Source organism: Copidosoma floridanum, unplaced genomic scaffold (assembly GCF_036245765.1).
Source record: "Copidosoma floridanum isolate Cflo_tuat_1 unplaced genomic scaffold, Cflo_Japanese_pri ptg000013l, whole genome shotgun sequence".
Classification (NCBI taxonomy): domain Eukaryota; kingdom Metazoa; phylum Arthropoda; class Insecta; order Hymenoptera; family Encyrtidae; genus Copidosoma; species Copidosoma floridanum.
Genome location: NW_028321890.1, coordinates 36,206,460 through 36,329,882, shown reverse-complemented (window position 1 = coordinate 36,329,882; position 123,423 = coordinate 36,206,460). Strand labels below are relative to the sequence as shown.

Genomic DNA, 123,423 nt, shown 5'->3' with positions numbered 1-123,423 from the left:
AATAACTGTAAAATATAAAATGTTTTTCGTTTTTCTTCACTAAACCAATACTCGTATAGTTTGTATTATTTAATATTTATAAAAATCAATTGACTTTGTTCCGAAAAGTTATGTTATCACGTGTGCGTTTCGCCACACGAGTGATCGTTAACCATCGGCGGTTCTCACAAAAATCGCGCGCGATAAGAGCCGCTATTGTAATTTTGAAGCGTTATTTTCATAATATTCGCGTACAACCCGATGTCGCGAGTAAAAATTATTTGCACAACAGCACTTACGTCAACTCGGCGCTAATAAACCGAGGATTACGCAACTCGTGCTTTTTATTTATTTTTTTTTCCTACTACCTCCATGTGTACATGTCACTCGTATACCTACGGTTTGGTATTTTTTATTAAAAATGACGTACGTGTGTCGGCTCCGATTTTCTCTCTTCCCTCTGACATGCCAATCGACAAAATGCAAGCGTGTGAGTGTGCAATTGTTTTCGTGACCTCGGCACTGCAGCGTCTCTTAATCGGTCAGGAGTATATATGCGGATACGATGGTATATGCGAGCACTGACATTTTCTAGCAAATGAATAAAATTCGTTTGCGTCGAATTACCTGTTGCGGGTGCCAAGTGTGCTTGAAAAAGCTCTTGAAGTACCTCATGCTTCGACCCCGCTCTTATCGCCTTCGAAGCCACCCAATACTGATTTCGTCGCCGATTACTATTTTTTTTCTATATCGTGGGACGCAAACACACAGTTGCCGATACCGGCCATTCAACCACACATGTCACTTATCGAAGTAAGACCACAAAACTACGTTCGAACTCGAGCACAAAACCACTTTTTTTAACTGTAAAGATAAATTAAAAAAAAAAAAAAAAAAAAAAAAAGAGTCGAGGCGTTGATGATAAAACGACGAGGTGCACCGCTCGCGCGCTCTCCCGGCAATGCGCGCCCCGCGTCCGTGTATATTATAAGTAGGTGTACCGCCTATCCGTATAGCACGTTTTGCTCGCCTCGCTCCGTCGGGTCCCCCCCGCGTTCTCTTTCTCTCTCATAATTTAGTGAGCCTCACATATATTTGTACATGTACGTTCCTCCTCTCGGTCGGCGCCTATACACCTGATGCTGTCGCTTGGCCGATTTCTATTGTGTGTTTTGCTGCATCTCCCTTCCATCACGAGCAGCAAGCTTGCGTTGCGAAAAATCTCACTGTCTGCAAAAAATTGGCCGTACAGTAGCTACGATGGCGAAACGCCCTCCGGGAAGGAGAGATTTGAGTTTTTACTTGCAACTTATACATTGTTTCCCATCCGGTGCCAAATAAGAGGACCACACCGTACGAGATGGACGCACATTTTATTGCGATGCGAGTGCGAGCGTGGTTTAGTTATGTAATCCGAGTTTTTAATAGATGCGTCGTGGTGGCCCTTTTTTCGGGCGAGTTTTGTCGTCATATCGGATTGTTCGATTTGACGCTTCGGAAGTTGAATCATCAAACGGCGATCGTTTCCAATTGAGTTGAAAAATTATTAAAGTTTTGCTGAGTCACAAGAATTTTTTGACGATAAGTCGCGCGGATACTTGCGCCTTTTTTGCGGCACCGCGTGACGAGCGCCAAATGCATTACAGAACCTGTAGATGTCAGTTTTAATGAGAGAATATTTATTATCAAAATGTAGTCGTAATTTTTTTACAAAATTTATTGCGACTCATGAGGACATATACTTAGAGTTTGAAATCAACTACACACACACTATTTGAAGTATGCGTAATTTTTAATAAATTAATGAAACTGTAATGGAGTTCGATGAACGCATTGACAAAAGAAATTTTCGTTTTTTTTTTGTCAAATCATATCTTACTCGAAGCATTTAGTATAGAAACGTGTGTCAATACAATATGATAGTTTAACGAAAAGAGCATGGATATGTACGTTTCGTTAAAAAATAAAAATTGGCAGGTAAAATTTCAAGTCGAAACTTTGAATTGAAAAGTACCATGTGGTCGTCGCCGTCGTGGGTATAAATATAATCACGAATGTGACGTCACTTTTTTAATAACGAAGTCTTCGAGCGTCGGGGCGTCGATTTCTTTCTCGTTTCGGAATTCGGCCTTGTCGATGTTGGACTGCGGACTACCGGTATGTTTCAGCCAATTCTTCCTGGAACGAAGGGATAAAACATTTTTTTTTTTTTATCATTTCATCAAAAAAATGAAGAACCTATAGGGTGGCTTACATTTCCTCGACTTTGTCCTTGTCTCCTTCCATGTAACCGAGAACGGTGCCCTGCTTCGTATTCATGCACCATCCCGTCAACCCGAGCTCCTTTGCCTTCTCCTGGGTGTGCTGGAATTCAGAAATCGCAGTCGAAATTTATCACCATCTGATGAAAAACCACCACTATCCGCGTACGGATAAACAAGTTTTGTCGTTCGATGAAGTGAAAGTTACAGAATACTCTGTGCAGAACGTATATGAGGTTTGGACGAGTGGGGCACATCTAAAAACCGCGCGTTTGCACGCGTATACGAGAAAACTAAGATGGAATAACATTATACTACAGAACGAGCTTCACAAAATTAAAAAGTAAAATACTGAGGGAGGCGAAAGTATACCATAGGCACCAACCAACGAAAGTGTTTTTTTTTAAACTCTCTATGTTTATCTAAACCTCCTAAACCTCCAAGTGATGCTTTCCGCGAACATAAAAAGATTATTTAAAAAAACCTTCAAGTCCAATACATATGAATTGTACGTTTATCTCTCTTATATATGTGCAACCTTGGCAAATGGTAAAAAAATCACATTATTTATATCATAATGTAAAATAAAATAAATTAACTTCTGTAATCATGAATATCACCAAAAAATACAAACATAGCAATATAGTATATTAACGACACAGATACAGAAAAATGAACATTTCAACTTTTAATTTAAAAACGTATTTAATTTTAAATTTCACCACTTCTTGTAAGTGTAAAAAGAAAGGTTCTTCAATCGGTATCTGCGATGAAAATGTACAATTTTTTCGACAACGGGTAACATAAATTGGTATAAATACAGTTACCAACGTAAAAACGTATCAGTGTTCAATTAACTCAATGGTGCCAAGCAGATGCAAATTCATCTTTATGTTGGCAACTGTGCGTTTTGACGGTAAACATTGTTTGCGTATACAATTGTATGGAAAACGCCGTATATTAGATTCGTTCACCTTACAATCCAGGGACGGTCGGGGACGGTGTGAGCGAGTCGGAGACGAAAGTGAACAAGTGCTCTTCTCCGATCGTCCGCGATCGTCCCTGACCGTACGCGATGCGCAGTTGTACACGTTAGGTTAGATTAATGCTGTATGTAAACAATAGTTTGTAAATAAAGAAGTGCAAATACAAACAAGTTTGTTTACTTTTTGCATTAATCTAACCTAACGTGTACAACTGCGCATCGCGTACGGTCAGGGACGATCGCGGACGATCGGAGAAGAGCACTTGTTCACTTTCGTCTCCGACTCGCTCACACCGTCCCCGACCGTCCCTGGATTGTAAGGTGAACGAATCTATTGTTTCCACTAACATAACCAAAATGTCTAATACCCGACCATCATTTAAATGCCACTGTGTAATCGATTTTGGAGTTTGTTTCCCTTTTGAAAAATTAAAAAAAAATAATAATAACAATCACGACTCACCTTTCTGAAGAAAACACCTGAAATAAAGAAAGCAAAGGCAAACAATCAACTTTGTAGGCACAATTAAATCAAAACAAAACTCACTGAAGAAAAAAAAAAAAAAAAAAAAAAACACTTACGCTGAACTCGACCGTAAACTTCGAAATCGAGGGCACGGGTAACGTTGGTAGCCGGCATTTTTTCGGGCTCCGAGATTTGACGTACCAGAATCAGAAAGGCAATGATCAGAGTCGAGTGCACCTCAAACTTCTTCAAATAGTCAATAACAATCATGTGGACAACTTTGTTACACGTTCAATTGTTTTAGGTCGCCAACACACAACTGAAGCGCAGAGATCATGCATCAAGCATGTCCTTCCATCACTTTACACTGCGCGACTGCACCATGGACTTTATTTTAAAGCTCTCTTTTGTTTGGCTGTAAGCTGAAATATTATTTGCTATCCAAAACTCCGAAATAAAAGTTACCAAACTAAGTAGGTTATTTCGATTAAAAACTGCTAGAGTAACTGTCTTCTCTACTGTTGCTAAAAAATATACTCCATTTTAATCTTTTCAAATTAGCCAATAGATGTCACTGTAGTTTTGTTTTAATAGTTTTGTTTTTAAGCGCAAAATAAAGATGTTTTTTGTTATATTGATGATTCTTACAGCCGTAAGTTCAAGTACAGGTGTAATCGAAGTAACTAAATTATTTGTGCATATTCGGCATTTTTTAATTAAAAGAAAATTTGTTTTTTTCTGTACTTCTATCTTTTAAAAATGTTTACCTAAAAAATCGTTTCGATGCTTTTTCAGTGATATTAAATTGGTTGTTTACATTCAATACTAAATACATTTACTCAATTTGAAAAATGGATCTTTTGGTCAAAGTAAACATTTCGATGCTAAGTATACTGCGAGTTCTAATAGTAACTCCTTAAATTTTGGAGTCGCCTCTCAGCGACACCAGTTGAGAATTGTTTGCTCTAAAAATCTCAAGTAACTATAATAATATGTCATGTCAAAATTAAGAAATTACGTATAGGTGAAAAATCATTAAAGTATATAAAAACAATATTTCTTCGATCTCCGATGACTCCGATATGACGTGTACAGTGTGTAGCGTGGGAGGGGCGCCACGCGCCAGAGGTCGGCCGACTAAGGAGAGAGAGAGAGAGTGCTACGATACTTATATAGGTATGCCAGAACGAAGGCAAACGTCAGTGTCGGTCAACACGCAGTGCGCACTAGTTCGTCGCGAAGTAGCGTATGAAATTGATAACAACACCATCATAAGCTACACACTGCATGCACAATGTCCTTCATCGTATTACTATGTATACCTGTTGTTACCTTTGTCGATTGACAGCTGAGAAATGGATTTATGAACGTGTTGTCGTGACTTTGTTTTTAGTGTCCTTTTCATAGCCTCCGGATTGGAGGGGATCTACAGAATAATACCTGCCAGGTATACACACATCACCCACCTGCAGGTATAGAAAGAAAGTGTAAAATACTGTACCTCCAAGAGTTGTCAAGAGTGTAGATGTAAATAGTCGTGTTATATTCAGGTATACAATACAAAGGAGACGAGAGAGACGCAGTTGGAGAGTGATTGTGTTGTGGGTGCGAGGGGGAGGAGCAAGAGAGTGCACACACGCGAGATAAGAGAGTGTTTTCAGCTTCGATGCACCCATAGTCCACGTAGGTGTCATTGTTAATCAGATAATAAACAAACATACCTATACCACCACAAGCAGCGCAAAACCGAGCGACTGCCAGCAGGGCGTTCGTGGCCGTAGTATGTTCGAGGAGGAAAAGGGCGCCGCCGGCGACAAACGGAGTTGTAGCAGCACCGAGCCCGACGACTCCTCACCGAAGGCTCGACGCCAACACCTCCAGCAGACACGTCCTCGTCAATTGACTCTTTAAACAAACATTACAGCAGCAGAAGGCAGAACTGCGCCCGGCCTCTGTCTGCCTGTCTGACTGCCTCTCTCGCGTTTACTGTCACCCACAGCTCAAGGACCCTCTTCATTGGGCTTATCTGTATCCCGGAGAGGCATAATTGTTGTTCGTGCATCCTACAAAACCCATACCTCTCCAAGGAGACACTCAACCTCTTGAGTGTTACTTTTTTTTTTTTTCCTCTCGCTCCACAAAGTATAGGTTAGAATCGTGCGATAGAGAGACCGTGTACCGCGCTGTACAAATCAAATCAAGTTATTCGCGACTTGAATGTTATCGAGTCCGCTGAGGGGTTGAGTTGTCGTGCCGGTGGCTGACCTTGACGTATATACTGCTTCGTGTCGCTGGTCGATTCATGCCAGACGGTCCGCGAAGAAGAAGAATAAGCATCATTCACGCGTGACTGCTGGATTTACGTTATTGCGTGTGTGTACAGATTGCAGACGACGGGGGAACTCCAAAATTTAATACGTAAACATATATAGGACATAAACAGTTTGTACATAATATACACAAGGCAGTCAGGATGACGGCGATGTTGGTCTTCGTCGCGGAGCTCTCCTCCAACATATTCTACGTCCTCGCGGTTCTCGTCGTCTTCTGTCTCATCTTCCTCTTCATTATGAAGTGAGTACAACACAAGTATACACACACTGATTATGCACCTTGTACCTGTATAATAACATAATATATACAATAGCAAAATAGTAATTAAATGTGTGCTACATTGGCGAGTGAGCGGTGATTCATTCATTGTCGGAGCACGTTCTCGTAGAGCCAAGCCAAGACACCAAGTGGTATATATTATACATTTGATGTTACGATAATCATATGTATATAATGTTCAAGCAAAATTTAATAAGTAGACTTATACATGCACTGACAGCATATTATTATATGCACGACGCGACGACACGATCATGCTGTATTTCGTAATTTCGCGCGATACCAGAAGTAAATAATACTCGTCTACTACCCCATATATATATATACTGTTTAAATATTGTAGTCGGACTTGGGCGGAATTTTTAAAATTTAGTTAAAATTACAATAAAGTACTTAAGCGTATTTAAAATTTTCTCAAATACCACCCAGATTATTATATTTATGCCAAGTGGTGTTGATAAAGAATTTATTTTTTACAAGAACATACTACGTCATTGAATTACGCTGCGTGTGTATAAAATGGTCCGGTGTTTTTATTAAAATAATCGTCGTTGGTAAGGAGCTCAAGGTCAACCAACTACCGAGTGAAAGAGAATCGATAATGTATTGCCATCGTTTGATTCGCTGAGAAATAACAGATTTGTCAAAAATTTTATCGTTCCGCACGCGTTTAAGTGTAAAAACAACTGGTAAACACACGGCTCATCTGTTTACACAAGTTCTCGGGAGGTTCATTTGTTTCACCTTTTTTCAGATTTTTAATTCTCACAAGTGTTTTATCGGTACCACTGTGTATATGTATATATGTGTGTATTTCGATGTCAACAAACGCTTTTAAACATGTATATACCATTGCACTTTGGCGCGTGTCACGTGATTGTCTCTCAGCTCGGCGATAAACGAGTCGATAAATAGCCGGAGAGTGGGAGCAAGGCAGTATAAGAATGGAGCGATGTGAGAAGGAAAAAGGTTTAAAGGAGTATTGTTTGACAAATGACCGGTATGCAATCGAAGCAACACGAGTTCTGTTGGACCGAAGTAACGTCACGTCTGCGTATATAATTATAATAAAAAAATCCTCTTCGTTCGGTATTTAAGTAACTCATCATTCCCCCGACACGGGTGCAACGATCGCCAAAGAATCCAAAAAAAATTCAAGTGCATTTCGGTGTCTCGCTGCCACCTTTGGAGGATGATTCATCCCCAATACACACACCCAAGACTTTTTCTCTCGCAGTCTATCCTTTTTTTCTTTTTTTTTTTCCTTTCTTTCTTCGCGATCCTCCTCACCAGCAGTGCTAAAAGTCCGCTAAGGTATCGATAATTCGGGGCCGTTATATCACGCATGTATGTACGCGCGGAGAGTGCAGTGGAACCGTAAAAAAGGTGCCAACAAAAAAATATGCCACCTAGCGTGTTTCCCGGCTCGATTAGCGCCTGCATAAATAATTTTCTCTCGAAACGGGCTTCCGCGCCCCTAATTCCGGCGCTGATCGGTATACGTATCGGTAGCGTGACGCCACCCAAAACGGAGCACCGTGGATCGATCGTCCATTCGTACAACAACGCTTGTAGCGCATTAAAAAAAAGAGCCTGTGTTATCCCGGCCGATCGATCGGCTGTAGGGGGATACAAAATTTTACTGGCGATGGTATCGGCTCTCGCGACCGGTTGTGCTAGTCACGCTTCTTTTGCTTTTCCGCTCGAAAATGCAGTGGCGCGTTTGAAAAAAAAAAAAAATATTGGGAAAAAGAGGTGCCTCCTTGTCCGCTATACCGCAAACACGTGTCGGCAATGAACGCATGAATATTAATACCTTCAACGCGTCTCTATTCGTGCGAGAAGCGAAGGAAGAGATGACCCGAGTTTGTATGATTTTTTTTTTTTCCCCTTTGAAAAATATCCACGAAAATGGGCGCACTCAATTTCGCTGTACACCTATTCAACGTGCCTATACGCTATGTGTGTCATGGTTTTTTCTTTGTGTGCATTTGAGTTGACATTTTGCACACCCGGTCTACTTTACCTTGTTGGCACAGGCAAGCGGTATACGACGTTTCTTTTGATGCCCGAGTGCGGTTTTAGTGATTTTTAAATCGGTATCATATTTTATTGTATCTTTTACGTAAATTTTGTATAGTACGCGTAAGAAAAAGTTGAAACAATTCAATAGAGTAGAAAACAACTTTTTCATTTATCGTGAATAGTGTGCATTCTGTGCACGGCTATAAAAACTTGCTACTAGAATAATAATATTGAACTCGAAGCTCTTTATGTCAATATTAAAATAATCTTTAAAAAACTTTTAAGCCGCACCAATGAAATCGTGAATAAGTTTCGAGTTGCGCCGTAAAAATTTCATGGACATCGGTATGTAGTCAGATCTTTGCAAAAGTTTCTGGATTGTGCAGGGCAATGACCTTTTTCTGTGTGCAAGTGGCGAGAAGAGAAGTCGGAAGTGGATCACTTGAGAATTATTTTCGGTGCACCGGCACTTGTGTAAAAATTAAATGTTCCTTGCACATGTTGGAAAAAAACAATAATAATTTCATCACGCTGACGCAGGCGATCCCACTCTCTTATCCATTTTTTTTCACTTGATTGACCCTCTTGATGCTTTTTTTTTATTTTTCATCAAACTGAGAATACAACTGTTTTTTTATCCATATGTACGGATATGAATCATCATTTATTCTTCAATGATAATACAGTACAGAGTTACAATTAATACAAGTATAACCATAGAATTTTCAAATAAAGTATCTTCTTTTCATCCTCAGATTTTCTATTTAAAATCTTACACTTTTTGGAAAAAAAAAAAAAAAAAAAAAAAAACTCATCTTTAAAACTCGCCTTAGAAGTGATTTTTGGAAAAAGAAAAAAACAATGTATATGTCCATCAATCACTACAAGTGATGTATACCGCATAATATATGTACCGTTAAAAAAAAAAAAAAAAAAAAAAAAAAAAAACCTTTTGCAAAGCTCGATCGTTACGAGCGGCTCCCCGAATCGCACCATCATCCACCGCATCATCCCTCCCATCGACCATCGCGCATTGGAGCCTCGTCATCTCGTTAATGCTCCGCGTCAATCATCATTATTATATTCATATATTACACAAGTGGACGGGAGCACGTATTACATACATGCATGCGTCCCTATTGGCGTATGGCATATGGAAAAAAAAAAAAAAAAAAAAAAAAAAAAAAAAAAAATGTGCAGTACAAATCGAGTGAATGTAGTAGCATCCTCCGCGTGACTTCCTCGTGACATGTATCGGTACAATGTACTTGTAGTGGGCTATTGCATCCTCTTACGAAAGAGAGGCGCCGCCGCCTCGTCTTGAAGACAACAAAGTCACCGACTACCACGACGAAGAAAAAGAAGCCTTGCATGCGGGCGATGCACACACGTGATATATACTATACTTTTACATATATATAGGATCGCGTGCGAAAGAGAGGCATCGACCGATTAGGGATGTACTTATACAAGAACATATGATAGCAAAAGACATAGATGATACCTACGCATACGTATACAATATATGCCCAAATGTACATGGTACCCGAGGAGTTACGTAACGAATTACGAGGCTTTCACAATCGCCGAGGGGCGCGAGCCTCTTCATTTTCCCAGCAAATATAAGTACGCCTGCACCGTAATATATGGAATCTTCGAGCCACGACGAAGATGGTGGTGGTGCCGGTTATTTGATATAACTTGCTTGATCGCCTATATGTGCCCCCTTGAGAGAGAGAGAGTGCTTGTTTCTTATATATGTATATATACATCTTTTGGGAGCCATATATGACCAATGCGAACGTCGTTCTAGAAGGTTCGGATTCATACCGATTTTCCGTGACTGGAATACTTCGAATCGTTCGCCTGGAGCACGTGTATCACGGTACTTATATATTATACCTTTGAAGATGCGCGGCGCGTTTCTCGGGACTGTGTACAATGGACCCTTTGCTCGTGGTGATAATAAAACTGTTTCCTCTGTATCAATAAATATTTCACCACTGCTCATCCCGCGTCATCCATTCATATTTGGCTTATTCCGTCCCGTTATTTACGGCTTTGTTGTTAATTCTTTTTTTTTTTTTTTTTTTCTTACCGTATACAAGGTGCTGCGATATATTTGTTGAACCGAATCGGTGAAAAAGTTTTGAAATCACGTGAAATCGATATAAAATTCACCGATTCGTTTCAACAATCGGCCATTCATTGAAAATCCATAGTCCACGGGAAAAAAAAGGCACGGCGCGTGCATTGTACCAGTAAAAAAGCTCGAGCTCGAAGATGCGCTCTCGTCCGTTGATGCAATACGACGGATACAAATACCAACACACGCGCTACAACACATACATTAGTTGTATTACCCAACAGCATCGGCTCTATATATGTCCATACTGTATTTTATCTCCCGCGCTTATACGTTATGTACATCTTTCTCGAACACGTATATGTAAACTTGTATGTTTTAAACGATTTTTTTTTTTTTAATTTAACAATTGTTGGATGACGCAGATTTTTTTTTTTTTTTTTTCAAGAGATAACAATAGTACAGTGACGAGGAGAGTTTGAGAAAGAGAGAGGGTTATCGTCGGTTATCCAATATCGCGCGCGATTACGTAATTCGAAGGGGCTTCGTCCTGACCCGGAGACAAAGAGGCCGTAGATCTATAGCCTCTCCAATATTGAGTAGACGAATCGTTGTCGGTTAATTGGCTCCAATCGCTCATACATGGTATACCTATATTGGATTGGATTTTCCATCCTTTACCTTTTTTTTTTTTTTTTTTTTTTTTAATTTTTATGAGACTGGTTTAGGAGTCACTCACCTCTCTCAACCGATCGGGGCACAATTTTTTAAAATCTTACAGCTATTTTATCCTTATAATATCGTAGTCGCGAAACAATAGCTGATTAAAATGAACAATTTAATTTTCAAAGACTTTATTATTTTTTCGATTAATTCGATCGTACAGTCATGTATAAGCATTTCCTGTATACGTATCGACTTGCAATGTAAACTACATGATATGCACGAATAGCTAATAATATATTCATGAAAATGTACAAATTGTCATGTCCTTTGCGTGACGCGGCGACATCGGCAAAAAATGTCCTATACACATATACGTAGATTTAATCGAGGGAAATTGAAACGTTTTGCAGGAACATGATGGTGCTGCGAGTCCACGGGGACGACTTGATGTTCGGCAGCACGGGGGGCGTGATGGCCCACGCGCCGCGCATACCGCAGATGAAAATGATGAAGGTCCACATACCCTTCACCTTCAAACTACACGAGAGCTTCAAAAGTACCTATGCTGGTGAGTCATTCGTCTTGAAGTGAATTTTTTTTTGTTTTCCATACGTGTGTAAGTACGACGTTCGAGTCAGCTTGGGATCTCGTTGATTTCGATTATTTCGAATCAGCAGTTGAACCGCATTGTGTCAACATGGCAATTTTTTGGTTCTCGCGCAAAAACTTTTCTAGATTTAGGACATTTATTCATTGAATAAGTCAATTTTTTTTGTTAGTATTATAGAAATTTTCAACATTTTGATGATCAAACAGCGACGTTGAAAATATTATAAAAAATCGTATCAAAAGAAATTTGCTTCAACAGTTACATTCATGATCTTCGAAACTTTATGCATCATCACAATTATCAGAGCACCTTTTGTGCTATTTTAAAAAATTTTCTCATATAACTAGAAATATAATAAAAAGGACTATTTCATGTTAGTACTTGATGTCTATTAAAAACTTTCTCTCCAACGGTGCAGGCACGAATCGCGTGAGCACGTCTATACGCGCGTGCTTGCAGGTCCATCGTATATATAATATCGTATACTTAATATTATATTGTCAGTGCATTTTAACGGTATAACGTATATCATACACGTGGCCGTGTAACTAGGTCGGGTCGGCCAACAATCACAATAAAAAAACCTGCATTACTAATGGCATTTATTTGGGATAATCGCTTAATTTTGTTCATAAAGTACACGAAAAAAAAAAAAAAAATGTATCAGCTAGACAATCTTACTTACCCTCGATTTATACTCTTTAGTTGCACTGATCAAATTTTCTTTTTATCAAGTTTATAATTAAGAAGGCATATATCGATATGGTTTATGGGAATAAAACCCAAGGAAAATCGCAACCATTTTCGTGTTTACTTTAAAACGTCATATTGTGATGTATCAATAACTTACTACTCACCACTTTTATATATACATACCTCCAAATACAAAGTCGAAAAGTGGCCTTTAAATTAACAGTCCGAGCTTTTATAATTTGCAACGCTATTCGGCAACGCCATTAACATACCCGAAGCAGCGTATTTTGCAAAACGACTGCACAAAGAGTTGAAAAGAGAGTTCTTAAACTCGGGAAAAAAAGCATAATTTACTGATTCAGGAATAAGAGAGGGGACATGGGATGGCATAACGTTTGGTGGTAGCGTTTTTGAGGCACACTCTCAGTAACAGTACACCGCGCCTAATATAAATACATGCATGTACAAGTACACTGCATGTGCTTCATGTACGTAAATAAGTATACTATGCGCATACACGATGCCCCGAAGTTCATCGGCTCGATGATCACATGCGAGATCCCGGAGTTTGCGCAAGCCATTAACAACCGCAGTACTCGCGCTATTACACCGCTGAGCCGCACTGTGTATGTGTAAACGCGTGCACGTATAAGGTAAAGGGCCCATCTATGAGACAGTTTTTTACCACTTTTTTTGCTATTAAATTAATGTACACTCTCTATGAGCGGAAATATATCAAGTTTTGGTATCAATGAAAGCATTAGATCATTACGAATAATATTATAATTTTTAAATTCAAATAAAACGTTAAAAAATAATTTTATAAACAAATATAAACAGGATGGAAATGCACCTATTAATGAGACACATTGAATCTGTAGGGCCCTGTGTATGAGACACACGTCCGTTACTATGAGACACCCATGTTATTTAAATGCGTCTTGAGTGTCTCTTAATAGGGACAACACATGTTTGAGGTTATGTTTTCACATTGTACCTATGTATGAGACAGGGTCTTACAATAAAATTCTTTATTATTTAATAACGTTTGAAGTTCTTTAAAATATTTGTTTATTCAAAAGATTATATTATAATGATATTAAAAAAAATTTCTTTTCATGTTTAAGTATTACGTATATAAATTAAACTGGGTGTCTCATGCATAGGTACCGATTTTAAAATTGTCTCATAGATGGGCCCTTTACCTTACGTTACCTTTCGAGTTAACGCGCGATATGTAGATTTCGACACTTTTCACGAGTCTTTGGTAAAAAAAGCCTGACCGTCTCCCTCTTTCTCCACAGATATCTGCCTCTTTTCGGCTTGAATTGCACTTCTTCTTCTCCTCACAATATCTTTTTTTTTTTTTTTTTTTTTTTTTCCTTTACGAAAAATCTATACATTATTCGCAACTCCATTGGATTTCACCGTTACGTCGATTCATAAATTTACACGGATCATGACTTAAGTTTTTTACTTGATTACCACAAGTGACAACTTACACGAGATCCAGACTGAAGTCATTGGACAAAGCAATAAGTACCAGAAGGTTTTTTTGCACTTAAAAAAATTTTTTTATATAACTAGTAAAAAATATTACTATCGTAATATGTAAAAAATATACCACTAAATAAAACAAAAAATAATTTTTTTTAAAACTACAACTTTTGCCTTTATCACTTGGTTTCGAACGTCGATTTCTTACCCAACTTTTTTTACCTTACGGAGGATAGGTATTTGTATGACATCCTATACAATGAACCGCATACACGCGTATCCTTGCAAGTAATTAAAACTTTAGCATTGATTTATTTCCCGCGTCAAAGTGACAATTTCTCTCTTTTTATAAATTTTGTTTTTAACTATTTTGATTAATATTTTTGTCCGATCTGAAGTATTCAATTGATGGTTTAAAAACCATTGTACAACAACTCAACATTATCATCGTAAATTAATCGATCGATCAACCATTGAAAATAGCCTCGACCAATGAAAGAAGAAGCGCGTTTGACCCGCCGGCCTACGCGTGGTCAAGGTGAGCCGAGTTTCGCAACGTTTCTCCGTTAACACTACGGGCATACTAATCGCGTTATCTCCCACGCGGCAAGCATATAATATACACGGCGTGCGAACCTCGACAAATCACCAGTCGAACTGTATTAGAGGTTAACAAGTGCATACTTTAATTGTATTTGTACGATTTTTTTTTTTTTTTTTTTCCCACCCCCCACAGACTAACGTGAGTGCACTACCTCGGTACTCAAGCACACCAAGTTCATGTAGCTTTAAGACATAGAATTACACGAAAAATAAGAGTGGGGCGCGTAGGAGAGTTAAATAATAGCCTCCCTTCATCGGTCGATCATTTCAAGCCAACGATCAATCCCAACACCTCTCACTCGTCACCTCCGATGGATCTTTCAATATTGGGAAAGTTACGGAGCGCGCCGGCCTGACCTTGTCCAGCCGTTGGCTGATACGGTGAAATAATCTTCTCGTTCTCGTTTCTTTTTTTTTTCTTTTTTTTTTTTTTTTTTTTTTCCTTCTCGAGGTCCAGTGCCGTCAAATTTCGAAACCTCGTGCACGCAAAAATGGACACGCGACGCGGCGACGGGTTCTAATCGGCACCGCACACATTTTCAAACTAGTTTGGTCGCGGGGAGGGTCCAAACGTATATAGCTTTTCGCCAATCAGCGAACGGGATAATTTTACACGCGCGCCAGCGTGGGTCTTGCGCAAAATATATATATATATATGTATAGGTTTTTTCGACGGACATTTCGACGTGACCTAACGTAGATCACACGAAACTGGACGACCATGGTTTCGTTTCGTCGCACAGGTAGCACTCGTGTCTCGTTTCTCTTGCTCACCTCTCTTTTATTTTATTTTTTTCATTTTTTTTTCTTTTCATGGTTCAGCAGGCAAATCCACGCAAGCGTGCTTGTTTGTCGAATTGCACACGATATTTTTTTTTTTTTTTTTTTTTTTCCTTGCATATATAAACACACGAGAGACGGTGAAAAAGGGTATCGTGTAAATTGCCAGTGGTGGATTGATTTACGCCGAGTTATGCGTTTAATCGCGAACACATTGACACAGGCGTGTTGTACGCGGTGTAGATATACGGATATACCCATTTTGTAATTCCGATTTCTTTCGGAGCGATGGAGCTTGGCCATTGAAATTTATGAGAATTTTCATTGACGATAAACAGCAGGTATATACGAGCTCGACACTGCACGAGCTGTTTTCTCGTCATTTGTTTATTGAGTAGGTAATTACAAGCGACAATAAATTGACTCGTTTTCATATTAAAAGCCAATTCGCAATTAAGTATGCCATTCGTAAGCTTCAATTTACACATTAAAAGTCGATTGTGTTCTTTAGTATGGCTGGAAAATTCAGAATTATCCCAAAGAAATTATTTTTCATTACGGTTTCTATGAGCATTTAAAAATTGTTTATGAAACATATTATGCTTAGTGATATCAATTAAACCAAGTTTCAAAAAATTTTGGCAATTTAGTCTAGTGGAATTCTACAAGTTTTTTTCCCGTAGAAATCGATTTTTCGATACGAAAAATGGTTTATAAAAAGAACACGGTTTGGGCCTTGCTCAGCATGTACCCTTTCTTTACTGCGACTAAATGAAAAAAAGGCAAATTCCGTACTTATACGCCTTCTCTCGCACTCAAGGTATTCCCGTTACGTTTCCGAAGCAAACAATATATTCCATTGCGGCACACTGCGTGGCTCTTGTAAGACGCCATAGTTCCCTCACTATTTTTTCACATCGTGAAAGAAAAAAAAAAAAAAAAATGGCGCAACGCAAAAACAAGAGGTAAAAGAGCACATTTCTGCGGCGAGGAGAGCAATGGATGGTGGGGCAGAGGGGTGCAGATGGGAAAGCGAAAAAAAACTGAATCGCAACGAAATCTTTGTCGACAAAAGCCAGGGGCAATTTCTTTTTCTGCTCCACTTTGAAAATGGTGTTGAGCGACGATACAAAGTAAGAAAACACCAGGAGCATACCATGTTATCTTCCATCGACAATCGAATAAAATGGAACTGGAAAAATAACGAGTGGAAATGAGGGTTCGCAGGTTTGAAGCTGTAAAGAAAAGTGGAAAAAGCAGACTTGGAGGAAAAATACGTATTCGATCCATATTCGCTCTTCCCTTATCCGAAATGTTGATATTATTTGTTCTGATGAAAACGTAAAGCCTACACAGCATATATGCATGATTATATATAACAGACTAAAACATAGAGAGAACGAAGATGAAAATTGTCTGCCAAAAAAAAAAAAATATATATTTTCTCCAATTATAAGGAACTACAAACTGAATTTTTCCGATGTAAGTGCTAACACAGTGGGACAGTCATATGACATTGATGCCCCAAATGCACTCAATTCACACAAACAATTTTATAGCAGTTGGACAAGTGGAGGCGGGCGCGTTGACTGTCCATGCGGGGTTCACTTGACATTCGCACGTAGCTCCGATGCCGACGTGACTTCATTAAACAATGATTCACGGTCTCGGGTACATATTATGTACATACATACAACAATAGTATGTATGACTTTAGTCGGTATATACGTATTTGCGTATACATATAGAGCTACATCTCAAAGCATCAGATACTTAATAAACGCTCATTCGCCCGCATCGGTAAAAATCTATAAGTATACGAGAGCTATGAGCCTTCATACACACACGAGGGCTGCTTTTTTTTATTAAATTTATGAAAACAATTGATTCTGCTTTTAAAACTCCGATTGTAGAATTTCGTTCCACTTAATCACGTGTGTGGAAAAAATTTTAGGAAGATATTTTTCAAAACATGATTACCAAACTATTTATTAAGAAACAGAGTGTTGATAAACACTCGAGGGTCAAAGTACTCATCATCGTAAAGGTGTAATGGTTTTTGAATGACTCTGGTATTTGTATACTCATTAATCAAATGCATACGAGATAAACACTTACCTGCCACCGCTGGAACGATGTTGATTCTCACTAAAAAAAATTGGTTCCATTCATCACTGCACTGATAATTCGTTTGGGGTTTAATAACCTTTGCCGATAATTTCTTGTGCGCGTCGTAGTTATGTAATCATATAGAATCCAAATAGCTCTGCTTTTTTTTAAATTCTTGTACCACAACTTGGGATTTTTCTCTGTTTTTCTAGCATTCCTCTGCAAGAAAGTTTAATCGATGACCTCTTTGATATCATTTTTTGTGATACGTATACTCAAACATTATTTGTGTATACTTTTTCAAAATATTGTAGCCAGTCACGGATAATTAGTATGGCGGATTATAGTTTCGCAAGAACTAATTTGACTACAATCGTGGCTGGTCGTACAATTGGATTGTCGTTAAAATGTAACTTCGTTTAGCAATGCAAACGAGAGTATCGTCGATTGCGCAAAAAATTAATACCCCAATGCGCAAGAACAATTAGCAATTTTAATCGACGCATGATTATTTATTTCTCTAATTGCTACATCGACTTTCCGTTTTCAAAATTAATTTCGTTTGTTTGAAAAAAAAAACAGGGAAAAAATTTGTTATGCAAAAATCGTAATTGTACGCATCTTGAAAAATCAAATCGCATCTGTGAAATTAACTTTTAATAGATTCTAAAGTTTTCGCTAAAACCTTTTTTAAATTCTCGTATGGATTTTATACATTTGTATACAGTTACAATTGAAATATTCATCAATAGAATTTGATTGTCATAAATCAGTCCAATATTGGTTATAAGATGAATCGGTAAATAGGAAGGACCAAATGTATATTCAGTAGCTCGTAAATAAAAACTTTTCCACCATCACGTGTATTTTGATGAGTTTTCATGAATTATTAATATCTTCACGAATCAAGGATATTTTTTTTTATCCGACACAACTTTTTAAGCAAAAGTATATAGGTACACTAGTATAGCTCTGCACGTGTCTCTTCTTCTCCGTGGCGAAACTCGGGACTGAGCGAATTAAAGGAAGAGAAACGTAAAATACGTACACGATTGAAGGTAATTGTCACGTTCGTTGAACGTGTGACGATATACATATGTAAATTTAGATCAAAGATTGGTGAGTGGAAGCACGATTAAATTTTTTAAGCCAAAACCTCAGTTGATATTCCTTGTTTGCAACATTATCATGATCATCATCATTGCATACATACTAGGTAGCAGAAAAAAAAAGTTTCCTCTAAGGTAACAAAAAAGTTAAAAATTCAATGGTAATAGGTGTAGACAATATTGATGATTTCACGGTTGGCAGCAATAAATCGTGTATAAACCTAGTACTGTGGAGGAAAAAAAATTTTTTTAAATGCAAAAGAACAAGTAGTGACCTACTGGAGCTGTAGGAGGAAAAAAATAACGGTCGAACGAGTCCCGATCTCGCACGGTTGCATTAATAGCAAACAACCGCGTCTACAGCCAGGCACGTGAGCAAACAACCAGTTTGGATGAATTCATGCCGTTAATTAAGATTCCCCAGCCGCGTATACTCTTGGCTGTCAGTGCGAGTTTGGAGCTTTGTAAAATACCCAACTACTCTTATCTTCATTGTATTGTACTGGTAAAATCTGCTCGAATCTGCATTAGCTGATCGTGTCTCTTATTCTATATTCCTTTACTGCGACGATGCGAACGACGTCCGGCTTCCCCTATCGGTATCAAACGCGTATAGTTGTGCGGACACGTGACCATAGGTTATTGGGTTCGACTCTCGCGATTTCTGCAAACTGTAATCATCCAATACCAGTATGTTACTTTTCCAACTCTTCGTATTTAAATCTGGCCGTGCAACCTAATTTATTCAGTTGGTTACATAAGATTTTCCAAAGTGTTCTATTTTCTTGGACGGCATAGAGTTACGTTTTCATTCACACATCGCTTATTAACGAGGTGTGCGTACTCGAACACAATGCAAACTCTAATTTGTGGGTATTTCTAATTAACTGTCGGCCAGAACGGTTTGCTCAAGGAATTATCGCATTAATTTCAGAAAATGGCGTGAAGTAACGAAAAAACGAAAAAAAAAATCAAGAGAGTAATGCTTTGTTGGCATAAGTCACCTCCTTGACACATAACAGGATTGAAACGTCAAGTGGTGCATTGATAATTACATCACAATAGATGCAGCAGCGTTTCATGCTAAATTTTTTCGGAAATCAAGTGTGCATTTAGAATTTTACTTCATCAAGCGATAAAAAAGGCCAAGACAAAAGAATTTTTTATTTTCAGTAGATAAAGAATTGGCAAAGACAAAAAAGTATCCGGATTGGCTAAAATTATATCCACCATCTAAAATTACTCAAAACGGAAAAAAAAACCAGTATTAAACAGGAACAGTTTGAACTTTTCATTATAATCCTTGAAAAGAAAAATAAAAAAAAAGGAAACTGCACTAAAACAATTTTAATAAAGAGATTTTGACCTTAAATTAGAACAGAGTTTTAGAATGTTCAGGGAAAATGAGATAATATGAAGGTAGATTAGGTGTGCATAAAAAGTAAGGATACTGTCATGGGATGCATAGAAAAAATTATTGAGGAAGTAAAGGGGGTTGTAAGATTAAAAAAAAAAGATTTCATCAAAGTATAAGATTTGTTGTTGTTTATTTACGTAAGAGCTCGCTTGAAATCAACATCCAGCACGATATACTCACGACTTTAGTACCATGCAAAAGGACAGGTGTTTAGGCAATGGACTTGAGGTGTTTTTCCAAACGTAAATTCATCGTTCTTCGGGTAACGGAAGTTTGTTTTTGATTTAATCGAGCGTTGAATCGTGGCTTCCTGGGTGAAAAACCTCTCCGCAGTTTATAATAAACGACCACTGTTTTGGTTTTTTTTCTGTTTGACGATGTTTTGTAAATTAGTGCGGTTTAAACAAACTGTTTTTATAAAATAAAGTGGTGTACGAAGAATCTTGTGATGGGTATTGTCTCGTATTTTATATTTTTCAATATGTTTGTAAAACCTTTTTTTCTTTCTATTAACTAAGAATTTCAACGCTTTCTAGTCAGTAATTTTGAGAAATTGCACAACAATTGAATGAAATATTGGCAAACTTGACTGCGTATGCTAATTACAAGAAATTCCAAAAATATAGTCCGACTGATGTGGTAATACTTGTCGCTGTTAATAATCATACACCCTTGGTATTCCTGTTTCCCAGTTTTTGATACTAAATAACATACTTTTTTGCAAGTTTCGCACTTTTATGACACCCTTGTTAGGAAAATAGCGTTTGACATCGATGTGCATCCAACCTCCTCGTGCTTATATCTAAAACCACTACATAATATTGCACCACGATATTTTCGGTTCTTCTCTATTATTGTTAGAACTGTGTTTATTAACGTTAAAAACCAATTTAATAAAAATTGTATAATTTCCATGACAAATATTATTCCAACTCTGTAAAATCAAATTCTGACGTGTCCTTGTACCCACATAGGTACTCGAAAACAATTGAAAGAAACTATTTGTAAAGTGGTACTTTTGATCTAGTGTTTTTGGTAAGTTGAGTGATGTCGAAAGAAATTTTGCATAATCGCAAGTGTATATAAATGTGACTTGTGGTTGTGGTTGAATAAAGCAATACTTGATTTACGAAATCCAATTCTTAGATCGTTTAGGAAATATACTCGGACTATTTTAAGCTGTTTTTCCACTTGAGCAAGATATTACTTCAAAGAGTTTCATTTACACTATTTTCATTAATATTACCAAAGTATATAATATGTAATTAAATATGCCGTTAGACAAAGTAAAAGTATGGTTACTAAATTGTTAATAAATAGTATAAATTTTACCCAAACTGCATGTTGCCATGTTGGAAACTTTCTATAATGTTCGTGGTTATGAAAAAAATCTCAAACAATCTTGAACCAGCTAAAAAAATGTTTCACGTTTACGAGACTTAAAAATAACGATGTTTTGATATTGTTGTCTAAATACATCCTAAGGTATTCTTAATAGCCTGTCGAGCGTCAAACTTAAAATTATACTTGTTGCCTCTCGGTGTATCGTGTTTACGACGTATAAGTATATGCATGCACAATACCTTGGCGGCCCTCGCCAGAAACGGCTGGTGTATCCTTGGCCTCCATATCGCTCCAGCTTTACAATGCAAAGCCTTTTGGTTGCTGCATCGTTCTGAATTTTATTGTACAACTTTTTTTTTTCTTCACGAAATTTAATACACGCATATGATTATCTCATGTTCATACGTAAGATTTATTTTGATGTTGCGAGAGGAACCAACAAAAAAAAGGAGCCTTATTTATGCATCAGCTGTATTTGGACACAACCGTGTGTTGAGTATTTAGCGGACGAGTGAAAAAAATATGTTGACAAAAACAATATGTACTAATGAGATGTCAATGTTGTACGATGGTCTCAATTACGAATGAAATTTTGCTTGGAAAAAGGCAACGTCCATACATTCGACTTAAATTTTACGGGGGCAATAAATAAAAAGATTATAAAATTTTTTTTCCAACTGAACGAATTTCGACCTTCCGATGAGTGAAGGTCAGGGCCGTCCGTGTAAGTGAGGACGGCTCGGGTCAGTCACTTGTTCTAGCCTACAGGTGGTGGTATTATTTTGTTTCTCTTGACACTGCGCCACGGTAAAAATGTTAATTGACGATGAGACAACTGTCCTCGTCTGCCGTAGAACGATTGTTTTAATTCTCACCACATCGGGACAACAACGACGGCCATTGATTATTCATCATCCGAAATTGCGTGGATCGACAAAAAAAAATATAAATTCTCTTTTTCTGCAGTTCTAGATTGACACTAGGCACCTACGTTGTTCACAAGAAATTAAAAGTAAGTGCGCTGACGTGCATACGATGCTTGTACAAGAGAGTCGAAAGGATTCGAGAGACAAACGTGCGATGAAACGTTATACTCTATGGTGGCTTACTCGTGCTTCTGATTCGCAATCCTCGTGCGTCTCGGCAACCCCAAGGTCTGGCACATTAGTCGCCGAATCTGCATTAAGTACTTTAGCGAGTGACTTCGAGATGGGAATGGCTAGTCCCGACAACATTGTCGATTTCTAATTTCCTTCGAGTGAACAGAGTATAGCTATATCTACAAAGTCACTTTTGAAAAGAAACCATCTAATAAAATGTGCTCTACTCAATTATAATATTAATTCACGTGCGTATTTTGCGAGTGACAATCGATTACTGTGGCCTCTGACTGGTAACAAGTGGCTTGGTCCAAACCGAGTATCAACATTATTTTACACAACTTTCGCTGAAACTTAAAATCTCTTTGGAAGATTCGACAACAATGGCCAAAGGATTGCATGTAAATAAGAAAGCGAGAAACGCCGTTTTCGAAAACTATTAAGTAAAACATATAAAATCATCGAGAGAGAGAGAAAAAAAAAAAAAAAAAAATCATCCATTGGTAAACAATGTGAATCAGCACTATTTTTATAATATACGTATTACTTTCCTTTATTTAATAAAACAATGGCCATCCATTTGTGTAAAAATCATGTAAAACAAAAAGTAAAAGTTGAAACGTTAAAAAAAAAAAAAAAAAAACTCCAATGTAGATAACAAAGAAATGGCCACTACCATTATCCACCATATTATACTTAATACATATTAATGCGCAACACATCCACGTATACGCTTGTACGGGTATATATATATGTAATCGTATTTCTCACTTTACCCAGAAACTCGAGCTACGTGACTGCGAATCGAGCAGTGCAGTTTGCTCTCAAGGTCGGGTCTCTCTCTCTCTCCCGCGTCTGCCTGTTCCGATCGACGAGAATCCAATTAATATTCCCTTCCTTTGGCCACTTCGCTGCGGACTTTGATACATCTCGCGCTCTCGGTGCACGTGAGACACTCCATCTCGGCCTAGATTGCGCTGACCCTTGGAGGAGAACGCGCACGCCTCGGCAGTTTCTACCTGACTGGGGTCACGTAGACGCGGCGATCGTTAATCCGCCTTTTCTGGATCGACTGGCATTATAGTCGCTCGCGCGCGAATTACTCGCATACCTCGACGCGTGAAAAGCACGTATCCGCGAGCACACTTGGCTTTTTCATGAGGGCTCGTATACGTATTATTTTGTGGATTGGCTGTTTTAACGGTTCGAACCTCATTTTCCTCATCTTAAAGTATACAAGTGAACAATCACTTGGGGGGATAAGAGAAGACTTGTTTAAACCTTTCGCGTTGGCAAAAAAAAAAAAAAAAAAAAAACTATTTCAAATGAGATTCGTAGCTTTTTTTATTGAGCTTGCAAATTGCTGAGTTTTTTCTGAGGAGAAAGATGAAAAAATTCACGATGGTCATGTAATGAAATATTACACCTGCGTGATAAAAAATTCACTCCACCATCCACGCGTCATACACTTGAAAATAATAGTTGGTTAAAGTGTTTTTGCTTCTTTTTTTTTTTTTTCTCAATGAACTGAGGTAAAATTTTTCGAGGCCCTAAAAAAAAATATGTGAATTTTCATGAGGCTTGTGCAACTGGTTAAAAATGGTTCAAGGAAAGCATTGTCCTCGAATTCATTGAAATTCCATGCGTGTGTCAAAAGTAAATGAAAATCATTCATCTCGTATACATTGAAAAAAAAGTGACACGAATAGAGCCTTGACAAGGCCTTCGTCGAGAGGACTTGCGATCAAAATTCACAAACCTCCGGTGAATATACTGTTGCCCCGATGGTACATGCCAATTCGATGGATATAGTTTCATCGCAAACATGATTGATTACGTGGAAGCCGACCGATGAATTTTTATATAGAGTAAAAGCAGCAAAAACCATTTCGACTCGGGTTACCATATCATTTTTGTATGGGTACTGCGTTGAAAGCAAAACTTTAAGTACTTGACAGCTATATAATATACGTATATGGTCGGTCGCCTCATCCGCGCGTCGACAAGTTTTTCAAAACCCGAGCGAAATGCAACCCGAGAATCTGTACTACATGCACACATGCAGTGCGCGCAATTTCAGATATTATGATGGTGGGTATGTATGTATATATATATGCACGAAGAAAGGAGAGCGACCGCGAGGCCCAATTCTCATGGCGCGTTAAATGCCACAGCGGTTCTCCGTCCCTTTCTCCCGCGACTCGCTTGCGCAATTGGATTTGATAATAATCACCGGTGCGGTGTATATTGCACGGTCGCCGTCTCGTCGCGCCAGCTGTTTACATGTTATCTATGTACACCACTTTGAAACTTTTTTTTTTTTTTTTTTTTTTTTTTTATGTTGTCTCTGGTGTTGATGCCGCTGTTTGCCAAATATACCGTACGCGCGTGGGAGTCTCGAGAGAGAGTTTTAGACTTTTTTTGGTTTCTTCATTAAACGTTGGGCCATTGTCGTACGACGCAAAGGAGTGTCTTGTATTTTCACCCGAGAGAAAAAAAAGTCCCATCATGCGTGGATACAATTATTTTTGGACGATGCCTTGTATACATTTTTATTCTAATGTTTCACTGCTTATATATTATGTATGTGTGTCATGTCCGATTGAGCCTCAAAGGTGAAAATTTTAAAACGAATAAATTAAAATCATCCGTTTTTTTTTCTCTGGTGAAAATCGTAACTGTATTTGTGCTTAAAATCTAAAAATTTAGGTCTGTTTTTTCCAGCTTAATGAAAAGTTAACGGGTTGGCGTGGGTTTTGAATTCCCGGCGTGTACACTTCGATGCAAATTAATGCTAAATTTTCTGACGTGTTTGAAAAAAGGTTTTCAAGAGTTTGTATTGCTTCCACGTGGTAAACGTTTTTACCATCTCGTGGGTTTGGGAGGACCACTACACCCATGAGTATATTATGATTCTAGCAATCTATTCGTAAGTTGTAGCATAGTAGGGGATCATAATATTTTAGACCAACGTGACAGCGCGATGATAAATTTTCCATAGTAAAAAAAAAAAAAAAAAACAAATACGTTCTCAAGCTGTGTGTGTATCGATGTTTTAAAGTCGAAGCGATTCATTCGGTATGTAAAATTATTCGCGACCGCAGTCGAAAATCTTTAAAAACGAGCGATCAAAAATTATCCCCGTAGTTTTAATACGCCTATTCGATTTTTTTTCTATACCTATATATCCAATGATCATTTGGGGAAAAAAAGGTGCGTAAAATATTTTCGCGGAGTGTATATTATATAAGTAACGTCCCGAAGGCACCTTCGACTGCTCAAGTCTACATACATATTATACACGAAAGAAAAGATCACACATTAGTCACCGTATATAATATAGGCTTGCGATGATGTGGGTATGTAATATGTCAGCAGGGATATATTCCAAATGTTGCCTTTGTCGAGCTAAGGCGTCGCGTCGAGGTCGATGTACCTGTGCCAATCAAGGATTCATTGACCTCGTCATCGTAACACTCCGAGCTCGCCTTCGCATCACCGCCACTTCGTCTTCTTTGGATCACTTATTATGTATATACCTACAAGTTTCCCATTAACGATTGGAAGACCCGAGTATACGAATCTCATTTTTCACCATATCTTCGGAGAAACGAGCATTTTCTTCTTTTTTCCACAATGACATTCGGGTCCGATTTTCCCAGAGGGAAAATATGTAAAAATCGTATAAAAATTTTACATTTAATTTCTTTTCCCTCCAGCCTGCTCGTTTGCCCACGCGTGCAAATAACGCTAACGGTAATCTCTCGAGCGTTCACCGCGCGAGTAAGTATTATACCAGTCGCGTACGGCGCGTTTTGCGTAAATTTTTCCGCATCGCGGCTTATATGTATATACGCACATATGATACGTCACATACCCGCGGCATTATAGCTCTCCTGCACTGCTCTTGCGGTAACTAGGTCGGAGAAATAGGAAAAAAAAAAATAAAAAAGGAGAGCGCATTGTAGTTTTTTTTTTTTTTTTTTTATCACCACTCGTTTGTTTGTTAAATATAATGGAGCTCTGTAAGTATATTATTTTGTTGTTTGCAGAGGTAGAGTGCGAGGTCTCGAGCCAAGTGGAGTACTCGTTGCAGGCGATATGGGGCGTGAGCATCCGCGAGCTCCACCTCGCGCTGTGGAAGCCCTGGAGCGCGCTGAGGGACGCATCGCTCAACGGGACCCTCCTACAAGGCCACGCGCAATACTTCACTGCGGCACAAGCGTATCCTTTTACTTTGTGTTACCCTCAACAATGGGGAACACGGTGGTTTAGACGGGGTGTGTACAGAGTGTTTTTCCTTTAATACAATATTCGAGTGGTTTTTTTTTTTTTTTTTTTTTTTTTTTTTTCTTCCGTCTTCCTTTGTTACGATTTTTCGAGGAGCTATCAATATAACGACGCGTGTTGACGGCGGATAGGAAAAAGGGGTCGATCGACCCACGTAAATGTATGTAGGCAGAGTGGAAATTTCGGGGCAGTCGTTATTACGTGCAAAAATACATTGGGAGGCGACCAACCACAATCACCTAAGGTGTACACAGGTGGGTGGGGAATTGTTGTTCTGGCACTTTTATTTTCCTTGACCGGCGCCGCGTGAGTGGGCCCGTGCAGTAGACAACCGCACACCGAGGAGACACTGAGACTTTCGTTGCCGGCTCCCGAACTCGAGCTCGGCACCCCGCCCCGGCTCTGCTACCCGCTCGTCATTTTCTTGACGCGCAGGGACACCAGGGAATTGCATCCAGACGAAACGGTGAGTTTTATTAAGTACACCCGTTACATCTTTGGTCTCGTCCATCCGAGGGAAAACACTTTTTTTTCTTTTTTTACGCTTTTACAACCTTCAGATTGCTGTTGGGGTCGAAACAGACTTCCCGTCGAGTGTACACTAATAATATTTAAATGCGCCCAAGTTTAACAACAATTTTTTTAAACTTAGATATAACAGGACACTTTACGCGGATTAAATTTTATCAATCGCTATCGCGTAATAGCTCCGTTTAATCTATATCCATACTGTTTGATTTAAGGGTTTATGGAATTTATGAAGTATGTATTAATAGTAGTTTTCGTCGGATAAGTGTCGCTTATGTAACGAATGCTATTTTTCCTACCAAGGGCACACCAGCCCTCAAAAACGCCCGAGGTAGGAAAAATTATTTTAATAAACTATAAAAATATTAACACCACGCTTATGGATCTAAAGTGTACGGAAGCTTGTCGTTTTTAATATGCACATTTACAGCATGGCCGTGTATGGGTACAATTGATGAAGGGTAAGGTGTAGTACTTTTGGTACACCGTATTTAACGATTTCAAAAATGATAAAAAAAAAAAAACTCACACCTCGCATTACCAAGCACAATCGGATCGCATGAATATTAAGCGAGACGGGCATTCGGGTGTATGAAGTATATACATATAATAATTATGCTCGGTCAGATCGAGAAACGCGGGCGCGTGCGCCCTTGACGATCAGATCGTTCGATCGAGATAGAGAGAAGTGAAAAAAAAAAAAAAAAAAAAAAAAAATAGAAGGAACGGTTATAGAATTTTTATTCGTATACACGCATGGGTACTCGACGCGAGGGATTTTAACGTTGTTTTTCGAGGCTCGACGGTGGGTTGAGCAACAGATTATACATATTATTTTTACACCCATAAACATACACATGTACCTACGTGCGATGGCCTCTGGGTTGATTTTTTTTGCTTATTTTTCTCTCGTATATATGCTTGCAGGTCGCGCTGGTGAATGTCGTACACATAAAGGACAGCGTCTGCACGCTACCGACCTCGATTCTCGCCCAGTACCTCAAACAGGCCAACGGCCAGCTGTCCTGTCTCAAGGTGAGCCTCACTCATCTCCCGTTATCAACGACGACCCAAGTCTATAATTATTATAAATGTATATATTATACTCATCTCGCACAAATCACATGCACATTATTATCATACAAAGTCATACATTTGATCTTCCAACTAACTCTCTTTATAGAAGTAAGTACACATAGTCGAAACTTATTTCTATACGGTTTGTCGTTTCTTTCGAATGTACAATTCACCGGGAGGTTGTTTGTTTCAATTAAAAATCAACGCGTTTGACGGCATCATTGACACGGAAATCGGTGGAAAACTCTCGATCTGTATATATTCTCTTAGATCGAGAAACACCACGCAGTGCTTTAAAGTAACGATTGCGAAAATGCTCGACGCTCCGCTGCGCACCGATATCGCGCCCGAGTGAACTTGCGTTGCAAAATTTCCTCCCGTTTGGAAATTAATTTCTTTCTTTCTTTTTTTTTTTCATAATATTTTCAAATCCGTTTGCTTCGCTTATAATCGATTGCCAAAGCATTTGTGGGGTAAAAAAAAGGGTTTTGTTGAAAAAATAAAAAGGGGGCGAGGGGGCAAATTTGTATCCAACCATCGTTTGATCGAGCGACAATTTTTTTTCCCGTAGCATATAGGTATAGAGGCCGAGTGCGCGAACTTTCGGCCTACTGACAGTACTGACTGTTGCAGTGGATATATATATGGTACTTACAGCGGTAACGTAACAATCGCCCGTTAGTTCCTTTCTCTGGCGCGTGCATTGCATAGTACACATATACAACATAATATTATATATACGAGAGGCGACGACGATGACGCTTACACGTATAATATACTTAATCGTTCGAAATGATGCTGGCCGGGAGGTGTTACGTCGAAAGGTGCCTTTTTTTCTTTCTTCTCTATATAATTATACCTATGTTATCTTGTTCTTTAAGACCGTACTTCTGACGGTATACAGGCTTTTGCCATTAATAATCGAAACGCCACTTTTAACAACTGTACTACTGTATATAGCTGTTTATCCTCAGGTGTCGCGATGTCGTTTCTAAGATATGGATGTGTTTTTTTTTTCGAATCTACTGTGAAATTATCATCATCAAGTTTAAAATGTGATACTTTGCATAAAAATATGATTTTTGTACGTGAGCTCTAATACCGTATCTAATTTGAAATTTGAAACTATTGACATTTCCGTCGACTTAATTCACTTGACTTGAAATTACGTCTCCGTAGTCTGTGATTTACCTTCTTTGATGAATCATTGTCCTACCAATTGATTATTTAAACTTTGCTCTGATGCACTTTATATAAAAGTATCCATCAGCAGTTATACGTAATTGTATGAATATAAGTAAACTCGGGTTAACGGCGCGCGTTGTTGGCGGTGGGTATGTTGTAAATCACTTGGATCCAAAAATCCAATAGGAATGGATTGTTGGCCCGACGAGTCCGGTGTACGTGAGATTTTTCAAACTCCGAGGGCTGTAAATGTAGAATAAAAAAAAAAAATAAAATAACCCGATGTATATGCACACGCGTGTCTGTTGCAGCAACTGTACCTGGCGACGGGCAATTCGACAAACTACGACGACACGGGCGTGTCGGCGGGCCTGGGTCCGGCCCTTGCTCTGGCAGAGCCGTGCCCGAGCAACGGCACCAACTCCCGGGACGCCCTGGTGGCTTCGGGTGCCGGCGACGCCGACGCCGGCTCCCTCTGGAACAGCGCCGGTGAACAACTGTGCGTCGTCTGCCAGTACTTTCCGTTGTCGCGGGCCCTCCTGCCGTGCCGGCACACCTGCATCTGCGCCTCGTGCTTCGGCAAACTGGAGCGCTGCCCCATGTGCCGGAGCCCCATCAAGAGCTACTTTTGCATCAGGAGCGAGGAGTACATGCCCCCCGAGAAGGAGCTCAACCCGTGCAAGCAGCGCCCCCGCGCCCAACACGGCCCGTCCCACTGGCTCCACGACTGGAACGACCGGCTCACCGACTTTCTCGGCTTTACCCGGTAGACCCCCCCTCTTCACAACCACCCCCTCTCTCTCTCTCTCTGGCTTGAACTCGAATTACTTTAACGAGAGATTAAAAATTATAATGTACCACACCTCTCGAGATTTTCTCCGTTAATACCTGCGCTTTATCAACGAGTCCGTAAAAATACAACATCTTGTGTGTCATTCGATGCTCATTGAAATATTGTCTTTTAATCCGAGCCGTTGGAATAGGTGTACTTACTTATCTGTCAAACCCGCTTGGTATTATTATTATTACTACTACTATTGTCATCTCGAGTTGAAATTGGCAAGAAAGATTTGTGCTCGAGGAGTATTGTTTTTTTTTTATAAGATAGAAAAGCTTTCGTCGAGTCAATGAAACTCGAGATAGAAGTCGTGGAACTTTTGCCGTAAATCAGCAAGTTGTTATTCAAGCAGTTGGAAAAAATATTCATGTCGGTCATTGGAGCTCTGACGTTGCGAAATAATGCGATTGTGCGATAACACAATTTTATGATTTCATACATTCGTCGTCCGTCTGTGAATCCACGATTGTCGCGCGTTTGATTTCCTTTCGAATAAATTGTGACTTTAATCAATTTTTTTTATTTTTTTTATTTCGGTATCGTCGTTGTCATTGCGCTCGCCAGTAACTCTTTTGTCAGGATATTCAAGGTTTTTTTTTTTCATTTTTTTTCTGTTCAATGTGTAAACGATGACCGTCCGATAGAAATAACTTTTTTTATCATTGAATGAAAATGTTTTCATACTCACATTAAGATTTACCATCGCAAAATAGTGTGTATGCGAATGAATGTTGGCAAGCAACGAGCACACTTTTTTGTCATGATTTTTAAATTTGTGATTTTATTCCTTGATAGCGATTTTTGACTATAAAAAAGGAAAATTGTACTATGCAGAAAAACGACTTGGAATAATTATACAAGTCTGTTGTTTGTCTTGCAGAAATAAATGTTAAACCAGATGTGCACACTGCGAGTTATTAGAGCACGTGCGTTAATTTGTCTTCTAGGTGTCAAATTCATGTTTCCCAATCGGTGTATTGCTCCTTTGAAGACGGCGATTTTATTTTTAGTCGTACGATAGTATTCTTGAACTGTTCTTCTTTTTGATAACTAAATTTTTAATTAAAACATTGCATCCTCTGTTTTTTAACTCGTCAACTGATTTTATTTTTTATTCCGCGTACTTCGGATCGTCATCATTTTTAAGAGATTATGTTGCATTTAAGAATTAAGAGGGACGTATTTATTAACTAACAGGTTAAAAGAGGCCACTATTTAATGTTTGTGTCTTAATATATTGTTAAAATGAAGAAAATATAAATTATAAAACAAAAAATTAAATTAATTGGAAGTTTACTAAAGATTGAGGGCTAGGACCAAGAGAGAGAGAGAGAGAGAGAAAGAAAAACTATAAAATCATCTCGTGCATTTTTTTCCAACTATAAATTGAAATGATGCAAATGCAGCTTTCGTTGCGTGTACTTTCTTATAAGGTATTTTTATTATTCCAAGACATATCTTGAAAATATACTATGCTTATAAAGTTACTCTTTGACTTTTACTAGTTTCTTGTTCTTTGATCTCGTTGATTATGAGAACGTAGAGATTTAAGTCTTTGGAACGGAAAAACAAAAAAAAACAAAAAAATGAAAAACGATTATTAATTAACTTAGAATGAAATTTAAGAAAAGAGAGGAAATTAAGGATAAGTTGTAAATATACAGTCTGTGATAATCCTGAAAATATCTGTAAAGTTGTGGATTGTGTGCTCGGATGGAGGATACAGTCTGATCGAATGATAACGTTAATCATAATGTATTTAACGCGCGGGTGGTAACTTAACGAATGAAGGAAAAAAAGGGATGCAAATTTTTGCACTGAGAAATCAGATGGAATAGAATGTCAACTAATTAACTAGCCTTATTTGTAATCTCCAGTAATGTTTGTAAAGTTTTATTACTTGAGTAGCAATGTGAATGCCACGGTAATTTGGCATAATGTATATAATTATACACCCAACGTAGCAGTTAAGGCCTATGAAGTCAATGTATTTTGAATTCAATTACCAATTTATTAATTTGTATAGTATGCATTGTAATCCAATGATGCGAAAACAATACCCGTATGCAAGGACTTGTAAATAATTTATTTAATAAAGAGTGTCGTTCCTAATCATTGTATTTTCAGTTTATTTTTATAGCTTAATAGTTATAGTAAGAACATTAAACATTTTACATGGTTTCAACAGTTTTTATAATTTATGTATACCTAATTCTAAATTTCAGAGACTAATAACTTACAAGATTCAAAACAAGAACTTAGTGCTACTTGTAAAAAAATATATTTGTAGTGAAGTGGTAGTTTCTTTCGTATTGTTGAATTATTTCATGTTTTATCACAATGAGCCATTGGCATTCTTATTAGATACGTAGATGTTCAAATAAATTACACTTAAGATTAGTTAAGTAAGCTATTCAGTCTTTGTTTGTCAATAATTAAACGTGTTTTTAGATCTGATGAAAGTTAGGTAAAAGCCTTTCAAGAGTTTCCAACTCAGTTTTTAGAGCAGATCTTATGTCATCCAATTTTTCGTTGCCACTAAATTCTATTATATTTGAAGCTCTAGATACTTGAACTTCTTTTGAGTCTTTTTGAGCCCTCAAAAATTTAGAAGGACAACTTGTTGGTAATATCAAAGAAGATACATTGTTGTTTTTGAAAGACTTGATTTTCTTTCTTATTCTGTGCTTCAAAAGATAGATAAATTTTGATAACTCAGTTATAGTTTCATCAGTTTCAACTGTCTCTTTTTTTGTCAGCTCATCTATCACAGTATCCTAAAAATGTTGAGTGATATTAATAATCAAATTATCATTTGAATATGTAAAAGTTTCTGCTCATACCATCCATGTATAAAAAACATGATTTTTCTTGATCCACTTCATATAAGCATCCAACATTGATGCTGTTTTTTCCATTTCCTTAAGCTGCTTGGATTCTTTTGCATCATTGGTTTTATTTGTGACCAACTTTTTTACCAAAGCCATTTCAGACACACTCAAATGTGGCAGGCCACTTGTGGTGAGACTAGCTGCATGAACTCTAGTTGTCAGTCTTGCTTTTTCCATGCTCAATTCCGATATAGCTTTCAAATTAGAGCTCAACTTGTGAGCTTTGTGCAACAAGTTATTTACCACTTTCTCTACCGTAGACAGGTCTGCATCGTCGGATTCTTCTTTCTACGAGTACCAAAAGATAAAACATTAGTTTCAAGGAAGAGGCAACTGAAAAAACACACGGTATGGCCAGAAACTTACCTCTTCAACCTCTACTTTAGAAAATTCTCTTCCCAGAGGGGAATTCATCATCCTTAGTCTTACGACATTTTTAAGGACATCATACCTTACAATCAGCCAGGCTAGAGCCAGTAATAGAGTTCTACTTCCAGAATCGTTTGTAGTTTCCGAAAGACCATAAAATTGCAAAACCGGGTACTGCAAGTAAGACATTCTGAATTTCGTCCTTGTCACCACGCCTGGAATAAAATTATTAAATACTATGTAAATGTAGTGTACATTTTTTTAAGTTGTGCGAAAAAAATTAAGTTAACTAGTTAAAAAAGAAAACACAAAAAAAAAATACACACCAAAACGATCGAAATCGATAAACTCGTTCTTTAATTCTTTCAAAACAAAGTACGATAGTTTGTCTAATGTCGTCCAAAAGGCATCGATCTAACATTGAAAAAAAAAAATACAAAAAAGGCACAACAAATAACATAAATCATAAAAATGTAAAAAAAGTTGATAAAAGTCATGTTATAACCTCAATCCTCAAAACGAATGATTCGCATACTCACAACGTCGTCGTCGGTCTTGTCGTATTTGGCAATTCTGAAATGTTCGGGTGTTAATGGACTATCGACGGCATCGTGCAAACACTTGCATAGAATCGTAATTATTTCCTTTACGTCGATCATTTTGACTTTTTGATCATTTTGATGTTTGGAACTAAACTGCACGGCTGATGGTGGGTGACGGCAAGTTGTCACGTGTGTGCCGTGCGCCGTGCCGATGTCACGCATATTATATCCGTAGCCGATCGAGCGATCGGAGCTCAATAAAAATCTCATTTAAATATGTATATGATGGTCCCCAAAAAAACGAAATTTACGTTAAAAAAGTATTTTTGCCAATAATTGTCTTTGTATTAGTTATGCTTTTGATAAAAATTAAGATTCTTTGCAAACCACGTATTAGTCTTCTTCGAGGAAAAAAAAAAATACCAAAATTTGGAATAAAATTCTTTTAACGAGTTTTAACAACGTATGTATTATTTATCATTTAATTAGTATTCATCGGTTACATACGGTAAAACGATTTTTATATATGAAGTATGTATGAAGTATGTATGTATGAAGGGCGAGAGAAAAAATGTAGAATCAGTTCCCTTTGATGATCGATCGATCTGATGTACCTATTGGTTGACTCCCTAAAAATCTGTATGCAACAAGTAACGCAAAATTATATTAAAATTGTAAAATTTATTTTAAAACAGCATCATACAAGTATACGAGTGAATAAATAAATAACGTAATATTAGGCACATATATATTACAATAATTGACACAATTGACAATAGACTTGTCTGCGGTAAACTTAAAGCACTTGAGTGTCGCAATCCAACAAAAGGCACTTTATTAATCATCAAACGCCCAACACACTTTCAATGTCATGTACGATCTATCATTGTTGTCGTTTGCAATAATCACACGTGCGATCAAACGAGAGCATGTTGCCATAAAATTGTCACTGGCAAACGGTATAATCAGGCACTGTGATTAACGGGAGCACCGTTGGGGGTCTGCAACGCGGTGTCATCCAGCACGGACTCGACGACCCCGAAGGACGATATGAAGACGTTGAGTATGGTGACGAGGAAAATGGCAATGACGGTCCAGTTGTTGGCCCGGTTGGCCTTGCACATCTGGTCCTCGTGCAAGACGTTGTACCGGCTGTTCCAGATGAGCCCGATGCCCACGATCACCTGGAGGAAGAGGCTCAGGCTGATCATCACCAGCGAGGGGTAGTAGTACGGGTGCCGGCCGCTGTTCTGCAACACGTACCGGAACTGGTTCGCGTTCGCGGATATGAGGGCCAGGTCCATCATGCCCTGGGCTATGGTCTTCTTTTGCTGGTAGACGTTCACGTTTGTCGGCGATTCCACGCCACCCGGGAAAAAACCGCCCATCTGGTGGTGGCTATCGAGTCTCGGTGACGAGGGGCGCTGTTTTTTCGGTACAGAGCACATTCAACGTTAATTTATCTTTCTTCCTTGTTACTACTGATCAACTATTTTTTCATTCGTTACTACAAACTTTAATGGAATTTATTGATTTTAAATCCAAAACCAATACGTCAAAATACATTTTTTTTCAAAGTTAAAAATAGGGTGTAACATATATCTTTTACCAAAGTGATGACATACATGAGGTAGTGAAAAGGGACTTTTACATGAATAAAGTTTTATCGTGTAAATGGCAAGTCTGTCGAAATAATGTTGGGGGTGTGATCCGACTTTTCAATGCAGTAAAAAATGGTTGCAGCTTGGATTTAACAATAATAAATTATGATGGTTGTGCATCGATAAAAAAATTACCGAAAAATTCAGGGACGCTCCTCAATGTGGTTCAAGCGATTTTCTTAAAAACACAAAGCACTTGGGTTTGTTCACTCAGAAAATATTCCAACCTTAAAGTCTATCCAACATACGTCACATGATTACAATACGTAGACGAAATTTCATTTTTTTCTACACAATTTAAAATCGCATAAAATCTTTATTTATTATTATTATTATTAAAAAAAAAAAAAAAAAAAAAACACTGGAAAAAAAAAGATTCATCAAACGATTCTGCTAAGCGTCATAAAATGTGCTATTGCAGTAAGTAGGTTTATTTACTTTTGTTACCTATGGACAAACAAAAGGTAGATAGATTACAATACACCTCTTGGCTCGAACAAAGAATGCATTGCGGAACATCCCTGAACTTCTTAGTCACGTATACGTATATGTATAAAATAAATCGTCAAATCTAAATTTTAGCACATATATAATAAATAAATGGAAGCGAGTTCAATGATACATTTGCTTTTCAATACGATAAATTACAATTCAAGTTGAACCCCGTGGGAGGAAGTTTCGTTCCACGCGGTAACTTTTGCCATATCAGGCGACAACTGCCTGTCAATAGCGAAGGTGATAAATATCCATTTGTATTTTAATTCACACACGGGGAAGCAATAAATCTTCATTTACGTACATTATGAATTAACATTGAAACAAAGTCGCAATGAAAAATAAAAAAAAAAAGTTCAAAGTATCGAAAAGTAAGTACCACCGAGGCTGTCTCGTGGTCGAGTTCGTGGAGCAGTTCATCGTCAATGCCGCGGTAGTGATCGCGACCGTGGGCCTCGGACTCCTCGGGCTCGTACTCCACAGAGCGACGGTACCCCCTGTCCAAGTGTTTGTTGACGTTGTCCGTCTCCAGGAGATGCGGCTCCCCGATCGATGTCCCATCGGCCGGCTTCGCTTCGACCCTATGACTAACCCCGTCCTCGTCATTGCCACGCGCGCTCCTCAGATCTTCCATGTACAGGATCACCTTGCTCTCCTCTTTTTCCTTGTCCACTTTTGGACTAGACATTGTGTGCTTTTCTTATTAGAGTTGATTTAAATGTCTTCGTCTTCGTCTCGGGTACTTTTACTTCATTCAAATTTTGCTCGTTCAAACCAACCCATCACTCGTGCACAAGGAAAAATAAAATAAAATAAAAGACTTCCTTTATGCGTGTGTTGGCAATTAAGTGTCCGTTGTTAATTGTTTGTGATTCAGCCGTCCGAGCGAGCGGCGGAACAGTTTTATTGTGCTCAATCGTACGACGAGGACCAAGGAGCCCTTGAACATTTTCTTTCGCCAAATTTCACCGACACCTTTGGCAACTGTATATCCCATACGCTATAACGTGCTTGTAAAACGAATAAAAAAAAAATTTTTTTAAAAATTCACGCACATACGGATGAATCAGTCCTTTGTCGCTACGATAATGGCACCGATAACAATGTACCTGTGCGAGTTCATCGACGCCACTTGCACCCACCTCCCCCCGGCAATTGAATAATTAATATCTACGCACCCCAACAAAGTACGTACGACACCGAGAGAACGGCACTGCTCCACCTTGGCATCGATTCGCGAACTTCCATGCCATTGTACTTACTTGTTCTCTATGGAAATAAAGGCAAAAACACCGCGTGGATATAATATACGCGCTCCCATGGGTATAGTATACCCGCGGTACGACGAGGCTGACGGACAACTGATTCAGCCGCAACGGTAGCGCGGCTGGTTTATACGCGCAAAGTTGGCAAGTATATTGTTCCGTGCGAGACACTTTTACAGTTTCCCCTCTTTTCGCGCTCCGCAAGTGCGTGATGGGCCTTCATTCGGCTCGTGTACAAGTGCGCGCGAGACTCGCGCCGGACGATGTACCCTTGATCCACACACTTGGAGAGATTCACCTCGTGGTATACCTGAGGCTGAAAAACGTTCAAAATCTCAACATTTTTTTTTTCTTTTATCGGCCCATATTTCTTTGTTATACACTGGCTGGGTAATTTACGTATCTACAGTGAGTTTTCGCTGGAATATATATATCGCCGACCTTGCCGCCTGTGCGTTTGATAGCGAAAGTTGATAACTGCACGCACGCGCGATTTTTTTTTTTTTTTTTGATTTCCCACATTTCCTCAGCACGGTATATGGGTATTATATACACTGGTTGTTCTTCTTCAATCGTCGTGCATCAGAATGCATATAATTACAATTTTTTTTTTTCTTTTTTATTTTATCAAGTTATTTCTAACTTTTTTTTTTGTATTAGTTTGGGAAACTCCGTTTGACCCACAACGCAAAAAAAAAAAAAAACAAAAACAAAACCCATAAAATTTCTTAAAACCTTGCAAAAATCCTCTACATCCCAAAACGTAGGAAGATTGCGAAAAGTTTCGAAATTTCGCGAGCCACGCAACAACCCGTCGAGGGATGCGCAAACCAACCGGGTGATGGAAAAAATATGTATATACTCGACTCGACTGCATTACATTATAATATATTTCAACGGAAGCTCCAGTGAGGATTTTCCATTGCAGCGCTCACTCAAGACTATGCAAGAATAAGAATACTATTTTAATTGCACTAGTGATTCGGCTCTCACGCCTCGCTCACTTTTGCGCGTCAGTCAGTTGTTACGGGGCATACATTAATAATATAAGTACCAGCATCCGGTGTCCAGTAAAAGTTGCGTACATGCAAAAAAAAGGGTGAGAGTCAAGGTAACGCAAGAAAAAATCTATCGAGAGATGCTGATGATGATTCATCCATGCCGCGTATACAACAATGCTTGATTGCCATCTGCATATTATGTACACCAGCGCGCGTAATTAATGGCTTTTTTTCCTATACCCGCGATAAGACCGCCCGGTACATTTGTACGGTGTGTAGTAATCTATTTGTATGATTGTTTTTTTTTCTTATAATTTCGTTAATTTGAGAATTCGTGTGTTTAATCATGCGCAGCCCCAAAAACAGAAAATGCAACGACTGATAATAAAAAGTAAGCCAGTGAGCACAAATAGTATGCAGAGATGGGGGAGGAAAAAAAAAAAAAAATAGAAAAAACCGTGTCAGCAGTATCATCGTTATATACACGTATCCGTCAGCTGTTCCGTGCAGCAAACGGAAATGCTTGTACACACGCGAGTAAGTATATCCGCAAATTGATACGGGCCAATCTTTCAGGAACGACAAGACAGCCGACATCAACTCAACGCCGTTGTATATTATATACCGGGGCACAAAGGGGCGCATCGCAACGTACATATATACATTTGCACCGGCGAGTTGCAGCATCGTAGTCGTTCCAATTTCGTTAATCGCGCCAAAACACGCAATAACCAAACGGCCTTTTCTTTTTCATTTCTCTCGTTTATAGCTTCTTTTCGAGCTTCCGCGTGGGACAAATAATGTGCACTGCAGGCGTAACCAGCTGAGTATCGAACTATCCCGGCGGTCGTCAAGCAAACAACGCCGAGCCAAAGCCCCGGAGAGCTTTTTCCAGCTGGTCGAGTCGGGCGCGGGAGATCGAACGCGGTGCAAGCTCTTTGCGTGATCGGCTCCTTGTTTGTCATCAAATTTTTTTGTCAATATCAGCAACTACAAGATGCTGTCCATCCTTTTGGTATCCAGACCAATGCCCACATTAATTTCAATTTACAATTTGGGACCGGTAAAAATCCACGGTACAGCTTGCGCAGCGATGCGAAAGAACGCTTTCCGAGGTGTAAGGTAAGTACAAGCAAAACGATTGACTCTCCACCGCGAACTTTAAACAATAAAAAAAAAACCCCACGCGCAACCTCATTAGCACGCCGCGCTCGTACAATCTACAATACAAATGTATATAACGTATATATACGCATTAGCTTCCGCTCGACCGCACTAGCGGTCCGCAGCCACGAGTCGGCCCGTTATCAGTGAGCGGCGATCTCGAGCGCACAATAGATATTTATATAGCCGGTCGAGAGGAAGCCGTCATCTCCACGGGTCTCTGGTGATGCAGAGGAAGTGCTGCGCGCACTGCCCGGGGGACGTGACCCGCACAGGTGAGCCAGCGAGGGAGCACGCCTGCGAAGTGCCTGGTTACGTCACGGGCAGTCTCACCACCCAGCAGGAGGGCTCGTGCTTCGAGAGATTCGCCACGGCCAGGAAGTGCCACTCGGACAACCTGCAGCACCAGCCGATATTCACCGAGGGTCTGGAACAGATGCAGAACGACGCCTGCCGGTGCGAGGAGGATGTCAAGAGGTTGGTTGACGTGGAATGCCGTGTGCGAATAAGATGTTGGATCAGTTGCGATGCATTACAGACGGGGTGGTCATAGGGATCGGACGGGCCGCCAGTCGAGGGAGCTGAGTCGCGTGCACCGGTACGCGCCGGCTCTGGGCTGCAAGGAGCCCACGACTTACATGGACCTGGCGATCTGCTGGGAGACGCCGACCGATCCGTTGTACGAGCCCCGCAAAGCTGTCCACGTGGATGGTTCGGATGGCGGACCCGCGCCCGCTGTGTTCACCCTCGTGCAACACGAGCCCTCCCAGGTGGATCTCAGGGATGGCTGTATACCCGGCCGGAGCGGCAAGGACCGGCAACGATGCGGTGACGAGTGCGCCCACGTCCGGAAGGTCTTTTTTCAACCATGTTGTTATTTTACTTCCGTGCACCGATGCCCCGAGGTGTGCTAGGACGTGCGTATTGTTACTTTCGCAGGCGGACATGGAGGGTGACGAGCTGTGCCGCCACTTGGATTCCGTGAGCCTGTCGCCGGCCGGTGGGAAGAAGGTCGTGGCCCGGCCGCCTGTGGGCGCTGCGGCGCGCAAAAAGCGGGCCGAGTTTCTGCGTCACTGCGCGACGAACGTCGGCCACGAGCTGCCCAAAAAGACGTGCAAGGTGCGCTCGGCCTCCTGTCTGCAGAAGCGAGGCTGCACCGTCGTACGGGCGAAGAACAACGGCTTGGTGCCGACTCTCGACGCCGGTGGGAGGGCGCTGCAGATACCCAGGCCCCGGACGCCGTACGCTAGGCGGGCCTTTTGCATCGACACGCTGGCACCGCCCTTCAAGGTGGTCAACGGCTGCAGGGACGCTGACTTTCCGGAGCACTGGAGGCTCACGTCCGTCTACCAGCAGTCGTACAGGAACCCGAGGAAGATGCGCGAGGGACGCACCTTGATCCATTACGATAGGTCCTTCGTTTGACTCTCTTTTCGACCCTTTTGTTTTTTTTTGTTTTTTTTTTTCTTCGTTACGCGTCAAAGAGCTTATATATATATACGTATATGTTGTACGACGCAGGTGACGGTGCTGAGCATCGTTGGCGGTTTTTAAATTTTAATCCATTTGTTGTACTTTGTGCAACACTAGACACACTATTCACAATTATAATAATAAATAATAGAGATAATAATAATAATAATAATGCCATCGTTAAATTAGTACAAATGCTATATTGTAACTATGTATGAGTACCTAATTGAGCCTCGTTGAACGAAATAATCAATTTACCATTCGTGTACTTTTTTGTTACACAAATGTATAATGAATAAAGATGTAAGTAAATACACAAGCCAATGTGTCATCGCACATGACATGACAAATATACCTTATTTACTCCCTTCTGGTGGTTCTGATATTACTGATGTTGATGTAATTTGGGTTCGGATCCTCTAGACGGCAAATCTCGTCTAGTATGAGAGTCTTCTCCAGCCGCTCCAGAGCCACCTTTTGCAAACGGCTGAGCAGGTTTGGATAGGGTGCGATCACCTGCTGGAACGACTCGCGTGGCACGACGAGGATCTCGCAGGTCTCGATCGCAACGACGCTCGCCATTCGGTGCTCGTTCTCCATCACCAGGGCTATCTCGCCAAAGTACGAGCCGTCCTCCAGGTGGCACACCTTTGTTTTGCGCGTTAGTCAAGAAAAAGAATTCGAACTAAGCAAGTTACATCATGATCAGCCTCACTTCTTTTCCCAAACTCGTGTAAACCGCCACCGTGCCCGAACCGATGAAGAACAAGTGCTCGCCCTGGCTACCTGACTTGACGATCACATCGCTCGCCAAGTAGATTTCGGGCTTCACGTAGTTCACCAGCTGTATGACTGCCGATTCGGGCAGAAACTTGAACAGATCGACCGTCTCGAGAAGTTTCTTGTAGTTGTGGAAAACCAGTTGCTGCATTGAGATTCAAAACGGAAATTTAAGCGTGTGCTGTAAAGGAAAAAAAAAAAAACGCGTCATCTTACTTCTCGAAGGGGCTCGGACACTTGGTTGAGTATGTGCCTGTCGCGGTTAAAGTTCTTCTTGTACCAGTAGTTGCAGTAGACCATCAGTCTTTTTTGCGTGATGCGAGACAGTTCCTTATATTGCATGTACTCCTGCAGTTGTTGCACGAGCTTCAGGCGCTCTTTTTCGGAGGATTGGAAGGTCGACATGAGTTGCAAAAATTGAGCTGTGAATGATGGCAGATTGTATGCATATGCTTGTTTTGGGAAAAATACAAAATGACAAATAAGATATATGGCCTACAGAGCAAGTAAATGAATCCGATTTTGCCGAACACGGCCAGAACGAAATTCATTATCATGTCTTCCGTGGTCGTGACGGGCAGATAGTGGGACGAACTGACGAGCGATATCGTGGCGCGGTTGAGGCTTAGGATGTACTTTTTCAGCTTAGTGTCGCGCTTTCTCATGGCCTCGCTCATTATCCAGGACTTCCTGTTTTTTGTTTTAATTCTCATGTAAACGACTGGCCGAAAGAGCTTGGACGACAAACATGTGGTATACTGACGATAGCGTATCGTCGACCTCGTCGAACTCCATAACGAGCATGGGCACGTAGTAGACGAGGCAGGCTGACCAGTGCAGACTGACGATGATGATTATGGCGAGTTTCAGGACTTTGACCGTGTGAAAGGACAAGTGGTAGGCCTGAAACGTTGCTGAACATGTATATATCTTTCAAGGTAGAAAACAAAACACTTTCATACCTTGTGAAACTGGTTTATGTAGTCGATGAGATTCCTCATTCGGAATATTTTCACAAAGTTCATAGTCGAGCAGTACCAGTCGGCGTGCGTCTTCCCGTGCGCCAAGCTATCAAACACTTCGACCGGCACGGCGGACAGCAGGTCGAAGATGAAACGGCTCTTTATGTACTTTCTGCGCGAAACATATTTTAACATATATATTCACAACGAAGTAGATATTTATATTATGTGCGGTATATCGATGAAAAAGCCTCACGTGGACGCGATTTTCCGGTCCAAAAAGACGGTTTTGGTGCACTGTTCGTAGTAGCCCGTGAAAAAGTTCAGGGTTATGTCCATGATCAGAACGGCGTCGATGAAAAATATGTAGATCAAACTGTGCTGCTGGTCGTCGAAGAAGAAGGCGTTCAAAAAGGGCGTTATCACGAGGGCGACCAGCGTGAAGAAGGTCATCAGAATATCCCAAAAGTTCCTGGGGAACAAAAGTCACTTGTACTTTTTTTTATCGGTGTACCTGTAATGTACAATAGGGGCAGCGCACCTGAACGGACTGAACGGATGGACCATGTAGGGAAACTCCCGGAGGTGCTGGCTAATCTCGCGCCTGACGGCCGTGGTGCTCTTGAGGCAGGTCTGGGCGTAGTAGTGCGTGGTCGAGAGTATCCGTTGTCGTACGAGCCATCGCCTGACGTGACCGTAACAGCCGCTGTCACCCGCGTAAGCCTTGACCACGTCTTCCTCGGGCTCGACTTCGCAATCGTGTTTTACAACCGGCTCCTGTTGATCGGTTGACGGGCAATTGGCGCTGCGATCGTAAATGACACTCGAAACAACTCACCTTTTTATTTTGTGGCTCCAACTCGGGCACTAGGGCCATTAAATCCATCCTGATTAGTTTGGATTTTTCAATCAATCAAGGTCTTTCGTCGGGTACCCGCGACAGAGGGCGTTCAAATTTTCGCGCCACTATTTTGCAGACAGCGTCCCTTTTCTCCCTCTTTTTGCGATATCCTGCAGATTTGCAGATGAGAATAAGCCAGCGAATCGGAGAGCACATCAATACACCATTACATTTTGCATATATACATGTGGGTTGTGTGTATATATTTTGATAATTTCGGAAAATCGGTTGCAGAGCTTGATGGGGCTTACGGTATTATATTTATGGGCAGGGATTAAGTAGTGAAAAAAAGTGCTCAACTCTCTCTCTCCAAACACACGAGCAATGGAGCGCCGAGTTTATCATCTGCCGCCAGCGTGGGCGGCTCTATAAAACAGGACGCCACGAAGAACAGTTCTTACGTGGAGAGGAGAGATTCGAGATATGATGCTGCGACGGTGAACGACTGATTTATTTTTTTATTTTTTAACATACGCTCTTCGTTATTCAACGCGTCTGCAAGTTTCGGTTGGTTTCATTATCCTCGCGTCTGTTGGTCCTGTCACTCAGCATGAATTTGCCGGAGATAAAAATGTAAGTGTGCTAGGTTAAGTACAGATATACATATATACATTATAATTTTTTTTTTTACTTGTAAACAATTAGAGCTGATAACGGACGAAAACAAATGCTTATTGCTCGATTTTTACGCGCGACATGTCAATAGTGTCAATGAATTTTTTGTTTACTTTGTTGTTGCGCTTGATTTGTTGTTTATTGATTAATTAATTTTGTTTTTTAGGAAAACAACATTGCTGTTTATTTTCGCTACTTTCGTCGCCTTCACTTTGGCCGAGGATTATTACAAGTTGTTGGGCATCGATAGAACAGCTGATCAGCGAGATATCAGAAAGGCCTTTAAAAAATTGGCAGTGACAGAGCATCCGGACAAAAACACAGTAAGTTCTATGGAAGAATCACTTTAAAAAAAATTTTATATCCATGCGAGTTCATTGTGTTTGAAGAAACTGTTTGTTTTAGGATGACCCAAAAGCGCACGAAAAATTCGTTAAATTGACAACTGCTTACGAGGTATTAAAAGATCCAGACACGAGGAAAAAGTATGATCTGTACGGAGAAGAGGGCTTGGATGATTCCAAGAGACACGGCAATTACCACTCGTACACATATTATCAGAATAATTTTGGAATTTACGATGATGATCCTCAAATAGTGACTCTAAACAGACACGACTTTTGTACGTTTATCATCAGAAGCCAAATGATTATTTTTGTTTGTCGTTTACTCTTGTACTTAACTGGCTATGTATTTTTTTGCAGTTGAAAGTGTGCACGAATCAGAAAAAATGTGGTTTGTCAACTTTTACTCTCCACAATGTGGACAGTGTCATCATTTGGCTCCGGTTTGGAGAAAAGTTGCCAAAGATCTTGAAGGTGTTATCAGGGTTGGTGCTGTTAATTGTGAGGATGACTGGAATTTGTGCCATCAAGTTGGAATTCAATCGTATCCAAGTCTACTACATTATGCTCCGGTATTTATGTTTGTTTTAAAAAGTATTTAGCTCCTAAAATCTTGTTTACATATATATTCCTTTTTTAGAACTCCAAAAATGGTGTGAAATACAGAGGTGAACGGTCCTACGAAGCTATTATGCGGTTCGTGCTGGATAGAATAGATGTAGATATTCGTAAACTAAGCAAGTCTGCGTGGAAAAGAATAATGAAAGGTGAAGATTCAGCTGAGAGGCCCACCTTAGTATTTGTATGTAGTAAAAATCATTACTGTTTCTCACCAGATGAAAGATTGAGAGTGGCTGCTATTTTTGTATGTCCTTTATTTAATTAAAAATTAATCCATTCAATCCATTATACTGAAATTTTAGAACAAACGATCTAATACACCCAATAATTGTTTCAGCATCAAATGGTGGATGTCAAAACCTTCGACTGCAAGGACGATGATTGTAAAAATTCACTGCCTGACTACTCGTCTAGTGCTGTGTATTTCCCCATACGTAATAAATCTAAGTTTAAGCCTGTATACTTTGAAGATATTTTAGAAGTAGAAGATTTAGTTAAAAAAGTATTAGAGCAATTGCCGGAACCCAAGGATATCAGTGAAGATGAGCTGAATGTAAGTACAATTTATCTTTAATAACCGTAAGTTTCATTCTTCTATACTTACCTACCACTGATATATTTTTGTAGAATATTTTGGACGATTTAAGAGAGGATTCTAATGAAGGGTGGTTATTGTGCTTTTACATTGGACACGCGACAGATTTCGACGTCATGTTAAAACAACTGCCTGGAATACTAAAGGATGTTAATTTAGGTAAAAAAATTAATTGAAAAAATGTGTGGGATCAAATTCTAAATGACCGTTTTGTAATTTTGCAGCTAAAATAAACTGTGGAAGATACTCTCTTTTGTGCAAGAGTCTAAATGTGAATCATTATCCAGCTTACGGTATTTTGAAACCTGGTGGTGCATTTGAATTGAGTCATGGGAAAAATAGTATGAATGATTTAGCAAATTTCGCAAAGAATAGTTTGAAAGCGAAAAATGTATGGGCTCTTTCAGCCGATAAAATACATGATATACTTGGTGGTGAAAGTGGAGAAGCCTGGTTTTTAGATTGGTATGCCCCTTGGTGTCCGCCATGCATGCGTTTCCTTCCAGAAGTTCGTAAAGCTTCTCTACAGTTCGACTCGTCAGTATTACATTTTGGAACAATCGACTGCACAACACATTCCGAGATTTGCCGACAACATAACATTAAATCGTACCCCACAGCCATGCTGGTTAATGGCAGCCGTACACATCGCTTCTCTTCCCAAAAAACTGCAACCGGTATAGTGGAATTCATTAACGAAGCCATTAGTCCTACAGGTATTGATTTTGACTTTGAATTTAGAACAATGTAAAAAAAAGTTCTGGTATCATTGATTAAAATGTTTTCAGTCTTTCATTTGAATTCCGACAACTTCAAAAAACTGTCAAAGAAGAAGTCCAAGCATTTGTGGGTCGTGGATTATTTTGCTCCTTGGTGTGGTCCATGCCAACAGCTTGCTCCGGAATGGGTTTCTGTGGCAAAGGTGCTGAAGCCTCTTTCATTTGTGAAAGTCGCTAGCATCGATTGTGAAGAAGAAAGATCGTTGTGTCAAGCTCAAAATATTCGTAGTTATCCAACAATTAGGCTATACCCACTGGGTAACGAAGGTTTGAGTTCCGTAGCGTAAGTATTATTATTATTATTATTATCATTATTTATTGTAAAAAATTAATATTTAATTAACCATTTTAAATTTAAATTTGTAGAATATATAACAACGGTCAAAGAGACGACACATCACTTCTAAGGTGGATAGTTCAATTTCTTCCTGTAAAGGTTCAAAATTTAAACGAGAACAACATAAAAAAATCTGTATTAAAGACTGAGGAAGCCGTGGTGGTAGATTATTTTGCCCCATGGTGCAGTCACTGCATTGTTATGGAGCCGCACTTTGCTATCGCCGCACAGGTGAGTTTATTTTTTAAAGGGCCGTGATTGAAAACTGTACGAAAAGCTTCCCACTACAATTTTGTACTTATGAAATGTTTCAGCTGCTAGAAGGTAAAGTGCGTTTTGCAAAAGTGAACTGTGACCATTACCGAAAACTGTGCGAAGAATCAGGCGTACGAGCTTATCCTACGCTAAAACTGTACTCCACGAGACAACATCGCAAGAGCTTGAAAGATGGAATAAAATTGGAAAGCTCGACTGCCGAAACTATAAGGGACGAAATATTGAAAATGCTTCAACAAAAAATTAGTTACAATGACGTGGATCATGATGAGTTGTAACGAACAAGTGAACTAGGTGCCTTATAATCTTAAGAGAATAGGGATTTTAATTATAGTTGAATTTGTTGCAAATGACTTTTACTTAACTTGTTCTCTCATCGGTAGATTTGTTTTATTAAGTAAAATTTATTTTATGTACATAACTATACATATGAATAACGTTATGCATTTCTCATTACGCAACATTTAACATAATAATTGACTTGTCATTCACTATTCTCTTATAAATTTTAGCCAATTATTTCAATGGAACTAGAGACAATGACTCAAAACCGGCCAAAGTTTGCGTAAATCTGCTAATGATACTTTAAACTAATTATTGTGATATGTGCGCAATTTTCGAATGTATTTACAACATTCGCTCTTCCGTAATATACAATTTTTGTATAATATTTAATATATAACTTTTCAGATAGACGAAGTTTAGTTTAGCTTGAAAAACTTTTAGATGAACTTATTGCACAACAATATTCATGATTTTTTTTTTTTTTTTTTTTTTCTTGACAATTTTTTACGAACAAAGGACCACAAATGATTTATTTTATACTAAAACAGTTTTTTTTGTTTATACATAACTTTTATCTAGGTATATACTCTAACGCTTCGATGGAACAAAATTAATCGATCAAAATTAGTTATACGATGTGTAAAAGAAAAAAAAAAAAAAAAACAATAAAATTACTAAAATTCTAATAATAAAAAAAATTGTCTCTGTTGTACCTTTTGCATCTATTGCGACTCACACCGAGTGATATCACCGGTGTTATTTTTCGGGGAAACTGCAGACATCTCGCGAATCGAGCTAAATCCAGCGTAGGGAAATTCAGAGCGTACACTCTCCTATTTTATACTTTGCGCTCATTATCTTCCAAGTATAGCCGCGAGAGAGAAGAGCTCTCGTTTTCCCGCAAATTGGCTACCTACACCTACATTGCGGAATAGAAAGAAAAACGATTGCTGCGTCATTTCTACATCTGCAACGTGAACAAAACAAAATCATCCGTCAACTTTTTTCCCGAAAAACGCACCGAGTTAAAAGAGAAACTTTGCCCACACCCAAAGAGCGTGCTTGTGTATAAATGCGTGAACAATGATAGCTTTCCTCCCGCTCATGCGCGGGCGGAGGTATACCGATCTACCGATTTTTTTTCTCCACCAAACGAGTTATGTAAAGCAACCGATTGTACCGTCATTTGATGTTTCAGGAACTTGGGGAAGACAAACAACAATAAATCAGGCGCCCAAGAAGAAGTTTCAAAGAGCCCCTCCCACGTCATAAAAGGACCCCATCCGAGTCTCTCCACACATTACATAAAGTGAGTACGACCAGGTGAGCGTTCCTTTCTTTAATCCCTCTCTCTCTCTCTCTTTAGCTCCGTGTCTCTCACCTGGCGACTGCCTCCTCCTGCGTCCCAAGAGAGAGCGCCATTTTGGCATATCGGCGTCCCATCCGCGATGAGCCGCGTCCTCTGAAAACCTGCTCGCGAAGACGTACACCGAGCGCGCTCCCACAGGAGAACATCAGTGTACCCGCGAAAGAGGAGGAGGTTTGTACATATATATACACGTCCGAGCGTTGCGCGTGTATATTTATAAAAGAGTGGCGGCCGGGGAGAGGAGGAAAATCGGGCAGCGCATAATATACTCGCGGGGAAAGCCCCGTTACGGCTCAGTCGACGACGACTTGGCGGCGAAAGATGAGCATCGGTCCCATCGGCGCCGCCCGCAAACATTGAGATCCCGTCGGTCGTGTTGGCCGCGCGCGCGTGCGTGTGTGTGTTGATCCTCGTACTTTGTTTTGTGTGCGTCTGCGGCGTGAAGCTCGGCTTTTTCGAGCTCGTGCTCCTCATCCTGTTGCTCTGCGAGGTACTGCCCGTTTGAGGGCGCAGAGAAATCGGCTGACATATTATATATACGTGTGTGTGTATATACACCGATGGACGTGAGTTAGGATTACCACACGAGAGCCAAAAGGGTCTCCGCGCAGGAGGACAGGTGAGTACTCGATACCTCTCTTGTGGCTCTGTTTCGAAGGTTTTTTTTTTTTTTTTTTCCTTGAAAGCGCGTACCGATACCGATCGCCCAAGAAAAAATTCTCACATGTTACGCGCTAGGATACACGTAAGCGTGCAAATTGTGCAATTGTTACGGGAAAAAGGCTATCTCATTTGCCACCGCGTACGAAAGATCGCGGAGAAAGTACGTGTGTTATCGGAAGGAAACCATCGACACACATCCTTTTTTCGCTTCGGCCGGTTACGAGACTTGCAACGTTCCGTTCGATAAATATTCATCCGATACCGGTTACTTTGAACGTACACGATTTGCATTTCCATTGCCTTTTTTTTTCCTCGTGCAATTGCTCGAATACCTGTACGCTGTCAAAGTTACAGTGTATAACCGAAAAAACCAATGACGATCCCCAAAGGTGTGGGATCGGTTTTGTCTGACAAGTAACATGTGCTCGCGGTATGCACTATATATAACAGAAACAGCGAACAATGGGTACATGTATAAGTACACGTTGGAATGCAAATGCTGCCATGTACTCTCGATGTGAGTTCTTATCGGCTTTCGTTGTGATACGTCCACAGAGAGGGAGGACAAGAAAGACGCAGAGAGAAGGAGCAGCAGCAAGTACCTGTATATCTTGCTTGTAAAAAAAAAAAAAAAAAAAAAAAAAAAAAGAAGAAGATGGGCTCGAAGGTAGAGTACGTCGAGTCGTCGCACATGTACGCGACGAACTACATAAGGAATTCGAGGGCCATCGGGGTGCTGTGGGGCATATTCACCATATGTTACGCGATAATAGGCGTCGTGGCCTTCATCACGCCCGAGTGGCTCGGCGATCTCCAGCACGAGAATCCTGGCAGGTTCGGCCTGTGGATGAGGTGCAGCTTCGGCGGAACTGGTAATTACGTCACTATTGTACTCGTGCGCACAACATCAGATTTTATTATTTATATATACATTTTTTTTTTTTTTTTTTTTATATTATAGTGTACTGACCTACTATGGGTATGTACACTTTTCTTTCCTTTTGTTCATTGAATCATTTTTTACATTGTCTTTTTGCATATCGTTACATCATATCATTATAAACATTTATCTTATTTTTTCGCTGTCATTACATGTCTTTTTCATATTCGCTTGTATGTTTGTATCTATATATCTCCCCGGTCACGCAGTATTTTTTATTTTTATCTTAAAATTAAGCCTTATCCCTAAGTCGGTTTCATGGATTTAATACCTGGCAAGAACCATCAGAAAAAATCTGAGTGCCCCGACCGGGAATCGAACCCACGACCCCTCGAGAGCTGTGTTGTTTCGGTTTTATATACATACATTGGAGGTATGGTTACTCGGATTAGGGTCAAGATCGGTACAGAGCCAAGAGGGTGGTGAACGTTAATTCGTGGTCTGTTGTCTTGCGAGATTTTATTATTCAAATTTATGGCTTATTTCGACGGTAATCGCGCTTTTCGATATTTGATTTTTATGACGCGGTGCTTGGGAAAGTTTTCCTTTTCAACCGCACGACTGAAAGACAAATTATCCGTTTCGAGTTTCGTGAGCCTGCACAACGTATATTTTTACAACCACCTCGTTGCTATTTTTTTTTTTTTCTTTTCTTTTTATGCTTATTTACATAGTGATTTGTCTTGCGAATAAAAAATAAATAAGATTTACGGACTGTGGTATCGGAAAAAAATGACTTTCCCCAGATCGTAAAATCATAAGGAACTCCTCGATGATCACGTCGAATGTTGGTTTTCTTTTGCATCTCTCTTTTATTGTGCCAGAGAAAACCACCGACAGTCCATTTGGCAAAATGTACTCTCTCTACCGATTATTTTTCAAATGTTTCGCTACTAAATTTAATTTTTACTTTAACGCGTATTTTTGTACTACCGGAAACAATTATTTGTTTTTCAACTAATACCGCACCTCGTGATTTTTATTTTGCTGTTACAGTTATTTTTCGCTTCTCATGCAAAATTGGTCAACACCAACAGACGTCTATTTTTTGTCTACTCGTTATGACTCACGGTTTTTCTATAGTTGTTTTTTTTTTTTAACATGGTTTTGATGAACAAATTATTTCAAAACCGACAAGAAAGTTATTTTTTGTGCCCCAGAAAAAAAAAAAAAAAAAAGCAAGAGAAAAGTATTTACCTCAAATCGGTAAAAAGCCCCGTGAGGTATATGGTACGATTTTTCACTCCAAACCCATTAAAAAACGCATCACGAGAGAAGATGAAAAAAAAGCAACCCAACAATCTCACCGTTCCGCGTACAATGTGCACTTTCAGCCGAACTGGTCGAGGAGTGCGTGGGCCGGCTCGACGACCTGTCGTCGATTTCCAACGTGCCATTCCGAACTAGCACGATCCTCGTGGCGATAGCCGTGGTCATAGCTCTCGCCTCGATCTGCGCCATGATGCTCTTCTTCTTCTGCCAGACGACCACTGTTTTCTACATTTGCGGCTGGATGCAGGTTATTTCCGGTAAGCTACATTTTTCTTTCCTTTTTTTCTCTCAATCCCAGTTGTCGTACACCGATCATTTGTCCTTTGCGTGTATATATTATATTATAATATACTCACCTCCTGGGAAAAGCTCCCCTATACTACACACTTACATGGAATAGGAGACTGCAGAGTGGGGGGTAAACTTTTTTTTGCCATGTTCCTCGAAATTGTTAGATCGCACGATTTCCCCCGTATAGTATACACATTACACTCGGAAAAAAGTGTTTGTCCAACGTACAAGCGAGAAATAACGCCGCGAACGTAAAATCGAATTGAACGGCCCTGCAACAACGATCATTGTTCAATTTTACACTTCAGTTCGCACACTGTTTCGTAACCAATGTGTATAGTTTACACGGTTCGCCAAACAACTGCGTTTATAGAGAGACGATGGGGTATACACATAGTTTGCCGATCGGAGAAATTGTTCGATCTGACGCGCGCCAGAGCCGGTGTGCTTTTCTTAGCACCGTGGAAAACTATATACATGTAGCGCGGGGAGTCGTGTTTTCACTATATAGGAGCGAAAACATTGGAGCTGTATGGACTGCAGACGTGCGTGGACGAAGGGGAGGCAAAAGATCAACAAACGCGCGAGAAAGCCGAAAAGTATATAACAACCATATTGAGGCACCGACCGGTGTTTTCGCTTCGATCGCGTAAACAAAAATCGGTATGTATATACGCGAAAAAAAAGTAAAACCTTGAGAAAATCGATCCGCGGAAATGGTGATGCAGTTTTTGTCGTTAGAAAGTCCACTAGCACCCCCCCCCCTCCCGAGTATATAGGCGATGGGCCGATTCCGCGAGTGAATAAATCACCGACGAAACGCCGAAAGTGAGTAGGTACATATATATATATATCGGAAGCGTCCGAGTCACGGTGAGTTTGCGAAAGTGGCGGAAAGTGGCGGTTTTCGTCCTCTAACTGCAGGTTGGTTGTTTCGAAAGGCGGGTAACGACCATCACCGGTAGCTGTATAGGTGTACTAACAAAGTGGGTTGCAATTGGGCCGAGTAGTACTATATTATCATTTAGTTGTTGCGTACTAGCAAAATCAAGTGTTTTTACGACGAAAATGACGCCGTGGACGACAAATTCGTGTTCGGCCAAGTGAGCGCCAAGCGGAGAAAACATGACAATTGATTATGGCAATTATAGTTACGTAATCCAAGTACACGTCCTGTACACGTAATGGAAAGGAGGAGAAATGTTGGGGCAGGGGTTGGATCTACCATTGTTTCGAGCAGAGGAGAACGTCACGAACCTTTTTATTTTCGTGACTGACTCGTGAACATTTTTTATAGAATAGCCACTGCAACTAATTTTATGGTTCAAGTGGATAATGAACTAGACCATCGGATCTTAAATTTTATTTAAAATGGTTTGGTTAACATTTAAAGACTCTGCACCTGAGACGACGATGATATAGTTTAAAAACAGGATACGCAGCAAAAGAAACCATCGCCTTGACAATAATCGCTCGTACATCTATAATCTTCGCTACATTTGCCTTTTAATTTTTGTTTCCCGACTCGATTTTTTTTTTATTTCTCAAAAGGTATCATCGAAGGGAAGCTCGAGGGAATGTTAACAAACCATTCGAGACCGACAATTTGCGGGACGTGAAAAATATCTAGACATTGAATTTTTTTTTTTTTTTTTCCATCCTCGCATACCTACTCGACGTTTGTCAACGTAGACGGGGATAGAAGAAGGGGACGCGCAAAAAATTGAGCTAGAAATATACGCGCGGGCAATTAGCAGGTTTCTCAGAGCTGGGCACGAAAAAGGAAGCGGGCACTCAGCGGGAAGTGATTATTGCATATACGCGCCAGCGCTGCTGTGTCTTGTAAGTGCACATATATGTGTTTCATGTTTTGTGAAACTTCCTATAGGTATGTATAGGTATACTTACTTGCCGCGCCATTGGAACTTTACGGTAAAAAAAATAGATGACGGGCTCGCTGAGGCGGCAGGGTACAGCGGACCAATTAACGCGCGATTTCCCATTGGGGGCGCGGAAAAAATTTGTATCTTTACTTGTACGCATTTGTATCTCTAATTTTTTTTTTTTTTTTTTCCATACCTTGAAATTAGTAAAAATCACTTTTTTCTTACGATATTCACGCTTTCGATCGATAAACATTTTTTCATGATTGCTCGGCTTGTACAGTCAGAGTACTTTTTTACGGACATATTCACGTATATCAGTACCATAAATTACAATAAATACCGCAATCCTTGGTACGTTTCATTATTTCACTTTCGATCGTTCACGCGTGTAATCATACACGAGCCAGTCGTCCGATTTCATGCAAGTAATAAAACATCGGTAACGTAAGAAGCAAAGAGAAAAAAAAAGAAAAATATTAATTTGCGGTACATACGTGTCCGTGCGACGTAAACACGTGGATACTATACGATTCGCGCTCTTGGAAAGCTAAAACCCGCGAATTTTTCTTCCCAGCTCGTATGGAAAATAATACTGTATATATACCGCGCGGATAAGCTATGTTTTTCCTATAAGTATTGCTTTATTGCTAGCGTAATATACGCGCAACTTTCTACCAATTTTTCCGATATGAATTACCATGTTTGCGTACGCGAAACTTATTTTTAATTGATGACCGGCAAACTGAGTGTTTTCCGAAACGACGAAAAACAAAAAAACAAAAAAGAAAAAAAAACGCGGAAAAAATCAAGTATAACGTGCGTTCGGAGACGACAACGAGGACGCTGGCACAAAATGAACCGTTACGGAGATGAGGTCGCTACGACGCTCCTGTATAATGTATATATAGTCATACGTGCAACGCGTGTTATTAATACCGCTCTCGAATTTCACGTCTGCGTATAAGGTACATCTCGTTGGTGACACTCATCCAATGCGCGACTCTCGCTGTGATATACCCCATGGCTTTTCATTGGGAAATTATTGGTCGGACATGGAAAAAAATTTTGCAAAAATCGACTGGTCGTTCAATCACATTTTTCGCCCATCTCGATATTTAATTGTTTGACTTCACGCGGTCTTTGTAACAATCACGCGACCAAATTGATATTTCAGCGGTATGCACCTATATCCGTGTACATGTATACAAGGATTGGCCGGTCACGTCGTGTCTATGTACATAATTAATCGAAGCGACGTGACTGCGATTTCGAGTCTTGCAACGAGAGGCTCGTCAAATTAATATAGATACCGGGACTTTTTTTTCCTTCTTCCGCCCTTTTGTTAACGAAAAACGTGACCACACAACGAGCGAAACTTGATCGGTAAGAAAAAGAAAAAAAAAAAAAAAAAAAAAGTATAAAATCAACGAACCGTTTGTTGACGTGCCGAAAAGTAAAAACACGTCTCGCGCAGACGCGATTCTCACACGGTGGGAATAAATCGGTATGAGTACAATTATCAGCTCGATAGATCGTTGCGTTGTGCAATCAATAAGTAGGTACACATGGGTATATATAAGGTTGTACATAGCAATAAAGCCAAAGGGAGGACTCATTGCGATCGGCCGGTCTCTCTAATTATCGCGCGAAAAGATCGGCCGCGGCTACATGTACCGATGTGTATTGTAGGTACATAAGAAGTTATTCAACGCTCGACTAACGAAAGATAGAAAGATACATGTACGGAGGGGTAGAGTTGCACCCGCTCTCGCTTTTATATACGCAAACACGTTCACTTAGGGGGGGACTAAGGCGCTCCCCCGTGACCCAAACCCATGTAAGTATTGGCTTATATTACATACGTGCTCGCGCACACATATTATCACGTGCGCGGAATCCGGGCTGGAACGGCTAATTTTAAAGCCTCTGGTAGCGCTGATTCACTCGCCGACTCTCTTTATCTCCTTTCCGTATATATACATATACGTGTATGGGTACGTTTGCTTCTCTCCCTCCCCCTTTATCTTCGTGCATGTGAAATGTATAATTTGTACACGCTTACTTTTGGTACATAGGTACCTACAATTCGCTGATGGTGAGTGAAAGTCTTCTCTCTCTGTTGTCTTTGTTTCGAAAAATGATATACCCACCAATAGACATAAAAGCTCACGATGCATAATCATCTCGAAAGGGGAGAGCTTTTCCCTAAACGATCGTGTAATATCTCCCAACTAAAATCGGTTGTTGTTAAACTCGATTCTTTTTTGTTTTTCTTCTCATTTTCAACGCAGTGCCCGCGATTCGCGTTCTCACGCTTATACTTAACGCGCGCCAAAACAAACGAGTGAAAATAAAACGGGCACGGAGAGAGAGAGAGAGAAAACAGGTGGCCCACCCCCCGTTGGATTCCTCGAGAGTTAACAAAAGTTACTGAAACGTAGTACTTATTGTATACGGTGTAGGTGAGCGAATGCTCATATAATATTACACTTACTTCATTCATATACCTAAAAGGAGCAAAAGTTGGTATAGGTACAATCTTTGGCGTTTGGCCCGACTATCGCGCGCAGTGCACCTTTTTTCTCCCTCGCTCTCGCACACGAGGCGAACGCGCTTTTACAGTTAAGTACATGGAAAAGTATAAAAGTAACCAAGTGTAGCGTTGGACTGCCACGCGTGTGTTGTATATATGTGGGTAAGGTATACCCATCAGCGTTGGATAGGTATACCTTTCACTGGCCGCGACCTCGCCTACTTACATACCTACCTTCCCTCCCCCTCCGCTTGTACAGCCGAATACGTATTACACGCGCAGCTGCACCCTTTTCATACATATTGGGTTTAAGTGTGCCTAACCACCGGTAAAATACCTCCTCACCATGGGAAAGGTCAAATGGGCCTTTTTGGTAATTTTTCACGGGTGGCTTTCGATACTTACGATTTTTTTTTTCTTTCACAGCTGTTTGCATGGCCATCGGAGTCTGCGTCTATCCCCTTGGATGGGATTCTCCGCACATTCGCGCCGTTTGTGGAGCCTCGGCTTCGAGGTATGTTCTATATAGTTGCACTTAAATTTTAATGCCAGATTCTGGATCCAAGCCGAGGTTATTTGTATGCAAGTGCCAAAAACTGATTATCCAGTTGGTTCGACTGTCGATTGATTGACTCGTTAATGCGGTGGTATATCAAACGTTGAAATTTTACTTCCACTTTTTTGTGAAAAAATTTTATTCGTTGAGTTTTAAAAGCAAGATTTGAGGCTCAAAAGAGTCCTTCGCCTTGAAGCTACGGACCCTAAAAACAGAATTTTTTTTTTATTCTTTACTCATCAAAATGACTTGAATTCTCTAAAATAAAAAAATACTCATTTCGCGAAAATATCAATCTTCAAGAGTTCATGTGCATGTAATTATTCTAGATGGTAATTTTTTGTATTCATTCGAGTGTATCGAGTAAAACGATCGACCTTGTCCCACAGGTACAACCCAGGGGCGTGCGCCGTGCGATGGGCCATACCCTTGGCGGCCATCGCGGCCCTCGACGCCGCAACCCTGGCCGCGCTCGCCTTCATCTTGGCCTCGAGGCACGTGAAACTACAGCCGGAGCCCTTCAACAACGGATCCCTGTACAAAGGTGACGCCAACAAACCACGACACATACCGACAAAACCTCTCGCGTGGCCATTTGTTTTTTTTGCTCAATATGAAATTTCCGCAGGTGAGGTGAACCCGGGCTACGTGAACGAGGCGCAGAGCATCGCTGGCTCGCGCAAGTCCCTGTCGCTGAGGCCGGTCCTCCTTGTGGCCCCGCCGGACCAGGACCGCTACAGCGAGCTCTCCCGGGCAAAGTCGCACTCGCACCACAGTCTGTTTGCCGCCTCGCAGTCGCACCCCCTACACGCCATGTCCAACAACACGCTCAACCACTCGCAACACAACTTCCAGCTCTGATCGGCGGGACCTTTTTTTTTTTTTTTTTTCCATTTTTCTTCTTCTTCTTTGTATAAGTTTACTCAACTGCACTGCCAGAACGGGAGACTCGGCGCCCGCGAGCTTTTATCTGTGCGTTGCGTCTTTCTTTGTTGTGATCAGCGTTGAAATGCCCCCAGTGTTTCGAGTATTATGTATTCTATAGAGTATAAATTTCGCGATGCAATGTGCGCCTAATATTTAAACTGTTGCGTGTCTTTTCGTAAATTGCTTGGATACATTTGATTTTTTTTTTTTTTTTTTTGCAAACTAACATTTTTTTGAGCTTTAACTTTATTTTTTCTCTACGTTTTATTATTCACGAGTCCGCGGGAGTAAATAGTTCGAATTTACTCTTGCAGAAAAAAAAAAAAAATCCGTTGTCTCTAAGCGTAGATTTTTGTATACTTGAGTACATATTTGTATATTCAACACTATTATGTTTTGACTTTGAATAAATAGAAAGTAAGTGATTTACGTTTGATGATTGGTGTGTTACAAATCGACTGAATGGTGTGAAACAATATTGTTACTTGTTGAGAGTGATTGGACGGAGCTCTTGGGAGCGCCAATTTTTTTATACAAGTGTTTTTTTTTTTTTTTTTTTTTTTTTTTAATTTTTAATGCATAATAGGATGAAAAAAGTGTTTTCTATGTATTTTGTACGATTTTAAAATATTGCCCTTTATCTGTAGCGTTACTGTATTTATACATAAAATTTATACCGTAAAATAAAGTAAAAGTGTCGTTTTGATCAATTATTCCTACTTTTCATAAAATATGTCATACATTTGGGATATAAGATATGAAAGAATTTTTTTTGCTTGCCAGTAGCTGAGAATTTACAAGTAAACGGTATATATACGATGTATTTAATAATGATATGTTTTTAAATATTTGAAACATTTTTTTATAAATTTGAAATATCTGCTTTGATAAAGGATCAGAAATTCCACAATCTTTTTTAAACGATAGAAAGTTTCGGCTGTAACAAAATTATACTTTGATTTTTTAAATGATGAAATAAACAAACGAAAAATTTATAAGTTTTTGACGAACATGTATACATTTTCTTGCTTATCTCAATTTTACGACACGGAAGTCATGAGCCGCAATAATTTTACACAAATTAATTTTTCATGGATAAACAAAATTACCAGTAGGTAATTAAATTATGAGAATTTTAATAGACCGTGTACTTAGGTATACAACTGTTTCTGGGCCAAAATTATACACCAACTATCATAGTATATTTATAACGTAAATAAAATTGTCACTTGTTTTGACCAACATATATTTTCATAGCCCACGCTACGGATAAGAAATAATTATGGCGCTGGTTAATATGTCATTGCTTCAGTGTAGTGATACTCCGGATCATATGCAACCGTACACACAGCCACGTACCAAAGGCTGTAAAATAAATGCGAACCTCGATGCTTACGTCACTTTGGAGTAAGTATACATATAAGTAAAAACAACAATTTAATTTTTGACTAGTATATTTTTAATATTATAATACAGGACAAATGTACTTTGAAGACTTTTTTTTTCTCGTATTTCGATCATACCTTATCATGGGGGGAAATCGCTACACAGTCAAAATCCAATTTTGTTTTTGTTTTTTTTTTTTTTTTTTTCGACAAAAATAAACTTCGGTGATTCTCGTACGCCATATTTATGTCGAAGGAAATAACTATATCATACAGAGAGGAGGAAAAATACTATTTACTTTTTTTGTTTTTTTTTCTTTTTTTCCTGACTTTTCTTTTCTTCATCAACAATGGCCTCGCGCGTCGCAATCAAATGGCACGCCAATTCATTTTATGGCTTGATTAACAACAAGTAATTTTTCTCGAAACATATATTATCACATGAATTCCCTCACATTTATACAACTCGCCTTAACTTTACAACATTAAATTCTACGACACCGGGAGTCATCATCATATCTCTCTCTCTTACAAAACTATATACGCGATGAAACATGTACAAGTTGAACTCGGAATTGTGGAGAAAAATTCGTTTATTCTCAAACGGTGTATGCGAAAAGAAAACCCATATCCAGTACACAGTTGCTCCGACATTCCTAAACAACCCAATCAAAAACACCTCGAAGTGCTTTTAAACACATTTTCCTCGTTTGCTTACATATATGTGTACGTATATACGGCGCATTTGTCACCATCACGACATAGTACCGATGTCGCGTGAGACGAGTTTCGTCGAGTCGCGGGAACAAAATGTTCGAGACCACGTAAAAGAACGCGCACACGCATAAAACACCCTCGCCGATGGCGTGCACGCGGACAGCAGCACCCGCCACTGCTGTGTATATATACGACCATTTAAGCGCATCGGATCCACCAGCCAATAAACGGATCGGCGTTTAGACTCTCGCGCGAGAGCTTCATTAGGCAGCGCCGACGAATGGCTTTAGTGCACCCCATATATGCTATTTTTTTTTTTTTTTTTTCTTCTCATTTCCGCCGTAGATACATAATACACGCGACAAGCCGACGGGTGCTTTTATCGCTTTACTGGGCTACTTGTGCGCGAAATTTCGCTCCTTTACGGCCCCTACTTCGCAGCGCGAATGCAATAACCTCCGTCCATGACGACTCGGTGATTTATGGCAAGCCTATATACTGCGTTTTGAAGCCACCGTGTACACACGTGTGTACGGAATAAATTAGCCGCGTGTAATTACCAATTACCGCGATCGCGACCAAGAAATTTGGATTTTTTTTGTCAATCATCAACCCTTTGGGCAACACACGAGTACGTGGCGTTTTCTTGCACATCGGATATAATCGGTTTGATGCATAAATGTTCCCAAGAGTCAACAGAGTATATACCTATATCCGTGCTACTCTTTCATGGTGACATCTACCCGTATATATACATCTCGAGAGTATTTATACAATATACAGTATACATCGGAGTGGGGGGGGGTATACACCGGTATACTTGGTTACATTTCTACAAACAAAAGTCAAGATGCAGAACGGAGGAAGCGTTTCTATATAGATCCCGGAGTGTATTTACAAAAAACGAGCTCGCTCGTGCGTGTACAATGTAAAAAAAAAAACATAAAAAAAATTGCAGAGACGCAGTCGATCGCCTGCAGTTAAATGATCGGTTATCTCAAGAGAAAGAAAGAAAAAACTGTGGAGAAGTGGAAAGGACGTTCAGACGTCCTTGCCGACGACGATGCCGCAGGGCTGTACGACGCCCGTGTCCAGAAGCAGCCTCGGCCTCTTGGCCGCGATCCTCCCCTCGTCCTTCTTAAGGAGCTCCTCGATGGAGTAGGGGTTGCGTTTCCTGGGGCTCGGCTGCGGTTGCTGGGCGTCGCTGGAGCGCGCCCTGCCACCCACGTGGCGGATGAAAGCGCTGCGATTGCCGCCCATCTCGACCATCGGCGGACTGGTGCTCTTGGCCTTGGCGACGCAACGCGGGAGGTCGTCCAGGTCGCTCTTGTCGAGGGAGTCGTCGCTGCCCACCAGCGAGCTCGAGCTCGACTTTACCTCTATCGCCGTCTGCGACTGGGACTCCTGGGCGTCGAGGCTGCTTTTTTTGTTTTTCACACACATTATTTAGTTTTTTTCACTTCATTTTTCTTGTTTTTTTTTTTTGAAGGACAATACGATACTCACTGGACTCCGTTCCGCAGGTGGAGGCTCGTCGCTTGGTACAGCGACGAGTAAAAACTCGAGTTCCAAGTGGGCGTCGGGGCGCCCGAGACGTGCAGCGGACCCAGAGCGCCAGGGTAAAAGAACTGGTAGTCCGTCCTCAACAGAGACTCTGAAATTGGGGTTTTAAATGTAACAAAACTCGAGCCATCACGTGCCATAGGCAAAAAGACTTTGTATCGCGTGCCTTTATCCATTTACTGAGCATCTCGACACCTCCCGTGGGCATACACCTCTCAAAGTCTCTATTCTCCGTGAAATTCATCAAAGGTGCATTCGCAAAAAGAACCGCGGGCGCCGCCACTCTACCTATTCCGGAAAAAACAACCGCTAACGCGCCAACTTTGACGCCCATATTAACCGAAAAACCGAGATTCGTCCATAGTCTACTTTGTTATAATATGTATATACATACAATACTTGTACATCGGACACAACGCGCGTGCATATATATATACACATCATAATCACAATTCGCGTGCTCGGCAAAACAGGAACCTCTAATGACTTAATTTCCCTGGTGATGATCGTCTTTGAAAAAACGTTTTGCACGATATGGCCCCCAGAAAGCCGACAGGTGCGCTCTCGGGGCCATTAGCAAAAATGGTCTAAAAACGCGCGCGTGTGTATATATGCCTAGGCGTCCCCTTTCTTCCTCTCCTTTCGCGCTTACGCTTCCGGATCGGAACGAGAAGACAGCTGTCGCATACGCGTGTGTATAGAGATGAGGAGTCAAGATAGCGCCAACGTCCCTCCGGAGATGATCTCGAGAGAGAGGTGCGAACGAGAAGGATTTCGGCGACCAAAGGGAACGCGACAAGATCAATCGATAAATGACGATCGGTGGATAAAAAAAAAAAAACTCACCTCCTCCGGGGATGGCAGGGGCGCCGGGCGGCGACACTTGCTGGTGGGAGTAGGGAGACGCGGGGGCGGACTCGAGTCCACCGGGGCCGGGGTGCACCTCGGCCGGGAGGCCACCGCCCCTCAGTATTCTATTGACGGAGGACACCGAGGGCAGGCTTTGGGGATCGCAGGCGCCCTGCCTGGCCAACTGCTCCCTTATCTCCCAGGCGAACATGGTCGGCTGCTCCTGCTTCATACGCAGTATCTTTTTCACGACGCTCGGCGTCGCCACTTGCTGCAAATAGTTGGTTTTTGTCGTCATCTGTGCTCCGGGCAGGATAAATATATATATATATTTGTATGTATGTATGCATGTATGTACATCCCATTGCTGTTGATTGATCTTTTTTTTTTTTTTCCACAACAATCATACGTATAAAATGGATGACGTTCGAGCGAGAAATCGGTATAAGCCCCTATATACGCATATATACGTATGCATTAATGTCGATAGGGACGGTGGGCGTGTACATCCGGCAAGTGTATAATCATAATAATACACCGACGTGTGTGGGAGCGCCTTGAGTCCCCTTATCACTCGTTACCACCGCCACGCGATCCAGGGTGATGTGTACGTGTAATTACTCGAGAGAGTGTCGTCTGTCCCCTCGTCACCTATTTCTCGACGATCGTCGGCCCCCCTTATCTAACCGAGGGCAGATGTCACCTGTCCCACCCTCCCCCCCCTTCCCGACTCTCTTCCCCCCGCGCTACCATCGTACGTCGTGTACAGTCGACCGGACGTGTACGTATATAATATGGTGTGCAATAAGCCTTAGCAGTGTCGTCCGATAATCACGTAGTTGTACACGTGGGTTCCAACGACTACGACGACGGAAGTGTCGGAGATCCGTATCTGAGATGCCAGCGTTATTGGGCCCCTTTTGGTAATACGCTGTCCACTTGAGCTGCAGGTATGCGCCCCCTCCCACGGTATATATACACTTGCCCCAAATGCGGTTGACAGAGACAATAACGTTTACAACCCGGGGTGTACGGGAATTGTCCTCTGCACCGTGTACCTATTACTGACACTCGCGTGTATCTATCTACCTCTCGATTCTTGTACTGTGCGAGATCGAGAGAGCTACCGATTCTATACGCAAGGAGAATGTGTAATGTCGGTTTCAACGATGAGCGTATATTGAGAGTCCATATACAATCGAGCAAAAAGTATTCACGATAACGATACACCTATTAATACGATTTTACGTAATAATATAACTTTCGCGATCTTTTTTTCTCTCATCGAGCAAATACTATTGGCAGAGTAGAAAAGTAAACGCGCGCGATGTGATTCCAAAATCGATGAAAACCAACAATACCATAGGAATGAAACTTATACTAACGGTGAGCGAAAAAAACTAAAAAAAATCGGTCAAGGCACTCGTATCGGCCAATTAAAGCAAATTACCATTACCTATAGAAATAAGAAGCCGATATTATAACAACGCTGAATAATATACACGCGCGAATTATAATATGTGGTATAGCCAAAATCTCATTTCTCTCTACACCGTTCCGGTATACCCTATATGCATACATAATATAGGGTATAATATATTATACATATATAATATACACGTCCAGCTCGCGTGGCTCGCGCGTTTGCACTTTCCTCCCTTTTTTGAATACATTATACCCTTACCGCAAAACCCATGCCAGGTATATATATATATACACACTCACGAGGCAAAGCCCGAGCGGGATCTCGATCTTCGATCTTGAAAATCCGTGCAAGCGCGCACGCGTAACCGAGCCGAGAATTAAATACACGTATAATACACACACACACACCGCGGAGCGTTAGCACGAGGCACGAAGCTCTGGTTTTGCGGCATACATTATTTTTTCATACATCCCTTCCTCGGGAGCTCATTTGCAATTCAAATTTACCAAAATGAGCGGTCACACTTGCCATGCTTTTCCACGTGTATATATATATCTATACGTATTTATAGGTGCACTCGCGCTTTTGCACATACATATATGTGGCGAGAGGTATAGCGCAATTATACACACACACACGAGGGTCGAAGTATAAACCAGCCGAGCGGCGCTATCGGTATGTAAGATCGGTAAGCAGAAGCCGAATACGAGGGACGCTACCCTTTGGGGCACCTACACTTCTTTCCCTCCTTCCTTTTCGGTAATTTCTCTTTTGTGTGCGCGCAAGTTGTACACCTATCACGTGTTCCCTCTCGATGGACGAGGCCCCGGGTAATTTGCCGTGGACTACTGTCATTTTCTACGACGAAACGAAAGGAAAAAAAAAAAAAAAACGATGTCTCGCACGAAACCATCACGCTTTGATACCTGTTATGGGAGGAGGAGGAGATGACCGGCGACGATTAGCCGTGATGGGGCCAAACGATTTTCCCGCGCTAACGTTTGCAAAAGGGCGGCAGGGGGGGAGAGTGGACACTCGAAGGGCGGCGCGACGGGGCCACCCGGGCGTGACAGCAGATTCCGCGCGCCGATACGCTCCTGTACAATCTTCACGCGGGACACGTTTGGGTGGGGAAAGGAAAAAAAAAAAAAACCGTTATCATTTTCCGAATCTTTTTTTTTTTTCAGTTCGATTCCGAGGATCACCGAAGCTGTTGTTATCATCGCTCCGAAGGAGAGACAGAAAAAAAAAAAAAAATCGTAGAGGTTATTGTTACGAAGAGCAAATCGAAAAGAAATCGATGTTGGACGACAACGTAATATCGAAACGCAAACAGATAGAGAGGACGACGCGCCGCGAAAGATCTTAATTGCGCGATAGCGAGGGAGCACCCAAGTGTGGAGCGTCGCTTGGACGGGCCTTTTATTTGCACAGGTCTTGGACGAGAATCGAACCTTTCTCCATTTCATTCCCTATACATCGAGTCTTTCGTCTTGTATTTTTTCCACGGTTTGAAAAAATATACAAACTCGCAAATGTAACGTAACGCAGTCGCGTATACCCGTGATCGTAGTTTATTATTCATCCGGTTAATAACAGCGACGACAACACCCCTCGAAATATCGATTCTCCCGTACCTATATACTTATACGGTACACGGAAAATACTCTTGTAACATCAGCAACGACAACCTGTACAACACACAATATATATTATGTATAAATACACGGTTCGACATGTCGTTACACTTGTAGTGTTCGCACGTGCGGGTCACAGGTATATAATCACTTTGGCGTTGAAAAATCCAGGTACGATTCGGTGAAGCGATATTTATCTGTTTCGACCCCGTTTTGTCTTTTGCGATTTTACACGTGTGTCGCGTATTTTGTTTTGTTTTGTCCACCTGCAAGGGGGTGGATGGGTTTCTCTCCTCACCTCCGAATAATACGTAATTGTGCGGCGTTTACCGCGACGACGGGACTTGCATATTTCATAAGACGCTCCATTTGCCCGTCCCTCATTACCACGCTCGCTCGCTTGACGCGGTTTCTTTTCCGAGTGCAAAAACATGTACACACGCTGTGCGTAAATAGTACATAGTGCCGCGAAAGCACACGTTACGCGACTCTATATATAGTGCATCACTGGATACGTAACGTTTATACATGCATGAGCTGTTTGGCCCCCCCTCTCCTGCACGTAGTGTGTGCTGATGAAGAACAGTCGCATATGTACATAATAATTATATTCACATACATAGATCACGTACGCGGAAACACGTGTACTTACGTATATAGATGACCCGGACGATTAATTTAGTCACACGCTTTAATTATCGATGCGCTTCGAATCGGGTAGTTGCGATATATGTGCTTCCGTTCACGAGGAAGTTGATACGAAAAGTCAAACATTGAATTACTAAAAATTATTGTAACTAGAGAGTGCTTGAACAATTTTTTAAGGACTCAATTTTTCAGAAATTTGTTGGTAAAATCAAGCGTATGCTCAAAGGATATGTTGCTCGAAAATTCGATGTTATGTAAAATGTATATACTTACGGTACGTAACGTAGTTTGGATCAGTATTATAATATTTAAGTGGCTGTGGCATATCGAATTTCTTCCACCGAAAATATACGTGATTATCGTAAAAAGTTCTCAACTCTCGGTGACTTTTTCGACACGCGCAATTACTCGAACAACTTGTGAAAAAAAAAAAACATCCGAAGCGTGAATTTCAAACCGATCAACACGTACAAGGCGGTGGTGGCACCCAATTTTTCCCCAAAATTACCGGTACGAGGATATGTCCCTTTTCGCATTACCATCCGATCTCCATGAAAAAAAAAAAAAAACTCCTCCAAGAGAGAGAGAGAAAAACAAAAAGTCATTTCCCACAGCTACCGACTTGTCCCCCCAGCGAACACACCTCTTCTCACCCCATAACAAGCTCATTTTTCGCTCTTTCGCTCGCAATTTCGCGCATACCTGCGTTACACGCGGCCAAAGTACTCGCGGGCAACCCTCCTCCTCCTCCTCCTTCCAATCCAAACGCACGAGCACAGGTAGACCTGTAATTTTCGTTGCTCAGCCTCGATTATATTACCGGTTTTTACGACGTCGGAGCTGAAACTCCCGTATCCCTGTGTGAGCAGCCTCTCCCCGGCGTAATTAAGAAAACCGATAAGATTATCCCTTAACTGGGTAGTTGGCACCTCGCTTGCGTCCCCTCGTAAACCGATGTGTACTGTGCAATATTATCCTACGCCACTGCACTACGTATACAAAAGTATGGTATTTTATGCTCCCGCCCTTTATTCCCCTGAAAGAATTATGTCGGAGGTGCAGTGCACCTATACCCGCGAGTGATTTCCCGCGTATACTTGGGTATATTATATATATGAGTCCCATTGCCGCGAGTAACCTTCGCTTAAAATCGCATCGGCGACCAACCCAAAGTCCCTTTAAGATACCTAGCCGCGCAGCATCCTCCAACGTGCCAATCATCGCACGGCTGTAAAAACCTTCACCGCGATCTTACGATACGTATTACGGGGAAGGAGTGCGAAAAAAAAAAAAAATACGTATAGGTATACCGAGGTCAGAGGAAGCATTTTCCGTTTAAGGGTATATAGACCAAAGAATGTATATATACCTATTTACGGTAGCTCGTGAACCCTCGGTCGATCGACTGCCACTTTTGCACGTATACCTAATGGGCCAGAGCTCTTTATATTATATATATATGCTCCTCTGATGTGCTCTACTTCCGAAATTATCATTTGTACAATTATACTCCCGTGTTCATGAAAAACAAATGAAAACGTATTATTTTTTTTTTTCGATTAAGTATCTAATATTCCTGGTTCTACTTTATTTTTGTCACGCTTTCAAGTCTTACCGTATTAATTCTCTCTCCGTTCCTCCCGATAAATCAGCACTCCCTCGAACGTCATCCAAATGAAAATATACTCGAAAAAAGTCAACGAGTTGTACCTTTGTCTTGCTGCCGCCGATGCTACCTGGCCTGATGCTCCCAGTCTCGTAGAACCTGGTCAGTATCTTGGACACGCAGCCGTGCGAGACGAGAAGCTGCCGGGATATGTCGCACGGCCTCACGCCCACAAGGGCCAGCTGGACGATCTTTTGGCGCACGCAGTCGGGCAGAGGTCGGCCGTTAACGAAGACTCCGCCCAATTGGTTGACTCCCGCTTGGCCTGAAATCAAGTATTATGTATAAAGATCGCTGTTTGGAAGATTAATTTTTTTTTTTTTTTCTTAACTTATTTATACATGTACCAACTCACGAGTGCAGCGTGTTCAAATTAAGTCTCTCCGCGCGTTGCTGTATTACAGCACAATACGGTACCCCACCCTTTCCATCGGCAACAATTTACCGCCAACATATCCCAATGAACATCCAATTTTCAACGCGACACCTTCACTCGTTTATCTCCCAAGGAATAGTAAAAAAAAAAAAAAAAAAAACCCCGGTAACGACCCGCTCGCTGTACACGCAAGTAATTACAGCTCATTTTTTTACTCTCTCGCTCGCGTGGCAATCGTTTCCACGTGTTATTAGCGATTTCAACGAGCTGTCAATGCCCACACGCGGACCATCGGATCCCCACTCGGTTTTTCCTACCCGCACTCGTTACAAATGTGCATAGGTATTACATTATATATGTATACCTTTAGCGGAACCCAACGCTGATAATATACACGCATTAAAATTATCACTCGGCGAACCGCCACGACGCGGTAACGATGAGTTATACACACACACATCGGACTGCACTCCTTATTCCGGGAAGCGAAATTCAATGTTCACACAGCCACCCATCGAGGATACGCTACTTGGCGTCATCAACAGTGTACCAGTGTATAACGTATACATACGGTCCAAATTCCAAGAAAACAATATACAAATGTATAGGTACGCCGGAGAGAGAGAGAGAGAGATGATCGGTTGGATTGGGGCCCTTTTGGAGGCACCTCCCTCATCCGACTCGGCGGCGCACGGCAGCAACGACACAAGCTATTAGTATTATCCTATACGCGTCTCGGGGAGTCTGCGTGTCCATCATCGGAGCATCAGCGCTCGGTGACACCGGCAACAGGTACATATATATAAGGGCTAGCCGCAGGTGTCTCTCCTCCCTGTGCCTATATACGCACATAGGTCTAATGATCTGCGTGCGCGCGTGGACAAGAGCGTGTATAATTAGCCGATGGGATGCGTTATATACATGTGAGGCCGGGGCCGCACGCGCGACACACACAAGAGTTCCCTAGACCAAAATTGCTTCCTGCGAAAGAGGAGGAGGAGTATATATACAGCGCCATAGCCATCCTGTGCACACGTACGTGGGGGCCCTGCAGCTTTTACGAGTTACCGGCGCGTCCGTCTGTATCTCGGGTGTCTATCTTTTTTTCCTCTTTTGTTTTGTTCATGCGGAGTTTCCATCACCTGCCAAAGAGGCGAGACGTGTCAAAGGGAACGAGGGCAGCCGGAGGTGGGAGCACGGAAAAATAAAACGGCCGATAATTAAGTAGTACCTATACATATATATATACTCAACTCGATACTCGTTTTGTTTACGAGTGTGTGTATATACATACATATAGTTGGGTAACAGGGACGCGTCGAATCTCTCCCCCCGTCTTGTTATTCCGAGCGCGCGGGTTATATACATCCTTCTCCCTTACCTTTTTTTTTTTTTTCTTTTTTTTTTTTTCTCTACATACTAAACTCCTCTATTATTGGGTTCTTTCAATTTACGGCTCTCCCTCGTTTTGTGGCTCTCGTTTGTACATAGATACGGGGAGCCAATATATACGTATACATTTATGACGGGTCGAGCTGGAAATGTTCGATCAAACGGTCCATTTCAACGCGAGTGTGTTTGATGCACGTATAACATAACGGATCGGAGATTCCGGCAAAGGACCTGCTTTTTCTCCCCCAAATATATACTCCGTGTCTCCGAGCGTGTATATATAGGTACACATGGCATCGGCTCCGTGGCTAATTATCCGTCCGCGCCGCTAATAACGTCATTAACTCAATTACGCGCCGAAAGGGACATTTATGTGTGTGTGTGTGTATACATATAGCGGCCAGGGGGGGTGGGGTGGCATTTTTGGGGCCAGAGCCGCGTCTCGGGAGAGAAATTTCATGTTGCGCGTGCACGCGCGTCTTTTTGCCCGATCGACTTGCGCGGGGGATCGCTGGTATAATTCGGCAATTTTGTTTTTTGCACGACGGGGCCGCGGTTTAATTGAATCGTCCCTCGTGCCCACGGTGTCCGGTGAAATTAATAAAAATTAATCCACGACTAACGAGAAGGTATTCGCCGAGCTGGCGTGTACAATGGGTTCGCTTGCAGCTGCAGATACCGATTTTTATTAAAATATAGCCGAGGGAGGGGAAAAACAAAAAGAAAGAAAGAAATTGTCCCTCTTTCAATTAGAGCGGGGCGCGTCTCTTTTCCCCCGCGGCGGCGGCACGCGAGAGGGGCCTCTTGCAAAATTCTAACCGATCGTAAGTCACCTCTTTTTCTTTGGTCGCCGAGCGCGCATTAAGGAGGAAGCGCGAGAAATCGGGCGAGGACCCTCCGGGCGACGCGTCGCGTGAAATCGCCGGGGATCCTAAATTATTACTTATACTGCCTCGGCGAAAAAAAAGGGCCCCTACACATCTGTCCTCTCGTGCGCGAGTACCGCGTACAGCGTAATTGCGGGATTTGCGATTTTTCGTGTATACATGAAGATTAATCGAGCTGCCGGTGAAATTAGGGACTGCTCCGATGCCGATTAGATCATTTTCGAGGGCCGAAAGGACAAAACGGGCCTTTTTCTGTTTTTCTTGCAGCTGACGTCGCGTGACATCTCGGGGGACCAAAGGAAACACAAAAATTATTTCCAAACGATTACATTATTTATCGCACCGTCGGTACACATGCACTTGTAAATGTAGTTTTGCCATAGTAAGATGTAATTTTGTTTTAATTCGCATTGTAATTTTCTCCAAAAGTAAAAAAAAAAAAAAAAAAAAAAAAAAAAAATGGCTACATACACATCGGAGATAAGATCGGTAGGTACAAATCACACACACGCGCGCTCGCGCAGTGCAAACAAAATTGCCAACCGGAGCACTTTGAAAAAGGAGGGTGAGGGGGGTAAAGCGAATTATGAAAATCAAGATGCAGCACTGCGGGCTGATGGGGGCAACAATAATTTGCGCGATGTCGTTGATGCGAGGGTCGCCCGGCACCCCCGATACATATACATACACTTGGATGAGCGGCCCGTGCGAGGAGCTCTCTCTCTCGGAAATTAGCGAGCTAATACCGCACGGAACGGACAAAACGATCGCTATCGGGTCCCTCTCTCTCTCTGTCCCGAGCGTTTAGCCGTCTAGCGCGTGCACCTGCTGGTGATGGGTGAAGGGTGTTCTAGCGTATATACCTGCTCTCGCGCTAAACGGATTCTCTCTCTCGACCGATTGTTATTTGTTCCTCCTACTCTTTTCTTTTTTTTCTTCAGACAAACGCCCCTTGTTCGGCGAGGAAGGAAGTGCGAAGGCACGCGACGTAATTCCAGAGGATCGTATCTCCCGGGATTGGGTTTTGGGGTTGTTGGGGCGGGAGGTCTCGATGATGATGGTAATGGGGCGCAGTTGGGCGCTCGTGTATACGTGCATAATCGGGTTAGTTCGCGTCGTATTCATCAATATAGTGTGGCGTCGAAAATTGGATGATAAAAATCAATATTCCCCTACCTCTACCTACATTCATATGGTATATACTTATAGGTATATGCCTTTGATGATGAAATTGTAAGCGATTTCCAAGGTAAACATCCATTAGGGAACACGCTTCTTTTTTTTTTTTTTTTTTTCCTTTCCTTCGCTATGTAGAGTCTAGTTTGATTATCTATTAGCTGATGCCTCGGTTGTACAGTAATCATGCCCCGTGCTGCAGGGGTTTCGTGTTTCGAATAAATCACGAATTCACCCAAAAAATGCAAAAGTGAATCTTATTACCGTTTTCAATTTTTTTTTCTTCTTTTTTTTTATGCATAAGAAAGGAACGACTTTTTAATTCAGCTTATTCATGATCACGCGATAACGATTGAAGCAAATTAAAAAGCAGATCGATAAATTGAGTTAGCTTTTATTAATAAAAAAACTATTGACGCAAAAATGAAGGAAAACACGATGTATATTACGTAATATTTGCGCAACTTGTTATCGACTAAACCATTTTTAGACCCAAATACTTTGAGGTTGAATAAAAACAGTGCTCTAAGGAATCGAGGTGGCATTAAATTTCCCCTGCGTTACAAAAAAAAAAAAAAAAAAAAAAAAGGGAAAAAAAATTTCCCGCTGTATACTTCACAGGTACAAGCCCGGATTTTGACAAAACGAAGGTGGGCACGTCCATCCGCGGGACGAAGCGCGGGGGGTTTTCGAAAAAACCTGCGTGACGATCGAGACCGTGTCGCCCGGAAAGGCTTATATTTTTCAAAGCGGCGCACATAAAATTACATCCAGGGAATCAGAGAGACGGGGCTCGCAATCAAAATCCATTTACAAAAGCGAGAAGAGCAGGGAAGCCGAGGAGATGGAAGCGATATTTTATATATATATACGTGCGTGTCCTAGAGAGAGAGAGGCAGTGCGCGCTTACGTCGCAGTATAAAATTCCCCGTTAATTACCGTCTCGAAACGTGCCATCCGAATCGTAATTCAGGCGTGCTTTGTGTACGTATATGTGCGTGTGTGTACATGAGCGCGACCGAAACGACGAGGATGGGATGTATAAAAGAGGAAAAAAAAAAAAAAAAAAAGGTAAAGAACAGGCGCGACGAGGGGATTTGATTTTTACTACCGCACGGTCATTCGGTCATTTGGGGAAGCTCGTCCTCTCTGATCTCGCCGCCCGGGACCGGCCTATATGTGCATGTGTATGTGTGTACGTACACACGCGCGCGCGCCCGGTTTCTCTGATTTACGTGTCACGATGACGCTATACTTGTAGATTACCTACGGTAGCACTGATGCGTACATAGGCTGTGAATATATCGCGCAAAGTGATAGCGATTGCCGTTAGAGTCCCTTTACCTTTACTTGTGACTTTTTGCCGTTTGCACCCATATACGCTACTCTCTACACTAAGATACGAATGGAAGAACAAGTGTTTGGTATAGTTAAAATATTAACGAAAAAAATTGCTTTTCATCGTATGGTATATATACATATATACACACTATATAGTAATTTAATGTAATTATATAATAATACAAGCGATGGTTATATTAAGTAAGTAAGTAAGTAAGTAAGTAAGTCTTTATTTGGCACTAAGGACTCAGAGGTCCTGTATAGTGCTTGACATGATGAATTACAGCAGATACATTGTTGTACAAGCGTTGAAAGTGTAAAAACAGCTATCACAGGTAACGCTCAAAGAAAATATCATATAAAACAAAGAGATAATAAAATAAAATATATAAATAAATAAAAAGATAAAAAATAATTAAATAAAATAAAAAATGTGCATAATAACAACACTGATGTAATAAAAACAGTAATGGTCAAGTAAAGTATGATAAATAAAATAAAATGGAAATACAACGAACAATTTTAAGTTGACAGTTATTACGTCCTGTCGAGGATAGAAAACAGTCACGGCGAGTGATGTATATAAAAACTTTGTTGCTCTTGATGCTCTTTGGCAAAATCAAAAGTTCACATGGTCGATCGATCGAAAAAATGAACTATCGGCAAACGCAAACTACCGGGGAATAAAATGGAGAAAAAAAAAAAAAAAAAAAAAGAGAGAGAGAGGTCTTACCTGTGTGCGGCATCTCGGCGAGCGGCAGTCGTGGAAAATCCACCTGGAACCGAAAAAAACAAGAGATAAATCACCCCACGTATATATAATATATACTCCCCCATCCCCCGTTTCTCGAACAGCAGGTATATATACTAGTCATCGCGGGATACGGAAAGGGGCACCCGCCGTATACCCTCCCGCAATGCATCAAATCACGAGATACGAAATCACGTTGTATATAGATTGTACGCGCGCAATACAACAACGACGACGGGGATAATCGGGCGATCGGTATAAGCCGGACCGTGGCCAGCAGGTACACGGTGCCGCGCGCGAGACTAATGAATTTAAATGTATTCAAAAAAAGGGCGCTCGACACTTGACACGACCGCAGGTATACAGCGTTGTGGCCCTCAAATCAGTCATATACAAGAGCCACGGAGACGGTAGTTTGGCCGATAAGCGCGAAAAAGCCGGTAAAGCGCGCGCCACGCTTATACAATATACGCACCGTACACACGCGCAACTGACCGTGACTCTTAGCGTTTTAATTCCATATATATACGCACACGCTTAGGCTTCCTATAGTTTTATGGATTTTTCTTTTTTCTTTTTTTTTTTTTTTTCATGCTCAACGCGCCGACCAAAGTTTTTATTCGCCTCTATTTGGACTGGTGCGCGCGCGATAAATGAAAATTTACGGCTCACTCGCGTAATACTTATATATATATATATATATAATAATAATCTCCCGAGTGGCCCGGGTCGAAGCTTAAATCAAGATTCGATCCGTTGCGACGGGCCCCGGCGTTCCGCTTAATTTATTCGGGTTACCAGAAAAACTCACCACAGCCAGAGAAGGAGTTCCACCACCAACTCGAAAATGGAAACAACACGCCACATATAATACATATATACACACACCCATAGCCGAAGCATGTCCATACGGAATTTTTATAATATTATACGGATCGCGTTGAAGTATCCGGCGTTTCTTTACGAGCCGAAAGGAGACGACACACGGAAGATTCGGTTTGCGCCTCGCGTCGTTTGATTAATCAACGCTCGAAGCTGATTTATATACCTGGGCCCCCGGGAGATTTAAGTAAATACGCGTGTACGCGAGAGAGAGAGAGAGCCCAAAAGGCTTTTGGATCTTTTTTTTCCCGAAAGAATGTTAATTCGAAATCAAACGGGAGGAGCTGGAGGAATAAAATAAAATTCATCAAACGCGTCCGCGCGTCAACGTATTTTCCGGTGTTTGTGTGTGTATATGCACGTATTTATACGTACAAACAGGTGTCTCGTCCAAAAATATATATTTATATATATGTTATACACATAACCGCGAGCTTTCATCGGCCGCATCGCGTAGTGCGAAGGTAAAAAATGTAAGCCACCCTCGAGCTTTTCGTTCACGTGCGCGCAAGCTACGACGTAAGGAGCAACAACAAAAAGGGGCGTATGGCGTGTACTTGGGGATGCAAATTAATGCGCGATCACCGAAGCGGTCGCCATCACCCCCTCTTCATAGCGAGCGAGCGCTTTTGTGCACGCGCCGGGCTCAAACCTCCTACCGTTAATTTATATATGTATATATGCACATACACACCGCGGTCGAACACCCGTGTGCTCTCGATCTGATTTAATTGTTGCGCTTTATTTACGCGACCTCCAGCCACGGGGCGATTACGCGCAATATATGCATATTTTTTTTTTTTTTTTTTTTTTTTTTTTTTTCATGCATACACTCAGTGCGCGGACACGCTCTTTGGGCTTTATGTCGCCCCCCCCCCCCGCTCGTACTGCCCCTCCATTGATTTTCATTGTCCTTTTTCTATGCAAGCTCGGACTAAAGCTATACTTGTGCATGTTCGGTATAATAAATATACATCCTTTTGGGAGTATACGGGAACATGTATGTATATGGTGCAGGTCGGATCGTCCTCTCGCGGTGCAAACAGCTTCATCCGATACGTGAGGCACGCTTCTGTGATACGTGTTGCAATTAAGCGGCGCATTCCCGGTGCTCCCTTCTGCGGTGTTTTTCTCGTCACGTGCACCGGTGTATACACCGAGGCTGCTCCTCCTCGCTCCAACATTTATACTCTTATTCATCGGGTTCGCGGCGCGAATTGAGAGATAAAAGGGGAGCACGAGCGCGTCCTTAATTGTTCGTCCTCTCTTGCCGATACACACGCACTTCATAATTTCACCGGCGGCATCATTGATGCGTTCTTACATTGCCTGCCCCCTTCCTCTCTCGCTCCCTCGTTTCTTCGAGCGCTTAATCACACGGATTGATTGATAAGGTGACTCTCGATACGTATATAATTTCACTACAAGTCGTTTTGAGATCGGATTATTGTAGCTTTTTAATTACGCATCGTATGGGTTTTTTTTTTTTTTTCATCTACAGCGCAAGTGAATTGCTTACAATACGACTGGTTTTTGTGAGATTTTTGTATAGGAATGGGTCTTTCACGCGTTCAGCGCTTGATTTAGTTTCCAATGAATTAATTACTTAAAAATCAACCGTTTCGGTCAAGAATGATGAAAACTTTTTTTTTAACATGCCAAGAAATTCGGTACTTATCGGGTTTTGAGGTCAATTGGGTGTTTATTGTACAAGTTACTTCTAAAGTTATAAGTATAATTGTTCTTGGTCATTTTGATGACATTCCGAACAAAATGTTCCAATTCATTGAATATTAATTATAAAATCTTACTGATGTTGCTTATCCTGACGCAGGACTACAGCTATTGTCAAAGCGTCTCTGCCAAGTTTACCGCCAACTCACCCCTTCTCTCTCCAATGATGATTATTTTTCTACCTTAAAAGTAAAAATCAATACTTATCTCCACGGAAGGGAATAAAAGCCAACTAGGCAATCGAAAGTGCGCGTCAAACTATTACCGCACGCGTGTCCGGGGAAAGGGCAGAAAATCAATGCAGGGTTTTTTTTTTTTTTTCATAAGATCTACCAGCTACGCGATACTACCAGATTCACCCGAATCGTACTCTTCGGATCTCCCGATGAACACCGACAGCTATAAAAATCCAAGCGCATTAGTGCCGCTTCTGCCGCGCGAACCGACTCCTCGATGTACCCTCCACGATAATCCTATACACTTATGCTTGTATTTTTTTTTTCCTCCCTACCTTGGCGCAAAATCACCGCCAGAGCGGAGGAAATCGGCTTTTTACGGCGCGTAACGAGAGAGGTAGTGGACGGTAGCGCTTCTTTTTCCCCGGTGCTAATTGACTCGCATCTGAACGGAGGACGATTTCGGACCTAAACACTTATCAATATATCGTTTGATTTTTGCCGATCAAATTAAACAACCGGTGTCGCTCGACTCTGGAAAATTGAGACGTAACCGATCTCTGCCTCATATCTGCTCTATACGAGGTATCCGTGAAATCGCCGCACTTGTAAAGATACAATTCGCAATTTACGACCGGTAAACTAGAGACTCGGTTCCGCTACCACGAGCGCGTGTCAAAGAACAACAAAAACACCTCCATAGAGAGGCTTATCTCGCCGGATGATATTTTGTCGTCGCTTGCACGCCGGCGGGGCCTGTATCGGCGTATCTGCGCCAGGGATCGGTATATACTATCGTCGAGATCGGCGCGCATTTGCATGGAAATCGCGGCTCCCCGGCCTTACCGATCTTTTCATTACATTATGCTACCACCAGTGTGACGCGTACACCTTTGGTTATTACAGGCGCGCGATAACCCAGAGAGACTCGGAGATCCTCGGTCCTTGTACCGAAAGCGCGTGGGCGAACGGATGCGTGGAGGGAAAAAAAAAAAAAAAAAAAAAAGAATCTCAACTTTTCCGCCAACGATTGGACGAGACCGAGGCAACACGGAGTAATTGGCATAATTCGGGGAGGTGGCGCGCGTTATTCACGCCACTCTCTCCTTTGCTCCTGGAAAGCACGAAAAAAATTTGCATTTTAAATGAAGCGATAGCGTGCCGCGCTACCACCAACCCCTCGGTCCTCCCTCCTTTTTTTTTTCCCTACCTCGGCGGTACTTTGTGTTTCATAAGAACCTCTAATATTTATCGCGCGTATACACATAATCCCCCGCGAGCGAGCTTGAAAGCTTTCCCCCCCCCCCAACACTGCAGTCGAAGGAGCTTTCAAGCTCGCGCTCTAATTGTTCCGTGCCCCCTTTGGCTTTTAACATCGGGAGCTTCATTGTAAAATACCTGCACTTGTATTTTTTTTTTTTTGTTCAACATGTACGTTTTTTTTCTCACGCCAAGAACAAATAATCAGGTTTGAGGGTTTGTTTCGCGCAACTCGACGAGCATAGAGTTCCAAAACACCCGCCACGGACACGAAACTTCCAACCCAAAGCAATTGCAAAATAACGAAACACATACAGTATATAGGTAAAAACAGATGCTATTGCTCACCTTATACGAGTACACGAGAAGTCAACTCGTCGACTAGCCCAGTCCTCGCGTTATCGGCAGCATCCACGGGCGTGCATCGTACACGGCGGATATTGCACTATGGGGGGTGCAGGCAATCACGACAATGACACCTACAGGGCCTCACTTTAGCCTCGAGCTTTTTAGTACTTTGGTCGCACCGGGTGTCGTTTTAAATTATCAATGAAAAAAAAAAAAAAAAAAAAAAAAAAAAGAAAAAGCACAAAATGAGCACAGCGAAACGGGCGAAAAAAAGTAAAGTGTGTAGGTATATATGATGATAGGAGATGTATAGAACGAGCAAACGACAAGGTCGGACGAGCGGCGCGATGCTGTCCACGCGAGGGACACGGCGTGTCTGCCGAGAATAAAAGAGAGAAGCGCCGCCTGCGCGCGCTTGACGGCTGATGCAGCAGCCACACTCCACACGGGGAAAACCTGTATACGTGTGGCTCTGTGTGCCGGGCGGGCAGGTTGTTGTACGCGTGTGTGCTACGCTCGTCCAGTTCGGCCCCCGGGCGCGCACACGCGCGTGTGTTTTGGAGGCGGGCACCTCGGGGTGTCCGATGTACATATGTAGGCGGAAGGTGGCCCTATATACTCTCCTCGCGAGTCGCAAGCTCACCGAGGGTATATATATGTTTCATTGTTTGACGATTCGGAAGCTGTACTTGGTTTTTCTTTTCTTTACTCTTCCCGAGTATAAATGAGGACACTTTTTGTACGTCGGAGGGATGGTTTGTCGCGCGCGTGCGCCGGAGCTTTTCGAGGACACACGCGAACGATTACATTCCTCCGCACGGGAACAAAAACCTTTTCTTTTTTTTTTTTCTTTTTTTTTCTGTAATTCGAGAGCGTTTGGGGAAAAAATTCTTTACGTACGTACCTTTACATGTACCATTGAACCCGAAAAAAAAAAAAAAAAAAAAAGATAATGACGCGGCATTCCGTGAAATCGAATATTCATCAGCAGCTCTTTCGGTACCTCATATGGATGTATATATATATATTACGTAAATTGACGAGTTATTTCGTTCCGATGTACAACAATACGAAAGCCAAAAGATATTTTTTTTGCGATTTTCAAGGGGAAAAATTAAAGTATACACACAGAGGCTCATGTATATATGTATGATGTACCGACACGGAGGTATAGAGGCCGAGATTCGTGATTTCGAGGCTTGCCGAGCTGTCACTCGCTCAGCCTCGAGGTAAAACGATTTCGACCCTATACGTACACACATGTATGTATGCCTGCATGAAAATAATGTAGGTACCAAAACTGCAGTGTACACATGCACACGGGTGCACATAGTCCTGCACCCGAACGAGGAGGAGAACGAGCGAAGCTGGGGTAAAGTGTCCTGGCAATTTGCCTCGCGGACGTGACGCACCTGCATCACCACCGAGTAGATATTATTATTATTATATACTACCTCGACGGTGTATTACATATATACGTAAGCCACCAACACGCGACATGAATTAATTTCACGTGTATACAAGGGTACGATATATATATATTTGCACACGATCGCATACGAGCGTGCGTGTGTGTGCAAGCGGCTCATTATCTTATCACGCGGTGGAACATTGTTTCAACCGATAATCACAGGAGTTTCAGCCGCGCGATCATTTATAATCGGGTGTGTAAGAGCAATGAGGTGTTTTTTCGGTACTTTTGTCAATGTGCATTTGCATCCTTATTTGAGGTATAGCTGCTCAATTTTTGGTCGCTAACGGAAGCAAAAAAAAAAAAAAAAATTATGTTCAAAATTAAACATGGACTACACGCGTTCTGAATAAATTACATTTGTTAAAGTTGCACCAATTTCGTGTTCTTTAGTCCGCTGTGTATACGTAAATATATTTAAATATCTTACACACAGATTTTGTCTAACAAATATACAAGTAGGGGTAAACGGTACAGTTATTGACACCTTAAGGTAGTGATTGACCCCTGTAAAATTTGTATATCTATATATAAAGGCTCCATTTAAAAATGCATATGGTGGTCAATCACTATCAGGGGGTCAACAACTATACCCGTTACCCCTATTTTGAAAAATAATTTTTGTCAAAACAGCAATTCACCCAAACTTCTTATACGTGGGGATTATACGTGTTGAAGAGCGTGCAATTGAAATTCCTGTGTAACTAAATTATGGCGTTAATGCTGATCCACATCGAGATTTTGGTTAATTTATATTCACCAGATAAAGTGGTTTGACACAGTGAAGCTGTTGATTATCTTTACTACCATACACGTATACATTTTTCCTTGAAAATAGAAAAAAAGTAATTAAGTAAACTAACTGTATATGCATCATACAATATTCTCGTAAAGACCAAAAACAAGTTTTACTTTAACGCGTACTTACATATGTCAAAGTCAATAAATTCCTTCATGAATGATCATAAGGTTTTTTAAGCCAGTGGGTTCGAAAAAAGAAAAAAAAAAAAAAAAAAAAAGATTACAGTATTGTTTTCTCGGGGGAGGCCAATTTTGTAGGTTTTTCCGAGAACCCTCCAGCAACCACCTATTGTCTTAGCGAGAAGAAGACATGAAAATTCCAGCCGCACATAACACAGTTGGTGGACCGTCGATTCGGCGCTGCTCGTAAAAATTATCCACCTCATTAACCATGACTCCCTCGGATCGGCACGACCGCACCGTATAGAGCCGCGCGGTACAACACACAATACACACACACACACCTTTTAATGGATTGGGTGTCGAGTGACAAATAAACACGGGGTGCACCCGAACAGCCCCCCGCGGAGCAATTGTCCGTTAACGAGGAGAGAGAGAGAGACAGGTTGCGCACGGCTTCACGGGCCATCGCCTTCCTACGCCAAATGTCCTTCGCATCTTTTTTTCCATTTTTTCCTTCCCCCCTCCCTCGATGCGTATACATATATATACCTCAGTGGCTTTGCGTATTCACGGGGTATGCTTTTTTTTTTTTTTTATGCGTCACCAGGGATACGTGTAGTGTTTGATGCATCGACGTACTATACTCGGAGCTACATACACATGTTTTTTTTTTCAATACACCGCAACAGCAACCAATGTCCCCACACGAGATTTTGTTGTACATATATATATATATTGTCATCAAAGCTGCGAGAGTTGGATCGAGCGATGACGGAGCTCGACGATCAGCAAAGATCGCGCGATGGCAAAACTTCCACCCCAAACGAGTGAAAATGGGGGTGGGGGGGGGGAAGCGTCGGCCATCTCTGGCGAAGCGCGTCAATTTTTCCTCGTCGAGGCGACAGTATAGGGAAAAACGGATCGATAACCGAGAGGGAGGGAGGGAGGGTCGAATATAGGTAACACACGTATAATATATACACAACGTGGAGGTGAGCGAGCGACGTCCTCCCGCGGGCGATAAGATCGGAGCTCCGGAGTGGCCGGGACGCCAGCGGCGGTGCACAGATCACGCGGCCCGAGCTATCGCGCCATTGGCCCGAGCCCCGCCGCTAGCTACGCGACACGCCCAGGAAGGATGCGCGCACACGCGTACGTATAGCTGTATTAAAGAGAGAAGCGCCCCCGCCCTTGCATTGCTTGCACCCAACCCCATCCACTTGTGTATATATATTTATACTTACACAAGAGTTTTTCCCGATGCTTTGTTGTTACTGCGAGACTGGTTTGCTCCATTTTAGCGCTGAGCGACATATCTCGCTGATGGTGATGATTCCCTATGAGAGTCAGGGGAGGATCGTGGTTGATTTATGACTGGGGGTTGGGTACACTTGTACATTTAACGTAGAAATATTTGTCGGAATCATTGGATTGTCGTGGGTGATGGTGCAGGTTGTTGTTTGGTCCATCGGGGAGAGAGCAAACACAATGCGGGAATTGAAGGGTTCTTTGTGGCGCACGAGAGATAACGTACAGATGCAGGGCTCGATCGGATTGTCGTCAGTGGGAATTACTATGCACGAGATGTAGCGAAAAAAAAGAGGAAGCATAATTACATCTCTGAATAATCATATTTATTTGTCGAGTATAGAATAGTAATGGTAGTAGGGCTATACAAGAGAACCGCGCAATTATATCTTGTTGCTGTTCGATTTTTTTTTTTTTTTCTACGAGCCACTCTCTGTTTGACCAGAATAATTGGTGGAAATTATCCTAACGAGTCCTAGCTCCGTAAATGTCTCTCGTGTGTTTTCACATGATAAAAAACACATGCATTTTTAAACGGCCAATTGTATTTTTTAACTTTTACACTGTTTCTATATCTTAACCCTTGAATGGTATGTAATCGAAATACACGATAGTTTACCTTATTATTGTGTGTTTTGTTTTTGTTATTGTATATATATAAATCTTCAGTACCACAAGTGCTGGTTACATTATTTTTTCGCACAAAGAAGCGTAACACTGATGTACATGGGTGGTTTGATCGAGTGAAATATTTCGACCCCACCGTTACGTCTCCCCTGTACCATCAAAGTAAAAAAAAAAAAAAAAAAAAAAAAAATCGCACAAACATTAACAGACTCAAGGTAAAACATTTTCACCATTTCACACGATTGTAGAAGCGTTTTTGCCAATCAGAGGAACCACAACGAGTGTTGAGCAAATATTTACACATCCGTACCTCGAAAGAGGATTTTTTTTTCCCTGGTAATTGCGGCGCACAGCCATCAGCGCGAGTGAGAATTTTTTTTTTGTTCCCTCCTCTTTTCAAAACCCGAAGAGCATCGTCGTCGAAGCAAAACATTTTGCGACGCGCCGTCGAATCATTCCGAAAACCGATGAAACATCCGAAAAGGCCCCAAAAATCCGAGCGGATAGCCCCGCAATGGCACAGAAACCACCGCAGAAACAACTTCTCGGAAGCGATGGCGCGAATAACAATCGACCGAGTGGGCGCGCCATGAAATTACTTCATCTCTCGCGCCCCGGACCCGTCCAAATGTGTATACACTCGAGTGTGCCAATAACACGCAAATCACTCCCTTCTTCTTCATTAGCTGTGGACTCGTAAAAGCGACCTCGACTCGCACAATTATCGAAAGTGCAAACGGGGCGGACAACGTACAAACGTACGTGGGTATTTTTTCCTTGTTTTTTCTTTTTTTTTTGGTCCAACGAGGCGCGATGTTGCGTTCGTCCCGCGCGAAATTACGAGGTGCGTGCAGTTGCTCTCGACACGGAGGGACGGTTAGAGAGAGGTTTTTTTGTCTTTGTATCTATATTAAAAGATTGCCCGTGTCTCGTTAACATTCCCTCTCCCTTCCCGGAGTTTTTTTTACACCAACTTGCTTTTTGCTCCACATCCAATTGACACTTTTCCTGCACCTGGTGTTTTCTTCACCACCACCCCCCCCCTGCTGGTATTAATTGAGTGAAAGCTGAAATTTCACGCATATAGGTGATGCAACGGAACAAAATAACGGAAGGTATACCTCGCGAGAGTGAAATTAACGCGTTGCAAGTACATTTTTCAACAATAAAGCTTTACTCTCGGCAAATCGAAGACAAAGGTCTCCGCGTGGCAAACGAACAGGTGTCAAAGAAGTGCAGGTATATTTTTTCCCTTCCCGCGCACCGAGATTTCGGCTTCCGGGGCCCAATCTATATATGTACGAGCCTCCTAATGAATTTCCGCATGAAGATCGGCGCACATATATGTATATATCCACGCCCCGAGATCGTAAAACATCAGCCGAACCGGCGCCTCGGGGCCTCGCTCCCCCTTCGGTTTCGCCGATCGATGCGCTATACGTATAAGTATATATACATATGGTCTGCTAATACGATTGGCTGTTAGTCCCTCCCGAATAAGTCATTATATTCGTTAAAGCCGAGCAGTGGGTATATTATATATATACACGATCGCCCGATTTTGCCATTAAATCCATTATTTCTCCCGAGCTCGTTGCACGACAACGTTGTTGCTGTTCGACGTTTCTGCCATTGTTGCAAATACCACGAGTCTATGAAAAAATGGACCACGCTCGCCGATACGTGGTTACACGATCGGTAGCTATCCTCAATATAGTCTCATTAGAACAGCCGAGGAGAGTGTCTTTCTCGTTGTATGGGTGATGCACCTCTCTCTCGGCAACCTGTAATTTTAATCGGGTCTGGAGTTCATGTGTGCATGAGTGTGCCGATGTGATACTCTCGCGATCGGACGGGGACGATGAAAATAGCGATAAATTCAACGAGCGCTTCTTTAAATAGGTGGTAATGCGATGTATATTATATACATACCGTTTTGTAAAAGCCTCCCGTGCCTCGATTATGGAAATTTCGTCGTCGCTTACTTCGTAACGTGCCCGATCTGTATACATATATATATATAACCTTGCCAAAGTGAGGCGTCGTCGATAATTAGTCGAAATTCTCTCGGCTTTTTTTTTACCTTTATCGTCTTTTAAAATCTATTTTACACCATGTGGGCCACGTGAGAGCAAAACCATCTAAAGCGAATTGATCGGGGAAAATGAGGAGAGCATATAATATAATAATATAGCCGGTAGCCGGTACAAACTCGCGCGGTTCGTGCCTTGAGAAATTAATTTTACGTCCGCACAATTACGATCCGAATGGCATATAATGTCGGGATCTTGCAATTAAACGCGACGCGCCGAATAACGAGACATTCGCGCCGTGTATATATATATATATATATATATATATGTATCGGACAGTCGCTCGGCGCGCGTAAAATAAAAAAAAAAAAAAAAAAGTATACAGTCATACGTATACACCGGTGATGGTACTCGCGAGCACCGCGTATAATTACCCCCGTGTTTGTGTGTACCTACAACGTGTACATTGGTATATATATGTATACATGTACGTATGGGTAAAGGATTTTACAGCGCGGATAATGAAGCTATATACAAGAGGACGACTCACTCGCGCCAGGAATCCTCCGACTGTGCCCCGAGCGAGGCATTTACGACGGAAGCACACATATACTTATACAACACGGCGCAGATGTGTCGCGTGTATAGGTACTATTTTACGATGAGTTTTTCTTTCTTTTTTTTTTTTTTTTTTTCAGGCAGGGAAGCTTTTACGCGCGCGCCCACGAGATAATTAGTGCGCGTGCTCTCGATGGTTGCATCTTGTTTTTTGCCGAGCGAGGTGCTTTTTTTTTTGCGCACCTTGATTTTGATTTTATTAAAAAGGTATTCGATAAATGGTGTAGCACTGGGTAAATTTGAGGGTGACGAGGCTTGCTTGCACACAAGATATTATTGTACTATTGAATGCTTCTTTTTTTTTTTTTTGTAACATTTGATATCAACTCTGCAGCAAAGTTCCCACGTGTACCTACTCCTGCGTCGTAAGTGCATATTGTGATTCCCGAAAAATCGTTCCGCGAAAAGCGTAACCGATAGCTCAACCCTCCGAAACACTCCCGAAAAAAAGTCATCCTTCCCGTGGCGTGTAACCAGCGAAGTAGAAGAAAAAAAAAGTTCCACAGCAGCCCTTGCATAAGTATAAGTCACCGAGCACGCATTTAACTTTTTGCCGCATCGATTCGGCATCCATCATCATCATCATAACATCCCCGTGCGTCTATACGCTAAGCAGCCTCCTCATACCCGAGGCTGTCCCTCGTTATGCTCATTGCTCCAAAGGAGAGGGAGGAAAAAAGAAGGAGGACCTACCTCACCGTGAGTTATGCTAATTGAATACGCGCTGCGGAGCGCAAAGCGTCCTAATTGGAATGGAGCCGTCGCGCGCCGAACAAGTCATTACGCACTCGCAGGACGAGGAGAAAACCATACGCGCTCCGCGAGCCTTTCAATTTTCATTTTGACTGCTCTCCCCCAGGTTTTTTTTTTTTTTTTTTTTTTTTTTGCCCCACCCCTGTTGGTTTTTTTTTCTTTTTTTTTTCGGACGCCAAAAGTTCGCGAGGGTGCAGGAACAATAAAACTTTTATGCGGGATTGAGACGTCTCCGGTGAGCACTTTGGGCGCATATTGGATGGCGATGAATGCAAACACGCCGGACATCGGACGATCGGTAACAATCGATCACCTACGGAAGCGTTTTTTTTTTTTTCTTTGGAAATCTTTTTTCCATACGCGCAAAAAAAAATACTCTGTCATGCGTCCAGCTCCCTCCCGGGATGAACAGATGCGGGGGTTACGTCACGGATCTGTACCGTCACCGCGGGAGCCGCAATACAAGTTGGGTTTTGGCCGATGGTCAATTAAACGCGATTTTCACTTCCCAGCGGTGGAGAGGTCGTTTCGCGCGAATTTTACACGCGGCTTTACGAGCGCGCTAACTCTTTTTCTCGCTTCCTCCCAACAAATATATGTCGAACCGATCGTCGTGAAACCCTTGATTTTATTTGGATAAATCTCGATTACTTGCGAAACGCGTTAGTACGGATATAGTAAAGAAAGTAAAAAAAAAAAAAAAAAAAAGGTGGTGCGAGGAAAAAAATAAAATGGCTGTAATGACCGAAACGATATACAACACGGGTCGAGCAATCGTAAATCGAGCCGGAGAGCTTTGACGCGGAAGAGCCCGATGCGCTTGTTGGATGGGGAAAAAACAAATTTGGGCAGCATTAGCATATCTGATCGTCTGAAACATATAAATTAAAGCCAAAACTTCTTTCTCGCTTCGCCAATACAAACATAAATTCCCGAAATCAGTCGATTAAGAAAAATTAAGGACGTTAATTTCATGCGGCTGCGAACGAGTTTCGAGATCCACCGGTTACGGTATTCCTTGTTTTTTTTGCGTGTACTCGAAAAACACGTAAAAATTAAAGCCCCCTCCCTTGGTTAAACGCCGAGGGGCTTTTCGCCGTCAACTCCGGAGCTTCACTTGTCAAAAGACATTTCGTTTCGCTCGATGCAAATTGTCTGTCTCCTTGAACGGGAGATTACCCCCCCCCCCGCCCTTTGGATGGAAATTACTTTCGGGGAAAAACGATAATGAGCCGCACGCACCGAAGTTTAAGAGTCAACTTTGACGTTGACTTCCGCGGAGTCGCTCTATTTTTCTTTTTTTCGGCACTCGACATATTTTTACTTGGTCGAAAAAATAACACCACATCCTCGGAGTCGGTAAACAACGACTCGCCGACACGGCTATCTCAGTCGTCGGATCGTCCTCCAACGAGTCGTTTATTTTCATACGAATCTTTGAAATATGCTAATCGCGTGACGCTTCCGCGCATACCTACGACACTCATCCCTGTAATCGTGAAATCGGCATTTTTATCCTCGCGCGTTACTAATCCATCTCTTTTTTTTCTCTTAAAATATACACACGCGCGCGCCTGTACTCGCGAGTCCAAATAAATAAAAATTCGACTTTCTAATCCAGCGGAGACAGGAGAAAAAAAAAAGGACGTACGTATATTTTTGTATTGGGGAAAATGAAAGAAAAAAGGGGGTATACGCGAAAAAGCAAAAACGGAGCAAAAGGACACGAGTCGAAGGGAAAGGCAGCGGGACGCATCGAAAAATTGAAGGTTCGGTCGCACGTAGCGTATCAGGTGGAGGGAAAAAAGGCAGGGGGAGGTACGAACGTGGAATAAAAGGTACGGGGAGGAGGACGCGCATCAAGTTCATAAATCTTGGGCGCATGATCGAAATTTATTGCCGATTTACGGGGATATGATGCATACCCGCGTATTCCCCGCGGACCGTATCAATTAAACGTAACTCCCGCGGTGAGCTCATCTTTGCGGGGCAACAAAAAAACAAACGGCATTTGGCGACCCGGTGGTGGGTCTTTGGGACAATCGGTGCGCGATACAAAGAAACTGATGGGCCGAATTGACGGGGCTGTCAAAAATCTCCATTTTTTGCCATCACGTGGCAGACTCCTCGTTTTGTCCGTACATATTATCTCGGCACGGATAGACACATTATCGAACAAAAACTCCGGACATGCTAGAAATCGCGCACTTAATCGTCCATACTTGTATATAATTGCCTCGGAAGGGCTAAACAGTTCCCATCACATATCGAGCGCAAAGATCAATACGTGTATTGTAAGTATACATTATATATAGCTCTGTGGGAAATTCCATCGAAAAAGAAAATGCAATTTTCGTCGCAAATCCAACCACTTTTTGCCGTGTACGATATTCCACACAGCGATTCCAATCGATCGTCCGTCCATGTAACGCATCCATACAGGATGTATGGGGTGTATATATACATATAGTTTTGCGGGCGACTATACTCCACCATACACGTATAGAAGCGAGGAATTAAAATTGTTCGAGGCCGCTTGCATTCCAAAGATAGCGATGGCGTATATGTGTGTGTGTATAATATACAGGAGAGGAGGGATCATCATTGCTTGTAATCGTATCAAGATTCACCTCACGCGGGGGGGGATCGAATCAAACGTCATACCCACAACGCGTGCGCCGATGAAATATATTCCCGGAACAACTGAAACCCCTCGATCTTTCGCTCTCCGTCCGCTCTCGAGTCCAACAAAAACAAAAAAACAAAAAAAAAAAAGAGCGGATCCTTATCGAGTAATCACCATCGCGGTGTACAACAGGCCAATAAAAGCCGCGTTTTAAAAAAATGGGGAGTGGGGTAGAGAGCCCTTTGTAAAAGGCCATCGCGATATAGGGGAGCGTGGGTAAACGGCGAGTAAAAGTGTAGTTCCCGCGAGATAACGCGACTGCATTGTCCTCGAACAAAACCAGGGGGGGGTCACCCCTCTTCGCTATATATACCCTAAATTGAATTGACTTTGGCACCTTTTGTATGTGTAGGTATAAATGTTGGACACCAAACATCAGGCCTATTTAGTCCCCCTTTTTTTTTTTTTCGTACATCGAAATCCATAGGTGATGATGCCGATTCGCGCTCGTTCCCCATGAAAATGATCCAATTACGGGCATGGCCATATCACCAAGCCTATATATATACACGGTGACAGACAGACAGACAGACACACAGAGCCCATATAGTCGGTCGTCGTCGACAGCGGTACAACAAGCAGCATCACTTACCCATACCTATATATATATATATATATATATATATATATATACACACGTGCAGCGCGTGCTTATCTGGTAGCGGCAGAATGTGTGCCGGGTAATCCCATTGTAATCCCCCGAGGGCTTATTCAGTCGAAGCCCAGCGCGTGCCGGGTGCCGGGTGGCATATATACGCTCCGGGCCACTCCCTTTTATCCCTCTCTGCGACACCCCCACTTGTGTATATAAGTTTGAGTGGCTGAGGGGGGAAAAAATGGGGCTGTAACACACGGCACTATAATACGTGTGACTCTGACCACTAAACGCCTACATAAGAGCTTTGTATGTGTGTATGTTATCTGCGTTGTTCACGCCACCGGCCGGCGATGCTCTTTTTTTGCTCTCTCGGCGATGTAGTAAGTATACAGGGATTGAATGTTTGGACAAAACTTTCGGGATGAACGTGCATATATGTATACTTTGGGGATATACCTATACGTTTATCACGTAATATGATGTATGTTTCCGTATACGCACACTATCAATCCAATAAGTTTCATTAACTGTTTCATCGGGCACAATTGCGTTTCATACATAGCCTTCGTGCATTAATTTTTACTTTGAAGTTTCGAAAATACCCTTATCGTTTTCCGATAGACGCTTCGCAGGTGGCGTATACACGGTCGTTTATAAGGATGACGAACCGCAAATAATAATAATAATAATAATCTGAAATAAACGAGATAAAACATAGGTGTATATATAATATTTACGATCCACCTGTCGTGTGTGTTATAATGATGCAGATGTCAAGAGAGGGAGCTCGGCGATTAGCACCTAAGCCTTCATTACTGCGTACCTTATACCTATACCTATCTCTTTCCCCGAGTTTTGCGACTAATAGAGACATCGTAGAAAATTATCAGGACGACGACGACGACCCGAACAGAAATGAGAGTCGGTTGCCTCTCTAGTTCATGAGGCCCGACTTAGGCAGCCTACTGAGGGCACAAGTAGGCGCGTCAGGGGGCGTGCGCGTGAGGTACTCATTAGGTAGCCTACATAACCTATTACCTTTATCTTACTTCTCGAATAGTATATACAGTTGCATAAGCTATAGTTGCAGTGTAAACTGTGGCGTAAAATTACACACAGGTACACAAGTTACAAGTGTCTTTCATTGAGTCCTATACAAATGATTAATGAGTATTCTTATACATATATGAGACTGACAAAATTAATCGACATTTAATTTGTTGTCAACTAAACAAAGTTTCTCAAAGTACTGAATTAGAAATAATAATTGGTGCTTCAAAAAATTTACTGCAGTGTGAGCGTGTAATTTGTATTAATTCCTTAGTGATTATTTAAAGTTCCTCAGAATTAACTCACGAATCACATGTTCATATTGTAAACTTGATATCAATTGGGGATGAGAGATATTTTTGAGGTGACATTTATATCTTCATTTATGTAAAATTTCTATTTATCTTAGGGTTGTATTTTTGTAACTATACACGTGATCAACAATGCCGTGATGAAAAATTTTCATGAAGAAATTAAATATGATTCGTTTGAAATGAAGCATGACTTTTGTTCGATTATAATACAATGTGTATTCTCATATGTACATATCTATATTTATCGATTGAAAGTTGGTTATGTTACGTCAATGGAGGCAGCCTACTGAGGGCCTACCAAACGCCACCTGATGCTGCCAACGTAGGACCTCAGTTGGCAAGAGAGGCAGCCTAAGTAGGCCCTACTGATCGCCTACTTACAATTTCCGTTCGGGGATGATCATTTGGGGGGTGGGGGGGGGGTAATTTTATTTGTTTTTGAGACACGCGCGCTCGCACGACATATATTGGGTTATTTAGAGGATTGAGCATTCCTTTTCCCAATCATCGTGGTAATTACGAAAAAGGTGCTACGCTATATATATAATACACACACGCTGATATAACATTATAGAGCAAAGCTCTCTGAGCCCACCCCAGAGTTGGGGCGCAATTACGAAACCGCAAAAAGATGTGAACTTTCGTGCTCCGTCGAGCGCGTGTGCGGTGGATTAGGGTACAGGTATACGTCCGTCAAATCTCTCTCATCCGATGGACGAGTGTGTAGCTTTTGGGTGATGTTTTTACACCGCTGTTTACACCTGCATGTATATGTAAAACATTTTCAAAATTGATACACAAAAATTTATTTTTTATACAACCCGGTGCAAACTCGATCGTTTTTCCAAAATTTGCGTGAGGTTTCAGAGCAAAGTAATGACTCGTGGCTTTGCTTTGAAAATAATTAGCTGCAGAGAGAGAGAGATCGGCCGGGTTCCGGGAAACAATTTCGAGCATCTAATACATATACGTACATGCACATGCAGTTGCAGCACACACATATATATATATATTACACGTACACAAGGTGCACATACGAGTTGCATGTCGATAAACTGCGATAAAACTTCCCGTCCGGGTGGAGCATCTAATCCTTTTGACCCGGCGCGCCCCTCTTTTGATACCTGCGGGTATATGTGCAATTATACAGACACGCGAAAATCGCTGTATGATTTCTTTTTTTTTTTTCATATATACCGTACACGCGAGGTGTTAAATTGAAGGGCAGGTATATATGAGAAACAATAAAAAGGTATAGGGATGAGAATTTGGTATTTGGGCTACCGCGGATAAATTGACTCGATTATTATGACTATTGGTCCGGAGTGATGATCCGAGGGACGCGGAGAAATGGGGTCGTGGAAGCAAACGATCGAATGTAATTCAATCTCCAGCCTCTTTTTTTCTTATATTTTATTTCACTCGACACAGCCCACCCCGTGCGATTTGAACCCATTATACCTGCCACCCGAGGTCCCGTGTGCACGGGGGGGTTTCACAAAATTACCTTCGCACGTACATGTATAAACCCAAATGAAGACATTTTGGCTTTACTTTTTTCTTTTTTTTGTCCTCGTTTTTTAACCACCACACTCGCGATTCGTTGGTACATGAAATTATTACTTTCGAAGGAACTATACACTATTTAATTTTTTGGAAGCATCCGACAAACGCACATACTTGTAATATTTGTTAAAAAATATATGGAGCGTGGCACGGGCTGTTTGGTCGTGCACACTCGTGCGTGCGTATATTTTTATGCACGTTTTTCGCAACGCTCCAACCAAACGCATGTACGACACGAAAATAACACCGCTGCTCCAGGGGGTGTATACCATATACTCTGGTACACACTGGAAGAGGACCGGACGAAATTATCCGTCATTAAATCCACGGCTCGCCACACAAAATACACTTGCACGCTCAAAAGAGAGAACCCTATATATACGCACCCCTGTCCACTTTGGCCAACGGGTGTATAAACGTCAAGTGTCACACTGCGAGGCTCGTCAATATAACCCGGAGGGGGGGGGCGCATCTTTCACGAACATACATCTACTGCGAGGCCCAGCGGCGTAGCACCGAAAAATTGGCTTTGAAATCCGTCGGTGCATATTATACATGGACCCCATATATATATATAAATCATCGCATGCATATCTCTGCCCGCACGCGAACTCTAGGCATATATAATATACGCAGCATCAGTTGCGGCTTTAGTGACGTGCGCTCCTCCCCCTCTCCTTTCTTCTCCTTATTTCGCGATGCTCGCGTGCATATAGTGTGCAAAAGTGGGATTCGCCGGGACCGTTGGAGAGAGGACAACGTATTATGCACTGGCCCCCGAGAGCTTTCGAAGCTCGCAGGTCTCGCTTATTATTCTTCTTCTTCACGCATCTTTGCAATTGTTGTGTAGAAAGACGTTTTTTTTTTGTTTTTTTTTCCGCTCTAGTTCACCAGAGTCTCCTAATGAGCCATATATGCAGGGTACGAGTGCCAATTTGGAGCACACATTGTCCCGACTTTTGCTTTTGTCCGCCTTACGCGGAAAAAATCGGGTGTGACAACGTGTGTACGCGTATACATATTATTTTTAGACACACTGCACGCGTACTTAAGTCATTCGTGACACAAACCGCAGCTATTATATATATATACTCGGGACAAAACTCCTTGAACACTGTCGTCGTCCTTTGGACGATGATGCGTTAGCCAAAAATTACCAGAGCCCAAAGCGTATACAAGCCAATTCCTTTTCTTCTTAGCTAACGCCAAATGGTTTCCTTCAAAAAAAAAAAAACACCAGCCTTTCACGCGTCCACGCGTCGCGGGTAATTGAATACACTTGGCTTCTTTGTGTGAAGTCTGCACGTTATTGGCCCGCGCAACAAGTGAAACCTACGCTCTCCGTCATCATCATCATCATCTTCGTTATAAAACACAGTACGCGGATGTGAAAGGGATCGAGCGTATCCTTTTTTTTTTTTCTTTTTTCCTTCCATCTGCGTCTGTACAGCCGGTAGCCATAATCGGATGGTCTAGACAAATTTTCTCGAGCAATCAATTTTCTTTTTTTTTTTTCTTTCCGCGACTTGAATCCAATAGATTGGGGTTGGAAAAAAACAGACGCCGCTTGGATTTCACGGCGCCTCCCACTTGGGATCCTCATTTCGCGATACAGATCGTGCCATGGCTATTCTGGGGGATTTTGTTTGTTCAGGGCGCGCCTTTTCAGAAAATTTTGCAAAATCACGAAATCCATTTACCTATACGCTAGCAATCGTTGTACACCCATTGCTATGCAAGTCGCAGAAAGTTTAAGAAAAAAAAAATGTATATGTATATAGAAACGATGGAGCGAGTCGTTTAATTTGCAGCCTCCCCGCCCCTGGTACCCAGTCACGACAAAATGACATTTATATCTCGGGCGATCTGCACATTGGGGACACACAGATATACAAGGCTGAGTTGTCACAAAAAAAAAAAAAAAAAAGAAAACAGGGCGATGGCGCAGCACGCGCCCGCAGATCCATTAATAACAGTCCCGGGCGCATAATGCACCTACCCAAGGGCCCGGCCCTCCGTCGAGCCGAGCCACTTTGAAACGTCTAATTTTTGGAAATTTCGCCGAGCCAAGGGATAATAACAACAACGAAAAGAATAAACGACCACGAGCATATATACATGTATACATTATGACCACCGTCTCGTTTACGTTTTAGCCAAGGGCAGATGCAAAGACAAAATTAGCGCAAATCCTTTTACCTCCCGACGGTTGGAGTACGCGCGTTATATACAGGACTCTTGCCACGCGACAGCCTTGTTTTCGACAGACGATGCCCGAAATGCGCCCTTTTCACCCCATCCCCGTATGTATATATCGATGTACTCGAATAGCGCATGCCCTAGGCGTGAGCGTGAAATCTCCGCTCTCTCGGGTAAAGGGTTTCGTACCTTTATTTTATTTTATTTTTTTCTTTTCCATTTCCTCTCGTTTGCGGAGCAGTAAAGTACCCCGTTTTTGTAAAATTTCTACGGGGGGGAGGTTTCTTTTATTTTACTCTCACGCGCAGGTGCGCCATGAGAAATATCGCACGATATTCTAATAGACGATCCGAAATAATCACGGAGATGAAAGAAGAAAAAAAAAAGGGGGGGCGCTTTGTAATTGTCGGCCGTAATTTTGGTGTATGGTCGCATGTGTGCCCTTCAAATCTCGCATAATATGTGCACCGAGAAGAAGGAGTATATACTCGGCCGTCCAGCTGCATTGAATTACACTTTTACCCCTCGTTTCTTCGAAATCGGCTTTTTGTACATCACATCCAAATTCATCTACATTACACAATTTGTTTTTTTTTTTTTTTTTTTTTGTTTTTTTTCCAAAGAGGGAGAGATCGCGTGGCACAGAGCATACATGCACACAAGTGCATTAAACAGGAAATCGTCAATAATACATACCGATCGTCCCTTCGTTTCCAAGCTATACAATTAATTGTTTTCAATCGCACCACACGCGAGATCGAGGCGATTTAAATACCAGCGGAACCTATGTACCCATTATGCCATGGGAAATTCGTCATTGTACAAGCGAATGCGCCGATCCGATGAAAAGAAACCATATATACGCGCGCATACGTAATAGTGCCCACACCGCGCGGGGGCCTATTAATGCCCGAGTCCCGCGTTTGGCAAAAAAAGGGCGATCGAAGAATGCTTGTATTACTAATACAATACCGAGATGCGATATCGCGAGGGTACACACGTATATTATAAAATATACATGGAGAGGTCGCGTAACGAATGACAATCGGGTATAATTTCTCTATCGGCCACAAATCATCGCGGGTATTTTTGTCCCCCTGCGTGTATATATACCCATACGCGTACCGATCGAAACGAAGATTGATTATAGCCCTGGCTTGCACGGCCCGAAAGGACACGCACCGTATCACGGATGCAGCTCGCGCGCGCCACTTAATTTGAATTTCATATTGTATTCCTCTCCTTTTTTCGGCTGCTGGGACAACAAGAGAGTGCCTTTTTTTTCCATCTGTTTCTCGGTGCTTATGGCAAAATTTTTCTGTCCCTCCTCCTACCTGCTTATTCGTGTCGTTTAATGATGCGTCCTGCCGGCAACATTTCATAGATGTCACCACGCGCTTACAGACAGAGAGTGAATGAAAAAAAAAAAAAAAAAAAAACCCATCGTAAAAGTCGTTTTTAGCATATATACATTGTTCGCGATGTTCAAGTAAACCCATGGCGCTTACGCAACGCGATTGCGCGGCGAGGATTACATTTTCGTTTCGCGGTGGGGATTTTTCCAAACGTCGGCTTAATCGCGAACGCTTTCACGAAAATACCTCGATTTCCTCCAGCGTGCGTGTAAAATAATTGAAATTGACAGTAATTAGAGGCTACCCCCCCACCTCGAGAGTGTAATATATATGTGACTGTGCAGTGCTCGATTATTGTGAAACAAAAACATTAATGTGCATTCAAACGATCCGCAATCGAGGTGGGACGAAAAATCTTTTGAATGGAACAAAAAAAAATTTCCAACTATCTCTCTTACGCAATCGCACCTTAACGATCGCTTGTATCTTCGTCGCATTGTTAAATTAGCCGCGGGCAAGAAAGCGCAACCTCTCATTTCTCTACCGATATCGCACACAGTGATCAACACCTTTTGCCCACGTACATCAGAAACGCCGATAAATTAAGTGGGCGATTAAAATATGTATTTCCCAAAACTTTCATCGGTCAACCGCATGGCTGTGATATACATATACGTGCACACACGCATATCGCGAAAACAAAAAAAAAAAAAAAAAAAAAAACCCATCGTTCGATCGGCAGTTCCGTGAAAATTGAAATATCCGCTTGCATAATTCGATCCTCGCGCGAGCAAGTGTGCGCGTGTACAACACACGCGCAAACGAATTCCAAGCGCCGCGGTAGTTTTCCTATAAACACTCGCGGAGAAAGTCATGGAGTTACTCTCGCGCGCGCGTTTCGTTTGATAAAACCATGGCAAGACTCGAGTTTTTTTTCTTTCTTTTTCTTCTTCTTTTTTAATGACGCGTGTGCTCGGAAAAACTCGTGGATACAATAATAAGACTCCGTTGATTTTACGCGGGACTCACAAGGAGGGAGAAAGAAAAAAGAAAAAATTAAATTTCTCCGTCGCTCGAAAAGCATACATATAGAACCCAACGCCGGGGGACGGCGGTTGTTTCGCCCAAAGTGAAAAAGTATACATACACCCTATAATCATTGGAAATTAATCGGTCCCTCGTACACTAGACCATATAGGGTATAGACGAAAAATAGCAGTGACGAGGCAGAGGCGCCACTACGTACAAAAAAAGAAGGGACGATCTCGGGGGCCACACGCCGGGCGCACGTCCGCCAAAGCCCGTCCCAAGTTTCTCGTCCCTACATTACGGTGTCGTCGATAATTGGCTATCGGGACTTGTATGGGTATAGGTATACGCATTCGGGGCCTCCTAATAGAGGAGCACGCACGTCGGACACAATCGCGACATCTTCTCTCACGTGCGGATGATAGATACCTATGCACACGTTGTCCACAGCGATGATGATGATAATTACTATACTCATATGCATGCCCCCGATGATCTCGGCAAATGGCTTCAGCGCTTCCTGATACATGTGTCCCGTATATATACGAGCCTACGTACGTTATAATATGTACACGAGAGTTCGCTACTTGGATAATCTAAGTCACGTTAACGTGTGTGTGTGTGTGTGTTATATATACGCGATGGCTCATGCCAAGTAAATATATAGAGATGCATTGCACGTGTTGGCGCTCGCGGAGCCAAGTGAAAGTGGAACTATTAAAGCGAACGCCTTCGCGCGCACTTATGTGTGTGTGTGTGTATGGGGGGGTACATCAATGTACGAAACTCGCGGTTCGTTGGCGCGCGCCGAGTTTATCGCACCGCGACTCCGCGGGTTCGTCGTACTTATGTACTTGCTGCTCGTGTATACATACATTTATATGTACTATTGCTGATTTTGTTGTCCACCCTCGTGGGACAAAGAAAATGAAGCTAATTCCGATCGGAGGAAAACCAAGCCACAGGCAGCGCACACGCGTTATGGTTGACTGCACCATCCATTATTGGGTTTTATGTATATATTTTCCAGGATGAGACGGTCATCTTGTCTCCATAAAACACAAAATTACCATCCAGAAAATTCACAGCCTTGAAAGGGTAAAAATTGCGCTCTGTACGTAAGTAAAACATACAGCGGGAGAGGAGGAGTAAAACGAGAGTAATTGTAGTCTTTATAAGTTAAAGGCGTGCATCAGGCAATTAAATTACGAAACAATCGAAAGAGAGAGAGAGGGGGGGTGGAGACTGGTCGTAAATCGATAAACAAACGTGTGTGTACGAGAGAAGGTACAGTAGGAACAGCAATAAAAAAAAAAAAAAAGGAAAAAAGAAAAAGTTGCAACAAACGACTGCGCCGATGGTACCCCGGGTGTATATTTATATATAGATGTATAGTGGCAATAGAGGAACTTTTTGCCGTTAATAACGGCAGCGCGGTATAGGTATATTTATATATATTGCGTATTATACAGGCGTTATACGCGAGCTCGCGTACTCTACATATATATATTTTTTTTATATCACAGGAGCGTCGACCCGATGCACGATCCGACGTGTATATATTTAATGGATAAACGATCGGGAGTTGGTCCGGCAAACGCGCGCGAGAACGAAAGCACGTAATAACCTATGTACATAAACTCGCGCGCCTGGCATATTCCTTTTCGCTTTCGTTAAGCGAATCATATATATCCCGGCTGCTAAATATATCTATGTATACGCACTTGCTCTATACGTTGCGCAGAGCGTCTTTTACTTGCTGTACTCTATATTATATCCAAAGAACATATCTAATGTTATGTTGCACTATGGTATAGGTATACTTAACTCGCTTGCATCGATCGCAAATTTTATATATTGTCATTGCTATACTTATCTATATATACGTGCCTATAACATTTATATCAGAGAAGGGAATAAATTACAAATGATATATATGTATATACGCGAGAGAGCGTTATTGATGATAGATAAGTGCGTGTATGTATATACATGCGTACTTGTACACTGTGTTTGAACATCAAAAATTATATTATTATTGCTAATGATAGGTGGGTGTGCAGATATATATATATATATATATATATATATATATATAACATATATTATATTTATCAAGGTGTAACCCAGCATCAATTTCTTATATTCGTTGTACCCGTCTTGTGTTGCTTTTCTTTTTTCTTTTTTTTTTCCATGTATACCTTCACCGCGAAAAACCATTTCACGCGTTGTATCAAAACTCGCGACGTTGCATATAGGAAAAACATCACAGTCGCACCACCGATTAAATCTCTCTCTCTCTCTCTCTTCCCCCTTTTTTGATGGGAATCGTGTCAGCGTACCCACCCATACAATAATAAGGAAACCAAGAACAACGAGAACGGCGTATGTATGCGTTATGGTATATATACCTATCATAATAGTGTAAGGAACACGCTACGCGACATGTATCACGACTTTCGCGTGCACCGTTGAAAAGTCAATTCGTTTCCTGCGACAGGCAAAGAAGTTCCCCAAAACGTCAAAGAGCCCTCGTATATATATATACACGCACAAGCATATCCGCGCGCGGAAGGAAAAGTCGCGCGAAACTCTTTATACCTACATTACCAACTTTTTGGCTTAAACGACTGTACACTTGTGCGTACACGTAAACTTATACGTGTATATACCCTCGAGTCGAATGAAAAAGAGAGGAGGAGAGAGTCGGCGCATCGGTTGAAGCGCAATCAGCATTAGTCCTCCCTCGTCCCTTTGGCTCATCTCTCCCGCAGGTGCGACAACAGTCTCCCTTTTTTTTTTTTTTTTTTTCCTTCTCTTTCGGCCGTGTCTCTTTTTTTTTTTTTTCACCTAAACTAACGTCCGAAAATCGTCTCCTCCCACTTTCGCAGGTGCACGCGCGACCACGAGAGCATTAGGGACACACGCCCTTCATCTCTCCCTATACACATATATATATATACGTATATCCTTTTGGCCTGAGGTTCATTGTCTCTGATGCAGCGCCGCAGTGGCTTCAATCGCGGGGAAAAAGTTAATCGATCCTTCGCGGAAGGACAAAAAAACGAGGGACATGGTATATGTATACATGGAGGATGGCGCGTATATAGTTTGACGTGCCATGTAGACTATTGTTGTTGCTTAACGCGCGAGTAAACAATGGATACCTTTTTTTTTTTCTTTTCTATTCCGTATAGCGGCCAGAGAAGTGATAGGCATCGGAGAGCGAAGGTCACATATTTTTGCAAGTGCGCCCGTGTGAAAAGCACGATCCTTAAACTGCACTCTGGTGCGGTTATTGTTCCACGACAGATTTCTCCAGATCTCGGGTTGTTTTTCCCTCGTCTCGCGCACAAACACACGGGTGCAGTATATATTATTTTTCCCACAACGTGTGCATATATACCTATACTTGACTCCCTTTTCGCGCAGCTGACGTTCAGTTGTACACATACGCGAAAGTATATAATATGAAAAATCAAACAAAATCTCCTTCGCGTTTCAATTTCATTAGCTCGGACGAGTGAAAGTACTTACGCCAGCGTAGTTTTTTTTTCTTTTTCTTTTTGTTTTCCCTCTCGTGTGAATGAATCGAGCTAAAAATTTTCTCAGCGCCTCCCCCCACCTTAACGTTTACTTGTTGGAGAGACGTTGCGTGCATTGTGTATACGGCACCGATGTGCAGATGAGAAAACGCAAAAGTACATGTTACAATCCAAGCTGTACCCAAGTGTGCAGGAGATATATTATATCCCCTGGCGTGTATATATACGTTGCAAAAAAAAAAAAAAGAGGGGCTCCTATATAATTGTGGCCTCCGTAACACCATATATCAGATTTTGACGATGCGGCAACGGCGCAGCGCAGAAAGACTCCCTTTCTATCTTTATGTACCTATTTACTGCGCATTTCATAATTTTCCTCCTCCTCGAAGTGTATAGGTATACTTTGGTCGAAAGTTTGCAAAAAGTTCCCCTTGATGCACGACACAACGATGATCTGGGCATGCGATTCAATTGTATTTAGCCGCGATTCGGGACAAAATAATAAAAACCCACGCGCTGGTAACGAAAGTTGGCCATGTCAATCATGCACATCTAAATACTAAGGTTGCACATGATGGCCACGGAATCGGCGGACCAATAACTCTCTCGTGATTATTATTATTTTTCTCGGAGAAAAACCCTGTATATATACAGTCGAATCTTTTTATGTGCAGTCAGGTGACTGTAATATCCGAGCAAATCGTGAATATTATATATACAAAAGCTTTTTTAAGCACAACTGCACCCAGCCTAAGCAAATGTAAATCGTGGGCATTCCGTCTCAATGAGAAAAAAAAAAAAAAAGAAAAAAAAAAGAGTATCAAGTATACCGATGATAAAAATACACACAACCTCGCAGGCATGCGAGTATAATATAATTATATACTATGTATGTATAAATCGATCGAGCAAACACTCCCGCGCGCACACAATCTCGGCAACGCTTCCCAACAGCCAATCAGCGTGCAATTGCACAGCTGCACGTGGAGAGGGAACGTATGTATATCTTATCAAAGAGCCGTAAATATGGAAACGCCGGGGTCACAGATACATATCGCGCGTAAAGAGTCACGCATATATATGTATGTGCGAGAATCTCGAGTAAGCGTGTACACGGTGAATCGATGCACGGAAGAAAAAAAAAAAAAAAAAAAAAAAAGAGAAAAAACGCGGACGAGGGGGAGCACCAGAGCGATCCATCTGGAAAGGTCGTGGCATATCGAAACGGTTTTCCAGCATGCGACTGCACACGCTATAGAGCCCCTCCCACGCGACCCCCTTTTCGTTTAACCCAAACTATATACGTGATTCTCGCGTGAGCACACCCCTTCCCATGCCTCTTTGCGCGTTAGGTTTGCACAAATTTGCCGGATGACCGGATACACGGGACAAATAACGCCTCGGTATGCTTACACACGAGAAAATCGTATAATTAAGTACAACGCGTGATTTATGTCTCACTCCCGAGCCCTGATCTTTTTTGCTATCCATGAGATCGCTGACCGTACGGCCGATGCATGGGTGTCCTTTCAACGCAACGATGGCTAATTTTAGCTCCGCGTTGCTTGTATAAATGTACGACTGAGGACTATTTACATGCACCCGCGTAGGGGCGGCAATGCCACGTATTTTCAACGCGATGTACATATATAGAAAACTGATCGTGTTTCCCAAAGACTTATGAAACGCAAAGCAGTTGGTAATGAGGGAGGGGAGGAGGACAACAAAAAATAACTCGTTTGATACATACCTTTAAAAAGAAACAAATCGATAAAATACCGATTGGCCTTTGTTTCTTCACGTTTCATTGTCGAAAACAAATAACAACGGGACAAGTGGAGTTTGTTATTACCAATTACCTCCTATATAGGTACTCTCCAGCTGTTGTAAAGTAAAAAGAAAAAAAAAGAAAAAAGTAACCGAGGAAATTTGAAACTTTTACACAAACAATCGCAATTAAATGCGAAAGTAATTGTGCTCGCGCATACAATCGCGCTACGATTGTAAATTAAGGACGCTCTGGCTGTAACGAAGAGAAAAACAAAGGCGTCCTGTAAGTATATACACGCTCGTGTATTTGTATTTGTTTGTAAAATAACATAGGGTTTCGTAACGCGGGTGCATTGCAATTATATACCTACACGCACGTGTCTTGATGGAAAAAAACATCCACACAACTATATATAAAAAAAAACGTAATCTCTCGAGTTATGGATAAAACATGTACCAAGACCTACATACGTTGGGGACAGCGCGCCCATACCGACGAGCCATGCGTGGCTTTGCGTAAGAAAATAAGCGTGTGCACCGAAGACCGGCAATTTTGTCAGAGGCTAATCAGAATTTCCTCCCCACGTATACACGCGACAGGCAAATCCAAGCATCCTCTATACCTACATAGAGTCGACGGCAGCAGCATTTCATAACCGATGCTGGTTTTCTAGATTACACGCTTTGCCAAAACACACACACACATCCTACCTATCCTTCATAAATGCGAGGCTCATAATCCGCGGCGGGAGGCGCTTGCGATTTCCGCGCGTCGTTTTTCCTGGTTATAGCTTCGCGGCCCCTCGTTTCACCTGGCCCGCTCCAACTTTACCTTATACATTTACTGTCCGAGCAGAATATAGAATATATATATATATTATACTTACGCCACTCCTTTTATCCGGTCGCTATATTTACCCGCCATGCGCAGCCGGAAACTTTTACTTTCCCTCCGACGTGCAACACCTATATATATTATGACGATAGATCGATCTTGTTTATACCAAGAGCATGTGTATTATTGCATGCAGATCCTTTTGTTTTTTTGCCTTTCCCCCCCCCCCCTTTTTTTTGAGCCAAAGCCAATGGTGAGTTACAGATTTTGGTGCTGATTTTGGCGAATAATCAGAGGAAATTACAAATATTCATTTGATGGAAGAAGATGAAGCTCACTCGCGTCTCTGGGCCAAAGAGTTTTTTCACTTCAAATATATCGCCGAATCGAACGATTCCGCTGATGAACAATAATGATGAACCTTGAAAGTGTATACTTGGAATTATACAGTGATGTAAAGAAATCAAATATGAATGTATGTATGTATATTCAACCGGAGTCATTGTTCTTGATCAAGATAATGAGTCGTTAAGTATTAAACTTCCGTTTGTATGTTTTTGACGCTCGTTAATGTATAAATCTGTGGGTTTAATTTAATTAAATTTTCTTTTTGCCATCCAATGAGCGAGACTGCAATAAACTCACTTTCCTTGTTTTACACCGCTGCGATGATTTTTACGGAACTTTCGTAATCACTCAACAAAAACAACGTGAGCGATATAACGCCCTGAATTGTTGTTTTTTTTTCAAAGAGCACACAAAAGTTTACACAACTTTTAGTCCTATGGTACCCACGCGGCTTCAACAATTACGTAAAGGGTAATGAAAATCCCCTTATTTTTCTTCATCGAGTGTAAATTCTTCAATTGGTTATACTTTCATCAAATTATTACATTTTCAGAGTGCATCCATCGTTTCGTGTATGTACCACACCTGAAAAAAAAAAAAAAGGACACATGGTGCTCCATGATTCCCACACAGGAGAGGCTCGACACGGGACGACGACAAAAAGCCAACAACGAAGGATTTTGCTCAATTAAGCAATAAGACACGAGCGCACAAAGAAACCGATGCTCCTTCGGCCGCGCAAGCGGCAGGTATATACTTTTAGACTCCCTTTCTATGGCGCCGAGGACGAAACTGTGCAATCGAAAAGTATAACGTCGTCGCGGGGAGTCGGCACGAAAGAGAGAGAAAAAACAAAAAAAAAAAAAACAAAAAAAGAGGAGCACTGTGCAGTTACAGGGGAGAGAAAGAGTTATAGTGCATCACATAGATATATACATGTAACCCTCCGAAACGTTGCGCAACCTCTTACAAAACGCGACAATGTCTCTCCATCTAGCTCCTTTGCCAACCGATCGCGCAATAGACTCCCCTTATAACAATTTTCGAGCCGCTCTCGCAGAAGAGTATATTATACATATATACCCCCCCTGAGCACGATCTCGATGCCTGTACTTCTCTCTCTCTCTCTACGTATTTGCTCTACACAGAATCGCTGTATCTCGCGGAGGGAGAAAAAACGAGGCGGACACGTATGGGTGGCAAAAAGTGTCAAAACAGCTGATATAAACCCCCCGCGTGACTGTACATTAGTCCCGGGTGGATCTAGCGAACACAACATAAGAGAGCCTCCACCGCGACGTCCCGCTCTCTTACCTCGCTCGGCTGCGTTACATGCATGTGGGTATATATATTTATTATACATGCACACAATGCACTTGCGCTCGCGGAGAGTTGAGCGGCCACGAGAGTGAGGGAAAGTGTTTGGGCCTGGCTGTCGTGCACGCGGCGCCTCGCGGTGGTATATAAACCTCGCCGCGGGAAAACTCCGGCAGTCAAGTGGTTCTCCATAGGCCACGTCACTGAGCCCGCGCGCGTTATCACATTTCCTCTATATACATATCGTATACGTATACCGTTGTTATGAAGTTTGAGGTAAGTGTGCTTTTTTGCTCTGTGTCGCGTTATTATTGGTCCCTGTCTGCGTTTGTTGGGTATTTATTGGGTGGGGGTTACTTCAGTGCACCGCGAGCGCTTTTTTGCTTGTGCGACAAAGTGAACGAATGGCCCATGACCCGAGTCTTGTGAACCCCGGATATGTTTATCAGTGGACATTGCGTGAAAAAAAAAAAAACAAAATTGGTCACGATATGAGGAGCTGAGACGAGTGTTGGACGAAAGGGGTGATTAACCGAGCGACTTTTGCTTTCAGATTTGTTTGCTCCTGGGGGCGCTAGTGGCGTTGGGGAGTTGCGAGGAGTCGGGAGCCGAGAAAAAGACGGAGAAGCGGGGTATTCATTACGGGGACTACGGGCACCACCACCACGAGCACCATGAGCACATCAAGACGGTCGAGGTGATCAAGAAAGTGCCCGTGCCGGTCGAGCACATCAAACACGTACCCTACGATGTCATCAAGCACGTTCCCGTCGAAGTCAAAGTACCGGTGCCCCAGCCTTACACGGCAAGTAGACCCCAACCCCTTCGCGTTCGCGGATCCCGTTTCATTGATTTTGAACGATTACCAGACCCGGGGTTTCTAAATCGGTGACAAAATTGGCTTTTTATCACGAAATACTATCTACGCTGGTTTCATCGAAAAGCCCAGTGTGAATCTTTTTTTTTTTTTTCTCTCTCTCTCTATGCGTTCAAATTTTTATGAGAGCAAAAAGTTTAATCGTGCATTAATCACCTATTTTTTTGTTCTTCATTTCATTCATTTACGCGATTTAAATTGGGGATATTTTAGTGATCGGGAGAAAAATAACTTTTCATTTTCACCGAAAAACTCGATTGAACACTCTAGATCGCAGAAATAACTTAAAATAGTTAATAAATTGTTTTTTACCCATAAAAAATCGTTTTACGGGCGCTAACTTCATATTGCGTATTATGGCTTTCCGCTTCCGAAGTTTTCAAACTTGACAACGTAACATTATCGTGAAATTTGATATTTTTAAAAATTAGTGCAAAATCTAATTTATGTTCATTGCACTGAAATCAACGAATAAAAAATTTTTTTATGACAAATTATACAGTGCTTCTATTCAACAAGCGAAAATTAATCTGAAATTTTTTTATGTACCTATCGAAAATTTTGAATCTCAAAGAAATTGATTTTCATGGTTATACATAAAAAAAAGGGTAAATTTCATCACTATCTTGGAACTCGGTCATGTCATCGTTTTAACCGCTTCATTTTGAAAACCTTTTTATTTAAAATATTATGTCTAGGTTGAAAAGCACGTCCCCTATCCCGTGAAAGTTTACGTCAAAGTACCAGTACATGTGCCACAACCGTACGTCGTCGAGAAAAAAGTGAGTACAAAACTTTGTTTATTCGTACTAGAATTTCTACAAAAAGAGATACCCTTAGACATTTTCCAAAAAGACTGCCTAGTAATTGAGAAATACCAAAATCCAAATGCAACCTAAATCTATATGTTGTGTTGAAACGAGAGATTTTAAGAGGAAATAAAAAAAAATGTTTTTTAAATTTTTTGAAAAAAATATCTTAAAAAACTTTACGGCATTATCCAGTATCGAAGCGTCAATTTATTTAAACACGAATGGGATTTTAAAGTTTAATTATTAAATGGGCAGTCACGGTCTCATTCTGCGTTATTCGCTATATGCCCGACAAAACTTGTTAAAAATGGTCCTTTCTTACAAGATCAACATCTATTTTGATAATTTCGAATGAAAAAATACAAACAGTAGAATATTTTTAGTTACTCAACAAAAATTGCAATTCAGCTAAAAATATGTTAACACTGGTGTCTTAAAAAATTGTGGAGCCGAAAATTTTTTTTTTTTTTTTTTAATGAACAAATAACAGCCCAAAAATTTATTCGTTACGTTAGGAAAATCAGTGCTTGACTTACCTTACCCATCAATAATTTTTTATTTGAGGTTAAAGTTACGTAAATATAGTTTGTTCGCGCTACGTATTTAGTGATGGACATAAACTGTAGTTTGAAACAATTAAGCACAAACAAAAAATGTTTTTAACTCGCGTACGTGTAAGTGATGTAATTACAAGTGATGTCAATAATTTTAATGATTACAATTACAGTTAACGAACACTTACGTTAGTTAGAGAACATAATAACAAGTAATTGTAATGTTTGGAGTTTAATGTAACAGCCCATGAAAAGTAAAAACTAGTTTTTGAAGGACTTGGTTACAAGTAATACATGACCTAAATCCAAATGTAACCTTCCACTTGCAAATTCCTTATAACAGTTATAATCTTCGAATTGTAATTAATTAATTAATGGACCTTGTCTATCCATCTCCGTTTCGATTTACCACGGATTTCCACTACGAGCCTGTTCTACCGTGACCTTACGAACATTCCTATTGCTATCCATTTTCACAACATGTATATAACAAATCCATCACATCTCACATACTTTAACAACCTGATTTACGTAAAATTATATGCAAAATCTCATTAATTTTTGCCCCGGAAGTCTTTTTCAATACTTTCCTATTAATGATTTCCTCCCTCTTCTTTGCGATTTCCCTTTTTTCATTCTCACACGATAATTTGTGATGATGTTCCGACAATTTTGGTCAACCTCTTCGGGAACGTGTGAAAAACGATCAATTTTTTATTTCAGATACCGTACGAGGTCAAAGTCCCTGTAGACAAACCGTGAGTATTTCAGATTGATTGGATCATCTAATTAATTGGTTGGTTCGTATTTCAATTTACAAATGACTGTTATATATCCATAGATACGTAGAAAAAGTACTTGTCCCCAAGCCCTATGAGGTCATCAAGCATATGTACGTATTATTTATCAACAGTTGTAAAACCCAACTCGCTAACCACTTTCAATAATATTAATGAATCATTGAATGATATTTTTTAGACCGGTCGAGGTGAAAGTACCTGTTCCGCAGGTATTGATAATATCATTTGATTTAATTTAATTTTTTTTTTTTTTATTTCATCATTATAATCCTTTTTACATGGTATCATTACTCCACAGCCTTACACCGTCGAAAAGCACGTGCCGTACCCAGTGAAAGTGAAGGCAAGAGTTTTTTAAAATAAATATTTATGCAATCAACGATTAAAATATAATTGCTTATTCGATCTCATTCAAACTGAAAATTCAACTCCTCGATTGAATTTTTTTTTTATTAAAGTACGATATTATTGAAGAATTTGATTAAATTCTCAAAGGAAATAACACTAAATAGATTTTACGATAGTAAAAAAAAAAAAAAAAAAAAAACAATTTAGAACATCTTATTTTTTACTGAAAAACATAATCGTAAAAGCATTTTAAAATTTGTTACTGCAAGTAAGGCTCTTTAAATTTTGTAATTATTCTAGTGTAATCTCTTCATCTATTTCAGGATTAAATTATTAAATTAAAAATAGTTAATATCCTCATCGCGATTCTGAGCCCAGTAATTTGATATTAAACATATCTGGTCATATTTTTGTGTCCACATAGGAATATAAGTTTTTTTATTTTATACATTAAACACGCTATTCTGAGATTCAAGACTATTTTTATTTTCCAGTCACTTTTAAAGCAGTATATCCATTTTTTCTTCATCGGAAAATGTACACAATCGATGTGGTGGATTTACGAAATAACATATTCCGACTTACGAGTCACTTTATCTTTGAATCTGAATAAAGACTTGATAACTAAAAATTTAGATCAAAAACAGTACAGGAGTTTGTTTAAAAATCATATTTCAATCGTTTATTGAAACCTTATCCAATAGATAATTAAATTAAATTTTATTGTTTCGAATACTAGGTCCCAGTTCCGCAACCATACGACGTGATCAAGCACGTAAGTCAAGACTACGAACTTATTAGCTATACTATATTTGGATGTATATGTATATAATATTTACTTAATCAATGGTTCACGTGTGCCCGATCTTAGGTCCCGGTCGAAGTCAAAGTTGACAAACCAGTGCCCTACCCAGTCCCGGTAAATCAACCAATCACGTTATATTCAAACAATATTTTTAGTCACCATATATTGTATTTATTAGGGGTGTGTCTGTCTCTATTAGACGTAGAAACTGTTAATTTTATTCCAATTTATTTTCGATGAAAAGTTGACGAAAAACGTATAAAAATTTTTTGTTTAGTTAACTATGTCTGAAAGAAGATTGCACTCATCTAATTTATTGGAACGACTATTTTTAAAATTTTAACCTAATGTTTGATGTCTGATAGGTCCCTAAGCCGTACCCCGTCGTTAAACATGTTCCACAGGTATTTCTATTATTCAATTATTTTAGTTTTTTTTTTTTTCATTACAAATACTATTATCTGTAATAAATATTAATGTTACTTTGCAGCCTTACACCGTCGAAAAGCATGTGCCGTATGAAGTCAAGGTATGATCGATTTCACGTTTAGTTTAACTTGTCCCAAAATCGTTTTAGTGTATAGATCTGCCCTTGTAAAATCTTACAATCCTCTTAATGATTACTAAATAATTTTAAATTTGAGTGACGAATTAAAAAACTTTCTTTAACCGTATGTAACCAAACTGTTTGTCCAAGAATATTTAGTTTTACAATGAATATTCAGTTGAATTTAAACATTTATAGAAAATTCATATATTCTTTTGAATCAGTTAAGACTCCGTCAATTCAATGACACATTAACTTCAACGGATTAATAAATTTATGCCCCTGACGTATGCTTATTAGAAGAGATATTCGAACCTCAAATTTTTTTTTCATATAAATAATATTTTATCAGGTACCTGTTGAAAAGAAGTACACCGTTGAAGTACCAAAACCATACCCCGTTGAAATCAAGGTACGTTCTTTATTGAATAATTAACGGGTAAGGGTGTATAAAAGTTTAAAACATTTTTTTTTTAATTCAAATGTAGTTAATTAACGAGCCAAAAAGATATTATTTGTGATGATTTTAAATTTATTTTGATGTAAAAATATGATTAACAAATTTATTTGAATGATAATAGTATCCATTGGTTTTGATAAACTGTATCCCAATTAGGATGAATTAAAAATTTCGTGTGTTAATTATGTAGGTACCAGTCCCGAAGCCATACACGGTTTACGAGCATAAGGAAGTTGTCGTCGAGAAAAAGGTAACATTGAATTTCGCTGCAATTAGTCTTAACGTCTTCCATGGGGCTACTTAAATTGACTGAATTAAAAAAAAAAAAAAAAATCGGAGAACTTACTTTTTTTCTATCTGTATTCTTTTTTTATAAAATTTTAATTATGTTCCAAAGCAGAAGTAACTCGTACATGTAATTTTATTCGACAAGTTTCTCATGTATCGCCCATTAATGTCCAATTTTTAAAATCTACCTTCAATCTTAGGTCCCCGTCGAAGTGAAGCATTACGTTGACAGGCCGTACTACGTAGAAAAGGAAGTTCCAGTTCCAGTGGAAAAGGAGGTAATTTTTAAAAATATCTTTTGATATAACGTGTGCGATTTCATGGCAGGGGTTGGTCCAATCAATTTCGATTTATTAACGCTTTCAAGTAATCATCTTCCACAAAATTTTCTCCACGTATCAAATTATAAGTTTACATAGAGCTGTCAACCACCAGATATTTCAATTTAGAACAAGCAATAATCATCCAATAAATTAAATAAGTTTTTTTTGAATGACAAAAATGATGCAATTACTCTTATTGGTTCAAGCACTGATGGCCACCGTCGCGTCTCAAAGTGATACCGGAGGAAAATTTGACCATTTTATTTTGTCTTTTCTCTCAAGGTTCCCTACGCGGTGCCGTACCCAGTCCACGTGCCCATCAAGCACGAGCACCACCACGAGCACCACACGGAGGGCGGCTTCGAGCCCAGCTACGGCCACTACGAACACCACCACTAGATACATCCGTCCGACTGTCCAACGGTATATAACCATCATAACTCTGTATTAAGGCCCTCGAGACGAACTTTGCAGTCTCTCCATGTCTTTTCCGTGTATGAAAAAAAAAAAAAAAAAAAAAAAAAAAAAACATAACGACAACAATAACATTAATTGTGTATATTAGCTATATAGGTGCGAGAGAGAGAGGTTGGGGTACACAGCATAAATATACACCGACGGCGCCGCCTTTTTCTTTACTTCGCACGCGCATTCCTCTTGATATACATATGCTTAGCTTTCCCCATTTCACTTACCCGGTATTTTGTCGCGCATACATTATCCATTACATCCATCTCAATCTAAAAAAAGTTCAACTTTTACTTCAATAAAATCATTCTTTTGAGATCAATAATTTCGAACGAATGTTAAATCAAATCAAACGGCAACTTACAAAATTCAAATACAAAAGAAAAAAAAACTAATGGTCTCAACTCTCAGTGTTGAGAGTGAAAAGGCGAGTGGAGAGCGCATAATCGACCGATGCATAAAGAGCGGCAACCACCCTTTTTTCCTCGTTTCTCCGAACGCGCGCGCGCGTGTACATTGGGCGCGACGTCGCTGTGTAAATAGATCATAAGAAAACTATAGAGCCGAAGCTAGCTTTGTTTTTTTTCAAGTCAAAAACAAAATATACTTTGCAGTGTATGTATAGAAGGAGCATGAACAATTATACCCATGACGACGCTGTTACACCTGCGTTGATTACACGATATTACCATCATCATCATCATGATGGACTTTACCAATAATCCTTGTGATCAGAGCCGAGATGAGAACGAAAATCAAACTTTTTGTACCTTGCTAACATTTTTTAGATAAATTTTTGTACTGTTTCTCTTTTCAATCCAAATTTGCTGCGTATCTATTTATATGCGCGGGCAAAACAGTCCTTACCCCGCGAGTGAGCGATTAAAAATTATCATTGAGAAAAAAAAAAAAATAAAAAAGAATAAAGAGCAAAACGATTGTAGAAGAGAAAAACAAACAAAAAAAAAAAAAACGCTGCGTGCGCTGAGAGTCTGCGTGACGATAGGTCACAGCAGAGTATATGCACAAGTACCTAATGTGAGCGCGCGCACGAGTGCAACGTGCGAGCGCCATCGAATTTTTTGTACCGCAAAATGAAAAAAAATAATAATAAAAAAACAAAGAAAAGAAAACTAACTGCATTACAGACTTGGGATTTTTTTTTTTTTTTTCAACGATTTCTCTACCTCCGTCCTCCTCCCTCCTCTACATCCCCCTTTATTTTTCTATATCAAACCGGCATATCTATCTCCCGTACACGCGGTCTCGAGCGCGTATCAATTTCCAAGTGAAAACCGCTTCCACAGCTCACGCACCCGAACTAAATCACGTATCAAAGTAAAAGTAACTTTTGATAAGATCGGCGCGTTCGGTGTACATACGCGTATATATATATATACCTCGTTGCAACTGTTTGGCAGCGATAATATGTTATATACTTATGCTTATACTCTCGTTATGGACGTTAATTAACGCGGCAAAACAGAGCTCGCGTGTCGTGGATCATAAAACGCAGCGACCACGCAATCGAATGAAAGTTCCCGCGTGTTTTATATCTATGTACGATTGCGATCGGAATCGGCGTATTAATTATTCGCGATCTTTTTTTTGTTTTTTTTTTTTTTTTTTTGTTTGGGCGTGTATACGCACATATATACGGAGCTTGGCGTCAAAGTCACTTTGTCACCCGCGTCCTTGGAAGGCTTAGAGATGTACAAAAAATACCGATTTTTCGTTTACACACGTATAAGCTCCGGGAAGTGTATAGCGCTTGGCGCGATGTACGCATACACTTTCGCGCGCGAACCATTTAATCGTTACGAGATGGCAATTAAATCGCCTTTGCGAGCAAACGTATACGCGTTTTGCACGTGCGCTCCACGAACAAACTCTCGGCCGCGAGTGGTATAGGTTGCACATAAGAAAGTACGACTTTCTCCACGCGGGAGTTTCTAGCTGCACTTCCACCTTTTATATATTATTTATTGCCGAGCTCCGGCTTATACGTCACGAGAGAACTATCCCGAACGAGACTCTCTCTCTCTACATACATATCTCTTTTTCTGCGGTCGATCGATCACCTCCCGATGAGTATACGCGGTAAGGGATTATTGTTCCCACCTTGTCCTCTTGTGATTGTTCGGGAAAATAATCGTCCTCTCCCCATGTACACGCGGATAATATCGACGGAAAGCCACACCTCTATATATAGCTTTGCAGATCGCGGTATGCAATTTCATCGTTCAAAGTCGAAGTGAATCGCAGGAAAGTTAATCACCCAAACAACGAGGTTTCAACGTTTTAGGAATCAAACAAGTTACCTCTTGGCAAAGCTGTCTATATATATAGGTACACTCTCATCCACTATAAAAAAAAAATATATATATATATATGGATGGGTTTGGGCATAAAGGTACATCAGCCCCATGCAAAAGCGACAGATCGCTTGCGTAACTATGTGGGCTCGTTTTTATTCATATTATACCACATGTATTCCTGTATACGGGTATAATCGTTCCGCCATAAAGTTATTTCGAAACTGCTGTTGCGCGCCATGTGTGTGCAAACGAGCTTTCCCACGTGTATACGTGAAAAACTTAACGAAGGCGCGAGGCAAACTTCCCTACGATATCGCCAATTGCCTCAACAAACGAGCGCAGCGTTGTATTAATCACTTTGGACGCGCAAGTATATATGTATAAAACATCGGAAACACGCGTCCTTACGTCGTCGTGTGTATAACGCAACCGGTCGGACACAAATGTATGTGCTTTAGCATATAATATATACACGTGTAAACGGGAGCTGCTATACAAGTACATATGTATGTATATAGGCGTTGCTGCTGCAGTTTGATGTGAAAGTGAAAAAAATCATAAATATAGCGACGAGTCTTTTATACATATGCTTATACATAAGCCGCGAGTGAATCGCAGATGCGAGCGAAAATAAGGTGGAGGAGGGATATGTTGAGAGCGTTTGGACATATATATCAACTTCCTCCCGCGCACGCGTGCACGTATATATAATAGGAACACGAGTATAAAAATGATGGACATATATCGTATACGGGCATGAAGAGAGAATTACATACCGTCGGCGCTTCCGCTTTTCTACATTATATATTACATATTAGACCATCGGTCGATTCCTCGTGTTTTTGTGCGAGAGGTTTCGAAAATTAGGACCGCGTTTGATCGTAACTCGAGTTTTTTTTTTTTTTTTTTTTCTGCACATCGATACTGTTGGCAGCGCAATACAAGTTGAACGATGCTAGTCTCTCTTTCTGTACGTTACTACCTAATTGGTTTTTTTTTTTTTTTTTTTTTTTTTTTCAGTACATATCTACATATGAGTTCGAAACATAAAAGGAACACTATGGGATAATCATACTTGACGAATAAAATGTCTTTTCAGATATAGTTAATCAATATGATTTCGCTAAATAAACCTCGGCACGGTATGGCAGAAGTACATACTGTTTATGGTAAAAATGTTTTCGGTACAGCTCACGTACACTTGAATGTTGAAATCTTCAAAAAATACTGTTCGAGCCGAGGTGTGATTTCGTACGAAATTAACGAGGAAACGCCTGGAAAAGAGAAAAGTGAAGCTATTATGGTGGAGAAGCGGGAGCGTGTACTGCACCATCATCATTAATCATTTGACGATGAACCCTCAACATCGGTGTAATCACTGCGCTGGTACTTTTATACTCGCATCAATACATATACTTGCAGAAATATGGGGGTTTCCGTGGGCCACGGGGGGAGAGCTAGGATGTGAGACAGACAACCGATGCGACTTGGTTCTTATGTATAGACAACTATATTTGCACCATAATGAGTTTAACACACGTATTCATGCACACAAATCTATGTAATTAGCGTATCGGAGAGAGGATATGATATATATGCGCTCCTGTTGCGCAAGACATGCACGTATATTGGACACTTTTTAAAAATATGTGGCTACCACTGCTACTAATGAGTTCGCATGAACTCACTGGACATTCGAGATCAAATATTAGAAAATTCTAATAAACTTTCAAAATCTAAATCTTCTACTCTCTTCGGCAATGGAGGTGATACAGCGATTTATCTACGACCATTACTCCCTCAGCCTATTTATAATCTATGGCGTAACGCTATTAAGGTTCACAAATCTATTAATTACTATTTTCCTGTAATGAAAAATTTAACGGTTTGTATGCGTAAAACAAAAGATTCAGCATTGATCCCAATTCGATCTGATAATGAATTGAAGGCCCTCGTTAATGGTATGAATAATTCTCAAATTTGACGCCAATTAAATAATAGTACAATAGCTACAATAGTGTTAAAATAAGTCCAATCAATTACGTTAAATTTATTTATTGCCAAATTATACGATTATTACTATTACCAATTTTATTAATTATTTTGTCAATTCTAATTATATGTATTCTGCGAACTTTAGTCATCTTCACTGTATTCTTATTCCATTGTTATTAATTATGTTGATAAATTGTTATGTATCTTATTACTCTATTAATTATTTGTAAATTATTTGAGAACCATACGTGGTTATACCACAAGGTTTGAATAAAGAATTAATCTAATCTAATCTAATGGCTGTAAAATTGTGGGCTTCAATAACTGGGGCTATCTTACTCTATAATATGTCTCTTTCTGCATATGCATAATATATATCTTGAGAACGAATAACAAGGAAAATATGAATATAATCTCCTTACGGACTGGCCTTTTGTTATTCTATAAAAGGGGGCTGGTTGTGAAGTTTATATGTCCCCAGTTTAATGCTGGCCTACTTACGCGTAGGTATTTGGTATCTTTTAATGGGCTGTATGCCAATTGAAGTACACAGTGCATAAAGTTAAAAAAAAATAAATAAAAAAAATAAAAAACTGAGAAAACAATTATTTAGAGCCGAGGATAATAACTATTGTAAGCGCATGGAGTCGAAAAAAAAAAAAAAAAATTGAATCAAAGTATGCTCGCGTGTTCAAAAGTATTTCGTCATGAGAAACTTTTTAGGTGCTCACAGAATGAAATGTTTTACAATTGCGTACCTAAAACAAATGAAACGCAATTAAAGAGCCCCAGGAGTGTCTTTTACATTTTACCCAAGGTATTTATCAATCGAATAGTTGAAATTAGTCAGCATTGCTTGGTATTGCATTTGTTAATCCTATAAATAATACAAAATCCGATTTTAATTGTCTTTCAACTAGATTTACGACGTATGCGTTTGAAAAAGAGCGGTGCAAGCACAAAAGAAATTTATCGAAAAACTATAAGAGATAAAGATTCTGGCGTCGTAGTTTGTTTTGTTGTAGAGGTTTGATTAGTACATTTATTCGTCAATTTTTCGGGTTTGCGACACAACGTCTTAATATTCAAAGAAATCCGAATTTCCTTTTTAATTTCATTCTATGAATTTTGAGACAAGAACTTATTGACAGCAAAATTTTACGGAGTAAATGTAGTGTACATATTTTAACTACCTATTTTAATTATATACACCAAAAATTGAAAAAAGTCTAATTTTTATATAAAATATAAAAAAAGTACATTTAGACTATCAAAAAGCCGGGCAGTAGTAATTAAATTTTTTATTATTTCAACAAAAAGGCATTTAGTTGTAAAATTATGCCAACGGAGAACTTTTCATTTTATACCGCTCTGGAATGATGCGCTGTTATTATCTCTTTTTAACTATTGCTAAATCGCAAACTTTTGTACAAGCCTATTTGTCTAAAATCATAAAACACAAGAGCTTAATTATTACTTCAGTGTTCTAATTGTATTAATAATTAATATTCCTGATTTTATAGACTGACACATTTTATAATTGAATTAAAACAATTAGAAGACAAGAGCTACTTCTTTGTGAGCGATTACTGCATTAAAAAAATTAACAAAATTTTTTAATCAATTTCAGATATACTTCGCATTTCATAATAACTTCTAATCTTTATTTTTTCATTTTGGTAAAAAAGTTATAAGTTGTTACCGTTAATCTCCTTTTAAAAGGACCATGCGTAATTTTACACATTGGCTAAACAGTTTTTGCTTCAAATCTAAATCTAATTCAAAGAAAAATGATAAATATGTATTTTTAAAATAATTTTTGTCATACCAAAGTATGTAAAAAACACTATTTGCATACATAATTACTCAAAATTTATAAAATTATCAAAATCCGTAAATTACCGAAGTCACAGTAGATTTTAGGGATGGATTTTTTTATCTAACTTACAAGTCAAGCAGATAAACTTAGGCATTATTTTCTCATACCCGATTACAATATTATTTAAATGCTTTTTGATCGAATTCTAATGCCGTATCGTTTGGTATTCTCGACGACTCGGCGACGACCGCAGCCAATCCCAAGCCGCCACAAATGAGCAGCTGTTTTTAAAGTCGAAGATCCATTTTACGATTAAAAAAAACTTTAAATTCACAAAGCACTCATCTTCTACATTCAAATTTTCTTCAAAAATGGAGAAAAAAAATTATAGACAAATGTAGTTTTCAATGTCTAAAACGATTATTCTTGTGTTTTCGAATCATTTTAAAACAGTTACTTATTCAAAAGATTTTGAAAAATGGTTTGAAATTCCTGAGATGTCAATAATATGCAGCGTAAAGTCGTGGCAGACAAATGGGACAAATGAGATGTACCTTTATGACACATGGGAATAAAAATTTCAAACATCCAAGTGCTAGTCGATTACACGTTAAGAGTTACCCGCACCTACCATGAACAAGTGACATCGTATCTTACAACTTTGATCATCAAAAGAGTTGTAAATTATAGATTGTTTACAATATACAGAAAATTGATTTATTATTTTTTAAATAAACATAAAAAAGAGTAGTTGAAACACATCTCTCATGATATGTTGTACCCATACGCACATTCACGCAAGCACGAAGTAATCAATGCTTTGAAGACTGTTGCGTTCAAAAAGTTGCGGTAAAAAATGCTTCGAAAAGAGGTTTCATAGAAAATTAGTGAATAATTGAGATCCTGAACCTAAAATCAAAAGAATAATATCTCGAGAAAAAAAAAATTTAAGTTAGTTCAACTAGCATTTGCTATAGTTTCACAGCATTTGCTATTGTCCAAAGTATCGCCTAGAACCCGTACGAATTATTTTGTACGGTAAAAAATGTTGTTCACGTTCTTTTCTTATAAATTGGCTGTGGAAAGCTATTTTTTCTTACTTTTGAATGCTTTTTTAACTATGAGCGCTTACTTTTCCTGAATAGAGAAAATAGGATTTGCATCTGGTGCGCATCAAACCAGGAACCTAGTGCTTGTTCTGGCAATATGCGCCATGAGATACTATAGTTACTATTTTTATAGTAAAAAAAAAAAGTAAAAATATCGCTTTTCTTAACTTTACTGCAAAAAAATTCATTTCAAAAACCCCAGCTTGGATAGCGTATGCGATTAAAATAATCGTGTAGTACCAATTAGTATTAGATTACACTCGATGTATATAAACCCGACGATGTACAGCATTTCAGGTTAGTTTCATTTTCTACTTCTTAGTCGTCAATAATCAGTATCAAAAATATGGCTCACAAGGCTCTAATCGCTATTCTTTTCATCGCAACTTACGTAGCTGCAGCATGGGTATGTAAATTTACAATATAAAAATAGATTTTTATTTCCAAGTAATTTTTATAAAAAAATATTTCCAATATACTTTAAAGTAGTGTTTAAAAAATGACGTTATTACTTGAGTGTACAATTTTCAGGGCTACCCACCGAACTACAAATATAGAGTGGTAAATAAATTTAATTAAAAAATTGTTTGAAAAAAATCTATTCTATATTTTTTATCTGTAATCATCATTTCTTATTATATTTGTACTATATCAGATGACAGAAGCTGAATATCGGGATTTGTTTTACAATAATGATGTCAAGGTAATTATAACTATTTTTCAATGAAACTGAAGTTTGAAAATTTTTTGTCGCAAAAGAGCTTTATTGTTACTACTCATAAAACAATTCCAAATGGTAGTATGTTACTAAGCAATGTATACGATTTTTACACGAAATGTTCAGTTTTGCTTTTCGCACTAAAACAAAAAAGAAAAAAAATAAAACGTATTATTGATTCAGTAAAGAAAAAAAGCCGTTTTAATAAAAAAATTTTGTTTCTGCAGAATTTCAGTGATGAATCTAGCCCAGGTCAAGAAAATAATGTGATAGAAGCTAAATATTTAGAAACAGAATACAATATGTATCAAGGACTTAAACGCGTTACTAAAACTACTACAACGCCTTCTCAACCTTAAAATACGTTCTTCACTATGGAATCCATGCGTCCCATGAAGTTCGTTATTAAAAACTTTAAAACATTTTCATTAACTACGATTTTTCTGATTAGTGGATCATCACGATATGGCGATTTTATGATTACAACGTTTGGTTGATTGTTGGGTATCATTATTACTGTAATAATATATGTTTGTCACTTTCCAATAAAATCTTACTTTAATATCAGAATTGCTTTTGGTTTTATTCACGTTACCTACAACAGGATACAGTATAATAAAGTTTAGAGAGAGTGAAAAATCAAAACGAAAATCAAAAGAAATGACTTGGTCACATTGTACCCTTTGTAACTTTTTGTGATCGGCGTTTCGCTGGACTAGTGTGTTGCATATAACTGAAATCAATGCAAATTATGATACATACTTTTTCTGAAAACAAAAAAAAAAAACAAAAAAAAAATCACAAGGAACTGACGCAACTGACGATAAAAAAATATCCACCTTAAAACTAAAACATGTAAATTATTGAATTTGATTAAACGTCCACTTATCACGTACATTTATGTTGACACTGTCAGTGACTGTCAACAACTGATTGGCCATACTTATTAGCTACTGAAATTCAAATTGTCTTTGTAGTGAAAGGTACGATTTGTTAAGAGCAACAAAGACATATCTTTTTTTTATAATTAGGGTACCGACATGTTGACGTGTTAACCTTTACGGGTAACATATCGGAGAGAAGACGTGAAAAATTATGCGTGGACAATGAGCCTTTCTGTTAGTAACTTTAGAATCATATTTATATAAGTAATACATCTTTATATTGCAATTTAATAGGCCACAAAAATGAAATCGACGCACTGCAATTTGTATTTTTTTTTTTTTAATTTTCTTTTAAAACACTACATTAAAAGTATAATGGTACGATTTACAAAAAATTAAGCTTTTTTGTCAGAAAATTATTAGACAGAATATAGATAAAAAAACACTATCGATTGATTAGTACATTTTAATCAACCGGATATTTCCTAAGAAAAGATTTGCATGTATCAATTACTGTTGCGTATGATTCTATGGTCTTGGGGTGCGCACAACGTAAATAGTCGAGGAACTAGGATCAAAGTCTTCATTTATGCAAAAACGAGAGAAGAGCGCGTCGCGTGTGTACGACCTTCGTCCTTGACGGTTCCAGCCAGAGAGAGTGCTGCTTTTAGTATCCTATCTGCTAATCGCTTTTCTCTCTCCTGCTACTATCATCTGTAGTATGCCCCAAATAGAGGGGTTGCGCATGTACGTGTAGCTATGATATCGCACGTGACAATTACTACTCAAGTGGTTAGATATCTTTATTATCGAAAACCAAAAAACGATGATTAAGATTTAATTTATCAAAACAATTATAAACAGTTTAGATAAAATAAATATACCATTTCTAATTTTTCCATTTAATACAGTTTGTCTTGATGAGTAAAATTTTTTTGTTACATATTTAATTGGATTACAGACATAAAGAAGTTTACGAAGTGTGTAAGGAGTGTAATGCGCTAATTCAATGCGATAAAAAAACATGCGATTTTTTGGGGCATAATGTCTCGTGAAATTGAAACTGATGTAATTTTGCTATGGATAAAAATATGAATAGCTAATCCATTTTTATACTCAATAAAAGAAAAAATTTATACATCAAGTCGCATATTTTTCCCCAATTCAAGAAATAAGATCCGCAAGAAAAAAGTCGGTTGTAGGAATAAGCTCGTCAGTCATAGAAAAATATTTCATATGCAAATTTTATCAGCATCTATGGAGAAATTCGAATTACCCACTTGCCTGTTGATATTGTAAAAACAATTTTTGAAATGATTTTCGACCAGCAGTGGTCCAGCTGTGAACGAACATGAAATGCAAAAAAACAAAAAAATTAAGGCTACCAAACCGTGGATGCTGTGAGGTAGAGTAAAGATTCATCTTTAACAGCAGAAATGGCCGTCTTGTACAAAAATGTAGAGCATTGAAAAGAAGGGGGAGGAGGGACAGTACCAACCCCACAAAGTGCACGAGTGCGTGGAGAAAAAAAAATTATAGGATTAACAAATGCAATACCAAGCAATGCTGACTAATTTCAACTATTCGATTAATAAATAGCTTATTGCGTTTCATTTGTTTTAGGTACGAAATTGAGAAACATTCCGTTCCGTGAGCAGAAGTTTAAGTTTAAGTATAAGTTTTTACCGTTAAACTCCTTTTAAAAGGACCATGCGTGATTTTACACATTGGCTCAACAGTTTTTGCTTTAAATCTAAATCTAATTCAAACAAAGTTGATAAACATGTATTTTTAAAATAATTTTTGTCATACCAAAGTATGTAAAAAACACTATTTACATACATGATTACTTAAAATTCATAAAATAATCAAAATCCGTAAATTACCGAAGTCACAGTAGATTTTGGGGATGGATTTTTTTATCTAACTTACAAGTCAAGCAGATAAACTTAGGCATTATTTTTTCATACCCGATTACAATATTATTTAAATGCTTTTTGATCGAATTCTAATGCCGTATCGTTTGGTATTATCGACGACTCGGCGACGACCGCAGCCAATCCCAAGCCGCCACAAATGAGCAGCTGTTTTTAAAGTCGAAGATCCATTTTACGATAAAAAAAACTTTAAATTCACAAAGCACTCATCCTTTACATTGAAATTTTCTTCAAAAATGGAAAAAAAAAATTATAGACAAATGTAGTTTTCAATGTCTAAAACGATTATTCTTGTGTTTTCGAATCATTTTAAAACAGTTACTTATTCAAAAGATTTTGAAAAATGGTTTTAAATTTCTGAGATGTCAATAATATGCAGCGTAAGGTCGTGGGAAACGAATGGGACAAATAAGATGTACCTTTATGACACATTGGAATAAAAATTTCAAACATCCAAGTGCTAGTCGATTACACGTTAAGAGTTACCCGCACCTACCATAAACAAGTGACATCGTATCTTACAACTTTGATCATCCAAAAGAGTTGTAAATTATAGATTGTTTACAATATACAGAAAATTGATTTATTATTTTTTAAATGAACATAAGAAAGAGTAGTTGAAACACATCTCTCATGATATGTTGTACCCATACGCACATTCACGCAAGCATCAATGAACGAAGTAATCAATGCTTTGAAGACTGTTGCGTTTGAAAAGTTGCGGTAAAAAATGCTTCGAAAAGAGGTTTCATAGAAAATTAGTGATCAATTGAGATCCTGAACCTAGAATCAAACGAATACTATCTCGAGGAAAAAAAATTTAAGTTAATTAGACTAGCATTTGCTAGTTTCACAGCATTTGCTATTGTCTAAAGTATCGCCTAGAACCGGTACGAATTATTTTGTACGGTAAAAAATGTTGTTCACGTTCTTTTCTCAAAAATTGGCTGTGGAAAGCTATTTTTTCTTACATTTGAATGCTTTTTTAGCTATGAGCACTTACTTTTCCTGAATAGAGAAAATAGGATTTGCATCTGGTGTGCATCAAACTAGGAACCTAGTGCTTGTTCTGGCAATATGCGCCATGAGATACTATAATTACTATTTTCATAGTAAAAAAATGTAATAAAAGTATCACTTTTCTTAACTTTACTGCAAAAAAATTTATTTCAAAAACCCCAGCTAAGATAGTGTATGCGATTAAAATTATCGTGTAGTACCAATTAGTATTAGATTACACTCAATGTATATAAACCCGACGATGTACAGCATTTCAGGTTAGTTTCATTTTCTACTTCTTAGTCGTCAATAATCAGTATCAAAAATATGGCTCACAAGGCTCTAATCGCTATTCTTTTCATCGTAACTTACGTGGCTGCAGTATGGGTATGTAAATTTACAATATAAAAATAGATTTTTATTTCCAAGTAATTTTTATAAAAAAATATTTCCAATTTACTTTAAAGTAGTGTTTAGAAAATAAAGTTATTACTTGAGTGTACAATTTTCAGGGCTACCCAATGAACTACGAAGATGATGTGGTAAATAAATTTTATTACAAAATTGTTTGAAAAAATTCTATTTTTTATTTTTCATCTATTTCTTATTATATTTGTACTATATATTAAAAAATTGTTTTCGCAAAAGAGCTTTATTGTTACTACTCATAAGAAATTCCAAATGATAGTATCTTACTAAGCAATATATACGATTTTCACACGAAATGTTCAGTTTTACTTTTCACCCT

The 123,423-nt window shown here is 40.5% G+C and overlaps 11 protein-coding genes across 13 annotated transcripts in view; 5 read left to right on the top strand and 6 right to left on the bottom strand.

Annotated features, from left to right (window-relative positions):
• The window catches only part of LOC106646767 (uncharacterized), a 6,880-nt gene extending 6,024 nt beyond the window's left edge, over positions 1-856 (bottom strand). Inside the window, exon 1 of the mRNA XM_023389574.2 lies at positions 607-856. Within this exon, the coding sequence (XP_023245342.1) occupies positions 607-654 (48 nt within the window). The 5' untranslated portion in view covers positions 655-856. The remainder of the gene's footprint in view (positions 1-606) is intronic.
• Positions 857-1,770: 914 nt separating this feature from the next.
• Positions 1,771-4,132, bottom strand: LOC106646852 (acylphosphatase-1). The gene is made up of 4 exons (XM_014363005.2): positions 3,808-4,132; positions 3,689-3,705; positions 2,234-2,343; positions 1,771-2,157 (listed from the first exon to the last, which is right to left on the bottom strand). Exons 1-4 carry the CDS (start codon positions 3,959-3,961, stop codon positions 2,028-2,030), a joined length of 411 nt encoding a protein of 136 aa, XP_014218491.1. The 5' UTR covers positions 3,962-4,132; the 3' UTR covers positions 1,771-2,027.
• A 776-nt stretch (positions 4,133-4,908) lies between these two features.
• On the top strand, positions 4,909-32,360 carry LOC106646924 (cell growth regulator with RING finger domain protein 1). Of its 2 annotated transcripts, none has more exons than XM_014363148.2 (6): positions 4,909-6,265; positions 11,492-11,649; positions 26,396-26,567; positions 26,961-27,099; positions 28,089-28,196; positions 29,735-32,360. In XM_014363148.2, exons 1-6 carry the CDS (start codon positions 6,165-6,167, stop codon positions 30,191-30,193), a joined length of 1,137 nt encoding a protein of 378 aa, XP_014218634.1. In that variant the 5' UTR covers positions 4,909-6,164; the 3' UTR covers positions 30,194-32,360. The 2 variants fall into 2 exon arrangements, with proteins under 2 accessions (XP_014218634.1, XP_014218633.1); XM_014363147.2 differs by having other exon boundaries at positions 26,958-27,099.
• A 207-nt stretch (positions 32,361-32,567) lies between these two features.
• Positions 32,568-34,234, bottom strand: LOC106646766 (uncharacterized). Its single transcript, XM_089591451.1, has 5 exons — positions 34,061-34,234; positions 33,848-33,935; positions 33,519-33,736; positions 33,105-33,440; positions 32,568-33,038 (listed from the first exon to the last, which is right to left on the bottom strand). Exons 1-5 carry the CDS (start codon positions 34,178-34,180, stop codon positions 32,709-32,711), a joined length of 1,092 nt encoding a protein of 363 aa, XP_089447577.1. The 5' UTR covers positions 34,181-34,234; the 3' UTR covers positions 32,568-32,708.
• A 760-nt stretch (positions 34,235-34,994) lies between these two features.
• LOC106646765 (uncharacterized) lies at positions 34,995-36,988 on the bottom strand. The gene is made up of 2 exons (XM_014362885.2): positions 36,599-36,988; positions 34,995-35,487 (listed from the first exon to the last, which is right to left on the bottom strand). Exons 1-2 carry the CDS (start codon positions 36,905-36,907, stop codon positions 35,029-35,031), a joined length of 768 nt encoding a protein of 255 aa, XP_014218371.2. The 5' UTR covers positions 36,908-36,988; the 3' UTR covers positions 34,995-35,028.
• Positions 36,989-39,403: 2,415 nt separating this feature from the next.
• Positions 39,404-41,109, top strand: LOC106646763 (uncharacterized). Its single transcript, XM_089591556.1, has 4 exons — positions 39,404-39,607; positions 39,745-40,148; positions 40,222-40,554; positions 40,589-41,109. Exons 2-4 carry the CDS (start codon positions 39,876-39,878, stop codon positions 41,072-41,074), a joined length of 1,092 nt encoding a protein of 363 aa, XP_089447682.1. The 5' UTR covers positions 39,404-39,607; positions 39,745-39,875; the 3' UTR covers positions 41,075-41,109.
• Positions 41,110-41,482: 373 nt separating this feature from the next.
• LOC106646762 (potassium/sodium hyperpolarization-activated cyclic nucleotide-gated channel 1) lies at positions 41,483-43,750 on the bottom strand. The gene is made up of 9 exons (XM_014362883.2): positions 43,703-43,750; positions 43,406-43,641; positions 43,121-43,336; positions 42,865-43,036; positions 42,666-42,805; positions 42,402-42,592; positions 42,119-42,324; positions 41,838-42,047; positions 41,483-41,770 (listed from the first exon to the last, which is right to left on the bottom strand). The coding sequence occupies exons 1-9, from the start codon at positions 43,748-43,750 to the stop codon at positions 41,483-41,485; spliced, it is 1,707 nt and encodes a 568-aa protein (XP_014218369.2).
• A 212-nt stretch (positions 43,751-43,962) lies between these two features.
• On the top strand, positions 43,963-48,098 carry LOC106646761 (endoplasmic reticulum disulfide reductase DNAJC10-like). Of its 2 annotated transcripts, none has more exons than XM_089591040.1 (11): positions 43,963-44,338; positions 44,547-44,703; positions 44,786-45,002; positions 45,085-45,296; positions 45,365-45,526; positions 45,683-45,898; positions 45,973-46,099; positions 46,165-46,656; positions 46,729-47,002; positions 47,086-47,287; positions 47,371-48,098. In XM_089591040.1, the coding sequence occupies exons 1-11, from the start codon at positions 44,316-44,318 to the stop codon at positions 47,608-47,610; spliced, it is 2,322 nt and encodes a 773-aa protein (XP_089447166.1). In that variant the 5' UTR covers positions 43,963-44,315; the 3' UTR covers positions 47,611-48,098. The 2 variants fall into 2 exon arrangements, with proteins under 2 accessions (XP_089447166.1, XP_014218368.2); XM_014362882.2 differs by having other exon boundaries at positions 45,365-45,589.
• A 2,119-nt stretch (positions 48,099-50,217) lies between these two features.
• On the top strand, positions 50,218-58,007 carry Lhfpl (LHFPL tetraspan subfamily member 5 protein). Its single transcript, XM_014362992.2, has 5 exons — positions 50,218-50,521; positions 51,924-52,118; positions 56,998-57,085; positions 57,517-57,671; positions 57,756-58,007. Exons 1-5 carry the CDS (start codon positions 50,305-50,307, stop codon positions 57,986-57,988), a joined length of 888 nt encoding a protein of 295 aa, XP_014218478.2. The 5' UTR covers positions 50,218-50,304; the 3' UTR covers positions 57,989-58,007.
• A 3,101-nt stretch (positions 58,008-61,108) lies between these two features.
• Poxn (paired box pox-neuro) lies at positions 61,109-78,339 on the bottom strand. The gene is given in 7 exon segments (XM_089591053.1): positions 61,109-61,576; positions 61,654-61,810; positions 62,566-62,839; positions 67,260-67,268; positions 67,981-68,210; positions 73,851-73,893; positions 78,269-78,339. Coding segments are annotated over 6 exon segments (1,062 nt in total). The 5' UTR covers positions 73,864-73,893; positions 78,269-78,339; the 3' UTR covers positions 61,109-61,197.
• Positions 78,340-104,878: 26,539 nt separating this feature from the next.
• Vajk4 (chitin-binding protein vajk4) lies at positions 104,879-110,827 on the top strand. Its single transcript, XM_023389567.2, has 15 exons — positions 104,879-104,890; positions 105,168-105,419; positions 106,190-106,273; positions 107,581-107,615; positions 107,699-107,749; positions 107,836-107,866; positions 107,956-108,000; positions 108,745-108,780; positions 108,877-108,924; positions 109,176-109,214; positions 109,301-109,339; positions 109,710-109,769; positions 110,008-110,067; positions 110,306-110,383; positions 110,711-110,827. The coding sequence occupies exons 1-15, from the start codon at positions 104,879-104,881 to the stop codon at positions 110,825-110,827; spliced, it is 987 nt and encodes a 328-aa protein (XP_023245335.2).
• The last annotated feature ends 12,596 nt before the right edge of the window (positions 110,828-123,423 follow it).

Coding starts and splice junctions, on each gene's coding strand:
- LOC106646852 (XM_014363005.2), bottom strand. CDS start 3,961: ATGATTGTTATTGACTATTTGAAGAAGTTTGAGGTGCACTCGACTCTG. Junction 2,158..2,233: donor AAGGACAAAGTCGAGGAAAT/GTAAGCCACCCT, acceptor CCTTCGTTCCAG/GAAGAATTGGCTGAAACATA.
- LOC106646924 (XM_014363147.2), top strand. CDS start 6,165: ATGACGGCGATGTTGGTCTTCGTCGCGGAGCTCTCCTCCAACATATTC. Junction 6,266..11,491: donor ATCTTCCTCTTCATTATGAA/GTGAGTACAACA, acceptor AACGTTTTGCAG/GAACATGATGGTGCTGCGAG. Junction 11,650..26,395: donor CTTCAAAAGTACCTATGCTG/GTGAGTCATTCG, acceptor TGTTGTTTGCAG/AGGTAGAGTGCGAGGTCTCG.
- LOC106646762 (XM_014362883.2), bottom strand. CDS start 43,750: ATGGATTTAATGGCCCTAGTGCCCGAGTTGGAGCCACAAAATAAAAAG. Junction 43,037..43,120: donor GACCGGAAAATCGCGTCCAC/GTGAGGCTTTTT, acceptor TGTTTCGCGCAG/AAAGTACATAAAGAGCCGTT. Junction 42,593..42,665: donor GAGGTCGACGATACGCTATC/GTCAGTATACCA, acceptor AACAAAAAACAG/GAAGTCCTGGATAATGAGCG.
- Vajk4 (XM_023389567.2), top strand. Junction 109,340..109,709: donor ATGTGCCGTATGAAGTCAAG/GTATGATCGATT, acceptor ATATTTTATCAG/GTACCTGTTGAAAAGAAGTA. Junction 109,770..110,007: donor CATACCCCGTTGAAATCAAG/GTACGTTCTTTA, acceptor TTAATTATGTAG/GTACCAGTCCCGAAGCCATA.
- LOC106646763 (XM_089591556.1), top strand. CDS start 39,876: ATGCAGAGGAAGTGCTGCGCGCACTGCCCGGGGGACGTGACCCGCACA. Junction 40,149..40,221: donor TGGTTGACGTGGAATGCCGT/GTGCGAATAAGA, acceptor ACGGGCCGCCAG/TCGAGGGAGCTGAGTCGCGT. Junction 40,555..40,588: donor CCGTGCACCGATGCCCCGAG/GTGTGCTAGGAC, acceptor TTACTTTCGCAG/GCGGACATGGAGGGTGACGA.
- LOC106646766 (XM_089591451.1), bottom strand. CDS start 34,180: ATGATCGACGTAAAGGAAATAATTACGATTCTATGCAAGTGTTTGCAC. Junction 33,936..34,060: donor ACAAGACCGACGACGACGTT/GTGAGTATGCGA, acceptor TTTCAATGTTAG/ATCGATGCCTTTTGGACGAC. Junction 33,737..33,847: donor TATCGATTTCGATCGTTTTG/GTGTGTATTTTT, acceptor ATTTTATTCCAG/GCGTGGTGACAAGGACGAAA.
- Lhfpl (XM_014362992.2), top strand. CDS start 50,305: ATGGGCTCGAAGGTAGAGTACGTCGAGTCGTCGCACATGTACGCGACG. Junction 50,522..51,923: donor GTGCAGCTTCGGCGGAACTG/GTAATTACGTCA, acceptor GTGCACTTTCAG/CCGAACTGGTCGAGGAGTGC. Junction 57,086..57,516: donor TGTGGAGCCTCGGCTTCGAG/GTATGTTCTATA, acceptor CTTGTCCCACAG/GTACAACCCAGGGGCGTGCG.
- LOC106646761 (XM_014362882.2), top strand. CDS start 44,316: ATGAATTTGCCGGAGATAAAAAT. Junction 44,704..44,785: donor AGCATCCGGACAAAAACACA/GTAAGTTCTATG, acceptor TGTTTGTTTTAG/GATGACCCAAAAGCGCACGA. Junction 46,657..46,728: donor CGAAGCCATTAGTCCTACAG/GTATTGATTTTG, acceptor AAATGTTTTCAG/TCTTTCATTTGAATTCCGAC.
- LOC106646765 (XM_014362885.2), bottom strand. CDS start 36,907: ATGTCTAGTCCAAAAGTGGACAAGGAAAAAGAGGAGAGCAAGGTGATC. Junction 35,488..36,598: donor ACCACGAGACAGCCTCGGTG/GTACTTACTTTT, acceptor CCGAAAAAACAG/CGCCCCTCGTCACCGAGACT.